The 119331-nt window shown below is 36.6% G+C and overlaps 6 protein-coding genes, 1 long non-coding RNA gene and 1 pseudogene across 10 annotated transcripts; 2 read left to right on the top strand and 6 right to left on the bottom strand.

The window, feature by feature from the left end:
* Positions 1-41: 41 nt before the first annotated feature.
* Positions 42-973, bottom strand: LOC122137114 (deleted in malignant brain tumors 1 protein-like). Its single transcript, XM_042722613.1, has 4 exons — positions 967-973; positions 536-841; positions 134-456; positions 42-59 (listed from the first exon to the last, which is right to left on the bottom strand). The coding sequence occupies exons 1-4, from the start codon at positions 971-973 to the stop codon at positions 42-44; spliced, it is 654 nt and encodes a 217-aa protein (XP_042578547.1).
* Positions 974-9437: 8464 nt separating this feature from the next.
* On the bottom strand, positions 9438-10537 carry LOC122137113 (annotated as a pseudogene).
* Positions 10538-14224: 3687 nt separating this feature from the next.
* On the top strand, positions 14225-15009 carry LOC122137138. The gene is made up of 2 exons (XR_006154638.1): positions 14225-14285; positions 14645-15009. It is a non-coding gene; the product is annotated as an uncharacterized LOC122137138 (long non-coding RNA).
* Positions 15010-22360: 7351 nt separating this feature from the next.
* LOC109075681 (striatin-interacting protein 1 homolog) lies at positions 22361-44893 on the bottom strand. The gene is given in 23 exon segments (XM_042722657.1): positions 22361-23621; positions 24691-24895; positions 25244-25348; positions 25492-25558; positions 25640-25740; positions 27544-27670; positions 27792-27889; positions 28167-28241; positions 28327-28398; positions 28726-28789; positions 28930-28995; positions 30908-31137; positions 32157-32207; positions 32583-32771; positions 33589-33716; positions 33831-33936; positions 34312-34381; positions 36627-36747; positions 37497-37631; positions 39313-39387; positions 39773-39842; positions 44763-44789; positions 44791-44893. Coding segments are annotated over 23 exon segments (2520 nt in total). The 5' UTR covers positions 44878-44893; the 3' UTR covers positions 22361-23370.
* Positions 44894-49390: 4497 nt separating this feature from the next.
* On the bottom strand, positions 49391-83586 carry ahcyl2b (adenosylhomocysteinase like 2b). The gene is made up of 17 exons (XM_042722671.1): positions 83238-83586; positions 62101-62209; positions 61634-61777; positions 59990-60090; positions 59602-59704; positions 59418-59512; positions 59237-59343; positions 58438-58554; positions 58221-58284; positions 57571-57659; positions 57190-57260; positions 56056-56150; positions 55868-55966; positions 54783-54851; positions 54483-54561; positions 49631-49751; positions 49391-49540 (listed from the first exon to the last, which is right to left on the bottom strand). The coding sequence occupies exons 1-17, from the start codon at positions 83514-83516 to the stop codon at positions 49534-49536; spliced, it is 1749 nt and encodes a 582-aa protein (XP_042578605.1). The 5' UTR covers positions 83517-83586; the 3' UTR covers positions 49391-49533.
* A 522-nt stretch (positions 83587-84108) lies between these two features.
* tmem209 (transmembrane protein 209) lies at positions 84109-90476 on the bottom strand. 4 transcript variants are annotated; one of them, XM_042722686.1, is made up of 15 exons: positions 90321-90476; positions 89755-89926; positions 89611-89669; positions 89402-89533; positions 88034-88254; positions 87745-87949; positions 87474-87649; positions 87314-87385; positions 86185-86281; positions 85981-86106; positions 85773-85870; positions 85540-85654; positions 85195-85292; positions 85043-85116; positions 84109-84886 (listed from the first exon to the last, which is right to left on the bottom strand). In XM_042722686.1, the coding sequence occupies exons 2-15, from the start codon at positions 89889-89891 to the stop codon at positions 84832-84834; spliced, it is 1665 nt and encodes a 554-aa protein (XP_042578620.1). In that variant the 5' UTR covers positions 89892-89926; positions 90321-90476; the 3' UTR covers positions 84109-84831. The 4 variants fall into 4 exon arrangements, with proteins under 4 accessions (XP_042578620.1, XP_042578621.1, XP_042578622.1 ...); XM_042722687.1 differs by lacking the exon at positions 90321-90476 and adding an exon at positions 90151-90234; XM_042722688.1 differs by lacking the exon at positions 90321-90476 and adding an exon at positions 90055-90073.
* A 1411-nt stretch (positions 90477-91887) lies between these two features.
* Positions 91888-101822, bottom strand: ccnd2b (cyclin D2, b). The gene is made up of 5 exons (XM_019091683.2): positions 101272-101822; positions 100138-100353; positions 98147-98306; positions 97160-97308; positions 91888-94525 (listed from the first exon to the last, which is right to left on the bottom strand). The coding sequence occupies exons 1-5, from the start codon at positions 101464-101466 to the stop codon at positions 94358-94360; spliced, it is 888 nt and encodes a 295-aa protein (XP_018947228.2). The 5' UTR covers positions 101467-101822; the 3' UTR covers positions 91888-94357.
* A 10574-nt stretch (positions 101823-112396) lies between these two features.
* On the top strand, positions 112397-115126 carry tigarb (TP53 induced glycolysis regulatory phosphatase b). The gene is made up of 6 exons (XM_019091697.2): positions 112397-112530; positions 112870-112907; positions 112994-113115; positions 113191-113268; positions 113419-113529; positions 114725-115126. Exons 1-6 carry the CDS (start codon positions 112499-112501, stop codon positions 115124-115126), a joined length of 783 nt encoding a protein of 260 aa, XP_018947242.1. The 5' UTR covers positions 112397-112498.
* Positions 115127-119331: the final 4205 nt, after the last annotated feature.

Here is a 119331-nt window from a genome sequence, read left to right as displayed (position 1 = left end):
ATGAAGAACCTCCACTCGTCCAGAACAAGAGTTATTGCCATTTACCAACCTAATAAAGCCTAAAATAAAAACAGAGTACAGGATTAGAATAGATTGGTTCTATTACATATGTGCAATATTTATATTCATCCACCTTCACAGATGACTCACTGCTGCAGATGACTCCAGCATCTTCGTAATGTCCACAGTTATGTGTTCCCCATCCATTTGTCCTGCAGTTCATCAGTGAGGACTCTGTGCCAGCGCAGTTTACATCATCCATCCATATTGGTCCTGATCCTTGTCCAAAATAAGCTTTACTCTTTGCTTCATTCACATTCCCACAGCCCATCTCTCTGCAAACCACTACAGCATCTGTTAGATCCCAGTCATCATCACACACTGTTCCCCACTGCTGCTCATGAAGAACCTCCACTCGTCCAGAGCACTTGTTGTCTCCATTCACTAACCTGACAGCTATTATCCACAAATAAAGTCAATTATGTTGGATTCATTTTAAAACAATATTTAAATTCTTTGAATATTTTTGACTCACACTGGCAGATGACTCCAGCATCATGTTGATGGGTACAGTTGTGTATTCCCCATCCATTTAAAGAACAGCTTTTCAGGGTAAATTCATTCCCAGCACATAGTACATCATCCATCCATATCGTTCCTGATCCCTGGCCAAAAGAAGCAGCACTCTTCGCCTCGATCACATCCCCACATCCCATCTCTCTGCAAACCACTGCAGCGTCTGTTAGATCCCAGCCATCATCACACACTGTTCCCCATGTTCCATTATGAAGAACCTCCACTCTTCCAGAACAAGAGTTGATGCCATTCACCAACCTGACAGCTGTTATCCACAAAAATAATATATATATATATTTATGTACCTTACGATATATTTCTTTGGGGGGAAAAAAGGCATGGCATTTAAAAAAAAAAAACTTTTTACAATAAATTTCTTCTATTTAGTACATTCCATAAAAAGAAAATGTACAATATTAATACTTCAGTTCTTTGATTGTTTTTGACTCACAGTTGCAGATGACTCCAGCATCTTCATGATGTCCACAGTTATGTGTTCTCCATCTATTTGTCCTGCAGTTCATCAGTGAGGACTCAGTGCCATCACAGTTTACATCATCCAACCATATTTGGCCTGTTCCTTGTCCAAAATAAGCAAAACTCTTTGCCTCTATTACATCCCCACAGCCCATCTCTCTACACACCACTGCAGCGTCTGTTAGATCCCAGTCATCATCACACACTGTTCCCCACTGCTGCTCATGAAGAACCTCCACTCGTCCAGAACAAGAGTTAGTGCCATTCATCAGTCTGATTTTGTCTATACTAGTGGGAATTGTAAAACCTATGCATGCAATAGAGTCAAATATGCAGAATATTAATGTTTAATTTGACTTATAGTTCTGAGACATTTATTGCTTTTATCGTGCTGAAAAATAACAAAATTTTTGACCAAGATTTGTTTCAGTGTATAGCGTAATGCTCTTACCCAGAAGCAGAAAGAGTTGCATGAACCACAGCATAGTGGCTAGAAATATATTAGATATGATATATTATTCATGTTGAATCTTCACACAAAACAATTATTGCTTTGTCTTATGTTCTACACTACTTTCTGAATTAAATATAATAATAATCTACTGTATTCAGCCTATAAGGTTTCAAAGCATTTTTTACAGTGTAGACAAGTAACTGTAAAAATTCTAAACATCTACTCTAAAATAAGTATTTAATTGTATAAGTGAGTTTTTCTAATTGTATTTAGTCATATTGTAATCAAATATAAATTATATTATGACAATATAAATATGATTTCTATGTTAATACCTGCTAAATGGTTCTCTTCTTCGTCTGTCTGTTTGAAAAGTGCTGTGTGACATGTACTTGTGTTTTTCTGACTGTTTTCTCTTCATGCCATATATGTAACAGTTTTGTTTAAAATAGATATCATATTTGTTAAACAAAATTACTTTGGAATTCACGTGTGGTCTGCCTGAAAAATTTGATGTGTGCCTAATTTGTTTACCAGGATGACATGAGATGATACAACAAGCCTTTGTTTGTGGAAGCTTGTTACTTTCGAAAGTCATTTTCATACTAGGGTAACCCCCCTGGGTCCTATTCGCACCTGCTCCGAGCAGGACTTGGGAGGTGGATGCACTAACAAGGAGGCTAAAGACTGCAGCCCATAATGTCAGTCAGTCACTAGCGCACCTCTTGAGATCAGGGGAGTGAGGTTAACCTGCACAGCACCTACAAGCTGACCTCTTTTACACCAGCAGTAGGTGAAGTAAACAAAAACTTTTCTCTTCTTCCACAATAAGAAGAATTTCTTAATTTCTCTAAACATTTTATAAGAGCACTAATCATCCAACATGCAGCAATTAAATCCTCTATGTGAAACAGGGCAGATAATCACAGAAAGAAGAAATAGGATCAGTCCATGATCAAAGCTGAGGCATCTGTTTTTTTTGAATGCCAATCTTCACTGAGGACATTAATACTGTTTGCTTGAGTTTGGTTCAGTTCTGTTCTGTGTGCATTTATTTGCTGTTTTGTTGTTAATTTGTGCAATAAAATGTTTGATTAAAATATTAAACAAAACAAACAAAAGAATGGTTTTGTAACAAAATAAATGCAAAAAATTTAGGCAATTATAAGGATTCTCATAAAAATAACTGCACATGAAAGGGTTTTCACACACAAACCATTAATTTTTCGCAAAGTTATGGTAAAATAAAGGCCTACAAAAAATCCTCAATTAAGAGCCGTTCGGGAGTCGAAAGAGCCGGCTCTTCTTTGGGAGCTGAGCCAAAAGAGCCGGCTCTCTGAAAAGAGCCGAACTTCCCATCACTACTTCTTACCCAGAAGCAGGAAGTGTATTAAAGGCTCCTGTAAGAGGGACTTTTATTATGAAACCGGAATTGTTATAGTACGACGTTAGGGGGCAGTGTAGTTTGATGAGCTGCCGCTGTTTGGTGTGTTCGTGTGATCTGTCCAAGCCATCAGCTGCCAGGATGATGCTTCCAGTTTATTTGTGGGGATTGTTGCAGATTTAATATCAGGGTGTTAGTCACTGACCACAAAGTAAGCCTATTTTATTTATATTTGTGTTGGCAGAGATCGCTATAGTGTTATATGCGTTTGTTCCATATAAACATGCATAGACATGTCCGGTAACGATGGTTCTTTAGTGTTTTCCGATCGGGAATATTATTTAATGTGTGATTATTCTTTATAAAGATGTAAATCAGTGTTATGATGTCTTAACAACGTGATGTTGTTCTGTTAATCTGCTACAAGACCAAACAAGTGATTAGCGTTCTGTTTATGTAAATGTTATTCATATGCACCATGATTCTATCCATATATGGGAGGTTTATGTTCATAGGGACAAATGATCACTCATGACTTATAGTTTTCTGTGAAATATCTGGTTTCCCTTCATTTAACTGTGTTTTCAGTAGAGAAATGCCAATTATGTGAATATTATGAATGCTTCGGTTTCATTATGTAACAGTAAATGTTACTATTGTTTATATATATCCTTAGTTTATTCATTTCTTTATTGTATTTATTTTTTGCAGACTATCTACGCTTTGATTGTACATCTGTGGGCCTTCCTTTTATCTACTAATACAACATTGAAAGCTAATCACCTGCCTCCTCATTATTGGTGCTCTGACCGGCACCCAGGGGGGTTTACTCATCCATTACCTGATCAGAACCTAACAGTCCTAAAGTCTCTCCAAATGTTAGTTTATTGTGGTATTATTAGTATTGGGTGTGAATGTGTTTTGTTTTGTGTTGGTGTATGGTTTTTTGTTTGATTTATTGTCTCTATAATTTTCACACAGCATTTTAACATCTATGTATGAAAAGTACATACATTTTAAAGCAAATTAATGTGGTTCTTAAATATCAGCAATCATGAATGAAAGCATGAAAGAAATAGAATATTTAAACATCTTACATAGTACTTATAATAATAATAATAATTAGAGACAAGTAATATGAATATGAAAACTAGATTAAAAAGACAAACTTGACTTGCTGACTTGATAAATTATCTTGGGAATATCTTAAATTTTTTGGAAAACATCGGTACTCTGAGATACGGTGATGCAGAGAGACAAAGAGGAGACAAATTTTTGAATAAAGTCATTATTTGTATTCTTCGTGTACAAAAAGTATTCTCGTCGCTTCATAAAATTCAGATTGAACCACTGATGGAAGATGGACTATTCTGACGATACTTTTCATACTTTTCTGGACCTTGAAAGTGCAATTTATTTGTTAGTCAATGTGACAGTCACAAGCCTCCCGGTTATATCCACAATATCTTAAATTGTGTTCCGAAGATGAACAAAGCTTTTATGGGTTTGGAATGACATAGGGGTAAGTGATTAATAAAAAAAATTTCATTTTGGGTTGGAGTATCCCTTTAACTTGATCTCACGCTGTCACAGAAACAAAGACGCTTCTGAAGAGACTGACATTTTAATAGGTTAAAGAAATCTAATAATGTGAATCATTTTTGTTAGTTTACAAATGTATTTTATTAGATACTACCAATATTTTTAATGACTTCTGGAGTAGTTGATTTATTGCTAATCAAAACCCTTGCACTTTCCCTCACTCTTTTTGTTAATTAATTGTGTAATTTGTAGGTGCTAAATTTAGAAAATGACTTTGAAGTACTTTGGTACATAAATATTGCATAAACTGAATAGAACCAAATTTTTCTAATCCCTTACTCTCAGTTTTTTTATGTTAGCCTTTATTAGGTTGGTAAATGGCACTAACTCTTGTTCCGGATGAGTGGAGGTTCTTGATGACGGTCCGTGGGGAACAGTGTGTAGTAATGGCTGGGATCTAACAGATGCTGCGGTCGTATGTAAAGAAGTGAATTGTGGGAAAATGGTTGAGGCAAAGAGTGCTGCTTATTTTGGACCAGGTGTAGGACCAGTATAGATAATGCACAGTGTACTGGGAGTGAGGCTTCACTTGTGAACGGTACATCAACAAAATGGGGAATACAGAGCTGTGAACTTCTAAAATATGCTGGAGACACGTGTAACAGTGAGTTAAAAAAAGTATTTTGCATGTTTCTTTGAAACTAGAGTTCAGAGAAAAATGTAAATTCTATAATTACTTATTATTTAGGCCTACTCATGCCTTTCCAAACCATACAGTATGTGGTTATTTTTTATGTAATATATAATTTAACTATTTTACTAAGAATGAAAAATATTTCTAAACCATCTATTCATCTTCATTCTGACAATTACTAAAACATTAAAATCAAAAGTTCTGTTAATATTATTTTATGATCCTCAGTTAATATGAACTAACAATGAGCAGTTCACTTTAAAAAAATAAAGGTTCTTTATTGGCATTACATGAAGAACATTTACAGAAACTTTACATTCTACAAAAGAAGGGTGGGCTGGCAGATATCCTGGGCAGGCTTTTTTTTTTATTAATTTTTTTGGGGGGGTCCCCCTGAGGAATATTGCAGGGGTTAAAGTCTAGATATTTATACTATTGATATATTAACTATATTATATACACTTAAAAAAGAGCAATCTCATGTATTTTCACAATTAAATAAAAAATTTTTTTATTGAATAGTAAATAAGAAAAAGAAAAGAACAAAACCTGATGCTTACCTAGAGACAACATACAGAACTACCACATTTTGCTATAAGTTTGATTGCATAATTGCTGTTAATAGTGTTAATCGTCTGTTTGTTTACGTCTTTTATTGATTTTTCCGAACATTTCTGCCATATGCCAATAGTGTTGCTATTTTAATTTTAAGGTGGACAAGCCTCTGGAACAGCTGGGGATGAATTTAGTGGGGAAAGTCACCAGGACCAACAATGTAAATGAGTACATTTATTGACTATTACACAAAATAGCCTATGCTATTCTGACTAAATATAAAGCAGTTGTGTACTGCATTAATTTATTTTACAGGTTTGGGGCACCAAAGATAATTCTTACTGACCAAGGCACATAGTCTGTTAACCAGGTTTGTATTTTTTAGAATGAAGGGAAAAAATAAAATAATAATCAGTATCAATGAAAATTTTCATGTATGCATAGGGTTCTGATTTGTACACAACATTTATGGTTCATTGTATATTTATTCAATTCAAGTTTTCAATTCAAGTTTATTTGTATAGCGCTTTTTACGATACAAATCATTGCAAAGCAACTTTACAGAAAATTAAGTTTCTACAATATTTAGTAGTAGCTTATCAGTGATGACTGTCAGTTTATGTGCATATGGCAGAAATGTTCAGAAAAATCAATAAAAGACGTAAACAAACAGATGATTAACACCATTAACAGCAATTATGCAATCAAACTTATAGCAAAATGTGGTAGTTCTGTATGTTGTCTCTGGGTTAACATCATCTGAGGTCCTCTGAGGGGTTGGCATCATCTCTTCTCAGGTGTTCTGGATCCAGACTGGAGCTTGTGATGTAAATCCCGTGGCAAAACAGAGAAACAAATAGAGACATAATTAGCGTAGCTGCTTTTCTGGTGTTCCAGCAAATTGTTATTTTAACCCAAGCTAAAGAATAATAATGCGCATTTGATCAGATATAACTGCAGTCCAAAATTATGAGATGCATTATTTGAATGCTTGGCCAAAGAGGTGTGTTTTTAATCTAGATTTAAACAGAGGAAGTGTGTCTGAACATTTATTTTAATGTATGTTTTGCACACACCTCACACAATAATTTTTTATGCTTTCAGTGCACACATAAATACAACAACAGCAAGGCATATAATAAAAAAATAAAAATAAATGAGCATAAATGAATAAGTATACGACAGTATAAAACAGAATAGCCAAAGCCTTAAGCATCACATTGAAATCGGTAATAAATATGATTGGAAAAAATAAACGGAAATAAATTTGAATTACAAATTAAAGTTGAAAAACCTCTCGTATTAAAACTTGTAAAGGGAAACAGACATTCCGAGGTGAACAGAATCTGCACACACACACACACATAACAAAACACACCAGTTCCAGCATTGCTAACTTGACAGCACAGTTGGTACATTAACAAAGCAAAATACAGTGAACCAAACATCAGCGCGCACGCATCTGTGTCACCGTTGGAACTGAAGTACACAATTTATAATTTACATAATAAATAATAGTTTAGCATTCAGATACGTTTCACCGCAAATATGGAAATATTATGGAATATTTGGATTTGTGCCGAATGAGAGAGGTAGGATAACGAGCACAAAGCTCCATTTCGCAAACAGTTGAGTGCACAAGCCTATACAATATACTCCTTTGTCGGTCTGTGAGAGACAGCACATGGTCACATGTCATCACCAGACAACTGTTCTCTGCTGAAGCTTGTTTGTAAGCTTTCATTTTAGCATCGAAGTCAGGCAGCAGGCTATTTCTAAATGTCTCATCATAATTTTTTGCATTTGGTTTTAAGATTACATTGTGAGATCAAAAGATCGTGTTTGCACTTAAAGCACTTCTGATTTGGCTTCAGCCAGCACCACACTTGATCTTGATAGCACACTGGTTGAAGTAGTGCTGCACAATGTTGCAAAAGGGGCAGTACCTTTTTGGTTTCTCCTTCTTGATTGCTGTAGCACTTGATTGTTTACTTTGCTCTCCACCGCATAAGACAGTGGCGAATTGGTGAGTTGGCTTTGGGTTCCTGTGCTGGTCTCTCTGTGGCTGAGAGTAGACTCTGCTTGGACTACTGACATACTGTGACTCGTACTCTTGTATTCTGAGCTCATATTCAAGCCAGTCACTAAGATCTAGCAGTGTTGACTGTTGTTTGAATGGGATGAACAAACCTTCTGAAGTCATGAGGCAGTTTGGCAAGAACACGTGAAACATGCGACCTGTTTTTCAGTTCTATCCGTCCTTTCGCTCCAAGCCAGCATTCCAAAAAATGCATGCACTTTGAGGGCATATCGTCAGAAAGATTTAATGTTACCACTCTTGATTTTTGGGCCATCCATCAATTCTGCAATACTTTGTAGTGCGAGTTGATGTGGTTGACGATAAAGTGCAGTTAGAGACCCATAGTGTTGGTATATGGATAACTGCTGTTGACAAATGACTCGCGATGAGCAAGGCATGCTCTTGTTTCAGATGATCAGTATTTGGAATTTGAAATGTTCTGTAGCCTCAGCAGGTAGCAAATTCTCCAGTGCAATTTTGAGTCGTGCAAACTCTTTAGGATCCTCACTACAGAAATTAGGAATAGTGAGGATCGGAACATGGTATTGAGGGCTTGACGTAAGGGTTCTGGTTACTTACTGTACATTCATTCCTTATTTATTTATTTACTTATTTTTTGTATCTTCCAGGTGCCATAGATTTATTTCGTTACACAATGAACAGGTAAAGCAGGGACCATTATAAAACTTCCTTGTGCTTATTTATTCAGAAAAAAGTTTTGCATAAACCTTTGAAATGTCAGTTGTGTATTGAACTATATATAAACACGTCAAACAGGACAAACAGGTTCATGTTGCACATTCATGTTTAAAATAATTTTTTGTAAGATACAGTACTCATTTTTAAATGCTCACCACTATAAATGTAAATATTCACACCATCTTAATTTTTCAGGTTAGTTTGTTTATAAAATGCGGTTGTCACTTCTATAAATAAATATATTAACCATTAAATGATAACATATAAGTTGTGTATGGAAACCAATCATTTTATACAATTAATGGTAGGATCAGATTTACTTGTAGTCAAACTTGAAAGCTGTGATTAATGTATCAATGTTTATACTAGCGCACATTAATCCAACTATATAACAGCAAACAAAGGGGTTTATACGTTTTTCTCACAATATTAAGGATTTGTATTATTTTTCCCAACTTTCTGAAACACTTCTCCATTAGATTGCGTCCTCCACTGCAGGATAAAAGGTCCAGAGTCTTTTAATATCTCTTTCATCTGTAAAAAATAAAAAATAAAGAAAAATGTATTAAATACAAAAATAACAGTAGATACACAGCTACAGTGTGAGATGAGCTGTTGTTCTCTGTGACCTTTTATCATGCGCTCACCTTTTCCAAAATCTCCATCTTTTTTCTTTTGTCATTTAGGTCAGTTTTTGGATCAACATTAAATTGAAGCCTTATGGCTATTTTTTCCCTGATTTCTGAAAAAAGAAAGATGTAAAGATGATTTTTATAATGATGTAAATGCTGGAACCATTTCAGTGAACCTAAACAGAACAATAACAAACATGTAGGAATGAAGGACCTATTCAACAGTATAATGGGGAGTTTTCCTAAGCTGTAACCTATTTTTGCACATTACATTATAGATAGAGCAGCAGTAGTTATGTTTCTATTAATTATGGATTCACGAAGCATGCAGGTTTTGTGTTTTGTTGTACGATCTCATTTGCCAGATGAAGTTGCTTTATAGAGTAGATGCTGCATATGTGTGTGACTGAAATTAAAACTTAACACATTCCAGCTGAAATTTCACTGATCTGTTGCCACTCCTTACTTGTGTAAATGTGCCGAAAATTCAAATGTGGTAGTTACTCAGGTAGGCAAATCTTTTTTGACTTACGTTTACAGATGACTCCAGCATCGTGTTGATGGTTACAGCTGTGTATTCCCCATCCATTTGATGAACAGGTTTTCAGTGTAGATTCATTCCCAGCACATTGTACGTCATCCATCCATATTGGTCCTGATCCCTGGCCGAAATAAGCAGCACTTTTTGCCTCTATAGCATCCCCACAACTCGTCTCTGTACACACCACTGCAGCATCTGTTAGATCCCAGCCATCATCACACACTGTTCCCCATGTTCCATTATGAAGAACCTCCACTCGTCCAGAGCACTTGTTGTCTCCATTCACTAACCTGACAGCTATTATCCACATAAATAATATATATAAAAAAAAACTTTTTTTTTAATTAATTTCTTCTATTTAGTTCATTCCATAAAAAGAAAATGTACAATATTAATACTTCAGTTCTTTGATTGTTTTTGACTCACAGTTGCAGATGACTCCAGCATCTTCATGATGTCTACAGTTATGTGTTCCCCATCCACGTGTCCTACAGTTCATCAGTGAGGACTCAGTGCCATTACACTTTACATCATCAAACCATATTTGTCCTGTTCCTTGTCCAAAATAAGCAGCACTCTTTGCCTCGATCGCATCCCCACAGCCCATCTCTCTACACACCACTGTAGCATCTTTTAGATCCCAGCCATCATCACACACTGTTCCCCATGTTCCATTATAAAGAACTTCCACTCGTCCAGAACAAGAGCCTCCACTTACCAATCTGATTCCAGTAGTGACATTTATGGAGCCTGTATGTTAGATCACCACAGATGCACATTCATTTTAATATGAGCCCTTAATTTAAAAGATATTATTGGTACAACGACAGACACACAACAGAGTTTTGTCAGTGCATCGGTCTCCTTACCCAGAAGCAAAAAGAGTTGCATGGACCACATCATATTGGCTGCAAATATATTTCATATGATATTAGATATGAAATACTTTCATACAAAGCATTTTAACTTCATCTTGATGCTCTTATTTATTAAAGAGATGTACATGCATTTTAAAGCAAATTCACTGTGGTTCTATTATTAGCAATCATGAATGAAAGCATGAAAAAAATTTAGTATTTAAACATTTTCAATAGTACTACTAATGTATCGTGTTTTTATTTTATCGTTGAATTTCATATAATAGGCGGTAAGCATTTAAAATAAAAAAGGTACAAGTATGGATTTAGTGTAGAGGCAAGCAATATTATTAAAAGTAAGTTAAAATGTTTGTCAAGACAAATTTTATGTCCACTTGAGAATGTTTAAAAAGTAGATTGAAGATAATAAATAAATAAATAATAATTGAAACACCCTCTATAATCTCACTTGAACACTACTTATGCTAAATGCATAAGAAAACACTCATTATATAAATATATATATATATATATATATATATATATATATATATATATATATATATATAGATATATATATATATATATATATATATATGTGCAAATGTTTTTAAGGTAATACCTGACAAGATGGTCGTCTGTAGCTTCTTCTTATGGGATTTAGGTACCTAGTCTATTTAAACAGTGGACGTGTGATAGTTATGTGGGCTGCTTTCCTCTTGTTCATACTTGACTGCAGCTACTACTTAGCCTGAACACCGTCCACACTAATTCATATAAATGTGAATTTACACATGTGTGTGGATTTTTATCTGCCAAGTAAATAACACTGAAATCCACATTTGATAAACAAAACATCTAGGAATTCTAAAAGGTTTTGCTGAATTCTACAGTGCTGCACATATTCAAATTATTATTTCAACCTGAACAATATGCGCACCTCCGATTCAAATTCTCTTAAGGGAAATTCTGTAGAATGTAATTTTTTTACAGGGACATAAAATTAGTCAAGTCTGCTTTTTTTGTCAATTCTTCCACAGGTACAGTACATACATACAGAGAATTGAAATTGCTTTACTCTCAGACCCTTGGTGCATACAGATAACACTAACAGTAGAACATTAAATACAGATAATAAAATATAAAGTGTAAATATACAAAGTGCATGTATAAAGAAAGGTAATTTAAGTAGCACAATGTGTAAGGTAGATGGAAGATAGTGTGAGATAGAGTAAAGTAAACAGTGTAGATATAATGATTGTAGTGCAAAAGAGCTTATTCAGTCTGATTAAAGTGTCAAAAATCTCAGAAAGCAGTTCTTTATTTAAACTGACAGAAGAGGTAGTTGAATGAGGTAGTTGAATGAGGTCAGTTAACTGCTGAATGAGGTAGTGAGCAGACCAATGCTGTACAAAGTGTCTGTTTTGCAATTTTGTTCAGAGGAAAAGTCTGATTTGTGAAATAAAAAGAAATACAGAAATTACCTTTAATTATTTAGGCTTCCATAGTTCTCTGCATTTGTAAATATTAACCAGAAAATGTATTTCTATGCAAACATAAAAGGATGAACAAAAACAATATCAATGAAACAATTCAGACATTTTCTTCAGAATTTCAGGGGGAAAATTCTGAAATGTGAGAGATAAACTGTGAAAATTGTGAGAAAACAAACAAGCTTCCATAGAGGGCTGATGTACTGTATGGGTTTGGACATGTACACACCTCTGCAGATGATTCCTGCATCATATGCATGAATGCATTGATGGTTTCCCCACCCACCAAACTGGCATTTCCTCAGGTTTGACTCGTCACCTTTGCATCTGAGTGAATCCATCCATATCGGCCCACCACTGGGCCCAAAATAGGCACTTGCCAAGGGCTGTGCATTCCCACCACAGCCCAGCTCTTTACAGAGCACTAAACCATCTGCAATATCCCAGCTGTTGTGGCACACTGTTCCCCACTGGCCCTCATGATACACCTGCGCTGTGCCCTGACACACGTTGTTCGTATTCAACAACCGTACCTCTAGAAAGAAGTCAGAAGAGTTCCTGATCCGTCTCTATACATACAGACTATGATAATTCAATGTATTTGCAATGGAATTTAATGACTGAATGTAATTGTAAAAATGCCCAGTAGGGTTGCATGATTCATCAAAATAAAACCAAAATTGTGATATGGATTGGTGCAATTATCAAATCACAAAGGCTGTGATTTAAATAAACATATGTGTTGCATGTTTCAAAATGAAGCACAGCACTGTGTTCATTTACACATAAGCACATTATAATTGTAAAATGTTTTTGAAATGTATTATTATTATTATTATTTTCTTTACATTGAAATATTAGTCAGTGTTATTTTAGTATCACTGAGATATTATTATAGCTAATGATAATAATATGTAATTAGTTTTTATTTTTACAATTTCTGTTTTCATTTTAATCAAAGTTCAATTTTCAGTGGTTTTGCTGTTTTTGTCATTTTTTGTTCTTTTCTCTCTTTTTTTTGAGTACCTGCATATTTTTATTATTTTTCATAATATTTTTTTATTTTACTATTTCAGTTGTAGTATTAGTTATTTTATGTAAACTGAAGTTAAACGCAATGAAAATGAAAATGTTGCTTTGGCAACTAACAGAAATAAAGTAATCTTAAGTTTTTTTCTATTTTATTTTATTTCAGTTAAAGTTCATTTCACACAATGTAAACGTAAAAGGTTTTTTTAAAGTTTTACTTTTAGTTAACTATAATAACCCTGATTACATTAGTAAAGTTTCTATTTTTGTAATTTCTTATTTTTCTTCTTCTTTGTATAGCCATATCGATACATAATCACAATTTTTGTCAAGTCACAATTAAATTTTCCCCGCAAACCTTGCAGCCCTAATTCCTAGTGTATTTTGTGGATTTTTTAATGACAATTTTCTTGTTATAAACGTTTACTACAGGGGTCTATAGAAGTTGTATGTTATAATTTGCACCAAATCCAGTAGCAATTTATAATATTGAATAATTGTCAGAGTAAAATTAAAACAACCTAATTAAAATGATAAACTCATACATGGATATATATTTTGGAAACATCTATACATGTAAAGTAAGAAAATGCTGTCAGGAAGTTCACCTCGGCAGGCGACCCCAGCATCGTTTGCATGCTCACAGTTGTGTACTCCCCATCCGTTTGACCTGCAATTCTTCAACGTCAACTCAATGCCTTGTACATTTCACATTATCCATCCACATCAGTCCAATACCGCTTCCGTACTCACCTTTGTTTACCTCTACCAGACTTCCACAGCCCAGCTCTCTACAGACAACTACAGCGTCAGTCATGTCCCAGCTGTCACCACAAACAGTTCCCCACTGGTTGTTTCTGAGAACCTCCACCCTTCCAGAACAAATGCTCTCTCCATCTACCAATCTCACTTCTGAGAGACAGAGTAAGAGACCACATCTCAGATGACATGCATGTAAGAATAACTGTATATACATATATACTGTACTGTATACATACTGTACTGTATACTCTCCAAAATGGCAGAAGACGTAACTCGGGGAGAAGAATGGTTGAGTAAATTGTTGTTTTTGTGTCCTTTGCACAAAAAAAATATTCTTGTAGCATCGCAAAACTGAAGTTGAGCCACTGATGTCACATGGACTGTTTTACTGATGTATTTACTACTTTTCTGGATCTGGGAACATTTCAGTTGCATTGCTGTCTATGGAGGGTCAGAAAGCTCTCCGATTTCATCAAAAATATCTTAATCTGTGTTTGGAACGACATGATGGTGAGTAATTAATGACATAATTTTCATTTTGGGTTGAACTAACCTGTTAAACACCTCAATCAGTCCAATTGAGCTCAATGCGAATTAAATTTCGGATTGAGCTATTGAGCCATCAATCTTATTGAAAACCCTTCATGTATATATCAAGTATGTGAACTTAACATGTTCCTAAATGTCTGCAAACACATGGTATTTTTATGCTGTAGCACAGTCAAAATCACCTTTAAGTTACCATTGGGTTTTACAATGTGTAAACAGAACTTTCAGAATCTGAAACTGGATTGGATTCATTCATGTTGACAGAAATTAGTGCATGTAAACATACCCCGTGTATTTCTTTGCTTTTATTTTGGGTTCAGGTGATTGTACCTGAGCAAGTGACTCCAGCATCATCTGCATGTGTGCAATTGGTCACTCCCCAACACACAATCTTTCAGCAAACTCTCACGACCAGTGCAGCTGACGCCATCCATCCATACTGGACCTGCTCCCTTCCCATAAATAAGCATTGTAGTATGAGGCTACTGGGCTTCCACAGCCACGTTCTTTACACACCACCACTGGGTCCAGAAGATCCCAGGTGGTGTCGCAGACCATTCCCCACTGTCACAACTCCCAGATCACATGCCGCTGCCACCTTGTAACCTAAGGATGGCTAAATTAAAAGTTCCATAAGTTCTTTCACTCTTAAGAATAAACATTCCTTTTCACTGTAAAAAAAAAACCTTAAAGGCTCTTTATTGAATTATATAGTTCCACAAAGAACCTTTAACACCCATGGACCCTTAAAAGGTTCTTTATAGTGGAAAGTTCTTTAGATTTTTGAGATTTTCTTCATATTATGAAAAATGGAAATTTTTAAATGATTGTTAAGGACGGTTCTTTGGGGAACTTCAAAACACTTCTACGGCATCAAACTTTTATGGAACCTTTGTTTATTAAGAGTGTTAGCATTAACGGTTTCATGAAGATTCTTTAGATTATTAAAATTTTCTTCACTCAGACTGTTCACTGAAAGGTTCTTCGTGAAACCCAAAATGCTACAAAGCCCCAGTCGCTGTCCTTGTAAATTTTGACCCTTCTGGAACAGGCATTAGTACCGTCCAACAACCTCACCGACACGTCACTGATCACACTGGTTTTACTGATGAGTGCATTTTCTACACTGTCTGTTTGAAAAACACAGAAGGTTGAGGGGAGTGTGTTAATTATTAAACGATGGGGTCCAGGTAAAGCCTAAATGTCCCACAAGGATAAATTGTAAAACCTGTTTTTTTTTTTGTTTTTTTTTGTATACAATTCATTGTCATTGTATGTCTGTTTCTCACCTAGAAGCAGAATGATGCTCAAAAAGTACAGCATAGTTACTGAAAAAAATTTTTTATCAATAAGCAACAAAAACTGAAAAATAACGATGAAAATTCACTACTAATGCTCAATGATAAATGAAATTGTGATTTAAAAGTTGTTTTAATTTAAACAAAATGCTCACATAAAAACAGCTCAGTTTTATAATTGATCTTACTATTATATGTATATTTGTGTAATTCTTTAGGTTTTAATGAAAATGGGATCTTTATGTTTGATAATTCAATGATAATTGTCTGTTATTATACTGCATTTAACTAGTTTAAAATATTGGTTATATTGTTTTGTTTTGTTTTGTGCCCCATTTTTGCAAGACCACTTCTTACAATACATCAAAACTAAATTAATTAAAATTATTTTTTTTAATGCTCCTACAGCTATAGGCCTGCAGTATGGCTTCATACATTCAGTTTATTTAATTTAATTTAATTTGACATGTATATTTTGCCTGTTATATAATTATTTAAATTATCTTAAATGATTTCTCTAACATACATATGCCCTTTGATCGTAAAAAGAGACTCAAAATCGTGATTATTTTTCACTTGTGTTCTGGTGACTCCATTCAACAAGCTAAAAGTAGATCACGATCAGCCATTACCTGAAAACAATCAAGAAATAATTAATAAGGTGTTAAAACCTTTAGTTGTGACTCTCCTGCTCTTCATCATGCAGTCCTTGAGAATGAGTGAACTTGTGTTATAGAGATAAGAGACCTATATTGAAAGAAAGCAGCATTAACCCCCCCCCACCCCCCCCCCCCCCCCCCCCCCCCCCCCCCTCCACTGACTGACCCCAGCTGTTATTCACACACAGTGTAAGAAAGAAATATGCTCACAATAATCCAATGGACCTGGTTCTGAAGTCTTAAGAGCAAGTTCGACACATTTGGCAATCAAATCTTGATTTAGCTATTCAAATAAGCTAAGAAGAGCAATGAGTGGCTTGCGATGCAAAGGAGCATCTTAAAGGAACATTTGGAGGATGGAAACATACTGTACATGTGAATGTACAAATGTTTGCCAATGTTTTAAAACGTCTTTCTTTTGTAACACTGTATCTGCTAAGCTGTCATTTAACTCTATACTGTATATTTTCTCAAAGATAAATGCAGTCCCATAAAAAAACAACAAAGTAAATTTTCTATATATAAAATTCAAATATATTTATACTTTTTTATATAGGTTTTGTTTTTTATTTGTATTGACTTTAAATAAATAAATTTAATTTTTTTTTATTTGAGATCTGTTTTTGCTATGTGTTTTAAGTATAGGCAGTGCAAATCACAGCTTGACATACATTTGTCTTGGTTTTTGCTTTTCGTACAATGTACATAAAGGACTGAACACTTGGCAAACAGAAGAAGACCGAGACTGCCTGTAACAACTGAGCTCTCAAACATTAAAATTCAGCTGACGAAGGTTTGCATAATGGTGCCATAAGAATGTTCGAGTAAGATCTGTGTGCATTAAAAAGGATCATACTATGAAAAATGCTATTTTAAAATGCAGTTTTAAAAATGTTAGCAAATAATATTCCAGAATATTGCTCCATTTAACTAAGAAAGTTGGAAATTCCTAAGAAAGATGCGGTACTTTAATTTCCCTTGATGTTGATGTTTTAACTCGGAAACTTCCTAAATTTCCTAACATTAATTTTGCTAGTTTGCTATAAAGGTGTATGACATCACACAAATGTGGAGGCTTCCAGAAAGATACAAATAAATTATCATTACCATTCAGGTTTAAGCCAATGTAGATAAGGTAAGCAGTCTTCTCTATTTAAGATGGCACAGCTGGCCTACATCGACACATATGCAAGCATTGTCATTGTTCCTTTTTACATCCTATTTACATTACATTTACAAGATAAGAACAGACTGTAACACTAGGATATTGCATGCTGTATTGTGAAAATAAATACTACAAATGTAGTTAAACACACACACACACACACACACACACACACACACACACACACAATACAGTTCATTTTAAACAGCAGTTTACTGTATTGTTGCCAATATAGGCTACCTCATGACAGCAACATGTTTAATTAAGTGGCATCCAGTTATATAAATAATTAAATACTGATTAAAATCTTAATGTTTTGCAGTCCAAACAAATACTGAAAATAAACACATTTTAAATCCGTGCACGATTCAAGCTCGATTGCCTGTAAAATAAAATAAAAATTGTAATTCACACAATACACCACAGGATGGGGTTGCGTTAGTTTGACAACATGCAGTGCAATTTATTTTTTAATTTTTTTATGTAATAATCTTTCGTAGAGTTTAATGTTTAATCAGTGCTAAATAATTTAACACAAAGGTTCCCTCTGACTCGAGTTGTCTACTTGACAAATAAGTTGCATCAGTAATACACACAATTCACCACGGGAGGGCGCCTGGAAATAAAAACAAATCACGTTTGTCTTTATTTTAATCAGTTTGCAGAGATATTTTTTAATATTAAAAATGTTTGATACACAGAATAATCAGTATTTTAAATTTAAATGAATAAATATATATATATAATTTATTTATTTTTACAAATCTTGACATAAAACGCAACAATTTACAAGAGAATACAAGTCAATACAGAGTAAAAAATGTTTTATTCAGTTTAAATATACAAGAATTTTAATAACAGAGATGTTTTGAGGTATTGTACCATATTATTTTTACTCAGTTTACAGATGTAAAGTGCACAGAACAATCATTAATTTGCTAATTTTGAAATGATAAAACAAAAAATGTATATAATATTTTAATAAAAAATAATTAATTTCTTCTGATTTGAGTTGTAGCCGTACAAATAAAATATTACAAATAAGGACGGCCACAGGACAGCACACTTTGTGTTAATAATATATGAACTGGCACTTCCACATTCAGGCTCCTGGTGTTGTTGTTGTTTTTGTTTTGCTTGTTCTCAGGCAAAACCAGGTAAAATAAAGCATTTGACTCATATTTTTTACTATTTTGTCTTAATTATTTTAAACTTGGATTTTAGCCTGGATTTTCCACAGGAGAGTTTAAGTTCAGTCTCAATTCGCAGCTCTGTATTTCACACACACACACACACAAAAGGAATTCACCACAGGAGGGCGCAACCCATTTCTGCCCATTAGAATTGATTTTGTATAATTTGTTTATCTTAGTTTTTATGCATTACTGAGCACCTCATTTTGATACATTTTTAAAATTGTTGATTGTTATTGTTATATTGTATATTCCATCTTCCCGGCATTACTTGTTTTGCATAAAATGCTTTGTCAATATTGTATGTAAACATGTACTGTATGTCAATAAAGTACTTTTAATTTAAATCGATTTGCAGTGGTGCACTTCACAGGGACAACCTGTTTAAGTTAATTGGAACTAATTATATCCTTATAAAACAACATTTCTTTTTTGGGGGAACAATGATAATGTAAGCATGTCAAGAAAGTATATTTAAATTGATTTGCAGTGCTGTAATTCACAAATATCATCATTTTAGGTCTTCTAACTTTCTTGCTAATAAATGTTTTATTTTTAACAGAAGAGAGGGCGAATATTTTTGTTGTTCATACTGAAATGTGTTGTGCTCTCACCCGCTTGCAGAGGTTTAGTGCATTTATTAGTCCACTTTAGGGCTTGATTGGTTTTAGTGCATTTATTAGACTCGATTTGTAGTGATTTTATTCACAAAACTGCCACTAGAGTGTGTGGGTGTTTAGGGAATAGTGAGAATAACACTATATGGGGAGGCTGCAGACCTATGACCTACTGTAAAATGTATTATTTATAATTTATTTATAAACTGTTTTTATTATACAGGAGACTGACTGAATATGATGTTGTGAATTTATATTATGGCTATATTTAGATATTAACCATATTTAGGCCAGATTAGACATACAGTACTGTGTATTCATTTGCATCCTAAATGAAATTATCAGCTGAGCAATAATTCACTTGGTCGTCATAAAGCTACAAAACATGTAAGTACAAAGCATTTTATGGAAGACAGTAAACACCACTTGTAACCCTTTTTCGAATAAAATTCCAAGGGTCATTTAAAAGAAAGAGAAAGTGTTGTTGTTCACAAAAAATTTATTAACAACATTTAACTGATTTCTTCCTGTAGATTTGCATGACTCCTGTAAAACTCTCCTATGGCTTGCCAGACCTCTTCTTTAATTGTTTTTTTATCCTTTGCTGTCAAAGTGCTCCCGCTCACTGATCTTAAAATGAAATAAAGCAAAAGTTGCATAGTGGTAGAAACAATGGTTAATTAGAAATATTTCCTTTATAGGGATCCTTACAGTACCCTTGCGTCAATGACAGGTCCTCGCGCAGGAATTCAGCCTCCTGTCCTCCTACATAAGAAAGTCCGGGTAACATGTTCCTAAACAATCAGCACGATCCAAAAGAAAAGATGGACAACCAGAGAAAGAAATTGAGATTCTATCACTGGCACCCAATAAGCCAAGCATCATTTTGCATGTTTAGTTTTTTGTTGTTGTTGTTTTTTTTTTTTTACACAACAAAAATCAAAAGTGCCTTTCATATTAAGCCACAAAACTATTATTTTTAAGCGCAATGGTCTAACATTATGGATAAACGACTATATTGACATTAAAAACCATGTGAATATGAACACCATGCAGAGCACAATCCTAACACATTAGATCCTACCTCTGAACAAAAAGGACATCCATAATAAAATCTGATCTGGTCACTGTGGTGTGTGTGGGGTGTACTGTCAGAATTGAGTCAGTGTGAGTGTAGATAATATCCATTTGTTTCCTGATCTTCAATGAACAATGGCACAGGCACTTTCTTATGGAACACTTGGAAAAAGTGTCAAGCCACTGTGATTTTTTGTCCACTGATGATGGACTGGGCAGAGTAAAATTGAAAATGGCTTAAAAACATTTCCATGTGTGTAAGTTGTTTATTTACTGTCCAAGCTATTGGTTTAGAATGCAGTAAAAAATGCATTCTTGATGCCCTTGTAACCTGAATGTGGGGTTATCGGTTTCCTCTTGCCCCAGATGAAGTCCACCAGAGCCTGTTGGATAACTTTCGGTGTGTCCTACTGGCAACAACATGTTGTGGTAGGTCACTGTGTTAGTCCTGGAAAATCCTGTAAAGTGGTCGTCCTGTCCCCATGTTCAGTCAGGCATCTTGCCTCCTCTGTCACAGTGCAACACACCTTTTCCCATGTTCTTCCTTTTTAAAAAGAAAACAAAATCTACCATTGTTTGGCCCCCAATAGGACACCCTCTTGTTGTGGACAATAAACAGGCTGCAATGATAATTTAATGTATAATTAAGAACTCTACATATAACCAATGTATAATGTATAAATAATTAGTAAACCTGTAATGCCTCAGTTTGGTCAATTATTTCTACTGACAAGAAAGGAACAAAGAATGAAACACCAAACTGAGATGTAAAGAAAAACTATAAACATACCCCTCTGTCTCAAACCGCTCAATTAGACGTAGACACCACCACTCCCTGATTGCAGGCATGTCAAGCTAAACAGAATTGTAATGCCACAGGATTAGTATTTAAGTTGTATTGTTAGAATTTAATGACCAGCATAAACTTTATAACAACCTTCCAAGGAAGAAAATAGAAAAGCTCACCGAAGTAAAATTGAATGGAGTGTTTCAGCACAGTGTAAAGGGCATACTGAAAAAGAGTAAAAATTAATTTCCAGAAAAACAAAAAAAAGACTGGCTCATATCAAGTACTTTTGCCTCTCGAAATAAATTATTGACCCATCTTTTGAATTGATATCGCATCAATCGTTTATAAATAATAAATGTTGCATCATTACAATACAATCAACAACAATAACTTATTTACATACCTCATTTCGTATCGCTTCAAAAAATGTCTGCCGCTATCATACAGATATGGTCTGCTGTTTTGATGACTAGGCTCATATACTAATATACAGCCTCCCCCTACTGGACGCATGAGGAACAACAGGGGCGTAAAACTGCTTGGGGCCTATATCTACCGGCTCCAGGTCTGCAGCCTCCCCATGTAGGATTTAAAGGCAAGGGACGATTTCTAGACAATATAAAAAAAGCGGGCAGGTAAGATACGTTACACTGTATATACGACCAGTCAAACGTTTTTGGACAGCAAACTTTTTAATGTTTTTAAAATGATTCTCTGCTGCTCACCAAGCCTGCATTTATTTGATCCAAAATACAGCAAAAGCAATAATATTGTGAAATATTTTTACAATTTAAAATAACTGCTTTCTATTTGAATATATTTTAAAATGTAATTTATTCCTGTTTTCAAAGCTGAATTTTACTATTGTTTATATATATATAAGTAAGTGAGAGAGAGAGAGAGAGAGAGAGAGTGTGTGTGTGTGTGTGTGTGTGTGTGTGTGTGTGTGTGTGTGTGTCACTGTCGCTTTATGATGATTCAAATCCCAAGATGAATCATCATCCCTGTTTTCTGACTCATGGTCAGTTTTGATTTTAAACATGAGAAATAAATGTGATGGCATAAAATTAAAAAACAGCTATCATATGCTGACCATTTAAGAGATTTGCATTAAATGAATCACCTCTTGTGATAAACTGGATCTTCACAATTTAGTAATTTCTCTTTGTGGATCATTTAGTGTGTGGGGAAATATGACACAAAACTAAAACTGCAGACAGAGATATGTTACACAAGGTTATGGTTATTTAATTCTCTTTATAATTTATTAAAGACTCTTACGTCAATTTTCCGCATTCACTTACAGTGCAGTCTGTACAAGTACAACAAATCAGTGTACATATAAAAAATGTGATGGTGCTGTATTTGGCATGGATCATCATAGGTAGTTTCATTTACACAGCACCTTAGTTTAATACAAAACAATGAGAATATAAAAAATAAGAAATGATATTGCAAGATAAACCCTGTAAAACAAACATGAATAAACAGTGAGGTGCTGTCTGTGACACTGTTTTGATGGAGAGAGCACATACGTTTCATACAGTGCTAATCTCAGAAGAGAATGACGCATGTAACCAGGAGATGAAACGAAGTGTTAAAAACCAGCACCATTTAGTGAGCGTCATGCTTAGTGTGGGTGACGGTGCAGTCACCAAGGACACTTTGAATATGTGTATTGTGCTGCTCAGGGGTCTTTTGTGTGATGTGCAGTGCTACATGGGGACAAAAAGTGGTGACTCACTGCTTTCTTGAGAACATGCTACAGGAAAAAAATAATAATAATTAATTAATTTTAAACACATCAACTCCACACTGCCACTTTTTAAGAGAGACCCTGCCTCAGGTTGTACCTCACAACCTCATGAAGTGTTCATATTTACATAAATATTAAAAATTTTCACAGTTAGACATAGTGAGTGACCATATAAATAAATCTTGATCATTTCAGAATACTACATATGTCAGAATACTGTTATTATACATAAAGTGTGCTTCAGGTATTAGAGAAGATATCATTCTTGCAATACATACACAGATATATTTGTGTTTATACCCAAAGCATCAAATGCTTTTACACAGAATAAGGAAGACCGCATTCCATATTTACACACATATATATCTCTATTTACAAGAATTCATTACAGAACAGAAACGTCAGACCCTCAGTGCTGAGTATCTGCGTGATCCCACAGTAATTGTGTCAGTTTAATAAGAAGCAAAAGTCCCGTAATAATCACAGCGGGATCACTGGGCTTGCAGCAGACCTTCCCACTGAATAGGTTGGGAGAAAACCTCTCTTTCAAGCCACATCTCGTAGCTGTAATGGAAGTCTTCGGGCAGGTCGACACGCTGTCCTAAAACGCTTTGGAGGCAGTTGTCTACTGGTGTAAAATCACTGTTCTGATTCTTATCGTAACGGCGTGTGTTGAATTTCTCGATGCACTCACGTAGTGCACACTCCTCCGCCTGGAAATCCCACGGCCGAGCGTCAATATCTGGCAAAAGAGAATGAAAAATAGGAGCATGTTTTACATCTGAGAACAACTACAATAGCTGTGTCCCAATTCAGGGGCTGCATCCTTCGAAGGTCGTAACAAACATTGTTCAATGGTTAGTCGGGCCGCAAGGGATCCATTTGTCATATCTTTCATGGCCTGGGAATTAAAAGATGCATTTCGAGGCTGCATGTAAAGGAGCCTCCAACAAGCCTTTGTCACACTGCTGTGAAACATTTGGTCTTTAAATGCAGCCTCTAAAGGTGCAGTATGTAACATTGACAGCTAGTGGTTGAAATTGGTACTGCATTACAAATTCAAAAAAACTCTTGTTTCTCTTGCCCCCTCCTCCTCAGATTCGAGATTCACGAGGGTTGTCACATTGAGGACACGGAACAGGAACGAGTACAATTTACAAAGGAAGGCGACAAGCTTTACACTGTAAGTTGATGAGTTGATTTATCAGTGTTTTAATATTCCTTCTGGTCATAGAGATTTTTAGATGGTTTCTGAGGCTTTTTAGCTCAGGTAGAATCTGTGATTTCTAACCCAGTTCATTTGCTCACTTCCATGGCTCAAATATGCTGTGTTTTCTACCAAACTGGCAACCCGGGTGTTAAAAAAATATTGGGTAAATTGGCAGTGGGCAGAATCACACAGATCAAAAACAGACATTCCGACACAGAACATACATTTCATAGTAGAATAACTGGCTGTAGTATTGTTTTTCTGAGAAACAAAAAAAAGTATGTTAACTAAGCATGTTTCCTAAATATCTGCAAACATATAACAGCATTTTTATGCTTTAGTACAGTAAAAAAAAAAAAAATTAATAAATACATACATACAGCACCTTTAAAAGATGCAGCTTCTGAATCACAGCTTATGAGCCATGTTTCACCAAGGAAATAATTAAAAATTTAAAAACATTCTAAAACATTAGAATAAAAACATTTTAAATTTTAATGTCATGCTAAACCTACAGTACACCTTCTACAGGATCTTTAGATTGACTGTCTTTCTCACAGGCTCTGCCCCCGACCGTGACTAAAACCCCCCTGATATTTACCATTTCCATACGCCCAGTCATCATTGAGCCGATGTCTGACTTTCTGGTAGATGGCAGACATGGTTTTCATGTTACTCTTTCTCCATTGGCGGCCCAGATACTTGGTTTGTATCTTAAGAAGTTTGAGGACGTAGAGCTGCATCATGGCTTGTTTAACCTTGAGCGCCCTCTTGAGGATAGGAGCAGACTTGAACACCACAAGCATCTGGAAAGGAAAGAGACCCAACACAAACCATTGAAAACAATGTAAAACCAATTGACTCAAAGAATAGAATTCAATAATTTATGAACAGATGTATAAACAACTTTTTTTTTCTCCATGTGAACAGATTGCATTAAACAATTAGAGATGCCACTGATTGATATCATTAGCTATATTTACACTGATATGTATTTTGAAACAGAGAAACAGGTGAGGTTTTGTAGAAAAACCCCAGCAAAAATTAAAAACAAAACTATGTAGTAATTATAGTATATAAACCATTTACACAGAAATTCAATCATGGCATAATGCTGGTATTCTTTAAAATAAATAAATAAATTTTTCTCTCACCATAGTTCTTGAGTGTTTCCACTTGGTAATTTTGTTTAGGATCCTCAGTAGGTTGATGCAGGAGAAGAGATTACGCCAGCAAAACTGATTACTGTCACCAGCTTCCTGTTTGCACACACAGACACACATTCAGCATCTTCACAACAAACAAAAATGATAGGTTCTTTCTTTTCAGTCACCTACATTACCTATAAAATAAAGTCTGGAGTTAAAAAAAAAGACAAAATTGTAGTGTTTTGTATCATTACCAGGCTTTCAGCTGTGAGTTCAGGCATTTCATGAACCACACAATGAGGGAAATCCAGGGCACAAATGCTGCCATCAGAAAACACAATATGTTTAAAGGACTTACTGACACAGAAGTTGGTTTGATTTAACATATATCAACATTTCTACCTGTTTTTGGCACTGATGTAAGACATGATGTTCTGGTTGAAGAATTTGAGGATGAGCGGGATGCAATTGGCAAACACCAGGTGCTGAGCCACATATTCAAACTGTCCAAAACACAAAAGACATCCTGTTCACATATAAAGTACTTCATAAAAATCTCCAGCATTTGAACAACACCACATTTTATTATAAGGAGGAATGGCCCTTTAAATCCAGTGGCGTAGGAAGTCAGTTTGGCCCATAATATCTATAATTAACTGCAAACTTCCATCTATCTCTGATGAGTTGAAGCTTTCATTAGGCTTTCATTTGCAAGACATTCATCGTTTCTCTCAGCTGAGACTGAGATGCATACTGAAGAGTGATTGGTTTCCAGTTCCTCTCCGTTTATCATGGCTTTAGACGTTAATGAGCAAACTCGTTAAAAACATTAATAAGCAATGCTCACGCTCATTCTTGTTGTTTAATCCGAGCGAGCGAGTGATTGAGTAATTGAAATGAACAGAGAGGGAAAAGATACATGCGACTGCCTTTAGTAACTGATTATTCAGTGCCGTGTGAATTCAGTGAACCTTTTCAGTCAAGTGTGAGAAAGGGTAAAATGAAATTAAATGTGTTATAAAACTGTTCCTACTGCAGTGCTATTTATCTCCACCAATAGAGGGCGCCACGTTCATTTTTCAGAATTTGTCATGCTCATCACACAGGATTAGTCTGGACTGTGCTGACAAGATGAAGCACATCACGCTTTAGAACATTTTGTTCTCATCCTCTGCTAATATTTTTAAATAATTTGATGTAGGAGGAGAGAAATTCTCAGATTTTTTTTTTCAGCATGTGAGGCAAGGCAACAAATTGCAAACATGTCAAGTTTGCTAAAATGCTACAGGATGTTTAAATACAAACAAGGCATTACCTAATTAAATATGCATTACATTTCCAATGCATAATTCTGAACAAAGCAAGGTTTGTCAAAAGGGTTTTAAAGAATGGATATCTCATTTTTATCACTTCATAAATCAGAAAATACTGTCAACAGCCAAAAAAAAAATATTTTACCATGTTTTTAGGAATATAAAATCATATTCAAATAAATATGAACAAACAGCGAAACAGATATATTTATGTAAAAATTAAACATACTTATCGTGTAAAACCGATCATACTAAATTTGATTATATTTTTAATGTTAAAAAACTTTTTGCTGACAAATGGGTACAACTTTAATACATTTATTTTTTATTTTTTAGATTAATTAATTTTTAAAATTACAATTAATTAGTATTTGGGGGCTTCAGTGTGATGCTTTAAATAGTTTTTTATGTCTTCTAATGATTCTTGTTCTAAAATATGCCTGACAAAGTTTTTTTGTTATTCTATTGTGGCATTTTACTGGGTGTCGTCTGTATATAAATAAATAAAAAATAAATAAATAAATAATTAGTATGATAGTCATTCTTTTTTTCACATTAAACAGGACAAAAAAATAAAAATTTAATGCTGCATTAAACCATTATGTTGATGCTTGAATCCCTTTTTGTCTTTGACCCATAAATCTTCAAAATATAAATAAGAAATAAAACTATTTGGTGAATGTAAGCACTTCTGAAGTAGAGATTTCTGGCTCACTGCATGAGTCCAGCTGTAGAAAATAGTCTCTAAACCCCCTCTTTATTTTTAGATTATTTTTTATTTATTATTTTTTTATTTTTTTTATGCATTTAAAGAATCCTTTTTTAGTCTAAGTGCTTGTCTCATCGTTGTCTCTCCCTGGCTCTCTCTCTTTTGTGTCTGGTGATTAATGGTGCTTTGACAGCGAGCCTATCAGCAGAGTGCTGGGTCAGTTCAGCCAAAGACATCAGAGAGACACGAGCAGAGAGAGGAACAGCAAATAAAGAGATTCTGACCTGGTATATGTGGTTGAGTTTGAAGTGTTTGAGCAGCAGTAGCAGGAGAGCTGAAATCGCTTTGACGATAATCTCCTTGTGTCTGTTCACATCAATGCCCAGCTTCATGCTCTGGAGGACGGTGATTCTGTTTCCAACACAAACACGGGAAATATTTGCTGTACGTCTAAAACAAAGCGCACCGATCTTTTCATGCGCCATGCACACATCAAATGCAGAGTCTCTACTCTATTTGTGCGTAGACTTACGGCATCTCCTCCGGCAGAACATCAGCTAGGATGTTGATGGAGTCTGTCTTTGCTTTGGAGGTTGGTGCTGCAGCCAGAAGCAGCTTCAATAGAGCAATCTACAAAGAGACTAACATTAGTGCAACATTCCTACCAGGTTTGTCTGAAGAGTTGCATGCATTAACCACTACACCATTAAGTATTAGCATTTAGAATTAAGGCAAGACACCACAGATTATTATGGTACACTTATCTAAAACAACATGTTATGAAACGCCAAACAGGCCTGAAGTGTTTGCTGTGAAATATTATCAGAAAGAAAATGATCAAAAATGCAAATATTTTTATTCCCAAGTACCTGGGTGTGTAAAAAGACAAAGTGTAGGAGACACTTACTACATACTGAGAGAGACTAGGCAACATTCCCAAATAGAGAATCTCTGCAGGTGTTTCTTCCACCTCCTCTTCCCCCTGGCCAATCAAAAGAGGTGATTCTGACTGACATCTTAATGAACCAATAATAAATGCAAAAAAACAGCAAAGTTGAGTCACTTACCATAGTCATGGGACACTGCTGCAGCTCCTCCTCTCTCTTGATCTGGACCTCCGCTATGGAGACATACTTGTGTTAAGAGAGAAGGGGTGAGAGAGAGAGAATAGCCATGGTGACCGAGGACAGATATCTAAACTGTGAGTGGCTGAAAGAGCCCCAATAGAGCATGCATTAGAACACAGGATCCACGTCAGTGCATATCTGTGAAACAACAGCTACTAAATCCAGCAGATATATACAGTAATCAACTTACTGTGTGTCAATAAAAGTGAAAAAAAAATTCTTAATTCTTTAGCATTTAGTATTCATGCATATGATGTTTGAATATATATATTTTTTACTCTTCCAGCTGTGTAAAATAATACTAGAAATTCTAGAAAACAAAAATGTTTCCATGCTTACCTGTTTCAAAGTCTTCACACTCTCATGTATGGGCCTGGGTAACCCAACCAATGTGTCAATGTCACTGTAAAACAACATTAAAAAAGAAAGAACATACAGTGTGAACCAGAAACAGCAGAGTATACTGAATTAATGATAATGAAGGTGACCTTTATTATGGTTTCCCACAGATTCAGAACCTGGGAGAATCGATCAGACACTCACTTCCCCAAGGTGAATCCGATAAATTTATTTCTGCTGGTCTCCAGAAAGTGCTCGATGTCTTTCTCTCTGTGGGAGAAAGAAGAACGGAACTGACTACATGAGGAGTTGCTTTGGAATTCTTTTTAGAATTTTCTCAGTTTAGGACAGGACTGCTACCAACAGACAGCTGCTTAAATTATCAAAAAGAGCAGCGTAAATGTGTCCCTTCGTCGTCTTTACACTAACCTCTTTAAAGTGCTGCAGCACCCCCTCCCTCACGCTCTCGTTCTCATCTGCATGCAGCAGTGCAGCTCAGCACAGTGTTACAATTCACAGGTAAAGAAGCCGCAGAGGTAAATACTGTACTGCGTGGCTCTTTGAATAAAACGTGACTGTCACAGCTTTTGCTGTTCCAAATTCATCTCTTTTTTTTCCTTCCTCTGTGTTTCTCCCTGTTCATTTGTCTCGGTCCACAAATATGCAATATTTATGTCAGAGGTACTGCAGTCCTAAAACCAGCCTGTTTCCAGCACAGGAGCTGTAGTAGATTTTTGTAGGCAGTTAGACGGGTCACTAGATATATACATTTTCAGATATATTAAAATTGAAAACAGCTATTTGAATTTGGAATAATATTTCACAATATTCCTGTTTTTACTGTATTTTTAATCACATAAATGTATCCTTGGTGACCATATGAGGCTTACCGAACCCAAACTTTTGTCTCTCTGAAGCTTATTTACAAAAATTGCTCATACTTATTGCAAAACAACAGGGGTCTCATTCATAAACTCTCTGTAGATTTCATCCTAAAAGTGTACGCATACATAAAAGCTAGATTTTGTGTACGCACAAAAGTTTTCTGATTTATAAAACCAGGTGAATGCCAGAACCTGCGCAAAAATAACTTTATAAATCACAGTCAGGGGAAAATTGTGCATATGAGTATCTTCACCCTGTCTCCTCCCCAAAATCACCATATATGGAGCTTGCAATGGCAATTTTATACTATGCATAACCTCATCTGCATATTTCCATGCATAGAGACAGAGCACATTTAGGCCACGCCCACACATTTCCAGCCCTCTCCATTGACTTTGTATTGCGGGAAGCTTCCTCCTTGTCATTTCTGATTGTAACAAAAAACAGAGCAATGCCTAAAAGCTGCTGTGTGTCAAGATGTACAGTAAAATAAGCTAAAAAACACGTTTTTATAAGCTGTCAACCTCCCCAAAAAAAACGAGCGTTTAAGGACACAAATAGTTGTCAGGGTTTTCACGTTGGGCCGTTCAGTTGGATCATTTCTCCTAAAAAAGGAAGGTAAGGAAAAGGGGCACTGACATAGACTAATAAAATTCAGTTTCTCAATATATCTCCTCCTCTCAGGTTCACATAGGGTGGTGAAATAATCCTTTGACATGGTTAAAAATAATGAATGTTTCCTGTCACCGATTACGTTTCCCTCCAGTGTGCACAGTTCTCAGAGTAATATGACTCGTTGCGCTCTACTTTTGTGTCCTTAAGCGCTCGTTTTTTTGGGTCGACAGTTTATAAAAACGTAGTTCTCTGGGTTTTTTAGCTTGTTTACTGTACACCTTGTCACATAGCAGCTTTTAGACATTGTTCTGTTTTTTGTTATAAGTCAGAAATGACAAGGAGCCAGCTTTCCGCAATACAAAGTCATTAAAACCACAGGAATAAGCATACCACAGGAAAAGTGATCAAGCGCATCCAATACAAATGTCTAAATTCAAATCATTTTGGTTTAACTTCTGTGTAATGACTTTATGTAGCCTAATTACTTCATTACTTTTCTCACTCCAGGAATGCTTATTTCCATGCACATAAATCCAGTTATGTGCATGGAAAATTGTGTATGCATATTTCTAAATCCATTTTGTGCATATGCATCATTTAGAAATGAGACCCCAGATCTCTGAAACAAGTCAAAATAGCACAGTTTATGGCCATCACATCTGATGAAGACCTTGTATGCTACCTGACTTTGGGAGCCCATGGCAGTCCCCTGGGAAAGGACACTCTCTCGGTTGGTGGCCGCAGTGGTGGCGGCGGCGGCGGTTGGATAATAACGTCTCTGTCGAGAGGGTCGACCTCTCCCTCAATGCCACTGTCCACGTCCTCTGGGTCATCTTCCTCATCCCGCGCGTCATCGTTTTTGAAAGGGTCCCGTTCGTTGTAAGTGTCCAGGCTGTCCTGTTTGACCAGTGGCTGCAAGAGAGGGAGAAAGAGTTTAACATCAAGTTGCAAATGGACCCTGATATTGAGTCTCATTAGAAGGCCCAAATTCATAATTAAAGGGACAGCTCACCCAAAAATGAACAATCATTATTTACTCACCCTCATGCTGTTTGGAGCAGCTGGTAACTGATGACTTCAATAGTATGGAAAAAATATTATGGCTACTGGCAAAAGATCTTCTTATGTGTTCAACAGAAAAATTAATTCATAGAGGTTTGGACCAACTTGAGGATGAGTAAATCCAAATTTTAGGTGAACTATCCCTTTCAGATTTTAAAATATCATTCATAAGGTGTGAATGAGGTTTGCTATCATTCTGTAATTTTTTGTTCTTTACATTTTTTTTTAACTAACCAAACTGAAACATCCTGTATGTGAGGTTTTGCATGAACAAGACTCGTATCAGGGGTTTTTCCGCAGGTACATCTGGTATTTTAGCCTTCAGATTACGTTCCCCATCCATTGCTTACAAACTTACCGTTTCATAAACCTGCAAATGATAAGCATCACAAAACAGGGACCGATTCAGTTCAACAAACGCACAAAAAACAAGTTCTTCACATCTCTAGTGTTGTGCAAATGCATGAATGGCAAGATACAGAGCAAGCATCAGGCATGAGGTGCATTAGTGGAACGTCATCGTTGGTTCCAGTGCAGTCAATATATGAGTCTGTCTGTGGGTGTTGCTTAAGGCCATGAGCAGAGGCAACTCAGCTGTGATTGGCTGCCTATGAGAAGAAGCCATTCTGCTAGCTACTGGGAGCCGGAGTGTGTCTATGTGGATCTCACTGACTGAGAATATGTGGAAAGATGTGCAAATGGATAGACAGAGAGTCTTGCTAATGTCCATGGCCAGCTGCATCTCTCAGAACCCTTCCCCAAATCAAGTTACAAAGGAAAAACAAATTGCTGTGAAGGAAAAGAGAGTGAAGGAGTGCAAGGCCAGCCCACAACAAAGAGAATGCACAAAAGGGGTTTGGGGTAAAGACCTGTTTCTTGGCATATGGACTGTCTCCTTCCAAGCTATCAACAAAGGCACTCTGTAGGGACACAAGGAAGAGACGGGAATGAGCCGACAGGACAACGAAAACCCAGAGAGAAAAGGGCATAAAAGAGGGAGAGATGAGGAGAAAGGGTTACAGAAAACTTACAGAGAAAGAGTGAGACAGGAAGGAGAAAGGTTAAAAACTGTGAAACCTGCTGTGATTGGTCCACGATGTTGTAACAAATTGAATGATTTTTTTCAAGATGCAGGGCTGTGTAATAGGTAGCACAGATCAGACATTTTGTGTGTTTTATAATTCATATACTGATTGTATAGGTTCAGACGCATGAGAGGTTGTGTGTACTCATGTACACGTGGTTTCTGCTAGTGCAATGGCTTTGAAAGTCATTTGCGTGTGTGTTTCTCGTACCCGGCGACTCCTGCGTCCTCTCTTCTGCTGTTGCTGTTGCTCGATGAGCTCCATGGCCGAGGCTGGAGGAGAAGCCGCCCGCATTTGTCGCACCACCTTAATGCTGTCCTCAGGGAGCGGCGACAGGTTCAACTGCTCTCTCATTCTCACCTTCATCTCCTGCAGCTCCTCGAAACCTCCCAGAGTGAACTGAGGTGCACAAACATGCAGAAATCAATGGAGAGAGCACTATACTATAGGCACATAAACAGGTCTGAAAAGAGTCCATGATAAAAACAGTGTTTATATTCTGAAAAATCTAAAAAGGTCTCTCTTTATCTGGTAAAATAGAATAATCAGTAATTATTCTGTGGAACGTAGCATAATGAAAGAAAATAGAACCTAATAAAATCTTCAATCAGTCCAGATTAAAATACAATTCAAAATTTGGGTCTGCAAGATTTTATTAATGTTTTTGAAAGTCTCTTATGCTCTTAAGGATGCATTTATTTAAATTAAAATTCAATAAAAACAGCAAAATTGTGAAATATTTTTACAGTTTAAAATAACTGTTTCTATTTTAATATATTTAAAACATGTAATTTATTCCTGTGATCTCAAAGCTGAATTTTCAGCATCATTACTCCAGTATTCAGTGTCACATTCCTTCAGAAACACGCAGGTTTCTTGCTAAAAAAAAAAAAAAAAAAAAAAACATTTGTATAGTAGAAACATTCTAAATGTCTTTACTGTCACTTGTGTTCAACTGAATGTATCCTTGTTGATTAAAGGTATTATTGATATCCTTAAAAATACATCTTACTGACCCCACACTTTTTAACAGGAGTATGTAATGTAATATAATGTTATGTAAAGTTATCTGTGGAATAGAATAGAATAGAATAGAATAGAATAGAATAGAATAGAATAGAATAGAATAGATCTATAAAACAAAATAGTATCAAAATTATTTATCTAAAATGGTGCAAATGAGCACTGATTCTGATGTGTGTGTATTGAGACTGACCAGTATGGTCTTCCACAGTAAGAGCAGCACTTTCTTCATGGGGAAATGGGGCGCATTCATGCTGCAGAACTTGGTTACCATGGTGAAGAGGAGGAGGGCAAAGGGCTCTCCGTTATAAAGGGGTGAACCTGAGAAGAGGAGGGAGGTTAATCACTGCGCCACAGAGAAGGTCAGCAGCCAACCACTGCATACACACACACACACTTTATCTGTAAGACTAAAGGCCACACAGTCTTTCTCACCCAACTCTGTCTTGAAGGCCTCTCTGGCTGCCTTCCTCTCAGGACTGTCACCCTCTGTTTCCACTCGAATGGTCTCAACCATCAGATACATGATGCTCAGAAGAACTTCAGAACATGATGCAAGCGCCTTTACTTTCAATCTGAGTTATTGAGTGTAAGTGTGTGTGTTAGTACAAGAGTGAGTCTTTGTGTATTGTAACCAAGGGCAAGTATTATCCTTCTATAATCAGCTAATGCAGCAGCATTACTCCTTACAGCAAAACAGCATTCATATATATGTATTGTGCACTGATGCAAAGCACTCAAAGACATCAAAGCTGCAAGACAGAAAGCTCTCTGTCAGCCCAGGTTCCTCCACACCAATTTTAATGTAAATCTGAGAAGTGGGTTGCGGGTTGGATGAAGTGAAGTCTAATGATGTGAGATTAAAAAAAAAAAAAAAAAAAAAAAAAAAAGCAAATCAGTCCCAGTAGGCATCTTACCTGAGTTCAGTGCTGTCTGCCAGAGAAATGGCTGGTTTTCTCACTGCGCTGCTGCATGCCTGGTTATTACTGGAGAAAAAGGGAACGATACTAAACCAAAATATAAATGCACATATAAGAGGACATCCTTACGTTACAAATGCACCAAAAGACCAGGCTTAATACAGTTAACCAAACTAAAACAATAAAACCGTGTACGCTACATGTAATAAAATAAGTGTTAACTGAAACAAAATAATTTTTTTAAAAGTATTAAAACTTAATTTATTTTAGGTAGATGCCAAGGGAAAAAATCTCATTTTTATTTAGTTTAACTTTATATACTAAAATAATGGTAGCCCTTTACAGTAAGTATTTTCTATTCTTAGTTTGCCTAATGTTAAAAAATAGAACTCCATTGTAGAAAATAAATAAAAATAAAATAACCAAATAAAAAAATGAAAACAGAAAACAAAAAAATTAAATCTAATTCAAAATACTGATAAAGACTATAATATTATTGCAGTGATACTAAAATAAGACTGTTAAAGGCTCATTACAACCAGTCAATCTTTTCATCATTCCACAAAATACAATACAAAAGAGATTTTAAGAGGCAAACAAGCCATGCAGTCTAATCCCTTGTTCAGTACAAACACTAGCTGTCAACCAAAAGCCTGATCATTTGAATCAGATGTGACCGGCTGAATATGAATCAATGCTCTGAGTGCAAATTACGGCACAGTAAACCACAGCAGAGGCAGAGAGTCTCCCTGAGAGCAGTTCTGCTGTGTGGGCTGATGAGAACATGTACAAAGACATGAAATCCCCCGGCAGGCAGGGGCTTGAAAGAGAGGCACGGTGGCCAGGCTGTCTTAGATGCGGAGATCACAGACGGAGCACTCTGTGGTTCTCTTTAACACAAGAGAGCGGGAGGACATGGAGAGAGAGCGAGCTGGTGCAGGAAATAAAGAACCGCCTTATTATGGAGAGATGACAGCAGGTACAAGATGGATACACAAAAGAACTAAGCCTTTTAAATTCTGATGCTTATATTAACTTCATAAGAATATGATGAAGAAAAATACTAATTATTAAATGTTAACTTTATTTTCTGGAATACAAGTCCCTTTTTTTATTACAAAGCGATTTATACAATGCAAATGTCAAGCACACAAAATAATATGACGGACTGAAATATGTTTCATATATTAAATGTAAGCTATTATATTTTCTGCAATAAATAATGTTTTTTTTAATAATCTGCAACTGCAACTAATATTCCAAAGCGACCTATATAAAGTTTACTTATATCATGTTTTTCATGCTTCACATTGATATAATTAACATGTGCAATGTTTACTTTAATAACACATTTCCCACACACCACTAGTTTCAATTTTGCTTTTTATGGTTTATAATAAATTTTGTTTCTGATGAATTAACCACCAACGTTATTATAGTTAACTAAATCTAAAACCATAAAACAATTCTTGCTTCTTGAAATAAAATAATAACTGAAGTAAAATAAAATATTTAAAAATGTATATAATCACCAATGAATTTTAGTGAAGAGAGCTAAAATAAATGTTTATAGTGTTTTTAATATTTTTTAAGCATTTTGTTTATTTTATATTTTTTTCTGGAATGTGACAGGGTTTTTTTCTCTTAACAATGCAATTTTGACCAGGTGTGACTTACAGTCAGGTATGACAAATTTTCCGGAAAATATAGTAGATTTTCACATTTTCTTAATAGCGCATGCAGAGGTTGTCACCACAGTCCTGACGTATAATGAATGGGTGGCAGGCCATTTTCTGTGTGGTTGCTAATGTGTTCTGAGTAGTTTTTTGCATGTTAATTTTTATGTTGGTACAGTATGTGCAATAATAAGAGTGATATCTGATTGCACTGATATCACTCTCTGAACTAAATAAAAAGATCCATTAACATGGAAGTGTACTTAATGTGGGTAATTAGAGAAATTGAAAGTGGCTCGCTGTGCCGCCCAGGCAGATGCTACCGTACACAGCGGGCATGAAGAAACAGAAAAGAGAAAGCCGTTTGTCTCATTAGTACAGCACCCAGGAGATCCACAGAAATACACAACTGTTTCACACACACACATTCACAGTCATGACTGAGCCGTTTCTAACCTGCTCCCTCAGGAGAAGGAGAGTAAAAATAGCAGCACTGTTAAACACTTCCCTTCGCTGGAGATTCAGTCTCTGTCTGTCTCTTTCAGTATCTCACCCTTCGCCTGCAGCAGATGGTCTGCCCTCTGTCAAAGATCCCCACACAGAGACTGAGGCATGTTGGGAAATGAAACACTTACTCTATCTCCATGCTGAGGAGCTCCAGCAGAGCTGTGAAGATGCCCATGTCGTAGAGGAGGAAGACGTTGTGTCTGGACCAGTAGAGGACATCAGCTTCTGTGTCGCACTCATCAAACACACCTGAATACATATGAAAAAAATGAAAAAAGAAGAAATTATATTTTGTTTAAGGAAAGACAAAGAAAAAAAAATTCATGCCAATTCTGCATGTCCAAATTCGAATTACCATAATGCTCAATGTTTTTACTAAAAACAAATATTGCAATAGTTTATTTCTTATAAAATAAATTTAAATATGCATAAATTAAAGGCAGTACTGCAAATTACATTACAAATTAAATAATGCATCATTAAAGAAAAAATAAAATAAGAAATTACATTTTTCTTAAGAGAACACATTATTTTCATGCCACTTAAGCACATTAAGTTCTCATTACCATAATGCATAATGAAGAATCTCATTATAGCAATTATAATATTTCAGAGTTTTACATATTTTTAATGTTTACTAAAAACAAATACTGCTATACAGAATTATTATTAAAAAGTTAAATATGCATAAATTAAGGGCAGTTCTAAAAATTACATTACAAATTAAATACTACATCATTATTAATATAATGAGAACATGGGGAAATGTGCTTAATAATTCTTGAAATATAATAAATTAAAGATAACATAGATATTAAAAAATAAATAAGTCACACGCAGCTGCAAAATATCTTAATGATCCTAAAATAGGCTTAATTTCTCATAATATATTTTATTATTTCCTTCCTTTGATTTGGGGGTTGAAATATGAAATATGTTGTTGACTGGTTACATGAGATTCACCCACTGAATTGTGGTTGTATGTACTATATTTATACCTTGTGCCAAATAGAGGATGGCTCTGGCCACTTTGAGCCTCTTGTCTCGATCGGTGACCTCCAGAGCGTCCAGCAGTCTCATGACATACACCCTCTGCTCCTCCAGACTCAACTCCATCCACCTCCGGCCCTTCACTGAGAGCAGAGCACAGAAGAATTATATCTCTGGCCATGTTAATCATTTCTGCCATTCTTCTACTGGTTTCACTTCTCACACGTGAGAAAGATTAGTCAGGATTTATGTTGCTCAAATACCCGTGAAACACTCAGTCACTTCACTGACCTCTCTTTTCTTTCATGAGTGGGGGACTTATGAATGCAAATTACTGTACAAACTTCCCTCTGAATATTGGTAAAATATCTTCCAAAGGCTTCGAGAGTTTGTGAAGATTTCTGCCGTAAAGCCTCAAGTCTTTTCAGTAGAAGGCACGTGTAAAATTAAATCACTGAGTTCATTCATCTGACACTGAAGGCTTGACATTCTGATGGGACTGATGCTTTTATTAAAGTCACATCATGAGGAATTGGAATTTCCTTGATCTTCTGATCTGATCAGATCTATGAGATCTTGAAACATTTGCTTGTGTACATTTATCATTTCAAATGTGAAGAGTTTATATATACACAACACATCTTTAAAGGAAGAGTTTAGCCAAAAATATACTCAACCTCAGTTATTTTTAGGTTTTTTTGTTTTTGTTTTTTTTTTAAAGAATGTTTTGTTGAATGTAGCATTACATCATTTTCTCACCAATGGATCCTCTGCAGTGAATGGGTGCCGTCAGAATGAGAGTCTAAACAGCTGATAAAAGCATCACAATAATCCACAAATAATCCATCAGGATGGCCTGGTGAGGAGTACATTTTAAGCAAATATTAATTTTTGGGTGAACTATTTCTTTTAAAGGCATAGCAGCATAAAATCTGAGAGTCTGAGAGACTTGCAGTGTTACATTAGAAGTGGACACCAGGGGAAAAAGAACAAAAAATATGAACCCTTTGGATGGCAGCAAACTTGTAAAAGTGTAAACATGTGATTTACAGTTGCTTCACAATCAACACACACAAACATACAAAGCGAACGTAACATTGGTGATCCAGCCTCTTGGCTTTTCTCCATTTTGTAGAGCTGCAGTGCCACAGCAAACACAGAGAGAGAGAGAGCGAGAGGTCTGGCGAGGTGAGATTGTGCACACTGCAGACAGGGTAAAGCCTGAGGCTATACACACACAAACACACACTGGAACCACATAAACATTCATTAAATTTCTCCTTTTCTCTGCACAACTTTGCTGACGGTTTATTTCTGTTCTCTCTCAGACACGGGTGGAAATGTTATACCCAGGAGCGTTCAGTTAATCAGCTGTCTTTCTGTTCCAGGACTCCAAGCAATTTCTCACTCTTAAACACAATGAAATTCCAGCACAAAACTCAACAGCTCTTAAGCACTATAGTAGTGTGTTGGGTGAAGAGGCACTGCAAATAAAGATATTTTATCTTGTTTTCTATTAAAAAAAAACAAACACGCTTAAAATTAAAGATGCAAAACTATACATATATTTACTCAATATTTTTCATTTCTCAAATTGGCCATTTTTTCTCTTATTCTAAATATTCACACAAAATTTAGAGATGTTTATGCTTTTAAAAAAATCCAGCGTGGTGAAAAAAATAAACTTATTTTCAGAAATTTGTTTCTGAAGTAAATTATTTTCATCTGAAGTATGTTTTAAGATTTATACAGGAAATTAATACCAAAAGTACTAGTTACGAAAATATTTATTTTGTTGTAATATAGCACTGGAGGTTACATTACCATGATTCTTGAAGTCTTCCTCAAAGTAATCCCTGTTCAGACTGAACTCCGGTTCCTCTGTGTAGCTGTACAGCTCTGTGTGCGAAAGAGACAGAAAGACATATACTTAAATAAAAAACAAGCACATAACACTGTTTTTTCATATTCATTAAATATCAACTGCCATGTTGCATGTTACATGTTGCAACATAACGTTGTTTGCAACATTAAAATGACATCAGTAAATATGCATAATGCACATCTAATCTTCTATGAATTTATATTTATTTAAAAAGCTATGGTTGAAAAGTTCAGACTTCTTGTGCTGCTTCCACTTAGTGTTGTTCACCTAATTTCAGTGTTTTTTCATCCCTAGATATGTTTGTTTGTGTGCGTGTGTGTGTGTGTGTGTGTGTGTGTGTGTGTGTGTGTGTGTGTGTGTGTGTGTGTGTGTGTGTGTGTGTGTGTGTGTGTGACCCACCTGAGAGCTCTGCGGTGAAGTTGTCCGTGTCTCCATATTCAAACTCCAGGTTCGGGGACTCCATGGACCCCTGCAAATCAGAGGCAAATAATAACTGCACTGCCACGATAGAAAGTGTCACATGTCTAACATCCTGGAGCGCTTGCCAACCGCATTTCAGGTCTTTCCACTATTTCTGCAGCACGTGATTTTCCTCGTAATTATGCAAATTCAGCCAGGTCACACTACTCAAGTACTTCAATGACAATAGCTTGGGAAATGTAGAGAAAATAAGGGTGGCTATATGTCAGCATGAATTAACTACCATTTCGATCACCACAGTACCTCACATGTGCTCGGAAATTGCAAAGAAGAAACCATTAAAACATACACATACATTCTAAAATATTATGTGACATTAGGATGAATGCATCTCAAATTATAGTACTATGAAAATAGCAAGTCTAGGGTGACTTGATGCTGTATTTTTGTGGATTTTGTAAGTTTGAATCTGTACATGCTTTTTGGGATAATATTGCCTATATACAAACTTGAGAGATGAAGAGTTTGTAACTGCTCACTGCTAACACTTTCAGTATTTTTATATATATATATACTATATATATATATATATATATATATATATATATATATATATATAATATATATATTTAAAAAAAACTTTCTTTAATAATACAATTTGAAAGTAATTACTTGAGAAAATGCAGTTTGCAGGGTCTGTAGTACACTAAAAGTATCATTTTAACATTAAAAGATTGTGAAAATGCTACTGTTAAAACCTGTCAATTGGTTAAAAGTATGTTTTTTGTTAAAGTACTGTAATGTGTTACTGTATAACTCTAATGCGACATTTTATGTAATTTTAAATGTAAAAAAAGTCATAAATAGCAAACTGACAGTCCTAGAATTCCCTGATAGGGTACACTGTAAAAAGTGTCCTTTTAATTAAATGCTCATTGTAACATGAAAAATAAACTGTAAAATACTACTGTGAAAACTTAACAGGTTAACAGTAAGTTTTCTTACTATATACAGTACATGAAAAACTGTAATAAATTTGACAGTTGACAGTTTGTGTAATTGTACAGTAAAAAAAATGTTAAAGTGAAAACAAGTCATCTATAATTTACAGTCAAAAACTATAAATCAACCCTCCCAAAATTTCCTCTTGTGCTACACTTTAAAATAAAAATATAATTTTACTGGTCGAGAACTGTAGAAATACTACTGTAAAAACATGTTAATTGGTTAACAATACGTTTTTTTTTATTATATACAGTGGAAAACAATTTACAATGAAAAACTTTCAACTGACATTCCCTGTAACATTTGATTTGACAGTTTTTAATGTAAATAATTATGTTTCTTAGTATTTTGTTATCAGTTACAGTATGTATATTAGCTTTTTCTATAAATGAATGTCCCTCGATTATTGTTCTTTTTACAGCAAAGTTCTAGACTGGCAACTTTTTACGGTAAATTCCACAGATTTTTCACTGACCCACAGTGTGTCATGGTAACACAGGTTTCCAGTGTGTGTCCACCTAAAAGGATTGACTGCTGGCCAAGTCTGCACTTATGCTTAAGAATAGACATGTCTTTTAGCCGACTCTCTCTAAGAGCTACTAAACTATGAACATTCACACTCAAACGTAGTGTTAATGGTTTCAAAACACCAGTGCTGATCTACTCTACGCTAATGTCCCTAAACAGCCTCTTAAACCTTGAGGCTTTTCTTTCACAGTCTGCCTGAAATGAAGAAGTGTCACGTCCTCTGAGGCGTTTTGATTTAATTGCAGCCCAATTAACATCTGGGGAACAGGCTCTGCACTGTCAGTTGAAGAATAAATTACGTAAGAAGCACAACGTTGAAGATGAACTTTCTTCATTCCCCCTGAGGACCAGGTTCTCTTGCTCAAGTGCTTATTCATTTAAAGATTAAGCACTTCTGCAGGACATTCACCTTGTTGCAGTTAATGTGGCCTCACTGTTCTGTTAGACTTTCTCTCAAGCTGTTTTAGCAGGCAGCTTTCTTGCAGTATCTCCCTGTATTTTGCACCATCATGCAGTTATTTTTTAGTATTTTTTTAGCACTGTATATGGATTATGGGCAAAAAAAAATACCTTGTATAATGAATGTGAGAAAATTATACATGCACATTCTCATCATAATGCACATACTTTATGCATAATGCATGTGCACACTAAACTAATGATCTTCCCTCCTCTCAGTCTCTCTCCCTCCTAACTCACAGACATGTGTGGCACAGTCAGAAGCATTTTATTTTGGTCCTCAGAAGCAGATGGCATTGATTCTCATGGTGGGAAGCTCTAACTGAGAGCTGTGTGGGAGCAAGAGAGAGAGAGAGAGAGAGAGAGAAAGATGGGCTTTCCTTCTGACAGTTTTTCTGACACCTTCCTTAAAGGTTACTCCCACTCTGATCTCCCAGAAGCAGAACACTCACGTCTGGTCCAAACCAGCACCAGATACTGATGATTTCAGAGAAAAAGGGCAGGTCAAGGGCCAAAAAATCTGATACAAAGGCAAACTATGATACTTATAAACTAGAACAACTTCCTGTAAACAGAATACACATTTCTGGCATGAATCATGACACTGATTACTCACACACACACACACACACATACGTCATACACTGAAGAAACTGAGTCAGTGGTGGAGTCTAATGAACCATGAGTGATCCATTAGGCTTTTTTTTTTTTACCTCAAACTTTAAACTATACCTGATCATTACGAGGTACTTGCAAGTTATATACAGTAATATATTCTGGTGTTTAACCCTTTAGAAGCCTACACTATCATATTTTATCAGCAAATTTCTAAGGACTCTAAACCATCAGCATGATAACAACTGTACTAAAAAAAATCTGTTGTAAGCTACTACATGTATTTTGCCAACAGACTGTTCATATTTTTTATCAAATAAAAGGCCTTTTAATATAATTATAAAAACTCCACCTTCAGGTCATGATTCATGTGTCTTTTTTGCTGTGAATCTTTATTGATTTTTATAAACAATTGAAAGAATAACTTTTACATTGTTAGTATTATTGCAAGATGAATACATACTGGACTGAAAAAACTTAGGTTTACATGATTATAAATATCATTTTTAGAAAATCATGTTAAAATGTGAGTATCAAATATGATCCATCAGGCTTTTGAGGAACATTTATTTGTTTCTCAATCATCATTATATTGCATTGTATTAGCTCATTTGTTTTGCCCCCACAATAAAAATTACAGAGCGTTGATCATAAAACTAAGCTTTTAAATATCATTTTACTAAATGTGACAATACATCCAGAGTGACAACTGATATGCATTTTATGTAAATAGTCTGCTATATCATTATAAAGATCTCCTTAATTTACAAGCTATCAGAATTTCAGCTTACTTTTTGGCCATATAAATATCAGCATCTGCAACAAATTGCATATTTTGGCTCAGTTTGTACCCCTGAGGTGTTTTTAAGCTTCATATTCTCTGGTACCATATACATGATAAAAAGCATGATTTCATAAGTCAGGCTTAACATTTCATTTTCCCATACATTATAGTACATTCACATCAAATTTAAAATCAAATCTAAAGTCCAAAGTTCAGCTCTAAGCCCAACCAAAGCATAACAAGGAGCAACCGAACAAGAGTTGCATGCTTTTCTATCCTGTGAAACAAACTGGAATAATATGTAAAGCTCAAAGCTCAAAACAAGGCCTGCACAATGTGCCCTGTGCCAACACTGAGCTACTGGACCATATACTAAAAGATCAGTCAATATTCAGCATTTAATATTCATTACTCGTTTAATGCAGCCAGATGCAATAATTCATCACCATGCATATACCAAAAGACCAAGCACAGCTGCTTTCTGCTTTAATGGCAGAACACTCACATATCTGACCTTTGAGTTTCACTCCTGGTCATAAACTCCAGCCATGCACAACATTTTGACTCATTTTGTGTACATTCATTCCGCCTCCCCATCACTGTCCTAGAAAAAAAAAATCTGCTGCAGGAGGAAAACACGCTCTAATTCCTCTAAAAAAAAGAAAAACATTCAATATGCTCAACGATCACGGTTGAGAAATTCATTGCCATAACTTCACTAGGCTGGACATATTCCCAGCACAATATGTGTTACTGTCCTTGAAGACCGAATCTGGGCTGTGCTGTGCCAAGAAGAGAATCAAATATACATTTGCTTGCTTTTAATTTTAATGACTGAATAAATAATAAGTTCATATGTTTGAGAGAGCAATGAGTACATTATAGTGTGCTGTCACTCCAGTTCAATTAATTCATGGATAAATAGAGACAGACAGACAGACAGACAGACAGACAGACAGATAGATAGATAGATAGATAGATAGATAGATAGATAGATAGATAGATAGATAGATACTGTAGATAGATAAGAGATAAACCACTGCTTCTTTAAAATGAAAACAAATAAACCTGCAACAGACTGTATATTATTGACCCTCTTATCCCCCAATATAACAATGTATATTCCATCATATCAGGCTGATATCAAGCTTAATAAATTACTGGTTTTGAATATGTATTTAATGCATAGGAATGTGTGCCTACTGACATTGACGGGTTAATGTGAGGAATACACATTTAGATGAAAAGAGCCAAATGCATACATGCTCAGCAATTTATATGCGCATGTGCATATATATATATATATCCATATACTGTGTAAGAAGTGGGAATTCAAGACAGAAACAAATGCATCCTTCATTTTTACCCTTCAAATGCATGCACATCAAACGCATGTCTATATCCTCTAGAAAGCCATCAGCAGGTCACACTGGATCAAATTCCTAAAGACAAGGTATTTTTAGCGCCATGCATGTTTCTAATATAATAAAATCTAGGGGTTTTTAGACGCCAGCAGAAAAGAGACATTTTACACACACACCTCTATACCTGTGAAATGTGTGTGTGTTCTCGGATTACCTCCGAATCCTTCTGCTGATGGCTGAACCTCTCTCTCTGGAGCCAGAGACTTCTGTCTGTTACTGTTAGAATCATTAAGTAAAGGTACCTCCATGTCGTCGGTCTGCTGCTGCATCTGTCAGGCTGTGGATCTGCTCGCCGCACGGAAACACACTGTCACACTGGAGCAGACGCTGCTGGACTCCAAGTTCAGAATAATATACGTCCCCGCCGCTGATTGGCTGCTGCACGCCGATAAGGGCGTGGTTTGACGTAACGCCTGCGGCGAGCCACGCCCACACCGCAACTTAACCACGAATATGCAATATTTTTATTCAGTATTTAAGGTAGACAGGGAAATATATCTCATTTTCATTTAAATTGATGTACTTATTAAAAAAAATGCAACTGAAATAAATAAACACAAACAAACACAGTGAAGATAACAGTGACTCTCAGCTTTTTAGTGTGTTTGTACATGTAACCTGAAGGTGTGGGTGACAACAGCATCTGTTCTTGTCTTTGCATACACCCATACCCCTCAAACCATCATGTGTCCAGAATAAACACCCACCGTTTCCACCCCCGATCCATGACCTCAGTGTCCAGGAATATACAAAGTGACTAAGCACACCAAGAATAGTTTAAGACACTTTCCTTAATGCATCATAACAGGTTAGTTCACACTGGGATGCCTGTAGATAGTATTTAAAATCTCCTAAAGGATAGAGACTGTAAATTATACCTGAAATGACAGGCCAGCAGAAGCTGAGCGCTCAGTCACCGTCCACAAACAAACCAGTCTCCTCATCATGAATAATCAAGCCAGGAATATTATAGTTCATTAAAACCAAAACCATAAAAATCATTCAAAAATGTAACTACTTGAAATGTAAAAAAATATAAAATATTTAAAGAATGTAAGACATTTCTAATTTTTGTTTAACTTTGATGTACTAAAATATCAACAAAGAAAAATCAATATTTATAAATAAACTTTTTTTTTTAATTTAACAAAAAAAAAATGAAAAAACAATAAAATTACATAAAATTAATATATAAAAATAAAAACTTAAATATTCTACTTTTAGCATTTGTGCACCTTTTAAACATCCCTGTAAAACAGGGATTTGTGTTCTTTATTTTAAATGACTTCTGGTATTTTTTATAAAGAAAAAACATCTATAAACAATCAAGTCAATCATGCATATGATAAACTACTTCAGTAATAACCTGATTTGACGCAAAACAGAAAAATTATAGCGCAGTCGATAATACCTGCAAAAAAAAGTTTATATTTGTGATTTTTATTTTTGTTCTTCAAGATTACAGATTATTGCTCGTCTACCATCACTTGCAATATTAAAACATTGTTGACAACTCATCATTAAAGATTTTCTTATTTGTAGTGATTTACAACAATAAATATACAGATGTTTCAGCTTCTTTTCATCAACGCTCATTCTTTGTAAGAGGTGCTGGTGTTGATCCCAATGCGCTCCACGTGGTTCTAAAAGCATCCGGGAAAATCCCAGGCCTGGAACCACAGTCTACTGCCACACAGCAGCCGAGAAGCATCAGTTTGTGCACACGAGTCCCTTCAAACACATTAGAAAGCACACGCACACACATGTACCCTCGCAAATAAAAACCAAATCAAATAAAGACAACGGGTTGAACACATTTGAACAAGACGTACACCAACTGATGTGCTTTAGTACAGAGATTGTGTGGAAGCAGATAAAGACAGCAGTGAATGCAAACGTGACAGGAGGGTTATTGAGGAGATATGGGAGAACAACACATTTACATTTTTAATACTAACGTAGACTCTCTGGAAACAAACTACAAGAGCAGCACATACTAACAACGTAAGAGGAACAATCATTTAACCCGCCTTCTGTTTGTAAAAGCAAATGTTTGGGAAAATTTTTTACACCGTAATATGCCTTCAGGGTTTTGTAAAGTTGATATAAGCAGCCTAGAGTTTAAAAGGGTCCTTGTAATGTAATAATTCATCATATAACAGGGACCACAGAGCCCAAAGTATACTTTGTTTTTTTACACATAAGCTAGGTTACGAGTTTTTTTACACATAAGCTAGGGTACGAGTAAAGTACGTAACAGGAAAGTCATCATATGCACAGAGTGCAAATGCAGCCCAATTTTTCTAACCGGACAATTAATGTACTCACAGCTCGCACAAGCACTTCTATATATATATATATTTTTTTTTTTTTAACACTAGTCTATCCACAAGATGGAAACCCAGAAAAAAAGTAATTGCAACTTTCATCTCACAATCCTAAGAAAAAAAAAAAACAAGAATTAAGAGATGTAAAGATATGTAAACTCAGGAATCCGAGGGAAAAAAAAATCAGAATTGAGAGTTTGAAATTTGCAATTCTGAGAAAAGACACAATTGCGAAATGCAATATTGCCATATGCAAAACGCCATATTGACAAAACAAAAATTCACAATTTCAACTTTACTCATAATTGCCAGTTCATCACTCACAATTCTGAGAAGTCAGAATTGAGAGTTAAAAGTCTAAAAAAAACGGAATTGCAAGATATAAATGCAGAATTGTAAAAATTCAGTTCTGAGAAAAAAAAAAAATGATGTCAGCTCATTTTTGCAAGATATGAACTCCCATTTCTAAGTATGAATTGTGAGATATAAAGTTGTAATTACCTTGCAGCTCTATATAAATAAAAAATCTGCAAGGTATAAATTCACAATTCTGAGAAGTCCAAATTGTAAGCTTAAAAGTAAGAAATGTACAATAAAAAGTAGCAATTACCTGTTAAAACAGAATTTAAAAAATTCAATTCAAACTCAAAATTCAGAAATTATTAGATGCAAATTTGGAATTGCAAGATGAGTTGTGAGTTTACATCTCACAATTTCGAAAAAAAAAAATCCAAACCGTGAGACAAAAAGTCGCAATTAATTTAGTTTATTTTGTGATTGAAACAGGCTTCCACTGGAAACACCCGGGGCAATGATTCAAATTTTGGAAAAAAAAAAAAACAGATGAGACAGAAGAACAACAATAAACTATTGAAAACTCTAGCAAAACCAGCAGACGCCTGCGCTGATGAGCGCTCGTGTGAGGGGGTTAAAACACCTATTCGCTCTTAACTTTTGGAGAGAAAAGGCGCAGACACTGGAGATGCATGAATCTTTCTAGTGCACATGTCGAGCGCCTGTGTTCATGCATGCTATAAAAAGGAGTACTTTGAACAGCTGTGCATTCTACTATAAAAAAAAAAAAAAACAAGTATACTTTGGGCAGGACAATCAAAGAAAAGTATTTAGCGCTGCAAGCGTCCCATTGGCTAATCGACACCTACACGACACACACATCCACGTGAGACGGTTCTGAGCGAAGGAAAGAGACGCCACATTAAACAAGAAACTGACAAAGTCATTTTGATTCCCTTTATGACAAACACAGATGGCAAAGAGAAGATAAACATCTGCCATAAAGATTTCCAGAAGTATAGCAAAATAAAGGTCCCAATTTTATTATATTTGAATATCCCAGTCACAAAGGCAGCTTTTGCTCTACAGGCCTGCAAACAGCAAAACTTTCCTTCTATCCTCAGAAATGAGTACACAGTTGGTCTTGGCTTCAGTTTACACACATTTCTCTCCCATTGTGTTCCAGACTAAATCTGCAGAGGACCTGGAAAGAAACTCGGTACCGGATTAACTGTACATTTGGTATCTCATTGAAATAGGCTCTACTTCACAGTATATAAAACAAGGGTATCATTAAATTTCATATTACACTAGAATATCTTAGAACATTAAATTGCTTATTTTTATAATGACAGAGGATGAGTTCATAGGAGCAAAGGTTGATGGCAGAAGAAAAAGTAAAAACATTTTTTTTTTTTTTATAAATATCTTAATATACACCCCTGTGATTACACAGCCTGACGAGTTTCAGCAATAACGTGGATAGATTGCACACAGTTTGAGCATTTCAATCTCAAACATCAATACTGGCGTTCTTGGAAACAGTGTGGAAGGAGCATGTTGCGTTTGAAAGGGAAATTTGAAATGCTAATGCCTCAGCCAATGAGATTCCAGTCTGAGTGAACGGAGGGGATAAGCCCCGCCCCCAAATCGTTAACAATCCAGTGAAATTTTAACAGCTTTTATTTAGAACCGAGAGCGCAAAAATGTTAAAATTTGCTGTAAAAATTAATACAAGTTTTAAAAAATAAACAACAACCAAATTTGAATAGTGTGATCAAATAAAAAGAATGATTAACGCCCTGCGCCCGACCGCAATTCTGTCCCACCCCCCATATTATATAAAGAAAAAAAATCACATGTAGAAAACAACAGAACAGGTCAACTTAACATGTCCATGACTTAATCATCAGGTATGATTGAACATTGTTTTTTTTTTTGTCTTTACCAGAACTTATAATTAAACAATAAAAGATCTCTAAATGGATTACATACAACTAACACATGAAGCTAAGAAAAGATGTAATGGTGAATTTTCCATGAAAACGTCGCTAGGTTGCACCACTGGCAGTAGCAGCTCATAAAAGGTTAGCTATGTTATTCTAGCGTAAAATAAATAAACACTGCCGTAGCGATAATTAGCCACAGCGCCTTCACAATTAGCCACGCCCTTCACCCCCAACCAATCAGAGCAGGACTTCTCCCTCCCCTCCAAATGCAGGCTGTGACACACAGCTCTTAGTCTGTATGAATTATGGAGTCTTGGTAATTACTTTAGTCTTCGTTTCCCACCTGGGAATGGGTCTAGTACCTAAAAATGAAACATTGCAAGCAATTATTACACATAATTAAGATAGACAGGAGTTTTTGAATCATTAAGGTTTATCATGCAGATGCTGACCTGTAGTAGTTTGGCTTAAAGGGTCCGTTCTTGTTCAGGCCAAGGTATTTGGCCTGTTCATCAGACAGTTCAGTCAAATGTGCATCAAAAGTAGGGAGATGAAGGCTGGCCACGTACTCATCTGCGGAAAAAGCAGATTAGCATTTTTTTAAGCACATTTTAAACATTTTGCATCAAGAAAAGTCATATTTTGATTGACTGTTTATAATTTAGCAGCACAGTTCAGTGCCAAGTAAACATGGCTGCAATTTATTGATCAAAAATACAGTATAATGAAATATTTTTACAAATTGAAATAACTATTTTGTATTGGAATCTATTTTTCAAACATAATTTATTCCTGTGATCAAAGCTGAATTTTCAACATCATTACTTCAGTCTTCAGTGTCACATAACCCTTTAAAAAAACATTTTTTTTTTTTTAAAATCTGGCTTCACTTCATCACAAATTTTCATAAGAATCAACTGAAAAGTTAGAGGAGTCTAAATGTACACAGATACAGCAAGTCAAGTCAAGTCAAGTCTGCTTTATTGTCAATTTCCACATGTACAGTACATACATACAGAGAATCGAAATTGCGTTACTCTCAGACCCCCGGTGCATACAGATAACATTAACATTAAAGCCTAAAAAAAATAACTAGATCAAATATAAAATGTTGATACAATTATACAAAAGGGAATTAAAAAATAAAAAAAAAAAAAAAAAAAAAAAAAAAAAGACATATAATAAAAATAAAAGTTAAAAATACAGTTAAAGTTATAAAGCAGCGCAAGGTAAATGATATAGTGCAAATCAATGAAGTGAACAACAGTGCAGTTAAAAGATTTTTTTAGTGCAAAAAAATCACTTATTAAAAATATCTTAAGTCTGATTAAAGTGACAAGTGACAAGTGACCAAGAGCAGTTTTTAACTGACCTGATGAGGTAGTTCCATGCCGAATGATGGTAAGCGGTGAGTGAGCAGACCAATGCTGCAAAGTGACTCGCATTGCAATCATGTCATCATATAATTAGTGTGGGGGGGGGGGGGGGGGGGTTCATAGTTCAGTGGTGCCTGGGGAAGAAGAGGGAGGGGGGGGCAGGTTCGGGAGGGAGTTCAGCTTCCTGACAGCCTGGTGGATGAAGCTGTCCTTCAGCCTGGAGACTCCGCAGTCTCCTCCCTGATGGTAGCAGGCTGAAGAAGCTGTGTGATGGGTGAGTGGGATCACCCTGTGATGCAGAGGGCCTTTCGGGTGAGACGTGTTCCATAAATGTCCTGGAGGGAGGGTAGTAGAGAGACACCAATGATCTTCTCAGCTGCTCTCACTGCGTTGTAGAGTCTTTTTCGGCAGGACACGTTGCAGGCGCCATTGATGCAGCGTCAGGATGCTCTCGATGGTGCCTCTGTTAGAAGAAGTTGTACATGATGGGGGGGTGGGGCTCTGGCTCTCCTCAGTTTGCCGAATTAGGAAGTAGGACTGATTCTTGGCCATGCAGTGTTGTCCGGTCCAGGAGAATCTGTGATGGTGCACACCCAAGGAACTTGGTGCTGCTGCACATCTCTCCCCAGTCGCAATCAGAGGAACTGCTTGGTGTGAGTGTGTGCTCTCCTGAAAGTCAATCTCCCGTATTCTCACGTTCAGAGAGAGATTGTTGTCACTGCACCACGGGACCTCGCTCCTGAGTTTGTTATCTCTGTTGCTAATGAGGACCCACCACAGTCGTGGTCCGCAAACTGTTGGAGCTGTGTGACGCTGCAGTCGTGGGTTGAAGAAGAAGGGGGGCTCAGCCAATCCTTGGGGTGCCCCAGTAAGAGGTGATGGTGTGCGGATGTGTTGTGCCGACTCCGTTACTGCCTGAGTCTTTCCATCAAAAGTCCAACAGCCAGGGCACAGCGACGTGTTGAGCAGCTGACTCAGTTGTGTGATAGCTGTTGAGGGATGATTGTGTCATGCTGACTGAAGTCTATAACAGCATTCTGACATAAGAGTCCTTTTTTTTCCAGAGGGTGAGTGCTGCGTTACGGCAGTGGAGATGGGCATCATCGGACTCGGACCGGTACAGTGCAAACTGGAATGGGTCCAGGGAAGGGGGTTGATCATGACTCGCCGTTCAAAGCACTTCAATGAGGATGGGGGTAAGTGACAAGGACTGTGAAGCAGGATGGAGATAGGCTTCTTCGGGACTGGGATGATAGTGGTAGTTTTAAAATTTGGAATAAAACAGCCTGACCTCAGTGAGATGTTTAAAATGTCTGTGAAGACATCAGTGAGTTTCGCTGCACAAGGACCCGTAGCTTTATTGATCTGCTGAAGGATCTCCTCACAACTGTCTGGGGTCCAGAGTCATTCGCGAGGAGGAGGTGGAGGTCATCTGTGCAGTGGTGCTGTTTTGTTGCTCAAAGCGAGCGAAGAAGTGTTCAGCTCGTTCAGCAGAGAGATGTGTTGTCACAGGTCCGTGGTGGGGGGCTTGTAGTCCGTAATGGTCTGTATCCCCTGCCACAGGCTCCTAGTGTCTCTGCTGTCGCTGAATTGGTGAGCTATCCTCCTGGAGTGCTGTCTCTTAGCCTCTCTGATGCCGCGGGACAGGTTGGCCCAGCTGTTCTCAGTGCCCACCTCATCTCCAGCTCTGAAGGCAGCATTCCGTGTCTTCAGTCTGTAGACCTCCCCCGTCATCCATGGCTTCTGGTTGGCATGCCCGGACAGTGATAGTTTTTGTGATCGTTACATCATCAATACACTTATTGATGTAGGCAGTAACAGTCTCTGAGTACTCCTGGAGGTCAGTGGTGTTATTGCATGTGGCAGCCTGTTTAAACATGTCCCAGTCAGTTGTGTTGAAGCAGTCCTGAAGAATCTCTGATGATCCTTCTGGCCACACTTTAATCTGTTTGTAAACTGGTTTGGCGACTTTAATGAGTGGTCTGTATGCAGGCATTAGCATAACAGTGTGTGATCTGAGGCTCCGAGGTGGGGGAGGGGGAGGGCTTTGTAAGCTCTCTCTGTGTGTGGTGTAAACAAAGTCCAAATGTTATTACCTCGTGTTGGAAAGTTGATGTGCTGGTGTATTTTTGGAAACACACTCTTAAGGTCAGCATGGTTGAAATCCCCAGCTATGATTGAGAAAAGCATCCGGGTGTGCTGTCTGCTGCTCACTGATGTGTTGGTACAGTTCATTAAGTGCGTCGTTCCTGTTGCTGGTGATGTTTGAATGGGGGAATGTACACTGAAATGAGCAGTATAGCAGTATATTCCCTCAGCAGATAGAACGGCCGGCACTTAATAATCATAAACTCCACCAGGGTTGAGCAGTGTTTGCTGATCACAACAGTAATCGCGGCACCACGCGTCATTGATGTAAAACAAAGCCCGCCGCCGCGGGTTTTTTTTTTCCGCCCGCGACGAGAGCTCTGTCCGCTCGATAGCACGTCAGCTGGTCGAGCTGAATAGCGCCATCTGGAACGCTGTTGCTGAGCCATGTTTCCGTGAACACAAAAACTCAACAGTCTCTTACAGTCCTCTGAGTTGAGCGTAGTAAACGAATGTAGTCCAGTTTATTGTCCAACGAGCGTACGTTAGCCAGTACGATGGTGGGGGACAGATGGCTTGTGTGGGTTAGCCGTTAGCCTAGCCCGGATACCTCCGCGCTTCCCCCTCTTCTGCTTCCTCTCACGCCGCTTGTGGCGCCTCCGCTGCGGAGCGAGATGCAAGTAGTGGGGGTCGATGATGGTGAAGGCCTCCGTAGCAGATCGAGATCCCGCAGCTGTTCCGCTTGCGCGGTAGTTTAACTGTAATATAAAAAAAAATGCGGTTCTGCCGACATCGAGCAGAAACTCGCGACTGTAATTGCGCTTACAGACAGGTAGACGTGACGACAACGTGCAAAAAACACTGCGACTACAAGACAACGAAAACACCGTTCTGTCGGGACAGAGAGAAGCCGCTGCGTGTGGCCGCGCCGCCATCTTAAGGGTCATAACTTAGCATAACTGGCATAACTGGCTCACAAACTTTAGAAAAAAAAAATTTGCAAAAAAAGGCTATTTAAATATTCATGTATTACTTCTGATGCAAAGATTCAGAAAATCAAGGAAACTCATCTCCAATCTGAAAAACGATAGGCCAATTTAATTTTGAGGGCAAAAAGAGGTGCGCTGTCCTGCCAATAGCAGAGTGAAGTATAAAGCACAACTCACTTTTAAACCCAGCAGATTTCTACTGGTCAGCTTGAAAATGAGAGAAATCTGCTGCAGAACTTTTTCACTCTCAAGCAAAATTTCCAGTCGTATGGATTCCTATAGGAATTACTCAATTTCACCCGCAAAATGTCACAGACCGAAGGTACTACAATCAAATACCCAAATCTCCCCACCTCCTCTTAAAGAGGCCGTTTGGGATTCAATCTCTGATTTATTTTTCGTGTCTGTGAGCGTGAGCTGCAGGTTTGGAAGGAAAAGTTTAAGAGCGGTGGAGAGGATGAGAGATCGGGGAGGGAGAAGTGGCAGCCGTTTGTGATAGCGTGACCTATTTTCAGCTGTCTCCTGCTCCTCAGTGTCTGCACAGGATCCCACATGGCTAAACTCTCTACAATGCATGCTGCAGAAAACGCTGAATCTTTCAACAGGCTGAAAACATCTGTGCATGGAGCAGACTAAAACAATTACAACTATTACACTCCTAGACGGCCATAATATTAACACAACATTTGAGGATTTCACTTAAATGCTGGGTTTATTGCATAAGACGCTTCTCTTAATGGAAGATAAGCAGCACAGAGCTCTCAAACGGTTCATTTCAGGTCATGCATAACCATTCATTTAGACATGGCATTTTTTATGCACGTGCATGTATTTATATCAATGCATCATACCCATTTTTTTAGGCAGCAGGTAGACGTCCTGTTTGTAGCGGCCTTCAGGAGCATTGTATAGCTCTATCAGAGCCAGCGCCTGGGGAGAAAGGAGCAAGAAATCAGTCACCATGACAACAGCAAGGCTGTGACACACACACTTTAAGTGCCTGAGGTTCATACTCTCACACAGCACACAGACTGAGAAACCAGTTCTCTGATTGGACTATGCAGTCAAATTCTCCTTGCATGCACACTAAAGCACATTACCCATTTAATAGTCATTTGTGTTCATTTGTCACTCTTTCACTCTCGTCTCACCTGGGTAGTCGCAGTGATGGACAGCACAAAGGTAGGAACAGTGGAGCAGCTCAGGTTTAGGAGGCGACCCTGGATTTATTTTCGTTTTATGTGTTTGGTAGGAGTTTTGAATTCTAACAAACTGTGTTTTTAGTTACATTTTAATCTTAACTTCTTTTTTTCTCCTTCATAATGCCTGTGATATATCCGACTGGTTAAAGAAATAAATTTGCCTTGCCTAAAGAAAGATACTTTTCAGATATTTTGCCACACTACATATAAAAAATATATATTTTTCATTTATATATGGACATTTAATCCAATATAACAGGGTTTTAAAAAAAGCTTCAACTAAAACTAAATGATAACTAAAAACTATATATATAACTTTTCAGTTAGTTGCCAAAACTTCATTTCATTTTTTATTTTAGTTTAACAAAGTACAAAAATAACTAAACCAAAATAAAAACCAATGTAACCTAATAACTATAGAGCAATAAAACAAAAATGAACAAAATTACAAAAATGTATTACAAAATTACCAAAACTAATATTAAAATGAAAAATTGAAATTAGAAAAAAAACTAAAAAATAAAATAAAATATAATTTAAAAAACACTTCAATGTATTTGTGATAACATTAAGATTTTACCTATGAAGATGTATTTTACATCCCCTCCAGTTTTTTTGCAATTCAGCACAATGCAAATTCATCTAAATTGTCTCTATTTTTTTTTATTCCTGCATAATTTACCATTTAACTGCAAAATGATCACATAAGACGCAGTACTAAAAGTTTCAACACATCAGTCTGATAAAGACTAATGCAATACACTGGGAAAATGTAAACATTTTGTAGAAAATGTGTATCATCTAATTATAAAAATAGCACTGGAAATTTTCCACAAAATTCTGGAAATTACTACCAACAAAACCAGTCATTATATATGAAAGAATCAGTTCAGGTTATTTATTTATAAAGCACATGAATAAATGAAAGAATGAATATATATATATATATATATAAATAAAAAAAAACTGTGAAATACCGGCAGGACTGACTTCAATCTAAATAGTCTTAAAGCAAAATTTCCAATCTCTCTAACCTCTGCCAGCAGCACTATTCTCTTTCCATCCGGCCAGATCACATGATCCACCTGCGACCTCACGCGCTCCCAGGTCAGTTCAGGGGTTCGCAGACTGGCCTGAAAAGGTGGAAGATGAATATCAACTTTCAGACACTTCTTTACATACATAAGTGACAATAAGCTATGGGTTAGAGCAGTTTCCTCACCACATCGATCTCAGTGTTAGAGTGGCCCATGTTGCAGACAATACAGCCGTTCTTCATGCGGTCCATGTACTCTCTTACTACCACGTTTTTATTGCCTACGGACACCACACACAACAAGAGTGAGATGAATGCTGACGAGAAACCCTGAAAGCTTCTTGGTTTAGTTGATGAAAGGAGCTTCGGGAAAGAAATTGATCTAAAGTGACTCAAAGAGCCACTCGTTCTCCACCTGTCTTTCCCCACAGAACCACTAAATGAATCCAAAACAGGCCAAATGCAATTACTACCAAAAGTAATTTCATCCACATGAGCAACACAGCTGCCTGCAGACTGAACTGTAATTCAGGTTAGATTTTTGAATTGTCCTGATACTATATCTTACAGGAACGGCTAGAAATTGGTCCATAATCAGAAGTTGTCAAACTACATTTAATTGAAATTCAAGACTGACTGCAGCTCAGGCATAATTACGTGAAGTCTCAGATGTAATTAACTTTAGGTAGAGCAATCTATACTAGAATCACTGTGCTAATGACAAGTGCTTTTGCATAGTGCAGTGAGAGTCAGAATGCAGTTATACAGGCAACAAACTCTGCTCAGTTATATAACAGTGTATCATTCTGCAGCAGTGTAGTGTCTGTTAAACACTAGCTGACAGCTAATTATTTATGATAACCTCATTTAAAAACAATGTTAAAAAAGACTCAAATTCAAATGAATTCAAATACATGATGATGATGAGGATGATGATATTAAGACTAAAGTCCTTCATAATTTAAAAACAATGTTAAATAATTATTTTTAAAAATATAAAAATTATTATTCTTAATATAATTATTACATAAAATATAAAATAAAACAAATAAATAAATAAAATAATAATAATTATTATTATTTGGCTAAAAACCTTCAAAGAATAATATTATAAATATTTTAAAAATTTAAAAATAATATTTATTTAAAAAAAAAATCCAAGCAAATACAAAGAATTGGCACAGCAGCTTTCAAGTTTCAAAAAGGATCCAAAAAGTAGAGAATTATTTTCTTTTTTGGTTAAACTGTCATTTTTCTTCTCTCAAATCAGAAAAATAAACCTTTGAAATTTACTACCATCAAAAACGGATTCCAAAATACCTGTGCAGGTGATGACAATGTCGACTTGTCGGATGACTTCGTTGAGTTTTACCAGCCTGAAGCCGTCCATGCTGTGTGATGACAAATATAAATCTTTTCTAGAGTCTTTCTAATGAGTAAAAATTAAAAATAAGTGGCAAGAGACTAAATTCTGAATGAGAACCTTGCAGAACGTTTACAAGAGTTAGAAAAGTACTATGATAATTTGAATCAGGTGTGCAAAAATGCTGAATACACAGTGCTGGAGAGTCATTCACCACTCAAATGCTGGTTCACAATGTATTAACACATTAGAATGACATTAAGTGTAATTTAACGGCATCTAAAGGGCATCGCTGCTGTTGAGGAAACGCTGAATCAGTGAAAGCGGCTGCGACTCACCAGGCCTGTAGGGCACAGATGGGGTCAATCTCAGTGACGTAGACGATGGAGCCCATCGCTTTGAGAGCAGCACTGCAGCCTTTTCCAACCTAATTACACACAACAGTATTTACAGTAATGACTCAGAACAAAAAGTTTAAATGTACCTGTGAAAATATATACTGTACGTAGCACACTTGCTATGAGATTGACACAAACAGGGCAAGATCAAGATCCTTAGTTCTTCCTGGAAAAGCATTCCTGTTAGACTATGTTAGCAGAAATCAAATGAAATACATGTGGAGGTTTTTCCTATGGTTTTCTGTCCTCTAGTGGCCATATCTGGTATCTGTTTACTAATGCAGTAATGCAGCAGGGCAGTGGAGGTGTGGCCAGCAAAAGTGATTGACAGATTAAATAGAATATTCTAAAAGGTAAAAAAAAAAAAATTCTAAACCTGTTGGGGTTTAGCTGATCAGACAGATAGGAAATTATTTCACCATTTTTTATATTTCGCAAGACTGGATATGTCAGATGATATGTCAGATACCAGTCCTTTTAATAAACAGATTTAAATGAGTCTACCTTTACATAAGGCCAAGAATATTTAAATGCAGCTCTCTAGAGGTTCTCATAGGAAACAGTTATTAGTTATGATCTAATGATCTCACCTCTCCATATCCACACACCACCACCTGCTTCCCTCCAAACATCACATCTGTGGTCCTCTTTAGACTTGAACACAAAACACAAACATGCTCCGTAAAACCACAGGCCAATATTAACCACACAATTCCTGCCGAGCCGAAAAGGAAATGTATCTTACACACAGTGTGTTAAACATATTGATTGGGAAAACTATACCAAGTGCCTTTATAAGAGACATACCCATCCAAGATGGACTCCCGGCAGCAGTAGAGGTTGTCAAATTTCTGCTTGGTCACTGAATCGTTAACATTCATCGCGGGAACACACAACTTGCCAGCCTTTGACAGCTGGTAAAGCCTAGAAGATAAAATATCAGAGATGTTTAGCAAAAAAAAAAAAAAAAAAAAAAACACACACAACACAAAACACAAATTCTGAAGGATTAATGTTTATAATCACGATTTATAACATATATAATCATGTATAATTAATATATACACTGCAGGTCAAATGTTTAGAATAATTAAGGTTATTTTTTCAAGTCAAATAAAAATTAAACCAAGCCTGCAATTTGTTAATAAAAATACAATAAAGCAGTAATATTGTAAATTATTACTTATAATTTAAAACACCTGATTTCTATTTGATTATATTTTAAAGTGCATTTTATTTATGTGATGCAAAGCTGAAATTTTAGCATTATTATTCCAGTCTTCACTGTCACATGATCCTTCAGAATTCATTCAAATATGCTGATGTGATCCTTAATTATCATAGATTTTATACATGCATACGTACATACATATACATCATGGTTATTATAATTATGACGATGATTCTTATTAAATTACTACCACATTTGCCAGTTCCACTACTTGCCACTAGATGGAAACATTCCCTTTTGATAGGAAAAAACAATTGCAGTGCCCACATTGTGTCCAATTACAAGTTTACACTTAACCCACAGCAAATGACAAAAATGTAACACTACTTAAATGCATTTAACAAACTCAAGTCTTTCACAAATGACCATAATCACCTGTGAACTCCAGTCACGCTCTCCTCTACGATGCCTTTGATCTTTTTGAACATGTTGGGATATTTCTTATAGATCCAGTGAGTCAAATCTCCTCCGTCATCTAAAATCTATAAGACATGAGCTGTTGAGATAACGAACTGTCATAATATTTCACTTCTCTAGATGTCAACAGTCCAGGTACCATGTTGGGCTGCCACCCTTCCACGTTAACACAGCGATCGATACACCACCAGAAATCATCCTCCGATTCACCCTTCCAGGCAAACACTGAGAAACCTGCCAGAGAGGACACACAGAAGTTCATCAGGACAGAAAAATATGAAAGAATACAAAGGAAATATGAATAACAAAAGAAAAATATTTACCTCCCTCAGCCAGAGCAGCTGCTACCTCGTTTTGAGTGGAGTAGATGTTACAGGCGGCCCACCTGCACTGAGCACCTAGAGCAGAGAGGGTCTCCATCAACACCTGCAAACACACACACACACACACACACACACTTGACGATGCAATACTGAAATACAGATGTCCATCTGCTCTCAAAAAACGAGTATTTATTATTTTTATTTTTGAAAACATCCTCACAAACATAGTATGATGGTAAACGGGCTGAATAATGTCCCAAAAAGTGTTGAGTTAGGATTAAGGTGTTTAAATTATAGTGTAATTTAATGTAATTAGTTTAATTTAAGAACAAATGAAGTTAATATTAGGTATATGAGTGTATTTTCGTGTGTGTGTACAGAAACTCACAGCAGTCTGTGCAGTGATGTGGGTGCAACCCACAATTTTGGCTCCAGCCAATGGCTTCTCTCCCTGAGCCCTCTTCCTCAAAGCCATGAGAGCAGGCATCTCTACAGCGCAGAAATACACAAAAAACATGAACATATGGCTATAATATTTTCGCTTGCACATCCTCGACTTAAAGCAACACTGCGTAACTTTTAGCAGCTGAAGCATAAAACTAAAATTTACATGCAGAGGAACATGTTTGATAATTGTGTGAGTTGAGTGGCTTGAGGCACATCGCTGTACTCATGGGTACAAATGATGGCCTTATCAGTGTGAATGTCACTACTGAAAATCTCACGATAACAAAAGATGGATATCTGAAAAAAAAAAAAACTATGAGCAGGTAAGCAACTTTTATGTTGTTGTTTTATGACATAAAAAAGGGTTTGGCAAAGGTGACATACTGTTAATATATATATATATATATAATATATATATATATATATATATATATATATATATATATATATATATATATATATATATATATATATATATATAGATTGATTGCTAATCATATCAAATAATGGGGGAAACTATAACTTGGCAAGCCTATTTGCCTAAAACTAAAGCCAAACCTAAATAGACCAAAGCAGTAACTGGTTTAGAAATTGGCATTTAAAAAAAAAAAATACAGGTAACTGCGACATTTTCAATTGTGAGAAAAATGTCAGAATTGTGAGAGTAAAGGTTTGCCTTTGTTTTTCTTTCCATGGTGGAATCAAAAACTGAATTGTGAAATGGAAACTCAGAATTCGGAGAGAAGTCAGAATTGCAATAAAGTAAACTCAAGGTTTCCAAGATATAAACAGAAAAAAAAAATCAATTCAGAGTTTATATCTCGCAATTCTGTTTTTAGATTACACCACGGAATGAAAAATAAAGGCAATCTCAACTTTCATATCTCGCAATTCAGACTTTTTCTCAGAAATATAGATTTGTGAGATGCAATCTCAGAATTGCCAGATAAAGTCTGAATTGTGAGAAAAAGTTTTGCTTTTTTTATCCTATAGGATAAATGGTTTTTGTTGTTTTTTTCATTTGGCTTCAAGTTAATTCCGCTGCATATGGTAGTAGGCCTGACTATTCTTTTATTTACGGATGTGATGAAAACACACATGGATAAATGATCAAAGTATGCAGTTTCCTGGGAAATATCAATTATTATAAGTTTACCATAGTGATTCTAAGGCAAAAACATGGTTTGGAAGAGGTTTTAAGACTCATTATTTACATTTTGCTAACAAAAAAAGTCACATAACATAACTTAAAATATGAAACAGTTTTAAAGCTGATAAACAGACAAAGGCTGTGTGTAATTGCACACTGGAGTATTTGGCCACATGGTTATGAGGAGCTGAAGGGGGCGCCCTGCAGTCTCACAGCACACACTGAACATATGGCCCCTCAGAAGCACAGGAAGAACATCAAAACACACTTCACTTGATCTCACACAAACACACTTTTACTTCACACATAAACAAATACCAGTGGCTTAATATGTTGACAGGCCTGAGGACAACTCAAACAGAGAATGGCATTACACAATCAGCCGTCATGCTCGTAAAGGGTTATAGCTTGTCGGCACAAAGGGGCCCTTCCCACCTTGCTCAGCAATCTCAATCTCCCTGCGTCCGAAGTCGGCCTGTTTGATGTTCTTGATGCAGAAGTCTGCATTGCCCTTGGAGTTCTTCTGCTGTTTGTCGCGAGGAGAGGTTTCATCATCGGAGCTGTCAGTGTATGAGGCGGCTGAAAAAGGGAATAATAAATAAAAAAAAAATATGTAGACGTGTGTATCTGTTTCTTCATGAGCACAGTTCTAAGAGAGCCCTGCAGGAATGTAGATTTTACTTTTCTTACCTACAATCTACTCTCGTTGTGTCAATGTAATCCTCTTAAAGAGGCCTGCCAGAGAACCCACACAGGAAAGCTTTTGTTCACATGACTCACCTGACACTCTGCATTAGACCCTTGACATATGGCAACACATTATGTAGCCCACCTGACTGAGGTTTAACAGGACGTGTGCATGTGACTGTGCTGTATGTATTGGTGCTTGTACAATGCCATACCTGAGCTGTAACTGTCTGTAGAAGACTGTGAGATGGAGCGAGACAAAGACCTGCGGCCGATCTTGGTGGGACGTTTGTTGAACTCCAGCTTCTGGTCTGCAAACTGGATCTGTCATGAAAAGGGATGGGAGGTCAGGACAAGAGAGAGAAAACACCAGAGTGAGAAACCTTATTGTGAGGAAAAGAAAAAGACTTTAAAAGAAGGCTACATTTATTTGATCAAAAATACAGTAAAAACAGTAACACTGTAAAATATTTTTATAATTTAGAATAACTGTAGTATATTTTTTTTTAATTATAAAATGTAACTTTTTCCTGTAATGAAAAGCTGATTTTTAGCAGCCATTACGACATTTTTCAGTGTCACATGATCCTTCAGAAATCATTCTAGTATGCTGATTAGGTGTTTATGAAGCATTTTTCTTACTGTAATCAATGCTGGAAATATCTGTGCTGCTTATTTTTTTCTATGGAACCTGTGATATTTTTACTTTTTTTAATTTTTTTTTTTATTCTTTGAAATTTTTTTCTTGTAACAGAAAAACATGTCTTTACTGTAACTATAACTGAACTACTTTTAACAAGATTTAATTTACCCACTCGTTATGTTCGAAATTATTTTTTGCTATTTATATACATATATATGTATATACTTGCTGAGGTTGGATTTCACACCCCAAATGATCTTTGAACTTTTTTCCATTTTTCTGAGCTGTAATACCCTGTCAGATAATGCTTAACAGTGTGCCTATTACCACAGGAAGTGACAAACAAGTATGTAAACAATGATCACTCCCAGCACAAAAGCTACATTTAATATATTAAGCTGAATATTAGGAATAAGTTTTTACTTGGAAAGTGAGAAGGAAATGATTTAAACCACGATCCATCCTAATCTTTAACACAATTTGACCTGCCAGGTAGATACTGGTTTGACTGTGATCATTTTAAAATCATAACCTTGATAACTCCAAGTATCCTTTATAAATTCAGTCAGCCACCACTAATCTGCTCTCAATGAAAGTCTGGAGCAGAAATCATTGAGAGCTGATCGTGGACGTGTCGGTAAACTGCACAACTATTAATGGCCTGGCAGCTGTTGCTTGCAGAGAGGAACGCGCTGCGTGAACCGTGAGAAGATTACGGTGTGGTGCAGTCATCTCCTGCTGACGTTATTATCAGAGTCAACAGTGAGCCTCAAATCCCCCCGCTCCATCAAGAGATTTTTAAAAGCACGACTATTACATAACCCTGTGCCATTTCAGTGTTCAATCAACCACTGAGTGATCGCAGTGATTAATCTTCAGGCTTTAGGTTGGAGCTAAAGGAGGTGCTGTTTCCAGGACGGATGGATGGCTTTTAGACCATGAGTACAACACAGTTATGCAGACAAGTATAAGGCCCTGACTTACAGAGACCTTGATTCATACAAACATACCGCTGTGCCTGAAAGCACTTGAGCAATTGTCACTCGCAGGGGTTTTGCGACAGCAATGCTACAGAGAAACAAACACCCACAGACTCTGTGAACTTCAATTGGGCACCTGTTTAGTCTCTTATCGCTTGGCACAAAGGGCTGAAGGACTGTAAAGGGATGGTTTCACTGTACAGGAAACACACTCTTCCAAATCACATACTTGCAGGAGAAACATGATACTAATCCAATAAGAACTCAGAGTGCTCTGATTTAGTAAAAATATGGCAAAAAAAACTTTTCAGGATTCAACATCCAAAAATACTACTACTCTAGTCCAAAACTTGGTTAGAATCATAACTGTTTGATTTGTAATGCTCTACAAAAGACATCAATTCTGCAAAGAGACTCAACTCACAATTGATACCAACAGAGTTTGATGTTGTTAAGCTAACAGCATGATACTCCAAGTATAACAAATACATTGCACACATAAACATTGGGTAAAATAATATCAGAATCTAGGTTTAACCAAGATACTTAAGGCGTCTTCAGTGCATTTTAAATTTCAAGGTTGGAGTGGTAATCAAGGCTTCATGAAGACAGCATTTTTGCAATGCAACTATACACAACATTCTAAGATGAAAAGGCACTATTTGGTTTTTAACTGTGATAACTACTGTGCTCACCCAGAGAATTGGACAATGTTGCTTTTTGCCTCAATACATTTCCCATTATGAATTCTGATGAAGCTTGGTTTGTTGGACCGTTGGGTCAGACAACTGAACTGCTCCAGAGTTTGTTTTGTCAATTGGATTGGACAACCAAACCACTCCAGAGTTTGTTTTCAGTTGGTTGAATTGTCCAGGTGATCTTGGACCGATTATTTTGGAGTGGATCCAAGTATGATTGCCAAGTTCATATTTGCCTAAAAGAACCAAGCTCAGGAAGAAAATGCACCAAGTTCTGAAATCTGCATTTGCACCAGGCTCAGATCCAGCCTAACAGGGGTCAGTGATGCTGGAAAGAGGTTGCGTTGGACCCCCTCTCGCTCTCTATGGCAGAAGACACACATTGCCCCCTGCAAATCCACTCTGAGCACACGGATGACTCTGGACTATTTTCAATCCATATGGTTTCAGCCCCAGGAAAGCCCTAAGACCACCCTGTCACTTTCATCCTCTTACCTTCTTAACTGAGGGCTCAGAGATCTCTCCATCCTTCTTTTTCTTCAGCATGACACACTTGAAAGTGAAGAGAGACAGAAAGAAACACAGAGGCAAAAGGGAAGGGACCAGCGAAGAGGAAGTGGACTTTTATACCAGCTTTACACGTGGCCAATCTGAACTGATCCCATGGCCTGTGCAGCACAATGCTAGACTGTTTCCCTTTGGGAGTTTTTGTGCATCTCTCTTTTAATTGTTAATTGTTTAGAGGCTGGAATGATTTTTTTCCAAGCTGGCAAAATGTGTGTGTGTGTGTGTGTGTGTGTGAGTGTGTGAGTGTGTGAGTGTGTGTGTGTGTGTGTGTGTGTTTGTGTGTGTGTGTGTGTGTGTGTGTGTGTAGGCTTTTATGAGGGGTGGTTTAGAAGGTGATTACTGCGTCTCATGCTGAAGATAATGAAACATGCCAAGACTCAAACACTGCCACCACTGGCCCTGACAAAGGGCTCTTTGTGTTTTTCTGGTCCTAGAATATACAAGCAGAAGGGGACAGATCGGAAGTACCAGAGGGACAATTACTCTGGCATGTTCTTGAGTTCTTTAACCTCACCTTTATGATGAACATCAGCGTCTTGGTCGCAGGTTTAGGTGGTTGATTATCAACTGTTGGCCTTTAACAAGTAAAATGTGCCAAGACTTAAGGTGTATTTACACCAGGAAAGTCCACTAGTTCACTTGCTTTGGTCCGGACCAAATACAATGTTTGATTTTTGGTGCTGTTTGCTCTCACACTGCCCTTTTTGCAAGTGAACCAGAAATTGTAAACAAAACCACACATGTGCTAAGGTCATCCATTCATTGGACAGAAATTCTCAAGCAGGGAAAAGCAGGAAGTTCGAAAACGGGCTAATCATAGAGATTTTTCATAGTGCAATTGTTATTATTTTACAGATTTTCTGTTATCAGCTACAAACGCAATATGAAGACACTTATGAACATCAAATGAGACAATGTCATCTATACGATGTTGTAACAAGGATTTTGCGAAGACGAAGAAGTGCTGCAAGACGGTTCCGGCAGAGAGAGCATGCTCTTATGTGCACCTACCGTACCATAAAAAAACAGCGAGCATAGGAAAGAGACTGCAGGCTTTCGCAAGTGTCAGCTAACTGTGCGATCATCCGTAAACACCCACCCCCACACTTCACTCAACCTGATTTTTAAGCATCTTCTCCAGTAGCTGTGATGTATAGGAATCTGCCCAAATATCAATTGGGCAGCGTGTCTCTTTGGAGCTCCAGGTCGAACAATGGCTAGCAAATGTAGCAAGCATAACTTTCTCATAAGGGAACTCCAACTACGGGAGCCTGTTAAGTCAAAAGGCACAGTGCTATCTGCAATTGGGTCGGATCAAGGTCGAATCATATTCACACCTTAGACGAACCGTACCAGAGTTCGTTTGGAACCAAACCGAGAGCACCTCTTCAGCTGGTTCTTGGTTCGCTTGTTTGGTGTGCACCAGAGTGCGATGCTGTATTCACACCTGCCAAAGAGATCCGCACCAAAAGGGGAAACGAACTAGAGTTTGTTTCAATTGAACCAAACAAGACAGGTGTGAATACACCCTTAAACACTTCAACATTGTAAAGCACTCAAATTGCTGTTGGATGTTTTATGAAGATCCAATCTTGAAAAAAGTGCTAATGCGCAGTAGGTCTTCCTGTAAGAATTTGGTGGTCCACATCTCCTGTGAACTCCTTTGTGAAATGTATCAGAGGTTTGGTTTGAAAATATTTTCCCAGTATGACTTCATAACTTTCCCATGGACCTGGCTGGATCACACATTACTTTATCTAGGGAGTTGAGAAAGTCAAATATTTGAGAACTACTATCAATCTTTTGTGGGTCTATTCATTTTGCTGATGTAATTTGCACAACAAAACAGACTAATACACTTAATGCCTTAATGTAGCTCAAACAGTAGAGCATGACGTCAAGGTCGTGGGTTTCATTCCCAGGGAACTGAAAAAAAAAAAGTGTACCTTGAATGCAATTTATCTTGCTTTGTATACAAGTGTCTGCCAAATGCATGCATGTAAATTCCATGCCGCACATTTATTTTAAGGCCAGAAACGTGTATGCAAATACGGGTGCAAATGCTTGGCCGGCATTGCAAATGTGCGGTCTTAAACTAAAGGTGTAACTTTCAAATCTTTGTGGCATTAAACTTAATGTGATGCACAGCAGTTTGCTATAAACAAGTAACCTAACAAGATTAGTTATGTAGTAGAACTGAAATATTGAAGCGTCTATAAAAGACGGTTTAGTTTATGTATTCCCAGCTAAAGCATGGGATTAGCAATGCAAAGGTCATGGGTTCAATTCCCAGGAAATGCATAAATAATTATACAAGTATACCCTGAGTGCAATGTAAGTCACTTTGGATAAAAGCATCTGCCAAATGCATAAATATAAATGTTAATGCCTGCTGCTGCGCCGCATGTCGCAACTGGCATTGCATTATACTGTTGTCCTAGCAGACAGTCCTTTTAAGACATTGCATGTGTACTAATAAACTTACTGACTTCACAGAGTTCAGAAAAGGATTTGTGGTTTTGCATTACGTTCGTTCCTATTAGAATCTTTCTACACCGTCTAAGTTCATTGTAAAGGCAGCAAGTTCATTTAGATGAAAAAAATAAATGGAAATTTATGGAAATAATATCTAAGAAAAGCAGTCTAAAAAAACTTACGCAATATGAAAAGGTCATTAGACAAATGAAAAGACTAGAGTAATCATGTACTGAAACAAAGCATTTTGTGCTATTATGTCCTCAACAACATTTTGTCAAAAGAGAGTGAGGGAAGTCTATTTTAATCTTTCAAAGGTAATATGAATGGATTTGTGTATTACACAGAAGGGAAAAAGCTCCATTTCTGAGAATGCCACAAAGGCCGTATGTTACCGGAGGAGAGATTCAGGCCACATGAGCAGCACTTCCATGAAAAAAGATCACTTATGTAAGAAAGACAGAAAGAACGAGAGAAAGAGAGAGACGCTCACATCAAGTTAATGGTACATTTCAGTAACACTGCTGAGAGCTGATGATTAAAGAACAGAGCGGGGAAAAACGCTCCTATTTCCTGTGAACGGATGTCCAAGTGTTCACAGTCCAGCTCTACTATGTTTTTCACTTTGAGAGCTTGCGCAATGAACGCAAACACAGCCGTGCTGCAGGGTGCTACTGACTTCATCGGTCATTCGTTGAAACGCTGAATCACTTTTCTAATGAAATGAACTGAACGGTTATTCAAGGATAATCATTAGTCTGCAGCTTTGTTTAAATCCCTAGTGAGCCGCCTGACAAGATGACATTAACCATCCTTCATTAGAAAATGTAAACATAACAAAAAATACTTACAGTGTAAAGTCTAAAGTGTGTATATTCAGTATATATATATCCTTGCTAAAAGGTAGAGTGGACAGTAAGGCAGCATTCTAAGGTTTTGGCACAAAGCTGACAAATGATCAATAGTTGACACTTCCTTCCACATTAATATACATCACAATAAATATATCTACAGCATAAAACAGAGAGACCTAACACTCAGTACAATCCTTTCCTCAACTACGGTCTGTGTTATCTTCCTACATATACATTATGGATGTATGCTAATTTAGAAGCAAACAAAAACTGAATAATGAATGTAAAGTGACAGCCTAACATCGTTGGTTCCCGTCCTGCTGAAACCAAAATAGAAGGCGGCTCATCCAAGACCCCATTTTTTAGATTCCTGTTACAAAGATGAAAGCCATGGCTGGTGTGCCAGGGCTTTTGTTTATTTAGACTGCTGTGGTACAAGTTGGTAATTGCACTGGCATAATAGTGGCAATGGACAGAAGGGCATTCAAAAGCAGCATTTTGCAATGAGACAAGACCTGAGTTTAGGCCTACATTTATAAGTGCAGTTAGCATAGCTCTCCTAGACTTGAAACACAGAACTCTCTGCAGGGTAGAGCTGCAAACAACGGTTCAAAAAGCTCCTATAATCATGCTGAGCTCTGAGACAATAAACAAGGACACTTGTAATGGAAATTTCATGAGATATGATAGTCTGGAATTAACTCCAGGACAAAAGGTTGCACATGCGCACATAATCTTATGTAGTACGGAACAAGGACATTTATCACCAGGGATGTTGAAACCAATGTATAGATGGGCTTGTTCTTTGCAGGGATGCATGCCTACAGGAGAGGAGAAGTGGAGAATAACTGCAAAATAAGATAAAAACATTTCCTCCAGACAACATACAAAAACTGTAACACACTTGAAGTCGCCCTGACATTCTTCACTTCTGAGCACACAACAGTAATGGAGTCACTTGAGAGTCAAAAATTGAACATTTTTCTGCAGAAAGGAGCAACGAGTTACAGCTCTCCTGAGGAAAACATGATTTTTTTTAATCACCCCCTGAGCTTTTCATTACAGGGCAGCAGCAACGTCAGCCTGAGGTCCTGAACATCTCTGGAGAATCATTAAATTTGTTCTCTGTGGAAAGATGTGCGTAAAGAGACTCAGAAGTTCTGTATCTGCATCGAGATGAGCTGCAGGACTCATTATAACAGAGTTTAACAGGCTGAAAAACTGTACTGAACGATGTGTACCTGAACGCAACGTAAATCACTTTTAACTAAGAGTCTGCCAAATGCATGACTGTAATAATATAAAAGTGTGTTACTGAATTTTATATCATCAAAATAATTATAAATTTATGTTAATTTTATAATAAACTATATACACTATAGTGCATTAAAGCTTATTTCTATATCAGAAAGTTTTTAATCTCACAGTTCTGACTTTGTGTCAGAATGAAATTGCAAGTTACAAACTCTTAACTGCAGGTTTATAAATTGCAATTATGGCTACAAACAATTCAACTACAAACAAAAGTCTAAAACATAATTCTGACTTATTCCTCAGAGAATTCTGAGTTTATATCTTGCAATTTTAACTTTTTTTTTTTCTCAGAATTCTAGTTGACTGATCAACTGTGACCAGTAATATACAGATATACTAAATATTAAAAATTAAAGAGATAAATCACTCAGCCTTTGATAAAAACGTAACTAACTAAACTAATATTATATAATATAATACAAAGATCTTAGTAACTTAAGGCGACTAATCTTTTGCATATGCTTCAATTGTTAAGAGCCTAATACCTTTGCTGCGACACACGGATCTGCGGCTCTTCTTTTGTTTTTTTGTTTTACTGTAGAGCAGTTTACGACCTCATAGACTGTTTTCATCCTGGCATTTTCACAAGCTTTACAAGCCATAAAAAGTGACTCCCATAGCAACTACACTTTACAGTCAGAGCAGACAGGGTTTGTAATGTGATACGACACGTCGGCCCGCTTTGACTAATGACGGCACCAGAAATGAGAGAGCCCGGTGCAACAGACACCGAGGATCATCTCAGGGCACTTAACCAGAGAAAGAGCCTTTGCGACGCCCATTCACTCAGATAGTAAATCAGACAAATTAGCTCCAGGCTAAAGTCAAAGTATGGGCTCTTGGGAATCTTCTTCCTAACTAAAAGTTTTAATTTAACGCATAAGCTTAACAGAAGGTATACGGAGAATATCCATAATTCAAATGGCCGATTCAACACTAGCAACCGTGTGGCAAAGGACACTGGAAGGTGTGACTGGTAATTTGCTTCCTGCTCAGATGACGGATCACATTGTGGGATATGAGCGCTCAAGTGATCGGCATCCAACACGTAACGTACCTGACAGATTTGACTACCATTTCTTAAAAATTCAGCCCTTCCTTTTTTCTTCGTATCCTTCAGCCACAAAATAATAGGACTGTATTCTTACAAGGCCAATATATCACTGGGCTTGGCAAGGAGTTTGACCTTTCCTACAATGAAGTGTTGAAAAGCACTCAAGCTGTGCAAAGCATCTGAACTTTGATGTGGATTTTTCCACTCTGAAGAACAGGTTAGCCGTAGTCGAAGGGTCTGTTTGGACTTTGCCAGTATCGGTAAACACAAGTCAGTCAGAAGGATTTTAATGGAAATTTACAGGAGTATAGTAGTCTAACTCATCGTAAAGTAGTTTACTTGCTCTCTACCTCCTTAAAGTTCATGACTAAAACACAAAACCACCATTTCATCTGATCAAATGAACAAGAGTTCATTCTGTTTAATAAATGTCTTCATACTCTGCACTTGTTCTGTGAAGGTATAAAAGCAATCCTCCTACGCAGAGAGCTCAGCTGCAAAGGGTTAGGGGGCAGTCAGCTACCCCATGGCCAATTCAGATTCTTTCTGAAGGAGCCATTCGATACCATGTCCTGCTATTAGCAAAAGCTTTCTGAGACAAGCACCTCGGGAGGCTTCAGCTGTACTAGAGAAGAAAAAAAAAGAAATGCAGAAATGTCAATATCAGCCAACAATATGTGTTGTTCTCATGCCCTCTTCTATAGACAAGGTTCTTAAACACACAGTGTAAGTTGTGGTTGTAATTGCAAACCCCCCAAAAATGTGGCTGCAGTGAACACACCCTCACAGACACGCTAGGGTAATAAAGACATGGGGACCAAAAACAGATTTTTAAAACAGAACAGATTCTGAATTGCTTCAAAATATTTAACTTTTGGAACGGGGAATGGTGGAGGAACTAGAGACGCATGGATATTAAAATTTGAACTGATACATTTAATAAATTCATGGTCAATATCTGTATCAATGACGCAATTTTGTCTAAATACATTAAAAATAAAAGACTGAAAAATATTTTTAAAATAAGTGAATTTAGGCGTCACAATTATAATTATACTGTTTGAAAAATTGATATTTGCTGAAGATTACATTCAACAATGTAATTTAACTGTTACCAGTTATGTAAAGGTAAATGTGGAAACTAAGATATAATGTATAAAAAAACACCCAAATCAGCATATAAGAATTTCTGAAGGATCATGTGACACTGAAGACTGGCATAATGATGCTGAAAATTAAGCTTTGCCATCAAAAGGAATAAAAAAAGTATGTGTTATTTTAAAATGTAAAAATATTTCACAATATTACTGTTATGACCGTATTTTTGATCAAATAAATGCACCCTTGGTGAGCGTAAGAGACTTGTAATAATTCCAAACTTTTCTCCTGTAGTACATTACATATTTAATTTGTTGATATAAATAATATATAATATGATAATAACAGCCAATATTGGCCTAAATTCTCATGGATGTTGGAGGACCTTTATGACCAATTAGCTTTGGTATTACAAATTAATGTGAAAATTAGCCTGCAATAACAGGGTCTACTGGAGCATCAGTGTAGATCAAGAAAGGAAACCATATGAAAAGCACAGACTGGCCAGATGAAGGGCTCGTATTTAGACGCAGTCCTTTGGACTTCAATTGAAGCAGTCGCTCTCTCTGAGTGTTCTTCCGCAGTATGAACCTGTTCCTGCAAGCCCACTCTGGAAATGTCCCTGTTCCACGAGCAGTGACGAGCGGCAATCATTGTCTAGAGGTCCTTGGATAAAAGATTTCTATTTATGTGCCAGATGGTGTTTTTATGACTAAGCACAAACAGAGAGAGAGAGAGAGTGTAATGTTCTCTCAGTCTCTTCTTATTTGGGTTTAAGACCGATTGCCAGCATGTTCTTTCACAGTGTGCTAATTCTGAAGAGATGAGGGGAAAGAAGAAAATCATCCCACATAGTATTCTAAAATGAGAATAAATTTCACTGCTGTGGGCTCTAGAGGCAAGGACAGGGGTAGAGCAGATCTCAAAGACTAAAAATAGTTATTTAGCCAGTAACATCCAGCTCATTTGCCATTTGTCTTGAAATCACATTTATCTGTAGCAGAAATCTAAACCTAAACAAATCTAATAAAGGTGAGATGATGTTATTTACTGCATTGAAAATCAGCCTGGATTTCTAAACTCATGCCAAGAGGGTCAAGGCCTGGCCAGTAATTCAGCCCCTACTGGTCATTCTAAACACCACAATCTGAAAAATCATGTTACTCCATTGACAGCCGTTCAAAATCAGCATGTATTCTGAAAAAATATTTTTAAAGCTTATTTTGTATAGTATAGTATAAAAGTTCTGGCAGACTTCAAATCAAATATTTACAGTTATGCACCAGCCAAGCAACAGCTACTGAAATGAATGGGAACGCTAACTTTCTCCAGTCATTACAGACCTCCATGTAACGATGTATGTTTGGGTTTTCTCAGTGGGACACATTATCTGTTCTCCTTGAATCTGATATTATTGCAGAAGTATAGCCTTGCTGGCCAAACACAGAATGTATAACATGATATTTAACTATACACACACCATTCTCTTATTGTCATCTGTTATGCATTGAGAAAAACCAAGAAAAAGAAACAAGCAATTTATTGATGAGATAACATCTGCCTGTCTCCTGTCTTCAACAACAACCATGAATTCAATAAATAAAGGTCCCCTAGACTACCATCAGCAAACACCACCCATATGACTTCACTGTGACCTGGAACAGGAAACAGTTTGAGTTTGGTGGACACAAACACAGATGTACAAATCCACTCTGAGCTTGTTAGGTATTCCACTTATCCTGTTAAACTTATCCTAAATCGTGTGCATCATTAACTATAGCAGATGCAGGAAAAACAATAATCCAAGACTTACTTGCCATGCATGATCTTGCAATATTATAATGAACTAAAATGGTTTATTGAATCTATGCTGTCACTATTGTGATATAAGGTCTTTTTAAGTCTAAACTTATAATCAGGATACATTTAGGGACCATATTAAACCACATCCACTGGTAATTTTAAGATGAAACAGAGAATAATTGGAGTTTAATAGTGACTTGTAGCCAATATTACAGCTATTAAATATTTGCAGATAAGGCTCAAAGCTCTCAGTGTATCAGGGCCTCCGCCTCGCTAATTCTGGCTTGAGAGCAGATGGCTGCAGCCTTTTTAGAATCATCAATGTGTCTGACGCTCAATCATTCCTGTTGCTCCTCATAAGGAACAAATAGCAGCTCAGGATTTAGAGACGTGAGAGAGAGAGAGAGAGAGAGAGAAGAAAATGAGAAGGATCTTATTACTCAAGCCAGTTACTGATTCCTAATTCATAAGAGGCCAGCGAGACTGACTTCAAAGAGAACAAGACGACCCTAAGAAGGCCTCAACTCCTCTCTCAAGTCAAATATAGCAACATCAAAAACACGTGTTATGAGATGTACATAACAGAGGTGCTTAATAATTTCGTCATCCATTGCATTATCTAATCTCATTCTCTAAGAAGAGGAAGAGCGCATACGATCTGCAGTGAAGCAGAAAAGGAAGAAACCTCATTCAGTTTTATGTCGGCCAATGCAGCTACTGCGCCACAAGATGAGCATGAAAGTGCAGCAAGACCCTGAAGCAGAAACACTAGGAAAGCAATACCCTGCTGCAATGATTTATCGACTCTGGCATATGAGCAGTATATGCAACAATTACAGTCTTCGCTTAACTGCATTTGATGCGCAAAAAAAATGGGCTCGATACAATTGGCCTCATTCATGAAACACGAGTGGAACGAATTTTTGTGTAAATCGTTCGTAAAACTGTTCTAAATTTTCGGATTCATGAAAGTTTTCATGGATTCATGAAAAATCCATGTTAGTTGGTACGAAAGAAATGTACACCTGCACACTACCAGGTGTAAATGGTATGTAAAATGTTCTGTGTTCTTTTTGCCAAATTGATGACACTGAATTTTGATGCACTGCCATCCTAATATTTTACAAGTTAGTTTGCTCTGTTTTTTATTTATTTATTTTTTGTAGCTGAGAGTTGATAACTGTTTAACTTTGGGTAAAACGCAGAGCTTGTCACTGTCACTTTTTACCAGCCGTCCAATCAGTGGAGGAGGGGCGGGACAAATACTACACTGACCAATCATCCTACTTGTACTACAACTGAACAACAATAGAGAAGTTAATATTGCTGGTTACTGCATTTTATATTCAGTAATATTCTTCAAAATTAGTTACTAGTAGTAACTAAGATGGGGATATTCCAAATTATAGCAATCAAAGCGTCTCAGCTGGAAATACGCTGTGCCACCAAAGCGTTCTCAAACACCACCAGCTGGTCGTTTTAAGAAGACCGCCTGACATTTTTTTCAATTGGCTAAAAACACTTTGGTGGACACACGTTAATTGAATATTTATTGTTAGGCATATGGCCTATTAGTGTTTTTTGCAAATATGCAATATACTGGAGCCAAACCTGAGAAAGTAGACCAGAATATTACACTGCATTTCTGGACACACAATTTGTGTAGCTGTAATTCTTAGGCGGGATTATGCTAATTGTGAATGAGCATGCATGAGCGCCCTATTTACGAATGATTGGAATTCATTAACATACACGTTTAACTATCAAATTGGACGTTTATGAAGCATTTGTGAATCCGGGAGGAGAGTTTTCGGGAAGGTCTGTATTATGCGTAAATAACTAAGAATTTACTCCTATATTTACGAATGTTTCATGAATGAGGCCCAATGACTGGCAAGAGGAGAACCAAATGTCATGGTTCAGCATTTGCAGCATTAAGCTTGCAACCTGTACGCTGAGTCAGAAGGCCAAGAAAATCTCATTGCAGTTTTCCCATGATGCACTGCACTGCTGACACATTTCCTGGGAATAGGGAGGGTCCAGAATAAAGGATGACATCATGCCCAGTGATGTTCATCCTGAGCAAATGAACAATCAACTAATCAATCAGACCTCAAATGTAGCTCAGAAGTAATGTTCTGGGTCATTGGCCGACTGAAGTCAATGAAGCCAAACGCTCTGAAAGCATGAACACTCTGCAATCAGAATGACCGCCCTGTCCTGAGCTGTCCGATCAGAAATGTTCGGTACCAAAAGTGTGACCTCTTTAAAGAGGAGTAACAAGCCACAGCAACACTGAAGCATTTTCTACAATGCTGCAGATGATAGGAGTCATATAATGTAGTTGTTGTGCTCTTCTTTTTTGTTCTGAGGTGGTTTTTGTTGTGAAAGAAAAATGATGGACTGCAATTTAGGAATACGTACCCACTACAAAGTAAGTCTAGGGTATGCTGAAATTGTAGGTTTGTGTGGACAGACTGCTGCAAATATATATTTTACTCAACCAAAGATGCAATTAAGAACACTACACTTTGCCATAAAGGTCATTTTTAGGTTTGCCTCATTTCTGGCTCACTTTAAATAATTAAGAAACAGAACCATTTGTCTGCGCTTTCGACGTCCATTTAATTCAATTCAAATGTGGGAGACTTAAAACGCAAGTCGATGTTTAATGAAGTCTTCCAATGCGTATCAATGTTCAAGTAAATCCACAGCGCAAGATATTTGGCAATAATTATGATTTTTCATGAAAAACATAAAAGTTGTGTGGGTCAGAAGAAATTTTGCACGCTCTCTACACTCTTAAAAATACAAGTTCTATACTAGCATATGGTTTATGAAGGAACCTTTCCATTCCACAAAATGTTCTTTATAGTGAAAAAGGTTCTTTAGATTTTCAAAACACAATATAAAAATGGTTCTTTCAAGAACTGTTCTTTAAAGAAAGCTTCTTTGGGGACCCAAAAATAGTTCACCCATGGCATTGCTGTTGGAACATTTATCGGAACTCAATTAAAAAAAAAAAAAAAAAAAAAATGAAAATTGATGTTTAAAATTGTAGCTTATCTTCAGGTAAATTCAACACAATGTTGTGAAGTTTGAGGTGAGCCAGACCACTAAAATCAAGGTAACGGTCACAAACAGCAGCTGTGGTCTGAGGGTTCTATTTTTATTTTTTTAATGGCAGAAAGGAAAAGGAAGAGAAACGAGGGTGGCTTTTCTTACCCTTTTGTGAGAGTCTTTTGTGATGCAGCGGTTTTTGAACACAATGAAGGGTCTTTGTGAGGGGCTGCTGCAGGGGTCTAGGGTGCATTCCTTAGCCGTGGATCCTGCATGTGTGTCCGTTCCACAGTTAACTAATTGAAAAACCTGAGGCCTCAATACGATACAAATGGCATCAGAAATCATCTACTTAATTTCCAGCAGCATAAATCAATTGAACAGAGGGCCAATTTGGTCAATGGAAAAGCTTTTGTTAATTCATTCAGTGGCACATTCCTGGCTAACGCCTGACCGGTGGCTTAATCTTTCACTTGCACAATTGATGCGAATTCACTCCTTCGTTCAACAGTGCTGCAAATCCGAATTTATTCAGTGACCAAATGTATAAACCAACGGGATTAAAATGTTCTTATAGGATTGTATTTCCCAATCTCTCTGAAGCAAAGCTTAATGTATAATGTTGAGCAAAGAAAGAGAATAAATAACCATGTACACAGCTTGGACCTGGTGTTCCTGTATCCTACGACCATCCGTTCAATCTGACAACAGCTGGCAGCCTCCAACAGATTTGCCTTCGTGATGCCTACTTTGGCTCTTCTAGCACAGCTATTATAAAGCTTACTTGTGAAAAAGCACCACAAGCAAGTCAGAGATCCAATCCAGCGGCTTATCAAGCCACAATACGGAAGCTGCTATTGCCTGCGCAGGTTTGCTGCGAAATGAAAGCAACATATGGCAGCACATCTCCAAAAACACACTAAGAGAGTGAAACAAAAATGCTTTTAAGCCCAAAAAAGAACAGGAGAGAGTCAGAGAAGGTAAACAGGGCCCAACGATTTACAAAACGGAAAAAGTCATAAAAATGGAATTCACAGTATAACCCAGAATGTCTTGGAATTTGGGGAATTTGAAACCCAAAGGTCTCAATGAAAACCTGTCAGAATAAAAGTTCTTGATTTTAAGTTGATCTTAAGAAACTGTGACAAATATATTACTATTGTACAGTGAAATGTACTTTTCAAGAGTACTTTTAAAATTTAAACGTAAGAAATATCACAGCTTTTATTCCACTTTTTTTTTTTACAGTAAACCTCAACATTTTCATTTAATTACATTTTAACTGATTAATTAAATTGTTTTCCACCTTCATTTGATTACCACTATTTTTGATAAAAATTTGTATTAAATCATAAACCATCATAAAAATAAAAACAGACAACATAACTTCTGAAAAAAAAGAAAAAAAAAGAAAGAAAGAAAGAAAGAAATTAAAATTTAAAACATAATTTGGCAAAAAACAAACAAACAAAAAAAGATTTCTTAGGGCCCTAAAGTGTATTTTTTTTGTTAAATGTTTCATAAATTGCAAAAATGACTACTGAATTCTAATCTAACCTTTAAAATGGAACCCAGAAAAATTCTAATGAAAAAAAAAACAGAATACAGAAAACTTCAATTAGAATTTGAGAAAATATTAAAATAGAATTCAGGAAAAATAAAACAGATTTCATAGGGTCCTAGGTTATAAGTAAGGGATAATGTCGATCCAGTTGGTTGTTCTCGCAGAATAAACCCCAACAGGGTGATCAGGAAACTGTATCAAAACTTTGACTTAATTAGACGCAAAATATTTATTTGAGTTGAAATATTCTTGTATCAGCCTGAAGGGGTTTATTCTGCGAGAACAACGGGCTGGATGTACATTATCCTGCTTATTACATTGATTCGTTTCCATGTAAGTTATTATTTTTATTAAAAGTATTGTTTTGAGTTGAGTTATTTGTTAGAAGAGATTTAGTGAAGACAGCAGTTGCGAGCAAGTGGCAAGTTCAAACTAGACGGACATTTAAGGGAAGCGGGGGAGTCAAACCACATATTACACAACACTTCACCACAAAATAATTAAGGCAATAAAAGAATTAAGACGGAAATGTTTTAAAACCTTACCAGTTCGTTAGTTCTCTTATAATCCATTACAGCGTACAAAACAATCGTAGCAAAATGGCAGCATCTGCGTTTGTATGAAACGAGAGCGAGTCCACGATACCAGGATGACATAATTAAACAACTGTACACCATTTTGAATCGAGTTTTAATATTTTATTAGCCAGACAAACAAAGCTTCCACCAAGAACAAAAAATAGTTCAAGCAAGAGTACAGCGCCGACTGCTGTGACCCGGATGAGCCTGTGTTATTACCGGTTATTATCCAGGGATAACATACCTCGGAATGTCACAACTGACCAATCAGAATCAAGTATTCCACAGAACCGTGTAATAAGAGCTGGATTAAGAGGTCTGTCGCACTTTCTCCTGACAGAAGCATCAAGCTGGCACAGCATTTGGCCGGCTCGCTCTCACCGTTGCCTCCGCAATACACCGAGTCATTAAAGCACTCGAGAAGACTCTGGATGATTGCAGGTGAACGAGTCCTGCTGTGGTGTGGTTATGGCTGCCTGAGGGACAGAGAAATCTCAGCTGTGCCCTTTAAAGTGTTGAAGTGCACCATTAGGGTTGCTGCCAAGGACACCGAGTCATGGATGAGTGTTTGAGAGGAAGAGATGATGATGATTCGGTGAGTGCACTTTTATCAGTATACTGCTTCGGTACAAAACGTGCATTCAATTCAATCAATGCATCACTCCCTCAAAGCTTCAGTCTCCATGACCACCACTTACCTGAGAGCACGTCTAGTTTGGTTTAATCACACCTGTGTGGTCCTCTTTCTTAAGCTCTTAAGACAATAAGTGGCATGTACAGAAAACGACCTTCCCAGAGTTACGCTATCATTCATACATGAACCCCCTACAAGTGCAGATAAACACAGGCAGGTTCAACGTATAGGTCAGTCCCTCTGGATTCATGCCACCATTAATCAAAGTCTCCAAACTTCACAACATGGTGAGAAATATTTTCCTGTCAACTGCTTGCTGAAATCTCAGCAGACGTCATGTGAGCAACGAGGAACTTGGTACAGAGCAGACTGGAATGGAGACATGAACAAAATCACACTATGTACCGCAGGCCTCCTTGACCCTGATTTCAAAGCAAAAATTTTGAAGCATTCCTGAAAGAGAAATGAAGGAGAAAACATGGCAACAGGTCAAAACAAGTTTGTTTAAATGGTGGCTGTTGATCTAACATTCATCTTTTGATTACGCAATTTTGTTGTTATTGTTCATTTTTTTCTTTAGCTTTAAATTATTTTATTTCATTTTAGTTTTACTATGTTTAGACCTCCACAACTCACTGTCAGTGTTTTTATTATTTTTATACTATTATAATATTTATACATATTTTAAATTTGCCTTTATTATTTTCATACTTTCAATTTACATTTTGAGTAACTATGTTATATGCTTTTGTCTGTTTTTTTCAATTTAGCTTTAATTTATTTTAGTTTTCAATTTTAATAAGTTTGATACTTTAAACTTTATTTTAGTTAGCTGCCAAGGCAGGGTTTCTAATATATTTTCACTTTTAAAGTGAATGTAATTGACTTACCATGACTATTTATTATAAATAACTTATTGCTATAAAATATAACTTGTTATTATTTATATACTATTATAATATTAACAAATATTTTAAATTCGTTTTTGTATTTATTTTCACTTTTCACTTTAATTTTAGTAATTTTGTTAGGTGCTTTTGCTGTTTTATTAGTTTTTATATTTAACTTTAATTTATTTTTATTTTAGTTTTAGTACATTTAGAACTTTTGAGTTAAAAATAACAACACTGATTACTACAGCTGTTACTTTTTAGCTGTAGAATCTAACAGCAGCTGCTCGCCACAAGCCCCATCCTGACCACTAGACTATATACGATAAACATGAGGCCTACTTTCTGAGAAAAGCACAGGTCAGCTGGGAAATTGTCTACATTTATACCGCTCAAAAAAGACATTTTCTTATCTTATTCTGAATAGTATCACCTATCTCTAACACTTGTTTTGGCTGCATTATTAGTTCATATTATTAACGGACACTATAAAAAAAAAAAAAAAACAGCCTATATATATATATATATAACTAACTGGAACATTTCCACATTGTAACATACACAATAGTCACGTACAGGGCTTCCCCCATATTATCTGCATCATGTCATAAGCCTGTTAGGTCTAAGCATCCTGGGAACCAAAGCTTAGTGACATAACGTCACAACAGAGCAAGGTATGCCCAAAGCTCAGGCCTGAAGCCAAACAGCAGCGTGAACACATCTATCAGCAGCACGCTTCCCCTCTACACCCTCAGATCCAGTGGTGTGAATGTTCACTGAGGTCACAGCAATCTTTAGTCAAACTACAGGCCGTTTGCACCTATGTGACATGAAGACATGGACAGACCCGGATCTGAGATCCTGCTGCGGGACATGTCACAGGCACAGCCCTCTCCTCCTCTCTGCGCTTTACAGAAGCAACTGTGGTGTGATGTAACACGTTAATAAAGGAACAGTAAGCACGCTTTATGGGTGGCTAAAGAGACTTGAGTTTTTCTTAGAAACGGGGCAGATAATGTCTGAGTGCACTGAAAGCACTGCACCAGCACCTTCAGGTCAAGTATAAAAGAGTGTCTGTGCTAAAAGGATTTCTGGGATGTCACCAAACCCTCTACAGATCATCCCTAAACCCACTATGGTTCATCATCTGTCACTGTCCACAGAAAAGGGCCAGAGTTTGACAGCTAAGAACGTAGCCTGTTGATATTCAGCTGATATAGTTCACACAGAGTTATTATTGTGAACTAAAACCATAAAACAATTTTTGTCACTTGAAAAAAAAAATATTTTAACTTAAAATATATATAAAAACGCTTATATTATTATAGCAAGCCACCAAGAAAGCACTTCTGATAACTAAAAATGAAATAAAAAGGAAACGGCATATTTAAAACAAAAACTAATAAAAATTAAATTATTAAATGTTTAACTAAAAGTAAAATGAAAACAAAATCTAAAAAAAAAATAAAAAATGAATAAAAACTATATTAGTATCTCAATTACACTAAAATAACCTATGCACTTGGAGGCTATGCACTTGGCCTTAAAAAATTATACATAAGTTCTTAATGAAAACAGAAAATAGAGAATTAAAAGAACTAAAATAAAAAATACATATACATCTATGTGGATTAAAAAAATTCAAATAGTAATAATAGTAAAAATAACTGTATGTGATATTTTTTTCAAGACCAAACTATGCACCAGTGCTTGCAAAAAAAAAAAGATTATGTTAAAGAATAAATATATAGCCATATCCAAATGTCATGTTATGGCTCATTCCACATCAAATCCTTGGTTAAAAAGAACAATAATAATAAAAGTACATTTCTTTATCAAAATCTTTTATCCTTGAACTGTACACAATCTTTGTTTTGTCAGCTAAGATAAGGTAACGCAGATATTCTTTTATTGATAAGAGATTCACTGAGAACAGTCTGTGTTAAGTCCTTCCAAAGAACAGTCCAACCAGATAAGTGTCAAACCTAAGGCACTCTGTTTACCTAATCTAGCCCCGGCCACACAGAGAGAGGTGTCACAGTCTTGGCAGAGTGTTATCCACACTGACACATAATAGAAGAGTGACATTTCTCAAGTTATATCAAGTGATACAAAGTCTGTTTCCTCATAGAAAATCTGGCAGTGCTTTTGAATAGGGAACAGAAATGACATTTATTTTCAGAAAGTCAAATGGCAGGGTTTCAAATGACCACATTGTCAATCAGGACACACGAACAAAGCAACCTAATCATAACAGAACCGGAAAAATACCCAAACAATCAGCCACAACCATTTCACCAGCCTTACTCCAATACTGTTATCTTAAAATGCCACAAAATTGACCTGTATATACTCAAACAAATCATTTCTCCCCTTTGAAAGTGAAAAGCAAAACTAGATATTTATACTTGCATGCAGAGGAAGTATAGACTTGTGATAATAACGCTACAAGAGGAAAAACTGCAACCAAAACGACTGAAAACAATCTTAACACTGCAACTCACAACTGATCACAATCTTTGTAGGTTTCTCATATAGCTTTTTATCTTGACGATCACATTACAAATTGTTCACTGGCACTGGACTACAAACACTTCAACAAAATAACACTTGGGTTATTTAAAAACCAACATTAAAATCAATAACAACTCATTAAAATCAATATCAAACACTAAGACTTGCTTAAATATAACACAATCAAACAATCACATGAAAGTGCAACAGAATTAAACAGCCTACTTATCTAAAGCATTACGTAATGAGCACATCAATTCATGTTTAAAGTTGTTATAAAATTGTTACAATTTCAAGCAGGTTATGTTTTGGAAATGTGTGTTTTGACCCGGATAAACGCATGCAGCGCCACGACACGCGCACTGCGGGTCTCTTTCAATCCCTGGAAACAATCACTCTCGCGGTCGAAATCAACGTGGTCCGACCAAAATCCCCGTTAAATCACTCGGTAGATCTGTCACCCATCATCCCTGACAGCTGCTGGAAAACAGTCGTGAGTTTACAGCTAGTACAGGTTTGATAGGCCAGGAATGATCGCCGCACAATGACACACGACAGCGGATGAACGGTTCAAAACGAGCTCCGTCACAAATCCCACGGATCTCACAACAATAGGTCCACGTTACCTTTTTCAGTCGCGGTGCCTCGGCCACGGTGCCATCGCAGTTGACAAACGCCTCGCCGCCGTTCTGCTGCGGATCCGGCCGCTTCATCGCGGACGCCTGCGGCATCTTCACCGGGCTCGGCTCCACCGCCGCCGCTGCTGACGACGAACTCGAGTTATTTTCACTCTTCTTCTCCTCTGCCTTCGCTGTCAGCGGAGATATGGCGGGGGAAGCGTCTTTACCGGCCACGTCTTTTAATTCGACCTCAGCCATTTTCGCTGCCACAGCCTGGACTGACATCGCTGCGAACCGCACGGTGCTTTTTTTTCCAACACAGAGAGAACCGAACGGATACGCACGGTGGGATGACGCGTGGCGCAAAGCACCATGGGACATGCAGTTCACGTTACCAGAGCATGATACGCATGGTTAATAGCAGCAAACGGTAGTATTAATAATGTAAATATTTTTTTTCCCATTAATTCAGACTCCTTAAAAGTCACAGACATCTTTCAAATACTACGCTCTATTATTTTTGTATAAAAAGTAGTTTTTTTTTTATTCCACACTGTCAACTATAACTTCACAAAAAGTTTCTGCCTTAATTCTTCGTGGCATAGATTCAACAAGGTGTTGGAAACATTCCTCAGAGATTTTGGTCCATATTGACATGGTAGCATCAGGCAGTTATATATGTATATATACGTATATATACACACGTATACACACACACACATATGTATATATAAATAAATATAATATATATATATATATATATATATATATATATATATATATATATATAAAACATGTATATTCTTAGAGTTTATAACAATTTGTTGGTGTGCAGCACTACCATCCAGTGGTTAACACTGGGAATAGAGTTCAAGACTTTTGAGTAAAAAACAATGCTGAGAATTTATTCATTTGAAAACCAAAGACAAAAGTGGAAGCTCATTCCATTTCAAGTTTCACTTCAGACATAGTATAAAATACAAACAACATTAACATTTCTTGTTGAATATATAATTTGGCATTCAAGATCGGGATCATTAGTCATCCCAGCTGTTCTGTATATTGTCAAAATAACAGTGAGGAGAAATAAGAAAAGCCCGTCACTGAGAGCAAGTAAACATTATTACACCAAATTGTTTAAAAAGTAAATATGACTTATGCTTGTTCAACGTTGCATGTCATTACAAGCGCATGAAGAAAAACTACCAGTAATTGCTTAGTAATGTATAAAAAAAAAATCATAACCCCTGCAGTGTCCACCCATCCAAACTAACCATAAAGAATTTACATTCATTTATAACTACATTGTTTTCTTGTATTATAAATACAAAAAAATTGTATACAAAAACCAGTGGAACAAGTTCCATTTTGACACCGTTTCAAGTCATAAATATACCAGTGTTGAAATTTAAAAAATTTTCCTCAGCTAAAATGACTCTGTGCTTTGTCTGTATTTGCATTAAGGTTGCAAGTAATGTGACAGTACAATGCATCTCAAAAACATGCATCATCACAAGAATGTAAAGGTAAAAAAAAAAAAAAAAAAGTCTTTATCACATCCCAAGGCTTGTGCAGTGTTTTCCTCTGATAACATGACATCTCAGTCCCCGAAGATCCAGAGTACATTCACTCCTGAAAGACCCAGATTCACTCTCCTGGTACAAAAAATGGGGGCAAAAGGTTTCATCTATTCAAAACACATACTTTCAAGATCAAGAGCAAGAGCAAACCAAAAATAGAAAGAGCTCTTCTAGCAACAAAATTCCTTAAAACCAACCAAATCACAGATAACATGATAAATCTAGACTCACCCCAGCATGCCAGACTCCTTGGTTTTGATAATGTAGAGGAACATCAGGATGGTATGAAACAAGTTATTTCTGCCCTGTGGAAACACAATTAAGCATGAGTCACAGAGAAGTTACTCCACTGTAATTATAGCTGCTGGAGAGTATGTTCTTACCTTTGGCAAGCTGTAGATGTGGCCCTGGTAGACGAGCTGATAATGAGGAGGATTTGTGCTACTTTGATGAATGCAAAATAGGTTCTCATTGGACACGTCTGTTAGAAATTCACAGAGTCATAGATTAAACAGGCTGTATAAAAAAGGATTATAGTTAGTTAAAACATTAAAAATAATATACACATTCAAATTCCACATTTAGTTTAGCTTGATTTAACTAAAATAAAAATAATAAAAACTACAAACATTTAAAAATCAACAAAAACTAATAAGAATGTTTTTATTTAATAAAAACTATAATGTGCTAAAATAACACTGGTATTGCAACAAATTGTCTCTGTATACCTGGTTTATCTGGTGTCTGTATAAAATGCTGGGATGTAAAGGTTTTTCCGTCGGGATACTTAGGATGTGGAGGGAGCCGGGAGTCCAGGTATGTACACAGCACATGCATCAGGATCTGCGTTTGTCATAAAGTGTTTGTGTCAATGTAGAGCAAACATAAATGCAATGCATCAATGATATTTGTAATGATCTCCTCTAAGCTGCAATGCATTGGAAATATGGCATCAAAATACCGCAGAGTCTGTCGGAAGGTCTGTGTCCCATTTCCGGTTTTTGAGATCTCCTCCTCCATTCCAGCGGAAAGAGCTCATGCAGCCGCTGTGGGCTAGTTCTGCAAGAGATACAAACAAACACATAGTAGCATCATCTCTTTTCATGATATAGGACCACGGTAAGTCTAAATATTTATTATGCTCAATCCCAGTTGTGTTTTCTGCTCACCCTTGATTCTCTCCATGAGATACTCCTGGTTAGGTGTGACATCTAGATACTGTACGATAGCATTGAGGGTGGGGATTGCAGAAGCTTTGACCACAGCAGCTTGTTTGAGACTGCTGATGCTGGCCTCAATGAAACAAAGGCAACAGAAGTGAGACATAATGAAAACTTTTACAGCTAAATATCTTTGGCAGAAAAGAGGATTACCTCCGATCTGGAGCTCAGGGCAACCCATCCTCCTGAGCTGACTGTTGACTGAGTCGATCTCTCTGACTAGATGAACTAGAATGGTGTCATTGATCCACTGGAATAGTAAAGTGAAAACCATTGACATCGTCTTAAAATAAATATTTAATTACATTAAAAATTAAAATAAAAAAATTAAATGAATAATAACATTAATAAAGATAATTAAATAATATGTATTATTTAATTCTTTGACATTATTTTTTATTAAATAGTTAAATAAATAATTTCATAATAAACAAAAAAAATAATAATAAAATAATGTGTAATAACAATAGAATTTAATACAATAATATAATAATAATTTATTATTGTTAATTTAATAATAAAGAGTAAGATAAGAAAGAATAATTAATTAAATACTAAATAAGCAAAAAAATAAAATATTTAATAATAATAATAATAATAATAATAATAATAATAATAACGATAACAACGCTTAAAGGGATACTCCACCCCAAAATGAAAATTTTGTCATTAAATCACTTACCCCCGTGTCGTTCAAACCCCTAAAAGCTTTGTTCGTCTTCGGAACACAATTTAAGTTATTTTGGATGAAACCTGGAGGCTTGAGACTGTCCCATAGACTGCCAAATAAATAACAGTGTCAAGGAGAGACACAGAGGAGACTGTTGACAAAGGAATTGTTGAATAAAGTTGTTATTTTTGTTTTCTTCGCTTACAAGCAGTGTTCCCGTTGCTTCATATAACCCAGATTGCACGTCTGATTGCAGATGGAGTATTCTTAATACGACTTTCATACTTTTTATGGACCTTGACACTGTTATTTATTTGGCAGTCTATGGGACAGTCACAGGCCTCCAGGTTTTCATCCAAAATATCTTAAATTTGTGTTCCGAAGATGAACAGAGCTTTTACGGGTTTGGAATGACATGGGGGTAAAGTAATTAATAACAAAATTTTCATTTTGGGGTGGAGTATCCCTTTAAATACTATTTAATTCTCTAATACTATTACTTAATAAAGAATACGTAAATACTAAACTACTATGAAATAAAATTTATTATTTCTTATTATTATTTAAATACATAAAAAAAAAAAAAAAAAAAAAAAAAAGTAATGGTCTAACATTTCTTAGTTTTGCAGTCCAGCTGTCGATACTATCCTTCACCACACGACTCGTTGTGATTCTTGCCCAGACCTGTAATAAATTGGAAAATCTCTTTACTGATCTCTCTTTCTCTTTAGTAATGATGATTTGGAAATCTTGCTATTAATTGGATCCTCACCTCTTCAGCAGCTTGTTTAGAGCCCAGCTCTGTGTCGTCTTTATGGGCAGATGGTGCCTGTGAACGGCAGGCTGGCTGATACTGAAACTTCCTCAGGCTTTGTGCGTAATCTCCCACTGAACGACTGTAGTTCCAGAACGATGGACTGTGTCTTGGAGATGTTGACTCTGGACTCCCTAAATAAGGAAATATTGCAAAGAAAATGTCATAGGCCACTGCTTAGCACAGCCACAATTTGATTCACACTTTGTTGTCCAAGCAGGACTCTTACCCAATTGACTGCGGTGGCTCTTCTCCTCCTCTGTACGTAAAAACTTCTCCAAAGTCTTCAGGTCATCGATGTATTCCTCCTTACCTCCGGGTGAATTAAAGACTGACGGGGAAGTGCGGTACCGAGCACGGAGACTGGTGCCTTCCGCCGGTCCGAGGTTGCTTGGGTACGGAGAAGAACTCGGAGATGGACTATAGTTCAACACCTGCAGACATAAAAAGCAGTGGGTGTGTGAACAGAATGAAATATCAAAAATACAATTTCATTTCAGCATTTCAAAGTACTCAACCTTGCCAAACGCCATGGAGGGTGAGAAGGGTCCTCCTGCTGAAGAAGTGCTGCTCAGAGGTGGACTGAACCCAGACACACAGCTGGGGGAAAACTTGGGGCTGGTGCTTGAGGGTCGCGCAGGGCTAAAACTGAGAACATTCTGTCCCTGCAGGGGAGACGACTGCACTGAGACTGGAGCTTCCTTCTTTTCTTGTTTCTGAGGTGGAGAGGCTTGAATCCCTGTGAACACAGCATATTTTTAAAGCACTCCTGATTAGTTCATAAATGCATATATACATATATATTTTTTATTTTATAGTATACACACATATATATAAACTTCATTTTATGATACTCATTTTATAATATTATATTTATGTTAATGGCTGTTAAAATTAAAAGTGTTAAAAGTGCTACTAAATGTATAACTTATTGTGAGAAAGTGTGACATGCTCAAGCATAACTGTTACTATTTTTGTAATCAGCACCCCAAAATTAATATTGAATTCCATTCAGCAATTATGATACAGAGTGGTGTAAATGTGTTGTGGCGCAAGCAATGGTCTTCTCAATGAAGTAAATTCAAAATAAAGTCTTATTGTACAAAGCAACAAAGCCGAGATGACAGACACCGCATCTAAGTCTCCATCCGTCCAGGCACCCACACTTATAGCTTGTTCTAATGTTCTTATCAATCTTTTTTTTTATTTTTTTTTATTGTATTTGCTTGTCTGATTCACGAATCACTACAATTAATTAATGTACGGCCTGTTTTTTTTTTGTTGATGGTGTAAATAGTTAATGTACCACCTGGCCCATTTTTTAATGGTGGGCTTTCCCTTGTAATGTAAATTTTTTATCAACCAATCAAAAACTTTATCATAAAGGAGCAACCTGGTTTTATTTGCACATAAATTGCATGGTGGTTATTTAAAATCATTTTTAAAAATATAATATTTAATATACAATATAAATAATTTCCTATTGGTTGCCACAAACTCCCTACAAAACCCATGTTCACCAGGGTCAGCAATTGGACTTTGCTAAGGGATACATCAAAGTTGTTTTTGTTGTACCCATCATATTGTAGAAATCACCCGAAGTGCATTGGTTCACTTAAGTTCAGTGGTACAATGAATCCAATGTAAAGCACCGACACTGCCCACTGAAGGGCACCTAAAACTCACAGCCTGTATTAAGATACCCAGTATTGGTGTATTGGTTATTTTGAGTTTAGTTGTACTGATTTATTTTATTAAAGAAACGTGGAATATTTTTGATTATGATAACTTATTATTGTTTGTTAAAATTGTCTTTGGTTTAGTTGAGTTGAGTTGTGCATGATTGTTTTTACCCAAAAGACTTCATTCCAGATGAACTTACTCACCTGAGCCCTTGAGCCCAAGAAGCTGATGTTGTCCCGGACTGACGCTAATCGTGGATGGGGCCATAGTGTACTTGAAATACTTCCAGAAGTCAAAAAGTGCATTGAAACTGAACAGGGAAGCCAGGGCAAGCTCTGTCCAACAAAACCAATCACATGAAAAGCAACCTAGCAGATCACTGACATGCTCTGAGCTCTTATTACACACTTACCAATATACCAGATGGGCCAGTAGGTTATGTTGTAGTATCTGCTAAGAAGCTTCCCAGACCTAAAAGACAATGTGACTTGGTTACCCGTGGTTCAGAAGACACTACAATCACATTAGGGTTTATTAGGGGCATGTCTGAACTCACATCTCAGTATAGATCATCCCAGCCAGAGACATATTCAACACGGCCCATGCCAGGACAACCTGCCGTGCCTGTTCCTCCCTCCTCAGCTTTATGGTCTTGTCGATGAGGGATGTCATGCCTTCCTTTGATGGTGTCATATTTGCACTTTATCCTCTATCTGCCAAACCATACGCTTTCATAATAAAACAGAAAGTATAAGCAGACAATACCAGCAGCCACATAAAGGATTCCAAAGCATGCGAATGTCTCCAACAAGACTGCAAAGCTTTTGTGTCTAAAGAGAATAAAACTATACCATACTCAGACTTTGTCAGCTTATTAGTATTATAATCCATGTTAGCCAGCTGTAATGTTTAGTTACATTAACGTCATATGAGGCTTTTATGCAATGTGCAACTGAGAAACTCTTGCATAGCAACCTCTACAGCAGAGACCGAGTCAGGGCACCCTGCTCTACACTGAGACAGCTGGAGAACTCGCACGACAACTAATAAAACACGAAAGAAAATATTGTTTTTTAGGGGTAAACAGCTTCTAAACGCTACACAAATTAATTTGATACATACTTCCCCTGCATCAGTCCTCCATGAACGCGGTAAAGTAGGTGGTGTGAAGGCAGAAACGCTAAAGAATATCAACAGAGTGCATGGAGCTGCAAATAAATTACTGTCGAACGGCATTTCAAAATAAAAGTCTCTCATGTGATCTTCTTCTTCTTCTATTTTTTTTAACGGAGGTTGGCATCTATCTTATTGGTGCATTGCCGCCCCCTTCTGTTCCGGAGTGTGGATCAGTAAGTAAGTTCACAATCTATTTCTACATCATATCCTATAATAAAGCCCAGCATCCCTTTAAATAAAAAAAAATTTAATTCCTTTATTTCTCATATCCTATTATATTGCCCATTTTCCCTTAAAAACTAACAGTTCTCTTACCTGTGCTCTATCACTCATTCCTAGGGTTGTTTTCAAAGTAAGTTTCTGCACCCCTACCTCCTCTGCCTCTGCTATCTCCTACAATGTAGAATTACATGCTCTACTGATTCCTCTTCCTAACACTCCTCACACAGACCCGTCTGATGTTTCCCTGCCATTTTTAATATTTTATTTAGAGCACAATGACCCAGCCTTAATCTTGTTAATACAATTTCCTCTTCCCTGTTTCCACTTCCTACCTTATTTACTTTAATACTCTTTTAAAAATGGTATAGATGTCTCCCTTTCCCCTCATTATCCCACATTTCTTGCCACTTGTTGTGGTAAAAAATTTTTTGCCAGATTATGCACTTCACTTCTGCTTTACTGATTCTTATTTGCATTTCTACATTATCCTTCTTTAAGGCCTTCTTTGCAACCTTGTCCACTCTTTCATTCCCCTTCACTCCTGTGTGTGCTGGGACCCATAAAAATTTTGCATGTGATCTTTTCATGTAGGCTACCATAAGGCACTGTGTAGGCTACACATCCTTAAGCTAAGACAATAATATTAAGCATTATCGTTAATGGCTTTCCCTGACATGTAGTGTGAATTTTTATTCATTTCGTGAAGACTGAGATGATCAAAAATAAAAATTGTATGTATGGACCCTCAAAATTGTCATAAAGGAGCAACTGGTTTTATTTGCATGAATGAAATCATGTGCTATTTAAAATCATTTTTAAAAATATAATAATTTAATATACGATATAAATAATTACATGATGTTTGAAGCTGTCTAATATAATGCCACAAACTCCCTACAACCCATCTTCTAAGCACCAGGGGTCAGCAAGTTAAAGAGTAAAGCTTCTTGCTTAAAGGGATAGTTCATCCAAAAATGAAAACTCTGAGTTGCTTTCTTATGTTGAACATCAAACAGTTGGTGGTTCCCATTGACTTCCATAGTAGGAAAAGAAATACTATGGAAGTCAATGGGAACCACCAACTGTTTGATTTCCAGCAATCTTCAAAATATCTTCTTTTATGTTCAACATAAGAAAGCAACTCATACAGATGTATGCAAGTGATATACAAGTATACAAGTGATGACAGAGATTTCATTTTTGGGTGAACTATCCCTAAGACCACAGCTGTGTCAAAAGAACGTTATGAAGAGCGTCATTCATTTCCTGAAGAAAAAAAAACTTAACACAGTTTTTTTTTTTTAAATTGAGATTTATTTAATTGAATTGAAACTGAATAATTTAATCGTCTGGTAGGTCCAAATGAGGTAAGTGTCCTAGGGCAAAAACAAAAATGAGGGTATTTCTGAAATGCCACATCTTTGGATATTTTTGAGTGTGTAGGTGGAACAAAGGGTGGCTGCGTCAATATAATTAAAACAATATTTTGCATAAACACGATTCGTTACCCCAGTATTACATCTACCACCTGGTAAGACAATACATTTTGCTGTTTGGTGAGTGTGTATCTGACAAGCTACTAAAAGAACAAACTGGAGGCTTAACCTGCAGGGTAACTAACTAGTTGAGGAGCTTCAGCGCCTCTTTTTAATCCTACTACTCTTGTATAAACTTCTGACTGAAGCACTGTGAGGTATTGTGACTGTGGGCAGGAACATTATTTGAAAACAAAAAAGGCGTTTCATATCACAAAGTAAAATAATAACTAGAAGAAGTCAGACAACAGTCAAGTTAGATGACATTAAGCACAAATGAGGCGAGACCGTTCATGCAAATATCTGCAAGTAACCGCCAAGGCACTTCATGCATGAAAATAATTGAGTGTAGGTAAATGCAAACAGAAAACAGACATGCAGCCACCATGAAAACACGTTCAATAATTCTGATATAGCAGCAACATGAAAACCGAAATTAAGATATGCATTAGCTCTTTTTTCATTTTTCTTTTTCTTTTAGCAGCACTGGAACACAAGTTCAAACATTTACACAGAAATAAAGGAATGGGAAGAACACAATATGAACTTAAGGATATAATATAGCACACAAACTCACTCAAAACTTAAATGTGTGAAAATGGCTGAACATTGAAAATGAACATTGTTTGAAAAACACTCATCGCATGGAGTTTATTTGCATAGATGTGTTGGAATGGCACGTTTGTGTCAGCACAACACGTAATATATTTTAAGTAAACGTCCGTCACACCTACCTAAGTTACTTTTAGGTCGACTGATATAAAGATAACTGAAAAATCAATCAATTTTCAAAAGTGCAAGAACAAACTAAGGAAGAAAGAGAAAAGAAAATGACAATGTTTCAAAATATATGAGAAAAGTTCAAGTAGATGACTGATATTTTGAGAAAATAAAATAAAATAGATTACTAAAATAAAGTGATTTAATGAAATTTGATGATGTCCTATCTATGCTGACATGAATTCCACACAACTAAAGTAAAACACAACCAATCTTGGCATGTCAAACCTCACCATTTCTATTGGCAGTTGACTGTTAGATCAGTTTTTGGTCTAAATTTATTGGTCTAAATTTAAAACTATAACCCGCAAGCACACCTAATATGGGAAACCAGCCCCAAAACAAAAATAACTTAAGAAAAACAATGCAAAAAAAAAAAAAAAAAACCCATAGAAATGATTTGTATTCCCTCCTCTTGTATACCACGGATAACCAGCGAGAGGTGATATCTGAAAGTGCATTTGTATCATGTCTTTGCTAAGGAGGATTTCAAGACTCCCAAAATATTCAATCCCTCCAGCATTGCGAGTGTCCCTGACCCATAAGTGATGGTGTTCAAACAGATCAAATTAGCAAACAGCATCATGCTTATTCATTACAAACATTATAGAGCGCTCCAGAAACCACCTGTCTAAAACCGTTCATATTTCAATCACATGCAAAATCTTTCATTCTGTATTCTTCGATTTGCCTCTTTCCTTCCCTCCCTACCTCTCCTTTACTCCACCTTTACTACATGCTTAGTGTCCATCTGAAACTGTCCTGCGAGCTCATGAAGCTGTGACGATCACCATGCATGTATAGAAACAGTTTAACATATTCATATATGCTTATTTCATGCAATAACATTCACTGTAAATAATCCCTATAATAAGAGTTACTTGTACCTGAGAAGTAACTCATCAGATCTTTGTATTAATATCGCTATGATAAGCAAACAGATCCCACTGAAAGGGCTGATGGATGTTTCTATCCAATCTGTAGAGTAGCAATTTCGTGGGATCACATGCATCCTATATTATATAAAAAATGGCCTCTGAGAATTACTAGCCAAATACATATTGTAAGATGAAAAGCATTATATTTTTAACAATAATAGGTATTATTATTATAATTATTAAATAACCACATCAATTATAATAATAATTATAACACAGTTGCATGTGATAGCCAAGACAGATGTACGCTCTTTGTTAAGTGATATACAACATACTGCATTATTTAATCATGGTTCTAGGCCAATTTAATTAAATTCAAGTATGTAAAATGCCACCGCCTGCGGATATGAGACGGCAGCAGCAGCTGTTTCGCGCCGTTATAAAAAATCAAGCTTGTGTTATGCGCATATGACCATCTAATGTGGCTTTGAAATTAAACTTAAATACAGTAACAATAATAACTGAATCTTTTCTAGGCTGAGGAGGTGGATAGGAACAGGAACCGACATCATAAGTTGACATCACGGACATCTGTAGGGGTGCAGGACAGGTTTTGAGATTGCATCCCTTTGTTGCTGGCTCTGCCCTCCTGTTGCTGTTGATGCTGTTGTTGGCTTTCTTTCAGGCTGCTGGTCAGTAACTGCTCGATCTGCTCTTGACATGACTTCAGACAGTCCTAGAAGAGAGAAAAGAAGAAGAAACCCTATGCACACTAGTGTCAGCCTCAGATGGTACTGCATACTCACTCTTAAAAATAAAGGTTCCAAAAAGGGGTTTTCGCAGCGATGCCATAGAAGAACCATTTTTGGTTCCACAAAGAACCTTTCAGTGAACAGTTCATAAAAGAAACATTTTCTTTCTTACTGTAAGATTTTTTCCATGGAAACCATTGATTCCAATAAAAAAAAACTTTTAGCATTTCAAAGTACACTTAAATATACAGGTTCTTTATTGGAGTCCTCCCACTGCACAAGTGACTCTTTGTTGTGTGATAAGGTTCTTTAGATTATAAAAATGTTCTTAACACACACACAAAAAAAAAAGGTTGTTTTAATAACTGTTGACAAAGTTTTTTGGGTTTATTTTTATGAGACTCTGCACAAAAGATGTACATAATTTTCCAAATACTACAATTATGCTGTTGTGTAATTACTTCAATGATTTGTCCATGAATAATGTAGACTCAAAAAATGGGTGTAGGGTTTACATTTTTCGCTCAGAAATTGCTAGTAAATTTCACAGTTAATTACAAAGAAATTGCAAGCAACATTGAATTAAACATGACATTTTGAAGTAGAAAGACTGAGCTAGTGCTTTCTTTTGCTCCAGTAATCTTTGTTTTTACATCTTGAAAAAAAAAAAATCATGTTTACAGTTTCAGATTCACTCGCCCCCAAACGCCACATAAATTAAAACTGTTGTTGTTCTCATGTTGGTCAGACAGATTTTTTCCTGTCTAAATGGGCGGTTCTTAGCCAAAATGAAGCTGTAAACTGTTTCAGATTTTATTCCAATCGGCTATGCAGAACTATGTACACTCTTAAAAATTCAAGTTCTTTATTGGCATCGACGTTTCCATGAAGAACCTTTAACATCCATAGAACCGTTCGAGGTTCTTTATAGCAGAAAAAGGTTCTTGAGCTTTTTAAATGTTCTTCACATTAAGAAAAATGGTTCTTTTGAGAACTGTTTACTGAAAAGTTATTTGAGGAGTCAAAAATAGTTTTTCTATGGCATCACTGGAAAACCTCTTTTTGGAACCTTTATCTTTCAGAGAATAAAACATTGATATCTGTGTCTCTCTTTCTGCAGAAATCTGGGAGGTCTGACGGAATGATCCTGTATCAAACTCTCAGGATAATTAAAACCTGTTCTTTCCCTAAACCGAATGAGACGGCCACAACAGGCCTTGTTGTCCTGACAACTACAGACACAGGAAGGAATTGTTGCTAACGGCGACATGTGGTGTTTTTTCCAGAACTTAAAATGTAAAAAAAAACGTAACACTTTACACTGAGGAGAGAGAAAAGAATGTGTATAGCCTTATGAGTGTATGTGAGGAGTTTAAATGGGGCGTTCACTCTCTGGGTCCAATTCAAAAAAGTTTTACCATGAGACTTTCAAAACAGCCTGAAGCCAAGATGTGTAAGTTTGTGTAAGAGACTGAGTGTGTGTGTGTGTGTGTGTGTGTGTGTGTGTGTGTGTGTAACATTGCGCTTAAATCCACAGATGTGGTCGAGAGGTCTGTGTCTCGCCACAAGTATGCAGCTCTGAAAACACTTCACCATTGCTGCAGTGAACACACACAATCACTCATTCATAAAATGACACATTTCTCCATTTCCATACAGTCATGCATGAATGTCCTGCACACGCACATGTCTGCTATGTCCTCCGTTGGACACAGGCAAAACTGACTTCAGTATTGAAAACTCATTTGAAAAATGACAACGCTAAACTATCATTTAATAAATGCTCTCAGTCTCTAGGACTGTGTTTCTTAACCAGGCGGCCTCAGCAAACTTAAAAGTGTTTAAAGTAATAAATTATTGTTAATATATTGAATAAATCTAAATCAAAATGATAAAAAAAATGATAAAATCATATTTATTTTTTACCCCTTCATAACTATTCTTACTGATGAACATATAGCTCTTGAAACATCTGTAATCAGAAAATTATTTGTGGTTCATTTAACATATCTTTAGTTTTTATGTGAAATTAAAAATGTTACTAAATGAATCTAAAATATTAAAAAACAAATTGCCTAATGCTAAAATGGAAATAAAGTATTGTTTTTGTTCTTTTTATGTTTGTTTGTATGTCTTGCTGCAAAACGAATTGCCTCATGGGGGACATGAATAAAGTTGAATGAATGAATGAATGAATGAATAAAAATTATATAGAAATAAAAAATATATAAAAAGTACAAAACAAACAATACATAAAACAATAAAACAATTAAAAGTAACTTTTTTTTCTTTTTTTTTAGAAAATATTAATAAAAACAAAATAGCATTCCAATGATATTAAAACATCACTGCTTGAAATAAAAACGGATGAACCCTGAGATGTGTCCCGTCCCAACTTCCTTTTTAATAGGAAATACATAAATACAGAAAAGAAAGAAAATGGGTCACCAGGAAGTTGTTCTTTCATAAAATGTCACAAAATGAATGGAATACTGTACTGAACTAACAAACTAGGGTTAATCCTGATTTAAACTATATCTTGAATGGTCATTTGCTATATAACTACTGAGATTTTGTTTCACTTCTTTTTTTACAGTACAAAGATGCTAGACACTTACCACCTCAGTGTGGGTGATTTTAGCCAGTAGCTCTGTCAGATTGTCCCCCCACAGAGTTTGGTTGCTCTGGTCGGGCTGAAGGCCACATACTGCTGCCCCCACACATCCTGTGGCGATCATGGAGGGAGGGTACATGGTGAAACTGTGATCTGAGGAAAAAAACAAGCACGCACACATCCCGAAACATCAGTGACCTGGTCAGTACGTTCCCTAGAACATTACTCACCTGTAAGAAACTTCAAAACAACTTCCCAGAAAACAGTTGTGATAATGCAATCTGATTGAGGAGTTGTACTACATCTTACATCTGCTTTGAATTCCAAGCAAACCTGAACCTGACGTTCACACGCTCTCTGGTTTCAGACCTGTTTTAACATCACCACCTTAAATCGTCCTGCAGCTGCGAATGAAAAGTGAGGAGAGCCTTCCTTCTCCTCCTACTCCCTCCCTTCATTTCTCAGAGGGCTCTGAGGTTTCCAGGATCTACTCCTCCTCTTCCTTGACATCCTGAGAACAGGCCCTCGGTTTTCAGTCAAGGAGGAAAGCCTCAGCTATTCCGTGCTGGAAGTCATTCGTTTCATCTGCTTTGTTGGTGTTAGCGTGCTGCTTATTTCAGGACGCAACGGTCATCCTTGAATAAACACCCTACACTCGACTGACAGCCACAGTATAGCAGCTGTGCAGTAAACCAACATTCCTGACTTGAGAAAATTGTTAAAGGCAATGACAAAAACATTTGCAATAGCTCAAAAAGGCTCCTCCATCTTGGCTCATATTCAGGCCTCAGCCTTTAGAACAGATGCAGGGCCGCAGAAACACACCCAGTTAAATATACAAAACTTTTATATAGACACAAATCACAAGGCAGAAAGCATCCTAACACATTCACATCATACATCTTTAGCACAGTAATGGCTATGTTTCTGCTTATACAGACACATTTCTGACGAATGCAGTCAGTGCACTGTCACTCATCTCGGGTCCTACCTGTTGCACAGAGGGTGATGAAGGTTTGCGTGTGTTTGCGGATCAGCGTCAGTCTGTCTTCAGGGAAGGGCAATTTGTGCAGGATGTGTTCGATAAAGTCAAGTGGGGTGATGGCAGCCAGGTTCCATTTCAGTTTAATAAGAACCACCAACTCCCACTCCAACAGAGAGACAGAGAAAGACAGAAACCGAACAAGAGGTAATGAATATGAGCGGCAGAACACCATATAAACTAAAGTCACTATATTGCCAACAATCCACCTTTTTAGTTCCACATCCATACAGGATACAGAAAGGTTTGGTTATTATCTCAGTTAAGGACAGGCCCAGATGACCTAAGGATGGTCTTTCACATTTTCAGTGCAGATTGTGGCTGGTGAAATTCATTTAATTAAAAATATACATGCAATCTGCTAGCAATCACATCATTTACATAGCACAAGCTGATTGGCTGATTTTGCAACCAATGAGACTGCTTATGCAACATTTAAATAGTCTGGTTCAGTGTTCGCTGTAAGCGGATTCACCTAAAACCCTCCACCAGCTCCACCTGTCTAGATCAGCTATGGAATTTATGAACGGCTATTCATGCATGTTGACTGTTTTAGGATTTATTTAAATTCAGAAATTAATAATGAATTTTGCAAACAATTACAAAGAAATGACAAGTAACACCAAGTATTTTCTTGTAAAACGTAGTCCAATAATCTTCAAAAATTCATTTTTTTACAGTGAATATGCACTTTACTGTTAAAAGGGTCTATACAAACTATATCATGTAAATACCATAGTATATGTATATTCAATACCAAAGCATCATAATCTGATATCATCACTCCACTAGTGATTGTCAGTGATTATGTATTTGACTTAATCACTCCTGACTGTTTCAACTGTGCAAAGTGTGTCAAGCTTGTGTGGTAAAAGCCAATCACATGCCATACTCACACCAGATTAAACTGCTTAAAAATGCAAAGACATGTACTGCCTTAAAACAGAAGTTGTGACATAAATCATCATGCCTTACTGACACTGGCATTTAAAAAGTCTAGGTTGGGTTTCTATGTCACTCAACACTTGTGATTCTTCAAAACGGGTAAGAAATTAGTCAAGTTGCCCTTTAAATATGGATCTGTCTTGCCCAAAGGGATGTCACAGTTGTAAAATAAATCAGGTTATCATGCAAAGCTCCACCCCTTGTCTTTGATCTCCACCAACCAGATGCTGCATTCCATGCACACGCTCAAACTTCCTTCCTCACACGTGCCTCGCTGGCTTTGTTTAGCCTGATGAAGCTGCTTTCTGAGAAACTCTTAAGAACAGAGACATGAGGGGAAAACCAGCCCAAAGTGAGAAGCCCCAAGTCTTGGTGAGTGAAGAGAGAGTAAGAGAGATTTAAAGTTAGTGAAGACTCTGCCGAGAAGGGACAGTCCCTGATAAGTGACACCAAATCACCAAGGTCAAGACTCCTAAGCCACCTCCTCCTGAATGCTTCAGTTTGCTGATGTATCTGTTTTATACAAGAATCACTACTGCAATTTATAAGAAAGCCTTTTGTTTTGACCCAGGTGAACCAGTTGTCTTTCCTCTTCTCTTTTTATTATATCCAAAAGCTCTAAAAATAATTTCGATTTAGACACTACCAGGGTTTTGACAGCTTACATGTTATTAGAAAAAAGTATGATGTAAGTAGAGAGTCCTTGCCAATTCATGGGAACCCTACCAAATCATCAAAACCATTCTCACGCTGATCAGAGAGGCTAAAATAAGTGTGTTTCATCATAGATCAACCCAGAAGACTGTTCAACATCAAAAACAGCCATTAGGGGCAAAGAAGCTAAATTCACTTCCCCAACATCTAAATTTCACAATAATAAAAATATGATGAATCAGCAGATCACAAGCCTAAGGCTATATATATAATCTGGGGTAATATAGAATTACACAACAGTTGGAGGACTTCTTGCTGTCCTCAAGACCATCAGCTCTTACCAGCAGTTGTTGAGATGTAATGGAGTTGTCTGTGTACATGCAAAGCTTCCTGGCCGACAGCGGTTGGCATGCTTTTAATTTTGAAGCCAAGAAGAGACACACAGCCCCTAAGAGCTGCAGATAACATTTTCTTGTAGGAACCGCAGCTAAAAATCTGTCCAGATAGTTCATAGCCAAGGGAAAGACATCCTCTTCACATTTCTCCTCTTCACAAACCTACAGGGTCACAACAGAATTCATTCACGATTAAATGATCAAGGGTGTAATAATTAGTATTTATTTAACATTTGTATGTCCTTGCTACACCTTTCTGTTGTTATTGTTGTTGTTGTTAGCCCAATGCTCTTAACCAGACATTTTTGTTCATATTCTATTTTTTTTTTTTGTAATTATTTATATAGGTGTAATTATTTTTATCTATAGCTATTACTGTTATTTACTCTTTTCATGAGAAAGAGAAACTTTCCAATGATCTTCATTCATTTGTTAAAACCAATGACGCCCACACATGACTGCTTTGGTGATTCGTCACGTTAAAAAATATGATCTAAGTAATGTCAATGACAGCATATAATATCATGTATATGTTTCACATTAAACTATATCCGACAATTATGCTGCTCTGATGAACTGAAACACATTTAAATCGACGGTTTTTAACATGGTTGCACTTTCGCACCGAGCAAAACTCGAAGGATGAGTCTTTTTCAAAAATTCTCAAAAATTAGACAAATGTATAATACCATTCATAACACGCATGTAAATAAAGCAAAGACCACCATCTGTCTAATAAAGCATGCCTTGAAGAAAAATACTAAAGCGTTTTCTATTAAATTAACATTTCTAGCCTACACAATCGTGAAGTGTGGAGATTTCAGCGTTGCATTTCCTGCTGATTTCCTGATCAAACTGTTCCTTTGCACATTAATTAGCTACACATATGCTATGTGCATACAGGTGTGAACAAATGTTTTCTTGAGTTTGCTTTGTAATAAAACGAATGCATCCCAAAGTCAAGCTAGTCTACTTTAGGTAGCCTACTTCCCAAGCTATTCTACATTACATAATACATTTAACATAGTTCAAGCAAACAGTTTTCCACAATAAAACTTACACTAAAAAATAACTACAAACCTCCAACATCCACGTCGCGACCATCCGCCTCATAAAAGGCTGAATATCCTTCTGGACACGTTTAAAATAGGGTCCCTGCGGAACATATCTGTCCTCCACTGTTAAAAGACTTTGCAATACTCTTTCATCGAAAAAGATGTTGGGATCTCTCTGAGCTCGGATGATTGCGTCCTTTTCCAAGCAAAAAAGTTCCATGTTTGGGTTTTTTTCAGTGATGCTAACGAATATAACCACCTCACAGTGCCAGCTGCATGTGGCTGTGTCTATGCAAAGGACGAAGGTGTTGTTGTCTTAGGCATCAATAGAACTCGTTTGCACTGTTAGAACTTTCACTTTTTACATCACGGAGGCTGCAATCTCTGGCATGAGTCTTTCCTTCTGAACTACAGACACAGATGAAGCAGAACAACACTTCTGACTACATGACCACCCAAAAGGCGACGTCAGTCCCTCCTCCTGCTCAATTCACGTTGCAAAAATGTTCAAATTCTCTCCTTCCTGCCCAGTCATTGCACATGCATGGCATTCTAGCCAATCCTTAAGTAAACCTCTCCTCACAGCCCCTCAACAGTACATTTAGTGCATTTTGAAACAAGTCCTGGGCGGGATAATTATAGATTTTTTTACATGCATGAGCCTACAAGACACATGATATGATTTCTTTCTCTTTTTTTCTGAATATTATTTCCCCTCACGTGCAGATGCACATGTCCTGTGAACTCATTTTATTAGCTACTGCCATTTACTTGCATTCTTTAAAATGCCCCATCTGTAAATTTACTGAGTGATGCATTTCATGCACAATTCAAGTGCATGATTTGTACATTTCTCAAAACTGAAGCTTGTAATAAATGGGTTAAATGCATTTAACGTCTCACTAACTAAGGAGCTCTTACAATGCACAGTGGAAATCCCTATAACATATAGGACCTATCAACAGTTTATCACAAAATGACTTGCAACAATATGTGCAATAATGACAGTAGTGAACAACAAATCACACAAAAAGTTTCATGACACAAAGACAGCCTTCGAAAGGGGAAGTGACAAGTTGGGCTTGATGGGTTACATAACAGTGTAATACGAATAGCCAATAAGAAAGCAAGAAAACAGCTTGAATTGACAACTTTTACAGGATATCGAAGACATCATTGCCATGCTAAAGAATAGGTTGATAAAAACATATGACATGCTTTCCTTCATCTAAAATGTCTGGTCATCCAGATAACAATATTTTTGTTAACCACACCTGTCTGTCTGTCCGTCTTTCTCCATAAAGCAGATGTTGGTTAGTATGAAATAACTGACGAATTAACCATGTGTTACAGCCCTGAGAGATGAAACCACAATTAAATGACAGGCTGCCGCCTGCCAACCCACAAACCAACACACATATTCATTAATTATTTGATCAACAGTCTGTGACAGGTGATGAAGGTGAAAGTCAATTGTGAAATGGTGTCTTGAGTAACACCGACATTGTTCTAATGAATAGCTAAAAAGGTGTCTTTTGTGTTTATGTTTATGCTAGAGTTAGTATGAAATATGCTTTGTAAATGGAGTAGAACCCTATCTCTAAAAAGAGCCATAATGGTGCACAGATGCGAAGATAACAGGGACTATTGTGTTGTCTGACATATTCCAAAAAATACTGCATTGCTTGAACTTCTGTGTGGTTTAATTAACACTGGGACTAAACTTTTTGTTTGACTTAGTTGTAGATAAACTGCTCAAAAATATGGATAAACAGGAACTATCATAAAAAAAAAAAAACGTTTCGTTTTTAAAATACATCTCTCCACAGCTGTCTCAAATAGACTTACATACAATTGATAAATGACTGAAATATTCCTCTGTCAGGAACTAACGTGGCAACTAAATGAGTCACAAACTGTTTTGGCCAAGCAGTGGGTCTCACCACATACTGGAATTTCATTCAAACCCAAAAGTATCTTTCTTGTGAATTAATTAGAGATGTTAATTCAGTAGCATTCTACAAAACATTGGCAGGGAGAGGAATGTCGGACGTTAAAGGAATAGTTCACACAAAAATGAAAATGTACTCACCCTTAAACCATTTAAGAGTTTGTTCCTTCATCAGGACAGATTCACAAATCCATCATGAGGGCATTTTAACTTTAAACTGACGCTTCTGACCAAAATGCAAGTCCATAATCCATAATAATGTTTGTTTCAGTGAAAAAGTCCATCCACTGTTGTCTCTCACAAATCCACCAACATATGTGTTTTTGGACTGTTATCATTTGTATTTGGTACTTGATCTGTGCTTATTTCTCTCTTGATTCAGACAAGATGACTTTTTCATTGCAGAAAACAATATTGTGGTTAGAGGAAGTGATGGTTAAAAACATTAAAAAAATTAATTTGTTTCTTGAAAACATGCAGGTTTTAATTTCACAAGATGTTAATTGATGCACTGGAGTCATGTGGATCACCTGTTGGTTATTGTGATGTTTTATCAGCTGTTTTAATTAATGATTAAACAATATAAAAGCATAAATATTTACATGACCCACTTGAATTGACTCCTGAATGCACTTGTCCCTGTCAGAGAGGTTTATGTGTGTGCATGTAGGGTTGTGTATATGCATGTGTCTTATGACAACATGTCAGCCCACATCACACTCCAAAGTGGCATAAAAGGTAAAGGAATGCTCAGCCGCCTGGGAAAATGTGTAGAAGCATGAAATTACCTTGATCCAAAGATTCCTGCTGCATACCGGTTCTGCATGCCAGTAGACCACAGAGAGAGACAGAGACAGACTGTTTGTTCATAATAAATTATATATTATTCTCTTGTCTGAGGATTCATCCTGGTTAAATGGAACGTACCATGGAATGGGTACTTTAAAATCTTATGGCGGTCTCCTCATCATGGTCTTATCAAATCATTACGGTCCTTTTTAAATTCAGATTGATTTCCAAAACTATAAGTCTGAGCAGCATAAGAGTATTAAGACAGCAGCAAAGAGTGAAATTCACAGTTCGGTACAGACATCTAATAAAGTGTTTTTGTTATACTAACCTACAGGTATAATGATTGTGTGTGGTTATTTTATTAATCTTTTATATAAAACTCTTCATTCAGGTGTAGACCTGGCTGCATGCATAACTCAAACATGATTGTGTGTGGTTATTTTATTAATCTTTTATATAAAACTCTTTATTCATGTGGGATAATAAAGTGTTTTTGTTAAATAACCTAATTTTTTTTTTTTTTTTTTTTTTAAGAATAACAAAAACAACCTGGGTGGAGAAATATAGGCAAACAGACAACAATAAGTGTTGTCATCATTCATCATTCACTCAACCGATTCCTTTAAACAGACTTATTCAATCATGATTGCAACAAGTAAGTCACTTAATCAGTTACTCCACTGATTCTTTCAAACACACAAATACAGTCAGGATTGGAACAGGTTACTGTCGCTGCATCAAATGTTAAATACTTTCCTACTTTATAGTATGCAAAGAACAGTATGCCAAAAGAGTAGTATGTCTGAATTCATAGTATGTGAAAACAGTAGGTGACCTACTACTTCTGCTTGGATTCTGAAGTGTGCAGTCGATGGACACTTTACTAGCCCATGAGGCCACAGGAGAGATTTTATTAATCGCAGTGAAACAATACAACTGTCGCTGGTAGGTCACATGATGGTAACAACATGGCAGAAGTAGTACATCTGAATTTCATTCATACTACCCATATTCATACTATATAAAACACTTTTTAATGGTTGTGAAGTACGTTCAAATTCAAATGGAGTAAATCAGACAATACGTGATTTCGGACTGACAGTGTCTTTATGAGTGAGTCATTCATTCAACAGATTTGTTCAAACACACTGATTCAATCAAGATCGAAACACATCTTTATGAGTGAGTCATTGAATTATTCACTTAACTAATTCATTCAAACACAATGATTCCGTTAGTATCTAAACACAACTGCTGTGCTGCTCTGATATGTGTAGATCTATCTCTCTCTATATGTGTTTTTCAAATAACTGTATAGTTTTGTAAAAAATGCATTACAATTATTTTTAAAAAATATAACTTTAATATAAATACATTTCACAAATGTTTAAAATAAAATAAATACTTTAACACTCTTGTTTATTTGAATGAAATAATTTATTTTAGTTAAATGATGAAAACAACATTTAGGGACAAAAGAGTTTTTGTTTTCGGAGATGATGCTCTCACACTCACTCGTGGGATAAAACCACACCGGGATGCCATCTGGAGTATGAATGGACATTACACGCCTCTGTTGGCTTCTCCTGCATGAGATAAGAGAGAGAAAGAGAGAGAGAGCAACAGGGTGGGGTGTCCAGTATAAAGGCAAGCCTGGCTCCAATCATAAGCAAAGAGTCACATAGGCTGGATTTCTGGAGAGTGAGATCACATCCTCAATCTCCAAACAGAGGAAGATCAGTAGAAACTCACACGTTATGAGGAAACACTACAATGTGAATTAGGCAGCACTTCAGTGAGTGTGTACATTTGCCATCTGCCATTTTTTCAATGCACTCTTACCACTTGATGTCTTTTAGACAACATTATAAAAACTTAAGCATTCACTCTCCACCCAGACCAAACAAACTGAAAATGAAGTCTCAGGACTGCACTCATGTAAAGTTCACTTTCTAAGCAGAGGCCCCACTCGTGTCCGGAACATGAAGGATACAGTACAGCTGGAAAGATTTGATTAGTCACAGACTTCTATGTGGGTGTGGTCCCATTGTAGCGAGGGAGCTGATTGGTTCTATACACCACTTTGGAATTTAGTCTCACAATAAACAGCACTTGAATGAAGGACAAAAGGAAATGGCCAGGAAGAGACTGACATTCAAACACCAAGACAAAAATCAGCAGTTGTTTTCTAAACAGTGCTCGGATCAAAGCGGACCTCTGATTAGTCACAGACATCAAGCTAGTCGATGCGAAACAGCAGAGGTTGATACAGAGGGTAGATGTTTCTCAGCCCAGCGCTGTGTTCCTGCTGTGTGCCCCCAGCCTTCCGCCACATAAAGGGCCCTCTGTGAGCCAGCTACAGCTTTAGATTCTAATTCTTCCGATTGGCTTATTGCTTTATTGAATTCTACTGCAGAATCCCTGGACTGTGCTGACGGCAGCCACAAACCACTCCAATGCATGTTGGAGCATTTTCTGACTTATGTGCTGTTTCTGCCAAATAAGGAAGAAGGCAGTGTTACTTTTGAACATTTTCACACTGACATGACACGTATACACTCTTTTCAGATTTTTTTCTTTATTTTTTACTTTATTTATATAATTTATTATTTGTATTTTATTGTATTATTTTTTATTAAGTCTATATATGAAATCCAGTATATAAAATCAACTAAATAAATAATACAAAATAAAAATGCATAGGTAAAATAATAACAATCACAACAACAATAAAAATTATTATTATTATTATTATTATTAAAAATATACATAAACATTAAAATGCATAAGTAAAAATAAATTAATAATTTAATGTTAAATTATAGTTACAATAATCAGTACAGTAAATATTATTGTTTATAAAAATAAAAAAAAATCTTACATGCAGTTCAAAGTCATCTTCATCCCACATGATCTCCTTGTCAATAAATTACATAAAGGGGTCCATATCTTATTAAATAAATTAAATGCATCTACTTATGCCAGTTTTTCCAAAGCAAGTATACAAGCCATTTCTTTGATCCACTTAGAGGAGAACGCTAAAGAAATAACATGCTTAGTCTGTCATAAACTGAAATCTATGAGCTTACAAATGCTTGCATTCACAAATATTTCAGAGTAAATATGCAATAAACACTAATACACTCTTCATGCCAACTGTTTAAATACAGTTTTTTCCTTCTAAAGCACTAGCAATCACATTTACCAGTTTTTTCCATTACCTGCCCACATTCATTCCAGTTCATATCTCTGTATCGGGCTTTGTCAAAGATTACATAATCTTTCATTCTATTTAAACATTCCAGCCTTATCAGCAGGAAATGGCATTACATGAACAAGATCAGCAAAGATGAGAAGGTGATGATCATATCCTCAGATCTTTATTATGTAAACGGTTGGGGAATTCACGTCATGGTGAAAATGAAAAGGACACGTATGCAGTATGCACAAATCTTCTCTGAGAGTGTGCCATAAACCAGCAAAACCCTCTAAAATCTCACTTCAAAAGCTCATAAAACCAGAAAAATAACTCTATGTTCTTCGCCCGTCCCACACTCCAAGAATAGATTTCCTCTACCAAAATGGGCAGATCTGATTTTCCCATGATTCAGTGAAAAATACTGCAGTCTTAGCATAGAGCAGTACATGTTCTCCACTACATTACTCAAGAAAACCAGCATAAATGGTGTGTGTTCTGGAGAGCTGATGAGAATGACCGCTTCCTAAGACTCATCGAGCTCAAATAATCCATTCCCACACAGACTGCTTGAGTTTATCTTCACAGATAGTCTAATAATAACTGATGCCCCTGGAAAATCGCTGTCGACCTTCTCCGCAAGGTCAAGCCAGAGGAGGTTCTTGACCCTTCCCAGCAGCCACTGATTCAGTGAGGAGTAGCAGAGACGTTCTCCCATTGTTAATAATATCATTATTGAAAGTCTGTGAAAACAGGCCTGAAATGACCTACTCATACTGTATAAGAGAGGGAGAGAGGGAAGGATAGCAAAAATGAGAGATGTCCCTGATCTTGACACAGATCTTCCCAGGACTGCAATGGCCCGAAGGGATCAACTTCTCCCTCCGGTTCCGGACACAAGTTCCATATCAGGAAATATATATATATCATTGCATCCTTAACAAATACATAAACTGAAAAGAAAAAAATGGTGCAGGAAACTTTTTTTACTCAAAAACTGCTAGTAAATTTCAGTAAAGATTGACTTTAATCAAGTTAGATGCCATTTTGAATTTAAAACGGATGAAAACTTGCTGTGAGGGATAGTCTTCTTCACAGTCTTTTCAAAGGCATGCACTGTATAAAGGTTTTAAATCACCAAATTAGAATCTCTCTATCAATCAAGCGAGAGAAGCGATGAATCAGGATATTTTTTTAAAAAGCACTGTGTGAATGAGGTCAAGATTGAGTTTAATGTATAAACACATGTGCATCATTTAGCTGACAACCCTGTGGCAGATATTTGGGTCAACAACACAATATGCATGTCTGCATTATATTTCAGAGACATCAGCATATTCAGTCCCATTCAGAATTTGTCAGTCAGACAACTTTTTGGAGGATAAGGGTTAATGGTATGTTCATTTAGATTAGAATCTAATTTTGACTGCATATTCCACAATGGCACTGCAATCACATCATCAGTTTCACAGCCCTGCATGGAATTCTGGGACATGATTAAAGGGCAAGTTAGCCAGAGTTGTCAACGGCAATGTTTAGTAATTAGGAGCAAATTTGCTAAACTTATTCTGATTTTTCCCATGGTACGCTGAATTACATCACAGTATCTGCTAAACAAAACCCACAGATGCAGATAGAGACACTGGCAAATGTTGTATAATAAATACAGTGCTGCAGTCAAATCGATGTGAAACATTAGCAGCTCTGTCAGAGTTACACACGTCTTTTTTGGAGCAATAGTTAGATAGTTAGAACTTCATCACAGTGTTGGCATGCAAGACTAATCTTGATGAAAAGGCACACAGCTGCCTTTCAGTTACGCAGTGACAACTCTATAAAGACAAATGATCATCTAAATGTAGTTTAGACTGCAGAGATCCATCCCAGGTAACAAATTATAAAAAACTGTGGAAATATTGTTTTGAAATATTTCTGAAATGCTGAAATATTCAGATTTCTTGTCTTATTCATATAAGGCTATTTGAATGTTTATTTTTAATAGCTTGTTCAAAAAAATGTTAAAATTCTAGTTTAAAGTTCTAGTCATGATTAGAACAGTCTTTAAAGGTTACAAAAACATTTCTTAGAACATTAATCAAATAGAAATAACACCATAAGAACATTTTCTGAAAACATTCCAAGAACAAGTTTTCTCAACATTATAAGAACATTATTTAACACATTGGTAGCATGTTTTAACATGTTGCTAGAATGATTTAGCAGGCTGCTAGCATGTTTCTAGCATGATTTAGCACATTTCTTGCATGTTTTAGCATGCTGACATGAATTAGTATGCTGCTAGCATGATTTAGCACGGTGCTAACATGTTACTAGAATCATTAAGGACATTGCTTGCATGTTTTATCATGGAGCTGACATGATTTGTTTCTAGCATGTTTGAACATTGCTAGCATAACTGCTTGCATGTTTCCAACATGATTTAACCCATTGCTAGCATTTAATATGCTGCTAACATGATTTAGTACAGTGCCAATGTTACTAACATCATTTAACACACTGATAGCATGTTTTAACATGTTGAAAACATGATTTAGTAACATGTTTCTAGCCAGATTTAGCAATTGCTTGAATGTTTTAATGTGTTGCTAGTGTTTTTTTCTAGCATGTTTTTAGTTTTTTGTGTTGGTGGTGTTTTTTTTTGTTATGTTGCTTGGATGATTTAAGTTTTTTATTGAATGTTTGTATAATTTTTTTGTGTTAGTGTTTTAAATTGTTGCTAGAATATAAATAAATTGTGCGCACGATTTACTAATTCGTTCCCTCAATGTACTAAAACGTGCACACGATTACTATTACGTTTTAGCAAATCGAGGGAACGAATTAGTAAATCGTGCACGCTTTTTATAAATCGAGTGAACGAAATAGTAAATCGAGGGAACGTAAAAGTAATCGTGTGCACGTTTTAGTACACTGAGGGAACGAATTAGTAAATAGTGCGCACGATTTAGCCTACTATTTTTTCCTGCATGCCATGTGCGGGGCTCCGTACTAGATTTATTTTTGTATTTTTTAATGAATGTTGTGTGAGGGTTTATTTTTTGTTTTTATCATGCAAATCACTCTGCAGAAGATTTCTGAGAAAAAAAAAACATCCAGATTTCAAGCCAAAGGTCTTAAGGGTGTGTATGTTAACTCAAAAAGGCCCGTTTTAAAAGCATCAGCTTTTGATTGTTAAATTAGCACTTGGCTGCCGATCAATCGGATGATGATGTTGGGAAGTGCAACCTAAGCATTCAAAATGCACACACACACACACACACACACACACACACACACACACACACACACTCACGCAAACAAACAAACCCAAGCAGCTCTTAACATTATACATGTGAAGATAATTTGATAAAGTCATAACATGGGGATGCTGTAATGTCTGTTGCCTTGGCTCTCGGAGGTGGAATGTGAAGCAGATCAAACGGTGCTGCCCAGGGGCACTCTGGATCAGATTGCGTTTTGGGTTGAGGCCCTTCATTCATTTGTGACATTTACAGTGGTTTCAGCCCCTCAGCGTCCCTAAAACAGGGCCCCTCGACTTTCTGGAAAATCCCTGTGAGCATGTGTCTGGCTCCACTTGTGTGTTCCGCGCCGCTGGAGGAAACGGGCCAATTACGGAGGCAAGAACTGTCATCGCACACACACACGCCCTCCTGACTGTGCTGTAACACACTGCAGATGAGGTCCAGATGTTTCGTTTACCTGCACTGACAAGATTATGCAACAAAATTTTGCTAGAAAGACTAAAATAATCATTGCTTCCAGAGTTCCAGACTTCAGTGCTTGAATACTGGGTTAATGGATCAGACCTATATCAGCAGCCCTGTGCATGCTAAATAGATGATGGGCCGTCCTGCTCGAGGCGGTGGGCGTATCATCAGCCATCATCAGATGTAAAGAGGAGGTAAGGACAGTGTGCGGTGAGACTGCAACTGTCTGTTTCCCATGAGGCTTGTTTCTCGAAAGAAGATTCTCTCTGCTTTTTAGTAAAGTTCTAAAAACGTATTTTGATTTTGGAAACTGGAGAGATATGTTTGTTGTTGTTTTGCTGTTGTTTTGTTTTTTTACAATTGAAATTCTGACAATTTTTCATTTAAAGCTCGAATTAATTTTTTTTTCCCCATTTTTATTTACAATTTTAATTACATTTTTAGTAATTTTGTAATTTTTTTTTAGTTTTATGTCTATATGGTCTTTATTCATTTTATTTCAGTTTTAGTTAATTTATTTTAGAACAGCAAATTAAACTAAATGAAAGTGAGAAAAGTTTTCTGTTTATTTGTTTGTTTAAATAGGTTGAGTCTGTGCTATTTTTGTATTTAGTAGCCTATATTTGATTAATTTTCATGTTTTATTAGTTTTTATTTTTTATTTGTCTAAATGGTTTTAATTCATTTTATTTACATTTCAGTTTTAGTTAGGCTATTTTAGATCATTAAAATAAATGAAAATGAGAATCGTTGCATTTTAGTGAAACTTTGAAAAAAGTCTGGAGAAACGTTACTTAGGCTATTATTTAATTTTTTATATATATATATTTATTTTTTACATTTATGTTGAGTCACTGTTATTTAGTATCATTATGGCACTATTATAATTTTCTATAACTAATAACGTGTTTTAATTTTTTATTTGTCTTTTTTATTATTAATTCATTTCAGTTTTAGTTATTTTAGTATTTTACATCAAACTAATCTAAATGAAATGAGATATGTTTCCTTGGCATCTGCTAAAATAAAATAAGTAAACGTTAATTTAGTTAACGTTTATTGTATTTCAACTTACAATTTTTTATGGTTTAAGGTTTTTGTTTAGGTAACTATAATAACCTTTCGTTTACTGCAATACTAAGAATTCACACAAAATTTTATAAGATGTGATACGTGGTATACCTCCGCCCTCATGTGGCGGACTTTGTCAATTACACAATAGAATTAAAAAAATGTTAATGTTGCCAATGCAGAAAGAAAACGTTAGACACGATAGTTTTAGTGTCAGGGAAATACAAAACAAACCAATTTACAAAACTGATTAGAGAGGTACAAGAGCAAGAAAACAGATTCACAGGAAAAAGCATCATTTGCAACTCAAGTCACAGGAGTTTGACTGAATAGCGCCCGCATGTGGCGCGTTGTAAGCATTACGCATGCAGTGGTGCTCTTCACCACCGGGGGGCGACAGACTTCCATTCCCTTACGTGACGTCATTTATCCGCAACACGTTGTTGACTCATGAACCAGGAAGAGCCGCTGGTCATACAATTCATCCATTTTTTTTTTTTTACAAATCTGTATTATGCTTTCATTTGCACTGACGATCGTTCGGCAGTAAGTGTGCACGTGTGTATTCTGTCTGTTTGCTTTTGTTTGACATTCATAAAAAGGATAATGATTCGTTTAGCTGAATTGTTATTTGCTGATGCTGTGGGGACAGAGAGAACATGCACGTTATTTGCATGTGCGTTCAAAACTGCTCATAAACACATCACCAAATGGTTACAGGAATTGCTCTATATTGTATATACTTAACTCTGTGAAATCTGACATGTTTTGTCTGTAGTTTAACACAGTGACCTCTAAATGAATATATATAGATGTCATAGCATGTGAACTGTCCCTTCTTAAGTCATTCATGTATTATATGTTATTATGTGCTCTGTTTCTTAGTGGGGAAACACAATACAACAGAGATAAACTGCTTCAAGGTCAGTGTATGTATAAGCTGACCTCTATTGTGTGCTGTTGACCTTTTCAGTGTGTGAATGAAAGTTTTGTTTTCTCCATTGTGCAGGTCAGGGCATTGACACACCGCTGTCAGACACGGGACATCAGCAGGCAGCGGCGGCTGGACAGTACCTCAGAGATCTGCATTTCACCAATGTCTTCGTCAGTAACCTGCAACGAGCCGTCCAGGTGTGTGTGACTCACCTGAGTTCAATTTTCTGAGTGAACCACCCCTCAAATAAAATCTAACTTCTCCTTCTCAAGACAGCGGAAATCATTTTAGGCAACAACCTTCATTCTTCTGCGACTGAGATGATATTGGATCCTTTACTCCGAGAGAGGGTGAGTATCCCCAAGCAGTCCGTCTACAGCTACTTGGACTGTGCATTAAATACAAAAGAATAGATAAAATTGTATGTAAGTATATTTGCCATTGACTATAAGAACTGCAGTTGTGTTGGTTTATATGCACACATGTGATTTATTGGACAGGGTTTTGGGGTGGCAGAGGGAAGACCAAAGGAACATCTGAAGAACATGGCGAACGCAGCGGGTCAGGCCTGCCGAGATTATACACCGCCCGGAGGAGAGACGCTGGAACAGGTAGAAACTGAGCACTCTCACAAGAATAAGAATAGGGTGCCACTTAAAGGGTTAGTTCAGGAGAGAATGTGGAATTATGTCATTAATGACTCGCCCTCATATCGTTCCAAACCCGTAAGACCTCCGTTCATCTTTGGAACACAGTATAAGATATTTTAGATTTAGTGCGAGAGTTTTCTGTCCCTCCAATTGAAAATGTATGTACGGTATACTGTCCATGTCCAGAAAGGTAATAAAAACATCATCAAAGTAGTCCATGTGACATCAGAGGGTCCGTTAGAATTTATTGAAGCATCGAAAATACATTTTGGTCCAAAGATAACAAAAATTACGACTTTATTCCGCTTTTTCTTTTCTTCCGGGTCTGTTGTGAGCGCGTTCACAACACTGCAGTGACGCCGCTGACGTATGACGCTGCTGGACGTGTTTTCTTTGTTATTGGGCGCACCAGAGAACACGTCAGCAGCGTCGTACGTCAACATTCACAGCAGTCGCGTTCACAACAGACCCGGAAGAGAAGACAATCCTGAATAAAGTCATAAGTTTTGTTATTTTTGGACCAAAATGTATATTCGATGCTTCAATAAATTCTAACGGACCCTCTGATGTCACATGGACTACTTTGATGGTGTTTTTATTACCTTTCTGGACGTGGACAGTATACCGTACATACATTCTCAATGGAGGGACAGAAAGCTCTCGGACTAAATCTAAAATATCTTATACTGTGTTCCGAAGATGAACGGTCTTACAGGTTTGGAACGACATGAGGGTGAGTCATTAATGACATAATTTTCATTTTTGGCTGAACTAACCCTTTAAATCCAGATGGAAATTGAAGTAGCTATCACACTGAAATTGGTGCAGCATGATGATGTGAAAGTACTGTAGTTACAAGTAAGTTTGGAATAATTACGATATTTTAATGTTTTGAGAGAAGTCTCTTTTGCTCACCACAGCTGCAGTTATTTAATTAAACATACAGTAATATTGCGAAATATTTTTACAATTCGAAATAACCTTTTTATTTTTATTTTAATATGATTTGACGTGTTATTTATTCCTGTGATGCAAAACAGAATTGTCAGCATCATTACTCCAGTCTTCAGAAATCATTCTTATATGATGATTTGGCAGTCGCCATTGGCTGCTCAGATAAATGCTCACACAGAAGAAACTGTTTCTGTTCATACAGGTAAAGACGCGCTTTAAGAAGTTCCTCAGATCCTTGTATCAGCGCATGTTAGAGGAGCACGGCTCAGGCGACCAGTGTCCCGCGTCCACCTCTGGACCATCAGAACCAGAGCAGCCTAGGATTGCTGGACTAGCTAACGATGGAGTCCAGAAGGTACCTGTCCACGCTCTGATCGTCAGTCACGGGGCGTTTATCCGCGTGTCTGTGCGCCACCTAGTGGAGGATCTGCAGTGCTGTTTGCCCGCAGGCCTGAAGATGAGCCAGGTGTTCTCCCCGTGCCCAAACACCGGCATCAGCAGGTTCATCATCACCCTCCGCAGAGAGGAGAGCGGCCCGCGGGCCTCCCACATCCAGTGTGTCTTCATCAACCGGAAAGACCACCTGGATGACGTCAAACTCTGATGGACCGGAAAGACCACCTGGGTGTGGTTGGTGATCTGAAATGGCCAGTGTTTGTATTTATTTCTTCTTACAAACTCAACGACTGAAGCACATGCAAGTCTGTGTGGTTGATTTTATTGTGTAAATTATTTAACTGTAAGACATATGACTGCATTAAAGGGATAGTTCACTCCAAAATGACAATTATTTCATTGTTTACTAACCCTCATGTTAATTATTATTTTTTTTTTCTGTTGGGCATAAAAGAAGATATTTTGAAGAAATTAAATGGTAGCCATTGACTTCCATATTATGGAAAAAAAATACTGTGGAAGTCAATGGCTACCAGAAAGAAACTCACACAGGTTTGGAACAACTTGAGGATGAGTAAATGATGTCTGATTTTTCATTTTTGGATGAAATATCCCTTTAAGTACAGTGCAAAAAAATTTTTGTTTTGTTTTTTTTTTTGTATGATTTATGTTTAAAAAAAATGTTTTAAATCCAGATGCATTCACTTAATAAGGAAAATGAACCAAGATATGAAGTGTTGTTTTCTTGTCTTTTGGTACTCAAATGGATCAAAATTAAATGAGTTCAATTAAAGCAAGAAGGAATATCTGTCAGTGGGTAAGAAAAATGTTGTTTTTCACTATATGTTTACTTGTTTTAATCATAAACTCACATAATATTGATCCATTTGAAAAGCAAAATGATTTAAGATATTAAGTTTTGTTTTTCTGAAAAATTGATTAAATTAAATGAGATTACGATTAAAACTATTTGTCAGTGGAGTAAGAAAAATAAAATAATTATTCTTTCTTTTTTTACTTGTTTTAATCATAAACTCACTTAATGTTGGTCAATTTGAGAAGGACAATGACTCGAGAATGAAAATGGCTTAACAGTATTATCTGCAGTGATGTTGATCCTTTTATTCATCCTGTCAGCTGACTTTATCACATCCGTTATATGAGCACTTTATACTCACACTACCGTGGTTTTGGCCTCTAAAACACTGAAGTATTCATGCGCACTGTACGTACATGTTCATGTGTATGTAATAAAGATATTCAGAGAAACATTAAGCCAAGAATGTTTTGATATTTATTTGCATTTGTAAGCAGATTCTGATGTGTAATGAAAGGTGAAATTGCTGTGCACAGAAAACGTGATGCTTCGCCTTAAAAATGTATTTATAATTTAAATTTTCATATTTTGGTAATTGTTTTTTTTTTTATCATTGGGTTAATCATCAGATCTTCTTCTAAATCATCCAAGGAAAATTCATGGTTCCCTCATTCATTTGAGTTTCACATTCAAAAAAAAAGAAAAAAAAAAGTGTTTTGGTTTTTAGTTTTTTTGGATCTCATTTACTAGACTGATGCAGCATTGAAAAGAAGTGTGAGAAACCATTTTGAATTTTGAAAAAGGCATCAAAAAGGCAGAGGAAGTACAAATAGCAATAAATACTACTTACACTAGGTATAAATAATCTTAGATGCCATTTCTACTTCTAGCTAAAGTTATTTTCAAAGTCATCCTAAGAGAAGAACAGGTATTGTTTTGGTTTTAGGACAACTTTGATTAAAGGTTTTGATCCACTTCATGTGTAACAACCCCAACACAGAAGTAGCCTACCCAGGTTTTGCACACAACAGGAAGAAAATGCTACATTTGCTCATCAGAAACCATTCTGAGATTGTCCCTGTGTCCCCATGTGCATACTATCCACCCTATCTGCCCAAAATTGAAAATGACTAATATCACAGTATTTAGGATGGATAGTATGCACATTGGGACGCAGGCTGTGCTTGTGTCGAGTTTTCCATCTGGTTCAGTTGTTTTGTCTAATCGGACCGTAGTCTCGTCCAGTAGATGGTGCTGTGCTACTGACCTCTGGAGGAGAGAGAGGGGCCAACCTGCTGATGGAGAGGAGCACGGGACACGTCTCCGCTGCCGCCCACTCCAACAGGAAGCAATCACCATCTTTGGTCCCTCATTTTCTCCGTGCCGACCGGCGAAGGAGACTCAGTGATCTTTTAAGGCTTGTCATTTTCCTGCCGGTAAGTGGGCGGCAGTTTGGTTGAGCTGGTCACGCAGGGGACCTGGACGTCCTGCAATCCAAGCAGACGATGGACTAGTCTGTGGCCGCACATTCTTCAACTCCTACAGACGCTCCTAAAATATCTGCTCAGACAAATCACACTTACATTTTCTGGCACACACACACATGCCAAAGGTGTTCATGCTGCCAAGAGTCAGCTTCAGGTGTGTTATTGTGCAGTTTGTTGATGCACATGCAGACCAGTGACATTGGTGCAGAATGGCTAATGTTTCTATAGACAGAAATAGCCACCTCTAAATAAAACCAGCAGTTTTATTTAGTTTCCACACTGTTTAGACACCCAAACAAAGTCACATGCTCAATGTTTTGTTCTGCTGCAGTCCTGACCAGTTAGTTTGCTGGTCTGTTTTTTTTTTTTTTCCAAGTTGGTGTTCATCTGGTCAGTCTGATGCCCCCAAAATAACCATCAAACCAGACCAGTGAGCACCAGCTAAGAGGCCAAATTAGACCCTTTTTTTTAGCTGGGTGAACCTAAAATTTACATTATTTTAATAGTTTATTCCAGACAAAAACTTGATTTTGTTATGCTTTTTATATGACATCAGTATATATTAAAATATTATTTCATTAAGTAGGCTACACTGCAAAAAAATGTTTTCATTTTCCTTTACAAATATCTAAAAATTCTTGATGAAAGTAAATAAAATAAAGATACATTTATTTGGGTATCAAAATTACCTGATATGAGTCTTGTTTCCTGAAAAAATGGACAAAACATTAATCGAGTTAATGATTAAAACAAGAAAAGTATATCTGTCAATGGAGTAAGAAAAACAAACCTTTTCTTTATTTTTCTTGTTTTAATCATTAAATCAAATAATTTTGGTCAGTTTGAGAAAAAAAATCATTTAGTAAGTCTTGTTTTCTGAAACAAGTACCAAACTTAAGTTAAATTATGACTAAGACAAGAAAAACATATCTGTCAGTGGAGTAAGAAAATGAAACCAGATTATTTTCAATATTTTTCCTTGTTTTAATCATGAACTACCTTAATTTTGATCCATTTAAAACGGAAAATGACTTAAGATATCGAGTCTTTTTTTCTGGAAAAAATGTCAACAATTATGTTTATGTAAATTATGATTAAAATTATTAATTATTAATTCTAATTATTTTTCAGAAAACAAGACTTAATGTCTAAGCCATTTTTCTTCTCCAGTAAATGTCTTAGTCTTCATTTGAGAATGTTTAGGTATTTGTACAGTAAATCCAAAAGTAAAAATATTTGTTTCCCAGTGTATTACTTAACAGAACTGACTCACCTTGCGGTTTAAACACCAAAATTCTAAATTCAGTTATCACTGGAAGTGTTTCACTCCACATCTGAGAGCTTCTACAAATATGGGTTTTTGCCTGAAGAGGAAGTTCTTATTGCATTGTGGGTTAAACTCCCCCATTACTCTGAAAGCAGAGTTTCTATAATAATGTCTGCTATTAATGCTGTATATTCCATAGTGATAGTGGAGTCTCAGGGGGCTGTAGTTTGATGACACAGCAACGCTCTCAAGGGTCCTGTGAGATGAGCAGTCAATATGCTTCGCACCTTCATTAATCACAGCAAAACACTAATGGAGCGTGAAGAAAACACATTGTGCTACTGCTAATTATATCAAAATCCAATTTTCGTTTGAATATATAATGTTGCTAATGATGAAAAGAAGAGTTTTATTTCCAGCACTGTGTGAGCGGTGTTTGTCTTGAAATATCAAAATAAGGAAGTAAGGTAACATCCTGTCAGTGATGGAGTACGTGGTGGTGGTGGTGAAGTGGTGTATTTATAGAGCGACTTTCAGAGAGAACATGCTAATGCTGATCTTTTGGTATCTTCATTTCAGTGTCATAATTAGAGGTGTTTAATTTGTGGGTACTGATTGTACTTCCTGTTCTCTCTATAAAAGGCCCCAAGGGCTGGACCGGGCTTTTTGGATATCCGCTTTTTGAGGGCTGTGGAACGCTCTGGTGCTCTTGTAACCCAGGAATGGCTCGAGGTCAGTTTTCCCCAGAACCAAACCACAGAGTGACCACACTGGATTGTGCCACAGACCTTGGTGGGGGCATTGTGGGTAGAGAAAGCTAGTGGTGCATTGTGTTCCGGAGT

Source organism: Cyprinus carpio, chromosome B4, assembly GCF_018340385.1.
Source record: "Cyprinus carpio isolate SPL01 chromosome B4, ASM1834038v1, whole genome shotgun sequence".
NCBI lineage: Eukaryota > Metazoa > Chordata > Actinopteri > Cypriniformes > Cyprinidae > Cyprinus > Cyprinus carpio.
The sequence above is the reverse complement of the archived record's forward strand: the minus strand, read 5'-3'. Positions and strand labels throughout refer to the sequence as shown.

What these genes read in the sequence shown, in the direction of transcription:
- LOC122137114 (XM_042722613.1), bottom strand. An exon ending in TGCTGGAGTCATCTGCCAGT is followed by an intron (nt 457 to 535) that starts GTGAGTCAAAAA and finishes TGTGGATAATAG; the next exon opens with CTGTCAGGTTAGTGAATGGA.
- ahcyl2b (XM_042722671.1), bottom strand. Translation starts at nt 83,516, where the DNA reads ATGTCAGTCCAGGCTGTGGCAGCGAAAATGGCTGAGGTCGAATTAAAA. An exon ending in AGCGTGACTGGAGTTCACAG is followed by an intron (nt 58,555 to 59,236) that starts GTGATTATGGTC and finishes TTTATCTTCTAG; the next exon opens with GCTTTACCAGCTGTCAAAGG. An exon ending in CCTGCTGCCTAAAAAAATGG is followed by an intron (nt 49,752 to 54,482) that starts GTATGATGCATT and finishes CTTTTTCCGCAG; the next exon opens with ATGAGTACGTGGCCAGCCTT.
- tmem209 (XM_042722686.1), bottom strand. Translation starts at nt 89,891, where the DNA reads ATGACACCATCAAAGGAAGGCATGACATCCCTCATCGACAAGACCATA. An exon ending in TCTTGGGCTCAAGGGCTCAG is followed by an intron (nt 88,255 to 89,401) that starts GTGAGTAAGTTC and finishes CTGTGTTCACAG; the next exon opens with GGATTCAAGCCTCTCCACCT. An exon ending in ACATCTACAGCTTGCCAAAG is followed by an intron (nt 85,117 to 85,194) that starts GTAAGAACATAC and finishes GTGTTTCCACAG; the next exon opens with GGCAGAAATAACTTGTTTCA.
- ccnd2b (XM_019091683.2), bottom strand. Translation starts at nt 101,466, where the DNA reads ATGGAACTTTTTTGCTTGGAAAAGGACGCAATCATCCGAGCTCAGAGA. An exon ending in TCGCGACGTGGATGTTGGAG is followed by an intron (nt 100,354 to 101,271) that starts GTTTGTAGTTAT and finishes GTGACCCTGTAG; the next exon opens with GTTTGTGAAGAGGAGAAATG. An exon ending in CATCACCCTCTGTGCAACAG is followed by an intron (nt 97,309 to 98,146) that starts GTAGGACCCGAG and finishes TTTTTTCCTCAG; the next exon opens with ATCACAGTTTCACCATGTAC.
- tigarb (XM_019091697.2), top strand. Translation starts at nt 112,499, where the DNA reads ATGCTTTCATTTGCACTGACGATCGTTCGGCA. An exon ending in CAGAGATAAACTGCTTCAAG is followed by an intron (nt 112,908 to 112,993) that starts GTCAGTGTATGT and finishes TCCATTGTGCAG; the next exon opens with GTCAGGGCATTGACACACCG. An exon ending in ATCCTTTACTCCGAGAGAGG is followed by an intron (nt 113,269 to 113,418) that starts GTGAGTATCCCC and finishes TTTATTGGACAG; the next exon opens with GGTTTTGGGGTGGCAGAGGG.